Source organism: Pezoporus wallicus, unplaced genomic scaffold, assembly GCF_028554395.1.
Source record: "Pezoporus wallicus isolate ANWC-B61680 ecotype Strahan unplaced genomic scaffold, APGP_CSIRO_Pwel_v1 contig_7073, whole genome shotgun sequence".
Lineage (NCBI taxonomy): Eukaryota > Metazoa > Chordata > Aves > Psittaciformes > Psittacidae > Pezoporus > Pezoporus wallicus.
In genome coordinates this window covers 5,646,563-5,790,741 of record NW_026641326.1, presented here as the reverse complement: position 1 = coordinate 5,790,741, position 144,179 = coordinate 5,646,563, and the positions used below count along the sequence as shown (strand labels likewise).

Here is a 144,179-nt window from a genome sequence, read left to right as displayed (position 1 = left end):
TAAACATTTTACTCCCTTTCTGGTCGGTGTCTTCTGAAGGACCTTGTGGTCACTACATGGTATGCAACTTTATTCTCTTGATATGTAAGTTAGTACTCTATTTTCACTGTGTATTGCAGGGTAATTCTCTTGGGTTTTGTTGTATTTTGTTCCAGATAATTAAGAAGTGTAGAACAGGACAGCAGATTAGGTTGTTGTGACAAAAACACTTGGGTCATTCAAAAAAATTAACGAGTCAGCCTGGCAGGGAGTGTGGCATAGTGAAGGGATCATCCCATGCTGGGACAAATGGCTCTCATTCTTCCTAGCAGCACTCCTGATTTTCACTCTTGGTGTTAAGCACTACAATTAGAGACTAAACTTTTTGTGTTTCAAGCTTGTTTTGAGATGCTCATGTTTCAGGGACAGTGTGATTTGAGAATGAACAGGTACTTAAATAATGCAGTGTATGTGGGAAAGTGGTAAAGTAAGTTTTCAAAAAGCAGTGTATGCAGCATCTTGCCTCATGAGGTGAGGAGGTCTGGTAGTTTATTCTGGAAAATGAAGTTGATTTTAATGTTATGTAATTGCAGGGAAAATGGAAAATTGAGATTTTCCTTATTCAGCACTTTCACAGTTCCTTCAGGAGTCGTTTGTCCTGCAAATAGCAATTCTGATTAAGACAGGAATTTGCTTACTTAATATACAAGAACATTGGTTGCTGTGATGCTCCATTCCATTCCTCTTTCATCACAAGGCAGCCTATGACGTCAGGCATGTTCTCTCCTGCTCTCTTGCAATTAGAGGTGTGCTGTCACATATGGCAGAGATGCAGTATCTGTCTGGAGTAAGTTTTGCCTGTGCTGGCTCCTCTTCCTGCTTCCCTGCCCCAGCCAGCCTATCATTGGTGTCCCCCGCTCCAAGGGGAAAGGAGAAAAAAATCTCACTAAACAATAAATTACTTGTTTCTTTATCACTTCTGTGGGTGAGATGAGTTGCCCAGCTCTTTGCTGTCATTTTTCTTTGGGATCATTGACCTAGACCTCTACCTGATCCTATTTTTAAAATAGCCAAGGGATAAGCCATGTCTTTTTTGGGATCATAAATTGCTGGAAAGAGCAAGTTGCAGTTTGAGGTTAGGCACTGGCAGCAGTGTGTGGAGGTGAGAATAACTCTTAGTTGTTCTGGCTATTTGTTGTTATAAATAACTTCTGTTCTTGACCTTCTGCGTATTCTGTTGTAAAACAATTTGCAAATAACCTGGCTAAATAAAACAGAGCAAAAGTATCAATGATGGGACAGTGCAGTGCACAATACAGTCAAGCAATCACAAGATCTACCTGGACTTGTGCAAAGCGTTCGACACTCCCACCGACATCCTTGTCTCTAAATTGGCGAGACATCAATTTGATGGATGGACCACTCGGTGGATAAAGAACTGGCTGGATGGCCGCACACAAAGAGTTGTGGTCAATGGCTCAGTGTCCGGCTGGAGACCAGTAACGAGTGGTGTCCCTCAGGGATTGGTGTTGGGACCGGTCTTGTTCAACATCTTCATTGCTGACGTGGACAGTGGGATTGAGTGCGCCCTCAGCAAGTTTGCCGATGACACCAAGCTGTGTGGTTTGGTTGATACGCTGGAGGGAAGGAATGCCATCCAGAGGGACCTTGACACGCTTGTGAGGTGGGCTGATGCCAACCTCATGAAGTTTAACCATGCCAAGTGCAAGGTCCTACACCTGGGTGGGAGCAATCCCAGGCACAGCTACAGGTTGGGCAGAGAAGAGATTCAGAGCAGCCCTGAGGAGAAGGACTTGGGGGTGTTGGTTGATGAGAAAATGAACATGAACCGGCTTCAGTGCGCACTTGCAGCCCAGAAAGCCAACCGTATCCTGGGCTGCATCAAAAGGAGCGTGACCAGCAGGTCGAAGGAGGTGATCCTGCCCCTCTACTCTGCTCTTGTGAGACCTCACTTGGAGGCTTGTGTACGGTTCTGGTGTCCTCAACATAAAAAGGACATGGAACTGTTGGAACAAGTCCAGAGGAGGCCACGAGGATGATCAGGGGACTGGAGCACCTCCCGTATGAAGACAGGCTGAGGAAGTTGGGGCTGTTCAGCCTGGAGAAGAGAAGGCTGCGTGGAGACCTCATAGCAGCCTTCCAGTATCTGAAGTGGGGCTATAGGGATGCTGGGGAGGGACTCTTCATTAGGGACTGTAGTGACAGGACAAGGGGTAACAGGCTCAAACTTAAACATGGGAAGTTTAGATTGGGTATAAGGAGGAAGTTCTTTACTGTGAGGGTGGTGAGGCACTGGAATGGGTTGCCCAGGAAGTTGTGAATGCTCCATCCCTGGCAGTGTTCAAGGCCAGGTTGGACAGAGCCTTGGGTGAGATGGTTTAGTGTGAGGTGTCGCTGCCCATGGCAGGGGGGTTGGAACTGGATGATCTTAAAGTCCTTCCCAACCCTAACTATTCTATGATTCTATGAAGCTATTTGAAGCACAGGACAGTTTCTGTAGGTTTTTGAGTGGAAGGATTTCTATGCAGCAAGTCACAACTATGTGGTGGTTGTTTGATCTGATACAAAAAGTAATGTGGCACTGATTTAGGCATGTGTATGGCAGCTGTGATGCACTTGGGTTGCAGTACTCAGTTACGAAAACTTAATATTTATTAAAACATGTAGTAGTCGAATGTGTGTTTTGAAATTCATTAGGAATAGTCAAAAATCTGTCAGAAGCCTTTGTGCTAGCAGTTGGTCCTGCATTACTCCTTTGTTTTCACCTTCTCATTTGACTAATCTCATTTGTTGAAAATCCAGTAATGTGGTTTGTGAAACCATCTGCAGTAGTTGCTTCTCTGGTTTTAGTCCTCCATCCAAACACGTATCCTAGTGTTTGTTCTGCAGCTATTGATGAACCCTGTGTTATAGTCCTCAATATTTTATTGGGGCAAGATAGTAAACACACCGGAAATACTTTTATTCTGTGGTGGTTGTGAGTTCTGGCAAGTGTTTTTCATCAAGGAATGTGAGAAGTTATAATGTCTATACCGTTCCCAGCAGGGTAGTGGCTGTATCCTTTATCCTTCATGCTCCCAGCAGGCAAGGTGGGGAACTGTTTGTCATCTCCCGTGGCAGCAAAAGAAACACCTTAGACTGAGTGTACAGAAACCCCACCTTTTGCCACTGCACCCAGAACAACTGCATAGCACTCTGTACCTCTGATGTCCTTTCCCTGGGTGGCAGGTTGCTGATAATACATTGCTAAGCCTTTTTTCTTTAGTTTAAGGTGGTTATTTATTGATCTGCCTTTAGCAGTTGGTAAAATGCCAACTTTATTGTTAGCTACTGGCCTTGTTTTATTTAAACCTTATAAAATTTTATTGTTTCCCCTCAATGCTGAGAATGTGTAAACGTTTCTCTTAAAATGGTTTAGAACAATGCTTTTAATGTTTTCTGCCTTACCCTTTAAACTCTCATTGTGCAGATTTCCAAAAGGGCACGATTCCCTCACCCATCCTTCTTGAAGCCTTGGAAATGGGAATGCTTTAAACCCAGTGACCTGTCTGTAACAGTGCTGGGAGGGAGGCAGGCAGGGGGGAAGCAGCACAGCACAAAATGCATTCTGAATTCCCACAGATATAAATTAATAAGCAAGAGCCCAAACAAAATTCTTAGCTAGCTCTTGTTTTTTAGTGTTACAACAAAACATAGTATTGTGCCTCCTTAGGCACTAGAATATAAAGGCTTTTTGTTATGAATATCTCAATGCTAATTGACCTTGTAGTGAGGAACAGCTGGCCTGGGGGTTGGTTTCCTGACACAGAGGTGTTGGAGAGCACTACAGGGTTCCTTGGAGCAACTGGAGAAATGGAGACAGATGTGGTGAGAATCACAGAACCTGTTAACAATCCATCTTCCTGTGTTATTAATACACAGTTGCCACATGCAGGTGTTGGTGTATTGATAAAGGGGATATGTACAGAGTGTTTTAATAAAACATGCTGACCCTTATTACTATATACAGGCTGTTTATATAAGGAGTTGCTTGGAAAGATTTCAGGAGAGTCACTTTTCAGGGCTCATGCATGACTCAACAGTTCTTATCGGTGAGAACTTGGAGAATACTTTGCAGTTAGTTAAATGTGTTGTCATTTTGAGTTGTTCAGCTATTCTGTAGCTGCTTTCATAGAATTTAGTGTGCATTATCTTTACTATGAAATTGCCGTGAATGTTTTTGATATCTCCTCCTTACCCAGTTAGATTGATTAATCCCTGCTCTAGTGACAACACTCAAAGCAGAGCTACAAAGAATTTATCCTGTTGTAGCCTAGTCATATTCCAGCAAACTTCTCCATGTTTAGCCTGACTTGTTGCTTGAAGAAATGAAACATTTAGAATTTTAAGCCCAGAAGAAGCAATCATGGTAATGCTGTCTTTTCCTTTTTGTCACAAAAGTGGTTACCTTCTCCTGAGTGAAATAACTGCTTTGCTTGTGTCCTGTTAGAAAGCTGCCATATTGTATGGATCAAAAATTGTTAGTGAAGAAATGGAAAATAAAGGGCTTGAAGCCAGTTATTCAGAGAATGTAAGCTGTTATTCCTTTTAACATTGGGTTTGAGTTTTCTGTAATTATATATGAAATAGTTGACTTTCCTCATTCCAGATTGGGTAATAACAGATTCAGTTGGCAAGAGCATAAACTGTGGTGAGCACCAGTATGTTGTGACAATACTAAAAGGAAGCAGAGTACTTGAATTTCCTGGTATTTCTGGTAGTGATCGATGACTTCTTGTATGCAGTCACAAGTTTATGGTGTCAGTTTAACTTAGAGAGAGGTAGTTGGTCTAGCTCCCTGTAGATAACTGAGGAAGACCTGGTTGCAGAATCGAGCCAGTTCAGAAATTTTACATAATGTGGGTCCACCCAAAGAGTTAAATGATTATAATACACCCACCCGTATCCTTTCTGCACTTGTAGTAGAGGCAATATTGATGGCTTTCATTTTAATAAATCACCTAACTAGTATTTGTAGTGAGTTGCTTATGCAATTAAAATTCCAGTCTAATTCAACTTCCATGTATGACAGATCATTGTAAGGCAGCAGACTCTGTGCCCATTCCTCTGTCTTGTGATGCTTTATATTTCTCTTGGTGAAGTTAGTTGTAGATTTGATGTGGGTTTTTCTACTGAAGATGACCACCACTTTGATAGCATCTAACAGCCTCTGAAGCAGATCGTGAAAGCAGGTTTTTTCTGCTTTATTTTTGTTTGAATTTTGCTAGGTATTTTACTTATCTCTGCACCCTGCAGTACTGCAGAAATGGCACTGTAATTCTTTGGGTAGGAAACACTGGCGCTAGATCTAATGTTACCCTTTTCGTTACTCCCCTGTTATGGTAATGATCACAGAGACTCGGAGAAAAGGAGCCATGCAATGTATGGTAGCAGGTTTCAACTGGGTCTAAGCAGATGGAAGCAGGAAATGAGGAATAGTGACAAACATTACACGCCTTGTATTCTTCTCAATAAATTCATCGGAGTGCTGAGTTGCTGTGTATATGTGCAAAATCAGTCCCTATCTAATTTTAGGAGCACAATTTGTTTTACGGTTGGCATCTCTACAGCTTTTTGCTTTGTCCCCTGTGGCACAGGCATATAATATATTTTTTCATAGAGCTTTGCTTGCTTTTGTGTATTTCTTTGTGGCAATTAAGTGTTTTAATTTCTTATCTCCTCTAAGAATTTGTTTCTGCTCTCAGTTCTCAGTTGTGTAAGCCATGCTTTTATATGCTGCGAATGTTATCACTGCTATTCATAGGCGAGAAAGGAGTTTCATGGTAGAAAGGGTGAAAGATCAAATTACTTCATTCAGTCTTGCATCTTACTACACCAGTATCAGGTAAAACGCAAGTATTACAGCCAATACTGTAGGGTCTCCAGGAGTCAGAGCCCTCAAGTTTGGTTTGATTCTCAAGGCTGTAACACAGGGTACAAGATTCTTGTGGCTTCCAGAACTGTAACAATTGAATAGAAGGTGTAACAATTGAAATTCAGTAGTGCTAACCAAGGTCGAGAGTACAGTGCTCTCCATTCTGTATATTACAAACAGCAAAAAATTAGAATTGGAAGGAAGATTCTTGGCCAAAGAAGAAAATGAAAAGAAACCCCATGAATTAGGAGTAATGTTTGTTGCCAGTTGTGTGTAATGATTCAAAAGTAGTCTTTGCCCAAATTTAGCTAACTAGGCAAAGCAGCCCATGTGAGCTGTGACCCACCAGAATTGGCATGGGGGGCGGTTTAGGCAAATTAAAGGAAGTCTGACAATAAGGCAGCAACGCAATGCAGACCTGAGCAGGGATGAAAACGTTTTTTGAAGTAAGTTGCATTAGCTGGGTATGTTAATGTAGTCTTAAGGGATTTTCACACAGGTCACTTTTCACTCACTCGGTTGTTACTGCTGTAGAGCCCAGTGGTGAGAAGGAGGGATTTTGGCCCCAGCAAACGAGGGGCTCTGGAGGCACCAGCCTGAAGGACTCTGCTGGTGGAATTACCCACACAGAGCTGCTGCCTTGGCTGAGCAGTTGGTGGAAGGAAAAGGAACAGACATCCACCTGGTATCTCACTGTAATCCTGGGGGGCTTATACTGATGGGGCATCTTTACAAATGTATGTCCTCTGACTTCTTGAAAAGACCTCAGATGGAGCTGGAAAGCCATGCATCTAAACTGTGAATTGTTCAGTGTTCTGGTCCAGGACTTGCCTTGGGAGGCAGTCGATGCTCTGATGTGACAAACTTGCCAGGGTATTTTGAACGTCAGGGTGGGTGTGCGCTCCTATCTGCAGAGTGCAGGGGTATGGATGTGAAGCAGGAAATTTAGGTAATAAAAAAGCACAATTTATTCAGAATCATTTAATTCTACATTTTGTTGGTACAAAGTGAAGAATATTGCAGAACGTGACCACATATTCCTACAAATAAGATCTTAAATTGTTTTTCTTCCTATGCCACATGTTCTAGCAGCTAAAATAATATAGATTTTTATATTGTATTACTGCTTGAAAATGGAAACAAATGAAACAAAGCTGTGTAGCAGTGATTCTCATTCTGTGCTATCCATTCCTGTGTCAGGTCTCTATTAGTCATCATCAGTGGCAGCACAGGGCAGGCTGCTGCTTCTCATGCTTGTGGGCAAGCGTTTGCATTGCAGCTCATTGATTCTGGGAAATCATAATAGAACTGAGACTGTGATTACTGCTATGACTATTGGCTTACCTTAAATTTGCAGAGGCTGATTGAATCTCAAGATAAACAGCATAGTATTTCCAGTAGAAGTATTGCATTCATTAATTTTCAGTTCATCCCTCTCTTAAAATTTTGTATTCTGTAAGGAAAAGGTTGTAGATGGGGTAACCAAAATGGGGAACAACTTGTTCAATCATCCCTTCCACTGTTTTACTAGGACTGAGTTACAATTTCTTACAGTAGTATATGGGACCCCCACTTACCAGTTTGGGGATACTGCCTTTAAGATGCAGAATTACTGTCAGAGTAACTTGAAATAGTAAATAAGACATTTACTCTCCCTTACAAAAATCACAATAGTTCTTTGCACCTGGGGGTTATGGGAAGTTTTCAATGTGGATTTCATTACCAGTATGGCAATTCTCATATTGCTTGTGGACTTGCTCTTACATTCCTCGGCACATTGGCGATTGATGCATGTTCTGCTGGGTGCAAAGTTATTTAAAGATTGATGTTAACGTATTGGACCCCCCCCCTGCAACTGTGTATAATGAAGCAAAATGTTTTACAAACCTGTATCACTGAGTGGCTTGTCTGTTTACAGTGGTTAGATAAAACCTTACAAGTTGGGTTGTTAGTTAGGTGTGAACTGACTGCGGCTGGGACTGATGATGGTAAAACTCAGCAATTGATTCGTGTGGAATAGGGAACAGTGAGAAGAGAAAGACGAGGAACCTGTTTTGTGTGAGATGCTGAAACCGGGTCACACTTTTAGGCAAATGGCCTGTGGGGGAACTTGTGAGAATAGTCAGGTCAGTTAGAAATCCCAGACTGGTACAGAGTGAGGTTGGAAATGCTGTACTGCCTTTCATATATAGGAAGAACAATAAACATGAAGTATTTAGAGACAAATGTGACAGGAAATTTGATCATTCTGCTTACTGAAAGTGAGCTAGACCAATGGTCTTCAAAAATGATGCCTGTAATAATGCATCTAGTTTTGTAGTTATTAATGTTATAATTACCCATGGTGTGAATTATTTCCTTGTAGGTGGCTACAAAAAGAGCTGTGTACAAATGTTCTGAGATTAGTGCAGTGACGTATGTGCTGTAACAGAAATGATAAATGTTTCTTCGTTAACATTCTTCAGTTTAATACAATTGGTACTAGGTATGAACCATGCCATTCTTCTATTAAAAATGCAATGTGCTGAACATCATTTTTGTACCTCCTTAAATCACTGGAATATCTTGGCAGTGTTTGTACTGGATTCTGTGTAAAATCAGGGATTTATCAATGCTGTATGAATACTTAATAATGTTCCTTCTTGTATCTGTTTTGTGTCTTGGTCTGAGAAGTCCCCTAGCAAGAGAAGACAAGTCCAACCAAGGCTAATATTTCTTGGAAGTATAAATGCATTTGTTCTTTTAGGTTGTGCTTTTATTGCCCCATGTTAATATGATGAAATGGAATTTTTCTGTTGTCTACTTTGGAGACAAAATCTTGTATGGAAGACCTGCAGCTGGTAAGTCTTGTGGATAATTAATAAAGGAACAAATTTGTCTGATGTTCCACTCAAAGGCCATGGGCCTGCAAGAGACACAAATTTGGAAGGGGAAAAATTAGAGGATTTCTAATTCTTTAAAGTTTCTGCGGAACTTGTGTATTTGGTATCAAAGCTTTAACTGCAATAATACCAGCAGCAAAAGGAACTGAATTAACAGGTGGACCAACTTGAGAAGAATTTCTTAGCTTTCCAAGTTCACCAACTTTGAATTAGTACTTTCACATCTCTGTTTCATCTTTGTTCATCATCAGGCCCTTTGTTTCATCTAGCTCCTGTAGTCCTTACTACTGCAGTTAGATGGTACCCATCAGTTCCATAAGGATATTCCATTTCATGTGCCTAATGTTGGACATAGGTGCTTGAAGAACCTTGGTCTGCAGCTCTAGTGGTGTAGAAGCTGCTGAACACAGGCGAGTACTGAGTGTGGTGGTTGTGTGCGCAGGGAAGCAAGGGCAAACTCTCCTGTCCCAGCTGCCACCTCCTGGTGCACATGGGGATCAGGTGTTGTGTGAATTCCTGCAGGGCCTGTGTGCCCCCGACCTCACAAGCATTCGGTGGCCCCTCGGGTTACCCCAGTCAGTAGCCCTTGCTATTATGTGGCCTTGTTAACAGGGGGAAGAGTGGTCTCAGGAGACTGTTACTGGTGTAAGGTTTTCTACCTCATGGTCTGGCTTTCAAATCTAACACCTGCTCTGGTGATTGAAAAGTTGTCAGCATTGTGGTAATCAGTTGTACTGCCTGCTCTTGTCCTGCCTGAGCCAGCAAAATAGAAACTTGCTGTGTACAAATTCACTAGAGAACAGCAGAGCACACATTGCATTTTTATTTTTTTTTCCTCTAGGAAAAATGCAACCCAATAATCTCCTTCATCTGGATATGAAAACATGGACCTCTTTCTATAGTAAAATTTGGTGTATAAGCCTCATTAAAAACAGTATATTGCTTTAAAGTACAATCCTTCAGATCTCTTAGAAGGTATTCAACACTGCAGCCTTAGTTTATCTGTCATCAGATTATATTAGATTCTCTGGCATCTGTTGCCTAAGCACTCAGAATAATGAACCACTTTCATCTTCTGCTGGGCACACAGTGTGCCCATACGTGCTGCTACATCCTGCACAGAGAATGAGGCATAAGGAGGTGAGTTTGGGATGTGGAGCTTTTCAGAAGTAAGCGCTTTCCACTTTGGTGGAAATGCTCTTTTGTGTTTGTTGGGTTTTTTCCTTCCTCTTTCTTCCCCTTCTGAAACAAGATGGCTCATCAGAATCCAGCGGATGCCATAGGAAGTTGCTTAAGTCAAAGGCTGATGCATATAAAAATTCTAGATTGTCTTGTTTTCAATTATATTAACTTTTCCAGTCTGAAAGGCACCATTTTGTTCAAGGTTTAACCCCACTATAATGCACATGTTTTGGAATCATGTCATGGGAATGAACCTTTTTGACTCATCTTCATACATGTTTTCCTTTGGTTTTAACATGGGTTTTTTCCCCTGCTGGTTTGCTAAAAATGAGAAAATGTCTTTCCATTTTCCCTTTTTTTGTGGCAGGGATTCTTTTTAACATTCCTTTTATAAATGAATTAGCGAAGAAAAGTTATCTCGCTACAGAGAAGCAAAAACTTCCCGTAACTTCACTGGATAAAGGTCAGGGTTGGGTGTTGATGGAAAAGAGAAAGGAATTGTAAAATTTCTTCTAGTATTTGTGGCTAGTCTCCAACAGGAAAGGTTCAAACTCCATGTACTTATCACTTCCAGGTATTTGAAAGTGCTTCTTTCCTCCATTCATCCACTTCAGGTTCTGTTCTTTGTCTGTTTATCTGCAGTTAAACATCCACCAAAATGAAGTTTTCATGCCTCATGTGGAGGGCAGGATGGCTTTCTCTGCAACAAAGCTGTGATGGCATGAAAGCCTAGGACAAGGGAATAGCAAAGGAAATAAAGTAACTCTGAGACTGAATGGCACACCAGAAATACCATTTCTTGGTTCAGAGTAACAAAGCCATGCCAGGTTGTCTGTGTGGCATGTGGTGAGGGATGACAGTGCAGAAAGTGAGAGCATCTCTGCATCGTACTTCTGTGCCAGTTCTTGAATCCATATAGGAGGGAAATGGTAGCACTGCTGCAGTCCTGCTGCTGAGCCAGTGCAGCCCGGCAAGCCTTAAATAGGACATTTCACACCAGGAGCAGAGCTGTGTCAATCACAGTGTGTCAATTGTTCAAGTTCTGTGAGCTTTCAGACTCCTGCCTTTGGAGTAGTGTGTATCTTGGCAGAAGGGCATGCGTTACCTCAAATGCCATCTGGAAGAACTTCCAGACCTTTTTATAATGTGCCCAATTTTTATCTGTCAAAGGAAGTTAAAGGAACAATATTTTTCAAGTGATAACCAGAATAATTGGAATTCTGGTAGGCACAGCAGAGCAATCTTTCAAAGAGTGGGATGCTCAGAGGTGTTCCAAGGTCTGGCCTGGCGTCAGCAGGGGTTGAGGGTAAGATTCAGATGTCAGAGAGCTACAGAATTAGCACTTGGTCAAGGGCAGCAGTTGAGAAAGTGGCTTAAATCTGCTTTCCAGCTCCCCCTGATACACAGATTGACTCCACAACCCGTTAGAGTTGTAAAGTAGGCATACTCTATTCAGCGCTGAGGCGCATGGGGGATCATTCCTCCAAAAGCATGCACACCTTTCCTTTGCCACTCAGTTCGTTTATATTACATATAATGATTACCTAAACATGAGATTGCTTCACACCTAATACATACGCAAAACGTATTCCCGTCTGGTATTATAATTAGTTTTCTGGCATTCATCCCATTGGTGCGCCTGCGCAGTGCCTCCTGGTGGTGGTTGTTAGGGGGTCGTGAGGATGAAGGCTTTTAGTTCCTCTTCATCACTGCAAGTAAGCTCTTGCTTTCACACAGACTCAATAGGGTTTCAGCTCCTGTCCAAACCTCAGGTTTGGTACAAGCCGGTTTTATGTATCTTAAAGTAGAAACTTGTCAAGTTTGCAGATTTTGTTACTCTGGCTGTCTTTTGTTCCTTTTTTTTCTAAAGATACTGTTTAAACAAGAATGTCTTAAATGTTAAGTTATGAATCTTATCTACTACAATTCTGCCTAGCAGCTGTAACCCTTACTATTCTGCTTCACTGTTCTAGCAACTTTGACTCCTAGGGTTCTGCTTCACCAAGCACAGCGACTGCTTAAGCAAGCAGGCACAATGTTAACCCTTTATTTCCTGGTATCACCCCCAGTTTGGATTTGTTTTTCCATAAGCCCTCCTGTGTTCTCGCATGTTCATTTGGTCACTGGCAGGCTTGGTGAAGGAAGTTAGCACTGGAGACTCCCAAAGGTCTGTGCATTTGAAGGTGTCTCAGGCTGTGCTTGCTCCCATGTTGGAGGTGGTGGTGCTGCAGGGCAGCATGTGTTCATACACCTTTGCTTCACGTGTTCTGTTCTAGCACAGTATTTTAGCCCAATCCTGGAAATAATCACCCTTTACTGCATGCTGTTTCCATATGAAAGTGTAAGGGCAGCACCTATGCTGTGTCGGCCTCTTCCTTGTTATTTGTAGCACTGACTACAAAACTTGGGTGTCATGAGTCTTGGATTGTAGATTTGACCTTGAATTGTAAACCTGCCAAATAAAAGACCAAATTAATGGAACTTAATAAAATACAAAATATTTTTGGTTTTACCTGAATAACCTCTTCCGTTTGTTTGGAATCCTTTTCCCACTGTAGTTAATTGGGGAAAAGGGGCTTAGTTCTAGATGCGACTCAAGTATTACTACTTTTGTTAGTTGGCCATGCAGCTGAAAAATACTGCTTTATTGTTATAGCAAAACTTGTGCAGCCCTTTCTTGCATCGGTAGTCACAAGGAGAGCAGTGGAACAAATTCTGTGTTTGAGCAGAAGTGTAAATCAGAAGCAAATCCTTGATGGCTATACGATTATTCTAGCAGGAATTTAGTGTATATTAAAGACTGAGCACATGGGACCATCAATATCAATTAAATTGGTGGCTAAGACAGAAGTGGATTTTATTTCAATTCCAAGGTAATTTAAAATGAAAATAGGGATTTTATGCAGTGGCCAAGAACTGCCAGTTGTGTTCAGAATGATTTTTTTCCTACTTTACTGAAATCCTTCACCTTCACTGGTACATCCCAGCTACTGACGTGCTTTATTTTCGGTATTAGTTTTATAGTGTGTGTTAAAGTGTCAGATGAACTGTTTAAATAGAACATCCCAGTGACATAAAATGTAGTGCTTACTGTCCTGATTATTTCATGATGAATGATGCATTGGGAAAAATAGAGGAGGATATAAGTAGAAAATCAGTGATACATACAGTGCTGAGCAATAGAGTACTATTGATAATCAGATTTTAATTTGGAAATGGTTAATTTCTATGAATAATTTCTTAATGATTTTTTAAGAAATTATACCAGATGATTACAGGGGATTATATTTATTGAGCAGTAACTGCAAAGTATTAAATTACCGAAATACTGGTACTGTTCTGTTTGTTCACCAGGCTGTGCAGCCTGTTATGCACCAAGCGCAATATTATGAGGAAGGGAAAAAAAATTAGGGCATGTTTAAGATATTTTGGGTACTGCATATGTAATACCTGAGGAAAACCTCTATTCAGTTATTTAAATTTAGAATCCAAACTAGTAATCCCGCAGAACCAAAAATAGAACCATAAAATGGTTTATGTTGGAAGGGACCTTAAAGCTTATCCAGTTCCAGACCCCTGCCGTGGGCAGGGACCCCTTCCACTAAAGCAGGTTCCTCCAAGCCACGTCCAGCCTGGCCTTGAACACTGCCAGGAATGCGGCAGCCACAGCGTCTCTGGGCAACCTTGTGCCAGTGCCTCACTAGCCTCACTGTAAAGAACTTATTTCTAATAGCTAGTCTAAATCTCCCCTTGTCTCATCCCCACCTGCCCTTGTCAAAAGCTCCTTTCCAGCTTTCTTGTTGGCCCCTTTAGGCACTGGGAGCTGCTCTAAGGTTTCCCTGGAGCCTTTTCCAGGCTGAACAAGCCCAGCTCTCTCAGCCTGTCTCCATAGCAGAGGTGCTCCAGCTTTTGGAGCAACTTTGTGGCCTCCTCTGATCTTGCTCCAGCAAGTGCACGTCCTATGTTTGGGGCCCCAGTGCTGGACACAGTACTCCAGATGGGGTCTCATAAAAGCAGAGTAAAAGGGTAGAGTTACCTCCCTCAACTTGGTGCTCACACTGTAGGAATGCACCCCCTCACATGGTTGGTTTCTGGGCTTCAAGTGCACACTGCTGGGTTATGGTGAGTTTATCAACCAACACACGCAAGTCCTTCATACGGCTGCTCTCAATCCATTCTTTGCCCAGCCTGTGTTTGTGCTTGGGATTACCCTGGTCTGTGTGCAGGATTACTGGTTTTAGAACTGATGGTTTGTTTAATTAATATTCTTGATCAACCTTTTTCTTGTAATCTAATTTTAAGAAAAACCCAACAGATTAGAGTCTCATTTCATTGCCAGTTTTCTTTTGCTGCCTTGCTCATAGTCTGCTGTTGCTTTAAAAAGGAAAATTGTTTTGACAGTGTCAAATACCAGGGTTGGCACTGAAGTTAGGCTGGATTTTAATTCTTCGCTGTGCTGCGAGGTAGCAGATCTGTTTGTTCACCAGCCACTCAGCCTGTGACCTTGAGCAAGGCAGCAGCAAGGGCTAGCATTTTTTTGAGAAGTGGTCTCTAATCAGAAGAATTCCTGTTCTCTGCTGCGTGCCTTGCAGGTATTTCAACCAGGATGCTGCTGGAAAAACATGTTTGTTGGGCCTTGCTTCTATAAGATGGAAAGCCAGAATCTCACGAATAAAATCTGTGACCTTGGTCACTTGCTTGAAAAGAAGCACAGTGTTCAGTGGATGAACTTCTGTTTATAGGTTATATCCCAGAGTGTCCACAGAGCTGGCAGAGTGGTGGCAACATCTTTATCCAAACTGTCAAGCTGATGGGAGTCTCTCCACCCAGGAACCAGGCAGAGCACTACCATGTGCTCGTCTCCAAGTTCTGTTAGTGTTTAGCAGCTCCTGGTGTTCTCTGCTTCTCCACCCAACACATGTTGCAAATAGGTGATCCTGCTCCGAAGGAGTTTGGTAGCACGCGTGAGCTGAAGAGAGAGCTCGATTCCCAGTTTAACCATGGAGACAACCAGTAGTAATCACAAACACCATATATAGCGTGTCTTGGCCAAGCAACTTTGGAAGTGCTGATGTGAACGAGACCTTGAGCTGCGCTGGCCAGTGTGTAACGTCTTGGCAAGGGAAGCTCGAGCCCACTGCAGTCTTGCCTGTTTTAAGCCTCACAGTTTTAACGAATTGTGCAGGACTTAGCTCTAGGTACCCAGCATCTAACAGAGCTGCAAAGAAATATCACTTGCTTTCTTTCATCAAGTTAAAAGCTTAAGAAAATTCCTAGAGTTCAAAGGAGTGTGGTGGGATGTGACTTTGTTAACCTCAGGAGTATTTGGGGCTCCGCTGTGTCAGGCGCTTTCAGAGATGGGCAGTGTAGGAGTAGGTTCCTTGCTTCTTGCAGCAGAAGATGCAGGGCACAGTCCAGTCATCTGTCCTTTATACAGGCAGCTAATCTGGATTTATTCACATCCTTTGCTGGATCAAGGCCAACATCCCCTACTCTTTGTTAAATAAATTCCCCGAGTTTGTATTCTACAGACATACAATCCCCTCCCAATAAGGACATGTATTTGTTTCTTTTACTGTCACTGGCCACTGTAACATCTCCTCCATGTTCTCTTAAGCACTTGATGTATAGGCAAAAAGTACTGAAATAGAGAAGAGGTTTTGTCTCTTAATTTACATGAACATGTACCTCAGTTTGTAGGCTTTATAAATAAAGAGGTTTACCAGCAACCTGTCCTCTGCAGACACAAAGCTGGAGGCAGTTCCATGCAAATTTTTCAGGCTTTCTGAAAGCTCAGGTATAAAAGTGGCAAATCTGTTGTGGTGAGAACAGCTTCAGCAAAATAAACCTAAGAAAATACCCCAACCATTTTTACTTCTTCTATGACTATTTAAAGTTTTGGAAACCAAGACTTCCATGTGTCTTCTGCAAGTCTCAGGGGTAACCTGTGTCTCTACTGTTTAAAGTGGTTTTCCGGAACAAAGGATTTTTTTTTTTGTTTACAGGTTTCTCAACTGCACCAATTCATTCTAGTCCATAATTGCTCAAATAATCTCACCTCATTGATTTCCAACAAAACCACCTGGACTGACACTTGAACAAATTGAAAGTTCAGTCTGGAATAAAAGCTGGTGACAAAACCTCACTGTTTTGTATGGAGGTGTGAGATTAATGGTTTAAATTATTTAGCTGCCAGAGCAGTTTAGCACAGAGTAGTACCTGTCTGAGCTTACTCTGCCCTCTCTCACCCCACTTCTTGCTACTTTTAGTTCATCCTCTTTTTACTTTTTCTGGCTGTAGTTTGCCCCTCTGATGGTTTACTTGGAGGTGCTGTGCTTAAAGCTGGAGAAACCCCAGCACCAGAAGTGTGTCCGGCCTGGCAGGCTGGGCTGGATGTGGTGTCCAGCCATGCTGGTTGCATTAGTGCTGTGTCTTCAGAAGGATGTCAGAAAAGTGGAATGCTCAGGGCCCACTGATGTCTACAGAGTGTGTTCTCAGGACCAAGGGTGAGTGTTCATTGGGAATGTGTAATTTACTGTGCAAGGAGACTCTCCTTACAGGTAGTCCCTGAGCAAAACCACTGCTCTCAATTTATCTGTGGTGATGTTTTAGATGCTTTAAAAGTAGTTACACTTGGAACTGTAAAAGCATACCTTCATGAAAAAACATGTAGTATTCACAGAGCTACTGGGCATGTGTAGAGACCCGTCCACAAGCCTCCCAGCTGCCATTGTTCCCATGGCACAGGCTTAAATACGCTCATGTACGCACAGATTGGGGTCACTGTTGTGAACCTGTCTGGTGGGTCTCCTTATTTTCATGCATCTGGAAGTAGCTATTTCTGAATAACCTTTCAAAGAAGTCTTAGAGTATTAAATATGGCTGAAAAATCTATAGCAGACTATTTTAAGGACATAATAGAATATGGCACAAAAGAAAGACCTTCCTCCAGGGCTTTATAACCTGATTATGTGGCAAATATGTAACTGTATCAGAGACTGTTGGTGAGCTTTTAAAACTTCTATAGAAAAGTTAATATTTTCTGTTCCATTATAGTAGGTTGGGATCTGTGTGTGGTGGCCAGTTTTATTGGCAGGTTTATTAACTTCCTTGCCTATGTAATTATGGCTTAGAAATAGACCTTATTTTTTTCCATTCTTTAGTGTGATTTTGCTTCCTGGGGTTTGTTGTTGTTATGTTTGTGATGTTTTTTTCTAATGATTAATATTATTTAAACCAGTTTTATTTATTTCCTTACAATTGCAGCATTTCAGAAGCCTGATCGGGGCCAGCACCCTGTTGCACTAAGTGCTGTACTTTAAAGGAAAGATATGTGATGTGGTAAGTTGGTTTGAGGCATTGATAAAGCTGAACCTTTTTTTGTGTGTTCAGTCTGCTGCATATGTATTATAGTAAGGAAGCACTAAATCTGATTTGTCAAGGTAGTTACTTAGAATTAAGCTTGCCTGTAGGTGAAAAATCCCTCCAATTTCCTCGGGCTACTCATTTGTTAGAGATAGACAAGTGCTGATATACAATGATGAATTGACTTCATGTTGTGATGATCAGATCATGCATATGCTGCTTTTGCAGGTGAATTTTAAGATGATCATACACATGATAAATAAACTGGAAAAAAATCTTATTTAATCACATGAGTTATCCATGTTTCTCCAGATACGTTACCAGCAAAATCCCCACTTACACAGTGATGCCAGAGGTGTGGTTTAGGGTTTTCAGTGTGCTGTCAAAGAGGTTTCAAGAATGGCTGTGCTGCCAGGGTGAAAGCTGATTAGTGATGGGTAAAGTAATTATTTAACTATTAAGAAAAAAACCTCAACAACATTCAAATTAAAGCCTGTTGTTGCAGCTGATACAGAAATGTTCATAGCATTATTTAGAAACATTGAATTGTTTAGGTTGGAAAAGACATTTAAGGTCATTGAGTCCAACTGTAAACCTAACACTGCCAGGTCCACCACTAAGCCATGTCCCTGAGCACATCTGCACATCTTTTAAATCCCTCTGGGGATGGTGACTCCACCACTTTGCTGGGCAGCCTGTTCCAATGCTTGACAACCCTTTTGGTGAAGACATTTTTCCTAATATCCAGTCTAAGCATCCCCGGCACAACTTAACAATAAAAGCTTTTACCCATGATTAGGAGGTAAAACTATTTTCACTGTCCTGAAGAAGAAGAAAGCAGGAGCTGTATGCCAGGCTGTGTGGCTTCCAGGGAGCTTGTAGATACTTTGCAAGCAAGGGCAAAGTGTATCATGTGGAATGGGAGCAGAGGACTCGCACTGGGCAGGAGATGAAAGGGAAATGCCAAGTGATAGTTTTCTGCTGCATCCTCCCTACAAGGATCTTGATCATCAGCGCTGTAAGAAGCGTACCATGTGCCTTCATTGCAAAGGGGAGTAGAATATGTTCAAGTGCAACTACTGAAAAAAGTAGTTCCCATTTCTAAGGGCATGATGACAAAACTCTCTGAGATCACTTCCCTCCTGGCAGTTACTCCAGAAGTCATAGATTCTCAGTTTGTTATGCAAGCTCACAAGTTTTGACAGATTTCAGGCTATTTTAGCAGTTCTGCAGACTGGAAATGCACCCTTTGCCTTGTTTTTGTACATGCTGGAAGCATGCACACACGTCCCCTCACATGTACGTGTTATGCATACACGGGAAACAAGCCAGTGGAATTCTACAGCTGCATCTAAAGTTGACATGAAATTAATGAATTTCCCTTCTTTCAAGAACAAATTTGCAAAACATTCCACCCTTAACAGTAAGGGAGTCGGTTCTCTTTCCTTCTTGTGTCTCCCTTTCTAAACCCATAGCTTGTGGACAAAGCAGTGTTATGTTTGCTAGAGCCAAGTGCTCTTCTGCACTCATCCTGTGGACTGGAAATGTAGGCAGAACTGTGTGGAATATCTGGAGGGCTCATTGTGGTAGGTACTTACAGACCTTGTTATTGTCTGCTGTGAAGAGCTAAGACCAGCCCTCTCTATCTGCTTGGTGACCTGAAAGGTGTAGGAGTTTGGACAGGTTTTCATTGAGTTGGTTTTACTGTGTATTTTTGGATGAAAAGCTAAACTATAGAAGATACAAAGGTTAAAAGGAGAATGTAGCAGCAGCTGGATTTGATGTCTCTGGTCTGAAACTTAAATACATTTGGATTGAAAAAATACTGTGCTGAGGTTTTTACAATTAAGAGAAATGCTTAGTTTAGGCATCCCTTTCCACAGCAGTGATATGCCAAGAGCACAGCATACTGACCATACGTCCGCTTTCCTTCCAACCTGAGTCATGTTAATCCTCTTGTCAGTGCAGTCACTAGTTGTGGCCAGAATGTATGGTGGTGATGAAGCATTTTTCTTCTAGCTGTCCTGAAGTGGTGGTTAACTCACACTCTTGCCATATTTAAAGGAAATGGGGCATGCAGAAATAATGGCAAGATGCTTTATTAATTGCTGTGACCATGACATAAACACTTCACTGAGAAATAATTATCCTGTTGTGTAGAATAAGGTATTCGGAATGTTCAGGTAAGCCAGAATGTTGGGTTGGCTTCTCCATTCTCATCAGTAAGTAAACTTGTGATGACTATTTGCTAGTCATAGCTCTGTTGATTGCTGTAAATAATGATAGTCAATGATAATGAAAAGTGATGCTCCCAAATGTAAATACTCAGAGCAGCCACAAGGAAAAACCATCAACAAGCTTGGGGTAGCTGTTGCCAGTGGGGTCTCAGAAATGCTTGGAAAATGAAGCCTTAATGAATAGTAATGACAGATACCTTAGAATTTTCAACACTTACTACTTTATACCTTGCCCTTAGGACTTTGCATAATGATATGTCATTAATTTTAATGTGTTTCTGCAGACTGTGGTCTGTTCCTCATGTCACGTTGTAGCACAAAGAAGTTACACAGGGTGGTAAAGGATCTGCTCTTGTGCAGGCTGTATATGAATCTAGTTTTCTTTAGCATCCAGTTCTGAAATGATTATATTTGATTTGATGTATTTTTCTGTATTATGATTTGCTAATATAAAAGTTTGGCAAAGAGAGTTAGCAGAAGGACTGTTTCTGTATGCAAATACTGCTCAAGTTAGTCATTATTTCTGGGATCAGTAACCACTGGAGTCAGTAGTAACTTAATTCTGTCCTTCTGAGGAGGATAGATATTTTGTTGCCAGCATTGTGTGAGTGAAGCATGGAAATTCATCTTTTGACAAGCATGGTAGTGCTTGTAGATATTGTTTATATGAGTGTTTGTACAGATATTATTGTTACATAGGCTTTTGTCATCAGCTTTTGGTAAATTGCTGAGTTTTGGCAGCAATGATCATATTTCTTGGCGTATCCATCTTAAAAAGAGTAAGATCCTGCTGTGTCCTGCAGAGTTTTTTTGAGCTGTTACGTCTCTTTCAGTGTTGTATTTGTGGCTGCTTTAAAAATGTTGAGGTATGAATTTCATTCTCAGATACAGAGGATTATAGCAAAAAGGGGGTTTTGGTTTGGTTTTTTTTTTCCTTCTCTGATCTCAGGATAGAGCAGTAGTAGTGAAATGATTCATGTGCCCTTCTAAGCTGTTTACAGGTGTTAATCTATTCCATATTGCTTGTTAATCCAGCTGGTGGCAAACCCAGAGGTGGTGTGGCAGGGTTGAAGTCAGTCCCTGTACTTCCTCCCTCGTGCCTGGTAAGTCTTGTGTTTGCCTCTCTAAACAAAAGGAGACAATTTCAAAGTGATTGATGATCATCTCCTTTTTCTGTTCATTAACTCCTGATTACCTTAGAAGGCAGCTGTAACACCTGACCATAGATGGTCAGATGAAATAAAATAGATAAGGAGAGCTGAAGTCCATCAAAGCAATTTATACAGTGGATTGTAGAGAGGAATGAATTGGATGCTTCAAGAAGTAATACCAGGCAATCAGAGAGTGGTGGTTTTGGCTATTTAGTAATTTATAAGCCAATGGCCTTAACTCTTGTTTGAGGATATTGAATTGTTTTCAAGGGTGTATCAAGCTCCTGGACGATGTCATCAGTTTTCTTATAAAATGCATTCATTAATCTGCAAACCTCAAGTGTGCTTGTATTGATTGCCTGCTCTCTAACGGCCAATCAAGACACTTTCACCAATACATCTCTTATGTGCACAGCATTGCTTATGTATCATCCTCCCAAGGATCTGCATTACACTGGTGGGTGCTGTGCCTGCTGTTGGCACATAAGGTGTTGAAACAGTGGGTTCATCAGTCTGGGGGATGCTGTCATCTCCTGACAGTTTCTTTTGTATAGTAACAGAAGGAAGTGCTCCTCTGTAGAGAACATGTCAGTAGCAACATGGGCACCTTCAGCTGTGGTCTGAAAGGGACTAGCTCTCCCCAAGCAGTGTAGAGGGAGCATAGATGAACCAGTCTCATCATTTGACCATATAAAAAAGCCTTCCCTGAAGTTGATAATCAGTGATATTTCATTAACTCTACACAGACATGTTTTATTCTGCTGGAAACCCAAAAGACAGCTTGCAGTTCACAAAGATCCATCAGGAGCAGTCTGAACCCCTCAGTCATTTGTCTTTGCCTAAATATGGTTTGAGCTCTTAAAACTTCAGAATTCTTTGAGACACAATTTCTAGGCTAGAATCTGATTTCGGATCATCTAGAAAGAAAAACCTCGTAAAGATGTTTTTGTCCAACCAAATCTTATTCATTGTAGTGGCAATATAGTAGGGGAGAGTTTAGTGCTGGCAAACATCAACATCTGTTTTCTTTCAGCTGGGTAGTTAATGTCTTTTGGCTCCTGCACCTTCACAACAGAAACTTTCCTGTCTAGCATGGAACTGTCTTTCTGGGGAGCCAAATTACAAGGCACTGACCGCTAGTGATGCGTTTAAAGAACATTGTCCTTCAGGCTTTCAGTGGAGAGCGCTCTAGGGCCCCGTATGGGCTATCCTGGTATCTGAGCCTCGTTAATGATTCCACTGGTCTTTCTGATGAATGAGCATATTCTGTATGTGCCTCCTTATCTCCCTCTGGGATGTAAAGGAGATTGGGAAGGGGGTTGTTAACCAAGCCTTCCCAGGGTGTTACCAGGTAGATGAGGATAAATGTTCTCATAAAATGAGTGACTGCCTTTTCTCACAATAAGTCAGAATTCATACTAAATAAATGGACTGTGCCGTTAGAATGATTTAATGATAACACATGGCCTAATCAAGACCATCAATAATTAGGATTTTTGCATAAAGGGAAGATAATTTTAAAGTGGAAGATAGCTGGGACCAGTCCTGGCAGCAGTCATGCAGTGCCTGCCTCGGCTGTGGAGCAGCTTCCTGAGCTAGTCATCACTGCCTGGTGCCCAAGGGCCACACTTAGGGATCGTGAGCCCCATCTCCCTCTTCCAGGGCACTGGCTAAACTGCAGAGAGCATAGAAGCTTTCCTTCACTTTGATTTGATTTTTTTTTCCCCTGTGGTTACACGGGGTGGTTGAAAGCTGAGTGAATGTCTGAGTGTGTTCGAGGTGCATCCCCAGCCTGGAGAGGCAGCTGGGCACAGAGGCCTGATTCACGGCAGTGCCAGCCCTGGCTCCGGCTTGTTCAAGTCCCCGGTGCCGATAAGGAGGGAGGACAGAGTATTTTCTGTGAGGCAGGAGGGACTGGCTCAGGCTCCTTCCATTCTCCAGCTGCACCATGTAAAACTTGTTAATGCACTAATATAGCTAGTCCAGCCACATAGGGGAAAAATGAGGGAAAATCCATGTTTCTATCACTTACAGTTTTGTGCTACTGTTTCTCCCCAAGCAGTATCTGTTTCTCTGAATCTGTCTCCCCAAACTCTCCTCTGTCCGAAATGACATGTCAGCTTTCCAGCCAGGCTTCCTCCTGTCTGTCCCACCCCCCGTGGTGGGGAAGAGATGAGCAACAGGGGGTGGAAATGTGCACTGTCTGTCCAGAACTGGAGAGCTGGAAGGACCTCACATAACTCTTTTGGGATGTGACAGCAGAGAAGAGTTGAACTAAAATGCTGTGTTAATGCAAATAAAATATTACCAGGTGGGAATAACTGAAGCCTCTTTCTTTGGCTTAACTTGCCTGTTTTATAGTGTAGATCTGTCTCACTGTTATCTTTTGCTGTCTCCAGCTATTTATTCTTTTGCTCATTATTTCCTGATTCTGCAAAAGCTTAAGCACATCTTGTGTCGTGCACTGGGAGTAGTTTGTGCCTGCAGTCAGTGTGCTTTCAGGGTTGGGGCTGTAGGTTTCCCCTGCCTGCAGGCAGGGCTGGTTTGTCTTGCCCCTTTGCTAGCCATGCTGCTTTCTCGTGTTTCCAGCTGCAGTTGCAGTGTCTAATGAGGAGATTGTCTCTGCAGTGCATTTTTCTTACGCTGTCTGGCTCTTCATCCAGATTATTTAGAAAGGGATGTGCTTGAACATCTAAATTACATGTTGTCTGTACACAGGTTGGGAGTTTTTTGTAAGTGTGACAAATTCTGACCTTGATGCTACTCAGTATTTATCTGGGTTTTTATACAATTGGATAGCGTGCACACAAACTGGGATCGTGGTGATGTACCGCATTCTAAAGTTTAGGACATTACTGAAGTGTTAAATGAGAATCTGTTTCCAGGGGCATTCTTTGTAATTGGAAATAGAGTTGGGTTTTGGTGCAGGAAAGGACTGGGGCTAGCAGGAGGTCCTTGAACGTCATCTCAGGTTGACTCTTTCTGATAAACCTAATCCTTCCCCTGTTTGAATTTTCCTCACAGTTACTGACTAACTTGGCTTCTGCAGATGGACTGAAGACATCTGTAATGAAAGGCCGCAGATACCCGTTTGAATACTGTGCTTAGGGTGGTGCTGTGCAGCTTCAGCGCAGGTGATTTTTCATTTTCTGTAGCTGCTTCACTACAGGGAGTAGAGACTTCCTGGTGACTGTTTCCTGCTGGGAACCTCTTGGTTTGCAGTTGGATTACAGAGGGGAGTCAGTAGGAGCCTGATAATGATCTTTGAAAATGAGGAAGGTTTGTGGGGCTGCGGGTCCACCCCACACATGGCAGGTACAGAGTCCAGCCCTGCTCTACCAAATCCAACCACTGGCACACGGAAAGTGTTACGCATCATTTCTTGCTCCCCAGCGTTTGTCATGTTGCAGGAACACGTGGAAAAATTCATCAAGGGGTGTTTGTATTCCTCAGCTGCCTTGTCCTTGGCTTAAATCTGTGTTTTACTGCTGCAGTGTCTCTTGCTGCAAGTCAGTCTGTAGATGACTTGCTTTTCTTATTGTTACTCAGTGGTTGGGAACTGCAGGAAGCATTAAGATACAGGTCAGTTATGGCCCGTTGAAGGGAACGTAAGGTCACTGGTGGTTAGATGAAATGCTTTGCTATTCTTTACTGATGCATTTCAAATTATTCTTTCTTTTAACTCTGAAGGAAATTGTTGACTTCTGATATCTTGCAGTTTAGAGACTTCCATTTGACTGGGTTTGGAAGGTGGTGATAATTTGGTTCCTACTGACATGACAGGATTCTCTCAGCTTCACGGCTCTAATAGGTGCTAAGGTACTTGACAGGTTTCTCCCACTTAGGAGAATTGAAATCCCATAAGCAAATCAATCTCATTCATGTCCTTTCTTCAGGGAACTCTTTATTAATTCAAGCACACCTATTCAGACAAAATCCTCTGATAAAACAAAGCAAAAGCTCTTGTATTGCCCAGCCAAAGCCAGAAGCGCCTTTTCCTTTGCCTCTGCCTGTCCCAGCGCAGGAACCACCATTCCCCTCTGTTTGCTCTTCTCCAGTGCAGCTCAGCTCCCATTTCAGTCGGTGTCTGATTCTTCCTTTGAGTTCCAGTGACTCGACAAGGCTGCTTGAATGTATCCATCAGACATGGACACGTCAACCACAGCTTGTTGCACTTGCACCCGCAACGCTGCCTTTGCCAGTGGAAACTTTGATCCTTGCTTTTAGATTCCATCTTATGTAGCTGTAGGGATTTTCTTTACTATCCATTCTCAGGCTCTCATCTTTGCCATTTAGATACGTTATTCAGTGTGTTTATGGAGAAGTTACAAGGTCGTGTGGTAAAATGGCCTCTGACAGGGAATGACTTGACAAACTTTCATGTTTGTGAGTTGGAAAGGTATTTTTCTGTGTAGACATATGGATGGTCATAATATCGTTGTGGATGAGTTTTTTGAATTCCAGTGGCCATTGTTGTCAGGGCTTTTTGCCAAATGTAATTTTAAAAGTATTTCTATAAGTTTTGGGTTTGTATTTTTGTTTCTGTTTTGTTCTGACAGTTGGTAAACATCACAGAAGATCCCGTAAAGAGACAGATGCTGACACAGTTTGAATGACAAACCAAGATCAACAGATCATTATTTTTCACAGCAAGCAGAGAAGAGCTGAGAGAAATGGCTGATTTTAGTGCCAGCCTGTGCTGATAGCAGCTCTTGTGTTCCAGAATGCTGCACAACAGGAGAAGCTCTCTTGCACTATATTGAGGTTTTGCTCTGTTTGATTGCAATTACATTTTTTTTACATTTAGGCCTCTACCAGTTTGCTCAGTGTACTGCCACTGCAAAAAGGAGGCTGATAACCTCCTCTGCTCCAGTTCCAATCAGAAATAATCAGTTGTTGCATGTTGTCAAATATTTATTTTCATTTTCTGCATTTCGATCAGCTTTTGGGCTTTATTCCCAGCTTCATTGTGTTGATGAGCACGTGAGTTACGTGGAGGCAGTGTGGTCTTTTCACTCTCTTTAGTCACCCTTTATTATTGAACTAGCTTAACTCATAGGCTAAATCTTGGTGTAAGTACTCTGCTGTGTTTGCACATCTGATGTCTTCAGAAACCCCACTATGTCCTTAGCTGCTTAAGGAAAAAAAAGTAGGTGGTTCAGGACAAAACCATTCAGTGCTGGTGGAGAGCGGCTCTGGGGACTTTTCCCATCATTCCAGTGCTTCCAGGGTGTATCAGATGTCTTCTGTTTGCCATCTTGCTATATATATATATATATATATATATATATATATGGAGACAGTGGCATTGTAGTTTAAAATTCTTTGTGATTATTAGATGGTTTAAACTAGTAGCATGTGGAAATGCCAGATAATGTTTATTTTCCATTTCTGTGTTTGACTTCTGAGGTTTGAGTGGCAATTGGCTGGAGAGAAATGCTTATTTCTATTTCATGTTAATCATATGTTCATCATCATCAAATATGTTCATGTGAGAGCTTTTCACATCTCTTACTTTGATTTTCTCTTTGCCTTCATGGAGCTGTAGAGCTGATGAAATGCACACACCATCTCAGTTCTAAAACCAGTTTTTGACTTAATTCTTCCAGATAGGAACTGAAGAGTTTGCTCCAACTGCTGCTGCTGAGCAGCTGGTAAGGTGTAAGCTCTTTGAAAGCATAGTCAGAACCTGCCAGTAACTCAGAGCTCAAAGAGCTTGGTTCTGAGTGTAAGTATTCGTACTCTGGGAACTGCTTTATTGCTCTCTTGGATAGCAGATGGCTTGCCTGTAAATTTTTTTAGCCAGTAAGTGCTGTTTTACCTGACCACACTTGTGTTCTGCTCGTAAATCCTCCAGCCACTTAGGATTGCTTAAGTTTGGGACATTCTACTAAAACGAGACTGCACCATGGGACTTCATAACTCAGCCTGCTTTTTAGAGCTGCAGCACTTCACATTCCTGTTGATGTGCCCTGCACCTTTCCTGTCCCTGTCTTTGGAGGTTTTCTCTGTAAACAACGTGACCATGTAACAAAGCGTTAATGTCATCCATGTTGTTGGAGCCAGTCTGGACCATGCAGACCATTGGAAATGCACCACCACGTATTCTTAAATGCCAAGAACTGAGCAGTTGTACTGCTCAGACAGTAATTGCTGAAGCCATTTACTTATGGTAAGCAAAAGAATTGAGACTGATGTGTTATTTAAGAGAAAATGCACAAAGACCTGGTTTTCAGATATAGGTGATAAATTGTATTGGCAGGTGAGGGATTTGAGCCTGCAGATTGCCATGTTGGTCCATCAGGTGATAATTTGATCAGTTAAATGGCAAGATAAACCTGAATATCAGAGTGAGAAGACTCTGTCTCTGGCGAACAGTGCTTCTGACTGTTTGACCAGTGGAATAAGGCATCTCTCACATAAGTGTCTGCATGCTGGTGGAGGCTGCATCCATGTGAATCCAGCTGATGCTACAAAAGGTCACAGTTTTCTCAATCCATTTAATTTAAACATCCTTAATATTTGGAATTAAGGAGCAATTGCATGAGCTAGTTAGGTGTGAATACTTAGCATCAATCCCTCCTAAAAGGAATGAGCAGTTACTCACCTTCTATCTTCTGACTTCATGCCATTGGTCCTAGAAGATAATTTCTTCTAATAAATGGCTTTGAGGCAGAAAAATGTGTTTACTGTGATCTTGATACTGTAAGTGGCCAGGAGCATGCAGGAGGATGGCCAGCAGGATGATCTCCAGCCATTGCTGCTGAATCACTGCAGTTATTTTCAGAAAGGTCAGTTAAAACCCAGTTGTTGTAGTTTAAATGATGGATTGTTGAAGGTGTTTTGAAGAAGCCATTAATCTGGTACTGATACTTAAACCTTTGAACTGGATGGTTGGGTTACATCAATATAAATCAATGCCCAGCTGGATAAATCATAAAGATCAGAAGCCTCAGAACTGGGAGGTGAAACTTCTGAGCAGCTCGTGAACTGGGTGTGCTTATATCAAATCATTTCCAAAGTTCGAGACACAAATACAGGCCAGCATGCTGTGCTGTGGCTAGCAGATGCATCGTTCTCTTTCAGTATAAAAGCCCTGCTCCTGCCCTGCTCACATCAGGCAATCCCTGGGCTGAGCACTGAGCATCTTCACTTTGCTTTGGAATCTGCTGGCTTTCTCTATGCTGGCATCTCCAAACAGAACTGTATTTGCTTAAAGGAAGGAATAAACCAGTGTGTTTTCACTGTCTTAGTTACGGTAATTTCAGGCAATGACAGGAGAGGGGTGTAAGGAGGGTTGTTTTCCTGGTACGTGTGAGAGGAGAGTAACTCTTGTCTGGTTGGACCTGTTTGTGAACCTTCACAGGGATTTTTTGTGATAGATTGACAACCTGTGAAACCATGACGTTAGTATCAAATCATCCTTGTGACCTTGTACATCTTTCCCACTACCTGGTGCTCAGATTTCAGCGTGGAAATAGCAAGTAGAGTTTCTGTAGGTTGCTAGGGTTGGAAATTACTTTCTACAAGTAATCACAGTTCAAAAATTGCATCATGTTTTGAGAGAGCACAGAGGTTTTTTAATAATGAATATTTGTAAGACAATATAGTATTTCAGAAGAGAAGTTGTTCTGTTGCACCTGAAATACTGTAAAGAGGATGAAGACTTTGTAAAGAAAGGATGAAAACTGACCCAGGCTTTTGGCAGGTTTCAATATCAGAGGCGAGTCCTAATGCAAAATGAAGATGTGACTTCAAAATGGTGTAGTAGGAAGGAGAGGTTTTCTAGTCTTTTGATTATGGTGCTCATCTTAATAGGAACACCCAAATCTACTTTGACGTGATGATTGGGAACAAAGCTAACACAGTTTCCAGAGATGCCAGTCATGCTTGGTGAAAATTTATTTCCCTCTGTCATAAAATTGTACCACCCACTGAAATTAAAACCTTTTTTCCCTTTGGATTCCTGGGATTTCAGACAGAAGCACACATTTATCTGAATTTCAAGCAATCTTTTGTCTCTTTCAGTATTCAGTTTGAATTTCTTTACTATTAAGATGCAGTGATGGTTTTGCAGTAAATCCTCATTATAAACACACAGGCTGAAGAGCCTCGGCGTGCACAGCCAGAGTTGTTAGCCGCCTGGCATATTTGTTTTCCATTTCTGAACCTACTCTGATTCAAATGTAACTCTGTTCTTCTTGCTGCTTAACTTGATTTCACACAGTTTGAATAATATAGCCGAAGGCGCCTTTTGTAACGCAGAGTAGAAGCCATGTCTGGAATTTGTTAGAGGAAAGCCCAGCTGGGTGCCTGTCCTTTCAAGGCAAAAAGTAAAGTAATTCTATGAAGTTCGCAGAAGTTTGCTGTAAAATGGCAGGTTAGGTGAAAGATGAGGGGTTCTGAAGCAAGCTAGCAGCCCTGGTGAAGGGTTCACCTCTGGCAAGATGCTGATGTACCTGTTGGTGTTCCTCGGCCTTCAAACTCCTGCAGCACTTTGAGGCCACTGTAAGTGACACTGATGTGGGGAAATCTGGATTGAGGCATACCCGGATTCTGGTTAAAACTGGGTCTTGAGATGGGCTTATGTCGAGGAGACACGATTCTGGTGAAAAGAGAAAATGAGAGGGTTGGATCTGATACTGTGCGCTTAAGAGAACGTCATACTGAGAAGCAAACCCATGATGATAAATGCTCTATTTTTCCTCCCACCAAGCTGCACACCTTCTGCTTCAATGTTTTGCTTCACTAGATTCATGCTGGTGATGGACACCGTAAAATGCATTTTCCTCACTTCTCAGCAAGAGATTTCTTCCCTTCCATAGCTTGTGTTTTTCTTGCGCTTTTATTGAAGCTTCTCTTTAAGTGTTTTGATTTTATTTGTTCCTTGGCGTGTTCTCTTCTCAGGACAAGACACATGGCTGTTAGGGACCAGCTGGATTACTCAACCTGTTTTCCTACAACCAGTGAGCGAAGAGAGAAATGAAATCATTCTCCAAGTTTTTCCCATCCTCTGTTGTGAAGGGGGAATCTGGTTTTCTGTGTCATCGCTTTTCAGCACTGAAGGCTTGTTTTCTACTGAAAGCACTGGTATTCTACTGATCAATTTCCTCATTTAGGACTTATTTAAAAAAAAAATGAAGTTATTTTTCCAGACAGACTCAAACTATAATAAACATAGTAGCTGTGCTTTTGCACAGGGAGGGTGGCTGTCAAGTAAGATGGCAACAAAATAACTAAGTGCTTTAGAAGAAATGAGTGCAGCTAGCTCCGAGCAAGACAGAGGGCAGCCAGGAGGGCAAATCGGTTGGGAAGCATCGAGAACAATGTGAACATACCAACAGTTGAATGCAGTAATGATCCTAAAGAATTGCCTATCAGCTCAGTGAATTCCGGTGTTTTGTTCAGACAAGTTGTAAATTGGAGAGGGAAATTGGGGCATTAGGGAGAAGTAAATTGGCAATTCCTGCAGGTGTCAGAATAATATTGGGAAAGATGCCCAAATCTTCCTGAAGAACTTGAACAGATCCTCCCTGGGTTCTGTATTAGGTTCCGAGGGATTCTCAGCTCAGTGCTGGGCAAGGGAAATGCAGGGGGGATTTTGAAAGGTTGTGTAGGAGACTCCCACTTCATAATTTCTGATGGCTCTTCATGGCTTTGAAATTTTGTGTCCCAGATCAATAACTCCAAGAGGGTAAGTCTGACACCATAAGCCAGATCCTGAATTGCTCCAAGTCAGCAGAGCTCTGCTGAACTCAGGGACTGCAGCAGCTTTTCTGCCATTCTTGAACAGAGAGGAGCCTTGACACGTGGCCTTAGTCCCCCACAGTATTTCAAGAGTTAATTCTTTTCAAAGTACAATTATGTTTAATGCTTGCTGACACTTAATTGAAACAAAGCCTCTGGAATGAAAAACAAGATAACACAAGATTGCCTAAATCAGAATGCATCTAGGTCGGGAGAGAACTTAATTTCTATATTGGAAATTGCAACTTTGACCCTAGAGCTGAGTTAAGCTTTGCTTCTTATTTACATGAGAATGAATCAGTTTCTAATTCATTGGATTTTAAGTCTGATACTTTTCAGGTGAAGGGGGTTTTGTTTTGGGGTTTTTGAGGGAAAGGGAATTGTTTCTGGTTTGGGATTTCTTGGTTTTGTTTTTAAGAATAAGGAATTATGGGGGAATATTCCACTATAATTTTTCTTTGACTTGCTCGGTTCCCCTTATGCTATTTTAAATACAGTTTCTATGCATTTGTAAATAAACACATTCTTTCCTGCAAGATGTTCCTATTACTGCTCAGTCTCTCAATATAAATTTTGCTACGTGCCGCACTCAAGTCAAAAAGCATCGTAAATATTTTTTTCTCCCAGCAATTACCAAAGGTTACTCAAAGAGCAAAGGTATTATTTAGTTTAGTGGTTTAGAACCATTCAAGAGAGAGTACAGTTGTTGCTTTTGGAATTGTCTGATGCTGCTTTTGCCTCCAGCCAAAGCAAAGAGGATTGTATTTCCCTGGCAGAAGGGTACTTTTATCAGCTGTTACCACTTCATTGGTGACATTGTACCTTTGTATTAGTCTTAGTTCAGGGATCATAAACTTTGTCAGGTTGATTACTCACCAGGTAGTCTCAAATGGATTTCACTGTCTGATCTGCTTACTTGTATTTGTCGTATGCTGCCATATACCTCTTGTAAGACTTGGAGCAACCTTTGTACTGCTGATTTCAGCCCTTGATTTCGAGGGAGCTACATGTGACATTTTGAAATGTCAGAAGTGACACATGGTTGTTTCAGCCTGGACTGTCTTTGTCTCTGTGGCTGGTCCCAGTTACAGCCTAGTCCTAGTCGAGGTGATGGCTTGAGGTGATCACTTGTCTGAGTTGTTACATGCTGCTCATACACGTGATATGAGTGAGTAGCATTCTGTGACACCAGTCACTAACTTCTGTTGTTGCCAAGAAGAGGAAGGAGGGGGAAGCATTTTCTTACCCTAATTAATAGGCTTATGCAGTTCTAAAGCCTGCCAGGTTCAGATCCAGTAGCACTGCAAATATTTATTATTGTAAAGGATGAGAATATTTTAGATACAACCTCAGAACTAAGGGGGGAACAACTAGTGTTAAAGTTCAGCAGAAATCAGCCCATTTACAGGGTTCTCTGGTTATTGGTGCTTTGTGCACGCTGCTCTTAGAAGTTCACTGCAATTGGAAATCAAGGAGAATTGTCCTTCCCCCCCCCCCCATGAAAAATACGTTAACTTGTGTTGCCATTTTTAAGTTCTGCTTCTGCTTGCTGGAGCAAATATTTAGCTAAGCTATTCAGCAACTTTTCTTCAATTAATATCCTTACATTGTCATTTCATCCTGGCCTGTCAGAAGCCTTTCATTAGAGTTGAATCCTTTCACGGTATGACAAGACTCTTCTTTTTCTTCACATGTGACATTTATGAGGCAGGGAGAAAAAAGCCCAACTTAAAAAATGTTAACTGCTTTCCTGTGTAGGTTATTTGAGCATCGCATGGTGACTGCGCGAGCTGTGTGCTGCGTGGTGCTGCAGTTCTGAGTTAGGTAGGAATGAGTCCTTTCTGCTGGATAGTATTGCTGAGTCCAGCTGTGCTCTGCAGTTGCCTAAGGGTGGATGGGAATACTGTACAACCATTATTTTCCTTGGAACAAAACTCCTTTGACTGTGTTAAATCAAAGCTTTCTGTAGTTGATTGCCTGCCAATCTTGTACACTAGTAGATACTTTAGATTGAGTTTGGGTTCAGCACCCTGCTCCATTCTGCCTGTGTGCTCGGGCCCTGACTGCACTTCCCCAAGCTGACACCTTTCAAACTGGGCATTAGCTCGTGCTCTCAGCCAGGCTGTCTGGTGGGTGATCAGGCACAAGTTCAACTTGTGATGATGGTCCGAAACGGGCTGTTTCATATTTGGATTTGAGAGAGGTTGTTTGAGCTCCACGCAGATTGTTGTTACCAGCTGCCCCAGGGAGCTGGTGAAGGATACTGAGACTTGTCTGGGCTAGCTTTGACTTTCACCAGGTTACTTCCCACTTTGGTGCTGGGCTGGCTGCAGCGGCTCGTCGTGCTTGGGAAAGCTCACGAGTGGGGAGATCTCAGCTGCTTGAATAATTTAGAAGGCAGCTCATTTATTTATTTAGAGACACCTCATATTAGGTTCAAACTTGCCTGTCTCCTTGATACACTAACATTTGGGTGGGTTAATGAATTATTCATGTTGCTTTGTGTAGGGTCTTGATTTTCTTTTGAAGGTTATCAGTACAAGTAGGCTGCCAATTGATACTGCTTAGCTTAGGAGCTGTGATGAGGCAAGAGTCTAAGATACGTCTAGGAATGACAAAACTACATTTTCACACATGATTGTCAGTAAAATATATTCAGAATTAGGTTAAAGAAGAGAAAGTGGAGACAGTAATACGTTACATAGCAGCACCTGGTTTCAGAAAGAATCCATAGAATTATATTATGCAGGTGTGTCACTGCCATGAGCAGCAATGTTTCAGCAATCCATTTATTCTTGTTGCTGAAGACATCATGCCTTAGTAAAAAACAAATAAAGCAAAAAATGCCATATGAGTTTTCCCCCCAAATGCTTCACATCCTGTGTGCTCCCTCTGTAACCATTTTGAGTTTTGTTTGGTGAAAGACAAAGAGTTTAAGGATGCTGCTCTGTTTAGCTGGCAGGAGATGTTGAAGTTCAATAAGCAGGTGCTAAGTCTCAGTAGTGGAGGCAATGTGTTGACATCAGTTGCGTGTGAAGAACAACTTCCATGGGGAGAGCTGGGCACGGAAATGTGCTTTGAGGGGCAAGGAGCCACGTGAGAAACCAGCCTGTTTAGTATGCCTGTTCCTGCCTGTCAGATGAACAGAATAAGAAAAGGTGGCAGGAAAATAATTACATTCTCTTTACTAATGAAAGAGCACTTCAAGTCACCTATAGTTTTACTGGCTTAATTACTTTGCAGTGGCAAATATTCAGTGTCTTTGATTGGAGTTTTATAATAGCAGTTACATGGACTTACTAGTTCCTGGGTGCACCAGGCAATTTTCATGCAATTACATTTGAGATGTATTTAGTGCCTAACAAAGAGTACACAAAACAGAGGGAAGTGAAGTAATTAGTGTGCAGGATAGGTGTACTGGGGGGCAGGTCCCAAAGGAGACCAGAGCTGGGGTTTTAGTTCTTCTTGTTCCTCTCCTCATTTCAATCCCACAGTGGGTTCAGCATGTTGAGGTCTTCTGAAAATGGGTCCATTTATTTATCATTAAATTTTACATAGGAATAAAATCCCAGTATGGTGCAGGGCAGAAAATGAGAGGAAAAAAAAAGACAATTTAACAACATTTTTAAACTTTGTTTCAACTCCCTCTGTACAGTTTGTGAAAGGTGGTTATGAAACTCCTGTTCTTGTTTCTGGGCTGAATTCAGAGCCATATACCAAGGTCTGTGTTCAGCTTAACAAATAGTTTTGCCTTTGCTGGTTTTACAGTTGTATGTAGAAAATTGAATTTAAATGCAGAGCAATGATTCAGAAAGGCTGCATAGTCACAGCGGTCAGAAGCTTGCTCCAGCAGCCCCACGGGTGCCAGCTCTGTTTGTCCTGCATTGTCTCTGCTGCTCATGAAGTGTCACAGGGAAGCAGCGTTCTCACCTTGAGGCGCTCCAGAGAGTCACAGTGGAGGAACCCGCTCCTGGGAAGCGCCAGCTGCCCTTTGTTCGCCTGCTTGGGGGAACCCCGTCCCAGTGCAAGTGTGACAGCTGCTTCAGGGGCACACGGTCCTCACCTGGAGAAATGTCACTTCTCTGGCAGCTTACCACTGTGGGAGGAGCATCTGTCAGGCTCCACATTAATGTGGTTTAATAACATCCTTTCCAAGTTTGGTTCAATACCGCTTGTAATACAAAAGGCATTACACACATCTGAAACCATATAAATCCATGTGTGTGTACGTAATACATCTGAAGCTATTAGGCAGGTGGTAACGTGTGCTCGTGTTCAGAGCTGCAGAGTATTAGCTGGTATCCTCTTCTTAACGTGATAGTAAAGTGAATTTGGATTAGCCACTAATTCTGAAGTGACTGAAATACTGTCTTTCTGGTGACAGCACTTTTATCCTTCTTGGAGTAAAATGTTTGCTTCAAGCAGTAAGATGCCATGACAGACAGCAAAAGAAGGAAGCTGCAAGAATCTGAGCAATAGCAGAGCAGCAAAGCTGTCTTTGTGGCTGGTTTTTATTGGAACTGTTGTGGCATATTACTACCAGGTACCTTATCTAAGTTGCATCAATTATTTATATGTGGCTGTGTCTAGATTACTACAGAATGACTTCTGTGTACATTTTTTTCTGGGTCTCACTATTTGCAAACATGAACACTTTTTAGATCTAGCAGGCAGTAAAATCCGTAACTCAGAGAGAAGTACACATGATGCAATGCAAATATTTGAGCCAGCAAATTTATAGTGGGGATCAATAGGGTAGATGAAGATTGATGAATGAATTAACCACCTCACGTTTTTGCAGGCAAAATGAACAGAATGTCCTAAGGGACTCCTGCAGAGGCGACAAAAGCGTTGTGTTTTATGGGGGAAAGTGCTTTCATGTTGCTGGGTTTATCCTCTAGTGGTTTGCAGTGCTTTGAGGGGTAATAGCCATACCGCGTTGCATGCAAACACATGACATCAGCCTAATTATCAGGAGTCAGTAGAAAAGTAATCAATATTTTGGAGTAATCTATTTGTAAGGGCAAAGTAGTCATAAATGGTTGTTGAAACAGGAATTATATTCACATTGGACTTTAGAATACTTGTAAAATTCAAATACATCTTTCCTGACACTACAGAAAACCCACTGCTTTTCAGATGAGTTCCTCTTTGACCCACAATCTTAGTGTAGTGTAGAACTCTGATTTTGGATTTCAGTTGTTGTTTTTTTTTTCCCTTCTGAGCTGCAAGCCAGCATGGTGCAGAACAATTAGACCTGTTTAGTTACCTTCCATGGGGTAAGTCTGTCTGCGAAGAATTTGAATGATTTGCCTTGTCTTGACACACCAAGACCCTGTGTGTCTTGGAACTCATTGTTGACAGCGTGTAGTAGTGCTGAGAACCAGTGTGTAAAGCCTTTCATTGTCACAAGATCACGGGCTGTGTGGTGTGTCTTACCAGGCTTTCTGTCTTGTCTGGCCTGTAATTGCATGTTCCCTCTGAAACTCTTTTCCCAGAAAACGGGAAGGCTTTTATTCAGCTGCATTTTGTTAAACTGTGTATGGAACCCAGGCACAACCACAGTCTGTGCATTTTCAGTCGTTTCTCATTTCTTTCAGTGAGCCTTATGGCCTCTTTGAGAGATCTGTGGGGTGGGGTGGTATCATGCCAGTAATGAAATGCTGGGTTCAAAATGAATGTCAGTCATTCCAAAACAGTTTTATTTTTAGATCCTCCTTTTCTTAGTCTTGGATGCTGTTTCCCTCTGCTCTCCTTCAGCGTGATTGCTTGCCAAGCCATGTGAGGCAACTTAAAACTGACATCCAACCACAGCTTGAAATGTGCCTTGAAATCTGTTTTAATTAGATACGAGACATAATAATTTAATTACAGATCCACCCACTAAATTGTCTGTTTTGAATTGTGGCAGCCACATTGTGTACAGAAACAGAAATGTTTGGAGTAGATACCTCACTGATTTCTATCAAGGGCATTCAAGCTTGGAACGAAGTAGCAGAGAACTGTGGCTGTTTAACCTCTGGTGTGCTAATTACCCACATTACTTGTTAAATCTGCCAGATTTATCTAGATCTAAGTCAGCTCTGTCATAACTGCCTGCTCCTGGAAGCTGAGATGCCTAGTGCCTCTTGCACTGAGGAAGCACCTGAGCACAGGAGCCAGCAGCAGATGACTGGAGTTTGAGAAGTGTCTCACTGGTTTGTGGACAGACCTTTCAAATAATTATTTCCCATAAATTTAAATGAAATATGTATTGCCTATTTAAGATGGAATTCCACCCTTCAGTGTAGCTACATAGAGGCTGTTGTCACAAGGAGTCACTGCTGGGAAGGGTGTCTAGGTTGCTCTTCAGTCATCTGGTAATGAATCTGAGTTACTGCTGTTTAAATCCACAACTGACAGGAAGACTGATAGAGTAATTATTCCATCTTCGTTCATATTTAATGTCTAGAGTAGGTTAAATCATTTGTTACGCTGGGATCATTCAGTGGTGTGTGGTGTAACATAACAAGAGGGAGGGAAGGCTGTAACTGAAGAGGAGAGCCTGTATCTGAAGAATGAGGAGCTGCAGAGTTAGGAGCAGACAAGTTGGTTAATGGAAACTTCTGTGATTCTGTTGCAAAACACCACTTGAAACTATTGAATCAATCAGTCAATCAGTCTGTCTGTCACAGGCACAGTTGTTAGAGTTAGTGCGAGAGCAGCAGAAGTGCCCTTAGTAGGGAAATACGTACAAATGTGCCAAAGCCACTGCACAAGCATGCCTAAGATGTGCAGTACTGGTCGAACAGGAAACATTTGTTTTATTCATTCTGAATTATCTAAGATAAATCTCTAAGTACATTTGCGAAGGCTTTATATGTTTTAATTAGAATGTCTGAAGAAATACTGATATAGAAAATATCGTGATTGGTAGCACAAATATTCTTTAGTTACTTTGGCTCCTAACCATCATTTTGTCAGCACTATAGTGTAATGTTTCCTTTCACTTTGCTAACCTGCAGGTGAAAGGTAGTCTCAAGCTTTGAAATGTTGTGTATCTTCACGTTCATAGATGAATAATTTTCAGTTTGGTGATTTCTGCTTATGGCTAAATCCTTGACATGTGGATACTTTGTCCAGAATCGTTGGACAGATATTCTGATGAAATCCTGTTAATGGAATTTCTTCATGGTTGAAGATGGAAAGCTGTAAAATCTAAATTAATTCTGCTCTTGTTGTCAACTGTATAAATTAACATTTAAATCAGTAGAATGATGGGATGAAACCTGAGGGATGGGAGTATACCTACACATGGGCAGGTACTAGAAGGCAGCTGGTGGGCTGTAACAAAAGCCTGGGTATGAGTGAAAACTGAATTGTGCCTTCAGAAAACTTAAAATCAAAGCCTTGTTGAACTGGAACGTATCTGTGGGACTTTGAGGGAAACCCATCAGTGGGCAGCTGGAACAGCCCTTTGGTCTGTGATGACAGCTGATACCAGCTCTAGATCACTACTCTCCTGTGGCAGATTTCTCATGTGCTTGGGGATAAAAGGCTATATGCTTCTCTCTTTGTCTCTGCCAGGGACAGCCCCGAAGGAGGATATTTTCCATTGTTTCAGATGGTAGTTATCAAGAAATAATTTGGCATTTTTATAATTATTTTCCTGAACAATTCTTCATATCAAAAGCTTATTGCAAGCCATCAGGCACCACTGTGATTGAAGGCCCAATAGGCTAAGAATTAATTCTGCCATCACCTGTTGCAGGATTGGACTGAAGTGCTCATATTGGCTGCATCTGAAGCAGAAGGCTGAAGGATAATACTTGCCAGGTGCTCCCTGTTTCCTTGGCTACAAGATAATTTAAATGCCATCTATTTTATTGGCATTAATGGAAATCTTGTGGGATGCACGTCTTTGCATGATCTGCAGTGCTACCATTTGAATCATAGCTTGTGTTAAAACATTAGCTGTTAGGGATGTAGTATTTTGGGTACCAGTTTGATCACCTCTCCAAAAGGGCAAAAATGGTGTAGGAAGACAGAAATATTAATAATGTGAATGTCTCTCTATTAAATATCCTCAAATGTCATGCTTGTTGTTTGTCAGTTCCCTTCCATGACACTAATATGGCACCAAGATTTCTTTTTTTCCTGAAGAATCAAGTGTGTGTTTCTTAGCAAACACCTGTAATTAGGTCAGAGCTTTAGAAAAGGCTTTCTGTTTGCATAGAAAAGCATTAATTTTGCATTCTTCTATCAAATGAAACCCTGAGAAGGAACAAATAATTTATTCATGCAAAAGCAACCCGCATGAATCATTTATTTACCTCTTCTGGTAATTTCGCAAGCTCACTTTTTATGCATCACACTGCAAATTAATCAACATTTTCTAGGAGTTGATTTTGTCCAGAAAAAGCAATAATGACATAAATAGGTTGCCTCGTACAGCATATCAGGTGAACTTGGGCAAAAAAGACATAGAGGGGTTTTGGTTGGGTTTTTTTTAAGTAACTATCTGACATAGCAGCTCTAAGAGACAGTTTTCACTGTCTTTAACCTTCAGAAAATATTAGTAACAAAGAAGAATTTTGTGTTGAATCTTATCAAGTTAATCCATGAATTCAGAGCAATTCCCTTGAGTTTGTTAGAGTTTCATCAGTGTAAATAAACCCAAACCTGATATAAGGGCTTTAATCTGCAAATGCACGTAGAAGTAAATGAGAAATGTATTGACTTTCTTGAACTGTGCTCCATTTCCAGCATCAGAATTTAATGGAACAGATTCTGCTCCTGCTGAGCCCTGTGACAAATGACCCATTGAGTTCTACAAGTGCAGTGTTTGGCACCATTTAAAATGCGCTCTGAAAGAGGCTGTGGCAGAGCAGGGAACAAGTGCTGCTTGGCACCAGGCTGCGTGATAACCTATGGACTCCCTGGGTACACTGATTCTGATATTTAGATAAGTACCAACTGTTGACCAGCGTTTGACAGCATTTCACATCGTATCTGATGGCTTGTTGATCTGTGAAATGTTTAAAAATGCAGCATTAAACAAAGTGATATACAGCTGACACACTGTATTAAGGAAACGTATGGTCACTGATTCCAACATATGCTTACAGAGAGAAGCGTTCTTTGGAAAGATCTTTGGTATAGTGGCACTTCTTTAAAATGAGCTAAAACCAACTTTGTCACCATTGTAATTTACAAAATCATTAAGAGTGTCAGAAAAGCAAGTAATGGTTTGGGATTGGGGCTTTAAAGGATTACTAATGACTGCTGTACTGGCCATCTGCTCATTGACTTGCTTTTCCTGGGTGGCAAGATGGGCAGTTTGCTAACGTTGATACGTCAATCAGAAACATTACTTTTTCTAATTCAGTAGATGGGTTTGCATATCAGTAATTAGTTTGCTTTTGTAATTATGTGTTAACCAAAGTTTCATCACGATGTTGCCCTTATGCATGAACAAGGAATCTGCTTCAGATTCCAGGCCTGGCCTCTTCTCTGAAACAATCCCTACCCAAAAGTCTTCATTTGAAATACATGACAAGATGAGAAGAAATTAACCATGCATAGGATACTGTGAAATTCAGGAGGTATGTTCTTATATCTGCTAGTTGTTTTGTGAAGTATTTGCTAGGAATTAAAGAACATAAGGAAATGGTTACTGACCTTGCCTTAAAACTCAACTAATTTGGGTTCAGTTCTAAGCTTTGCCAGACTTTCTGCATGAGTAGGGCAGTTATGTGGCCTGAGGATCAGATCGCCATTTGTGGAAGCAGGTTGGGTACTTCTCAGTGTACTTTCCTCTCCTTACAGCATAAAAAGCTGCTCTTCTAGTGAGGAAGAATTCATCTTGGTGAGAGCCTCCATGTCTGCCAGTAAGAAATTCAAAACTGGACTGGACAAGTACAGAGCAGCCCTCTGCCACTGGCCCTGCTTTGAGCAGGAGGGTTGGACTAAGTCATCTCCAGAGGTCATCCTCCTGCCCCATCTCTGAGATTAGTCAGTGGTGCTGTCAAAATAATGAAGTGGAATTGCCCAGTGAAATGACAAAAAGATAGGAGGCTGTGCTGTAATTGAGCAATATGCAAGGCTATCATTTTATCGTGTGCTAAAAGCTTCACGATTGCAGGAAGATAATCCTAACAAAGCTGAAAAGTAATTACTGTGCTGCCATTTTTGCTACTACAGTCAAGGGCCTGTCAGGATCTCTATTACAGCAAACATGGTTATAAAGGCTAAGCTAACCTTACGTGGCAGATACTTGCTTGGAATTAAAATGTGGTAGAGCAGTTCAAAGCTGTTTTGTTTTGTATTCTTTTTAACGGTTTTGTTTTACTCTAGTGAATGGATAAGCTCTTGAGCCTTTCGTTGATATTTTTACATGAAAGCAGCTTGCCACTTAAGCAAAATACAACCCAGAATGATAGAAATTACAGAATTTGTGTTTGATGGATGCTTCATAGCTCTGTTAGAAGTTCTCTTCAAATGGCATGTGTTTATGCCACAGGAGTCACTGCCATAATTGCAATTACCATACTCTGTTGTCAGCGGTCTGTCAGACAAGCCACATGCTAAAAATGCACGGTGAGGAAATGCTGTCTTGCTGACAGAGGAGGACATTCCCGGTGCAGTGTAACTACAGTATGGTGCGGTTTCCTTCTCCAGTCTGTCAGTTTAAGTGTCTCTGTATTTGTGAAGTGTTAAAAAAAGCCCCAATCATGAAAAATTTCTCTTGAAGAAGATAAATTTTCATCAAAAATGTGTTCTACACACAGTATGCCACCTGATTTTGGGTGTTTAGGAAGGGTTCAGTGTGTCTGACCCAGCTCATCATTGAGATGAGAGATGTTTCGTTGTTGAGAACCTGCAGTAGACAGAGGTACAGATGGTGTATGTGCTGCCTGCTTGCAGAAGGGCAAGTGTTGGGGACCAGCAGCAATCTGCACTCAAACCGGGAGAGCCCAGCCTGCCCTTCACTACTCTTATATCTTTTAAAGAATGTCATGTCCATTGGCCAGACATGTTCTTCCAGTTCCTTTGTGAAGTGTTATCTTTTATGAGCAATTCACATTTCAGCCTCTGTTGAATCTGATTCTTTTCCAAATGTGCACAAAATTCAAACATCTCTTGATGGATTGACACTTGCAAGTCCTAAGGTTAAAGATTTTGCACTCACACAAAGATCATGGTGTTTATTGCAGATAATACTGTACAATCCATGTTCTTCTTTAAATGCAAACTTATCTTCCTCATCACTGACAGTTGGCACAAGAGGTTTGTACTGTGAACGGGGGTTTAGATCTGGAGTGTGGTGAAGGTGTGTGGATCTGGCGGCAGTGCTTCTACTGAATTGTACTCCAGCATTTGAGGGTTCAGGACAAAGTATTTTTGCTCAGTAGGTAGGGAAGAACTATCTCATATATTCTACAGTTTATCAAGCTTCTCTCGTCTCTTTTTAGAGGTAGGACTGAGAACAGCTTCAATAACAACATTTTCAACACTTCCCACTGCTGTCAGGTTTGAGGTGCTAAGCAAAGAGCCTCAGAGTGTGGGAGAATCTCTTGGCCAGCTGGGAGGCACAAAAGGAACAGGAGGGAAATGGAAGGAAAGCTGGTTGGATCACATATCTGTCAGCCTGGGGCAGGGGTATCCTGAGGCATTTTGGGGAGGGAACAGGGCTGTTTCTTCTGGAGTCATGGAACAGCCCCCTGGGCAGGGGACAGGACCACGGAGTGGCAGACTGAAGGTTAGAGAAATGGATTCTTACCTTGGCTTGATAGCTTACATGGGGCCTGTGGAGAATTACTTCACTGCTTTCTTCTGTGGTTCCACAAGCAGAAAAATTGCAAATGTATCTTTTTGGTGAGATATGGGGAAATTTTCAGTGTTTTCAGGCCTTTTTGCTTTCTGAACTGAGCCGAATGGGTTGGTATGCAGTTCCCTCCTGACATGACAGCTTCAAAGTTGTGGATATAGATGTTTTCCCCCCAAAAAAACCCTAGAGTCTTTTTGGAACAGCTTCTTCATACTTGTGTTGGAGCAGTATGGTTGTGATCAGCAGGTTCAGTAGAGACAGGGACATGGTATGCTCAGTGCTGCCAGGTCCACTTAGGGCAGTTTCTTCCCTAAAGGGCTTTGCTCTGGCAGGCAGGGGCCAGTGGGAGAAAAAGTGAAGTTTCTTTAATTCTCCACTAGGTTAATGGCAAAATGTTTTCCTTGCACCAATGTCCTGACTGTTAGACCCTTGTACATGGATAATGCAAACAGTCTAATATTCTTCATGATGGTTAATTTGATTGGTAACAAAAGCACTTTAAAGTTTATTGCATCTTTGCAAGGCCTAGTTTCAAGGGTAATTAAACATCTCATTATATCTGGTAATGTTAATTGCATTTTTGATTTTATTTGTACAGTGACATTTGCTCTGGCTAAAAATAGTCTTTGTAAATGGGACTTGAAAGTAGGAACTAGAGATAGATATGTGCAAACTTGTGAATTATAGGTAACAGTGTGGAGATACCTGTCTCCAAAACAAAGCTGCCTGCAGTGATGGGCCTTTCTGTGAAGTTCAAAGTGTTGGTTGTTGCCAGAAAGAAAGAAAGGGCATTTTAAAATTCGGTTAAACTGATGCAAGCCACGTTGTGGTTATTTAAGTTTAAATATGGCTAACATGTCATTTACATAGAGGAGCTCAAAACCAGTAAACATACCATATTGAAATCCATCAATATGCCTTAAGCTGATATCCGCAGGCTGCTCTTCCTCTAGAAAGGTGTGTGTATGGTTGAAGCTTTAAAGTGTTAGGTTTCACAAATCTAACTAAACTCTTGCAGATCTTACAGGTGAGGCAGTGATTGCTGTTCCCATCTGTATATTCTGTAGAAGAAAAGCTGAATTACCAATGCTTGGTAGACTTGAATTCAAAAGGAAATACTTTTGAGCTGTATTTAAAAGCCTCAAGGACAACATGAAACAGAGGAAGATGCAAGCTTCAAAATAATTTACTTGCTTTCTGAATAATAAAAAAGTCAGTGTGAAGTACATGATAATGCATGTCAGTCCTCAGCCTGTTGGCTATGCTAATTTATTCAGTGTGTTACACTTGGCAATTAATGTTGTTCTAACAATATGCCAATTAAATATTCTTGCATTTTATTAGTCATTCCTCGTAGTCAGTTCTCCTTGAAGATAAACATTACAGTGCAGTTTTCACAAGTACACAGGTAATCCACGTGAGGTTCCTGTACGAATAGCAGTGGTTTGCTCCCTGGGAAGGCTGTTTGGAGTAGCTTTGGAAAGGTGAATGCTTATAATTCACAGGGGAAATTGCCTGATCATTTGCAAACATTTAAATTACACATCTGTGCAGACACTTGTGCTTATCCTTTCTATGAATGCTAACGCAGTTGCTGGATGCCTTTGATTCATCACCAGTGAGTCTTGGTGAATGTGTTCTTACTTTTGGAGAAGCTATCTCATCTTTTAACATACCCAGATACGGGATATTTTCAGATGGCACAGATATTTCTTCTACCACATGTTTCTTAGATCACTCTTAAGCTCTGCTGATATCTAGGGGGAAATTAAAGCATCTGAGAGGTGGGAAATTTTTTTTCTCCCAAGTCACCAGCAATGAATTAGAAAGTGAGAGCTGAAGTGGATTTCTTAACAAGGCAGCCTGTTGAAGTAACAGTAAGGTGGTTTTAGTGATAGCTTTTGTGCCTTGACTTGCAAAATGATTCATCAATTGCCAGAAATATTCCTGAAGATGTTCCTGTTGAATAAGAATGTGACTTGAAGCTGTATCAGCATCCATGCTCTCAACCTCTCTCCAAAGGAAATAGCACAATTTCTGACTCCTATTGTCATCGGTGACCTTTGATCATCGCAGCAGCAGTGCGAGAGGTGTGTGTGGTTTTGCCTTGGAATAGTTCAGCCTTTCGCATACATCAGGCACTCAGTTTAATAGCTTTATCTCAGCAGCATCTTGAAAGTATAATGAAAAATGACTTTTCTCTTGTTGCTGTTTGATAGCTCTGAAGCTTGCACTTCGAAGCGGTGTAATAGACTTTTCACTGGATAAACTTTGAGACAGGCTGTTCTTTCTCTGGGAGATGGAATTGTACTGCTTTGAGCCAGTGCTGAGAGGTCCTAGGAGTCAGCATCTTCCTCCTCTTAAGTGATGGAGCAAAAAAGTGCTTTTATGAAAGCATGTGAGTTATCTTCATTGACATAAGTCATCTGAGGTGCCGTCAACAGAATGTTACTCCTGATCTACTTTTTCTGTTTTGTTTGGTGATTTCTGTTTCTTTTTAAGGATTATTGCAAATCACACATAATTACAGATTTTGTAGGTGAAGACTAGTCTTTTTGATACATTAAGCAGTGTCAGATTTACTCTTTGACATAATCCATATGCTGCCATCTACGACACTGTGAAACAGACTTTGGGAACAGGGTCGAAATGAGTCTCAAATTTCTGCTCAACCAGTTTCCAGAGCTCAGTGCATTTCAATTGTGAGTGTGGTTCACAGTGGCAAGACTCACTAATCTTCTTAAATAACCTAATACTTAACATGATTGTGTTAAAGAAAACCAGGAAAGGAATAATTATTTAAAAAGCTAAAATACATAAAATGAGCTTTGTCCATAGAAGTCAATTAAAACATCGCTAGGAGGAAGGAAAATGCCAAGCTACAAGATTGATTATCTCAGCAAACCTAGTGTTAGAAACATGAACAATTGATCTGCTATCAAACATGTCCAAAATGACAGTTGGAGTGATTGAAGCACATACGAGTTAAATGACTTTCAGCTTCCTAATTACCTGTGACTTCTTAACATAGAATCTAAATAACAGACCTCCTCAAGGCAGTGCCAGTGTCAGTGGTAGAACTAGGTGGCTCTCACAGGCTTGGTGGGCTCGTGGCAGCTTTCTGGAGAGCCCTGCACTAAAAGTGGGGCACCTTGAATGTTCAGTAGTTTACAGCCTTGTGTACAGGGTAAACTACACCCTTGAGTAGCTCCTGGATATGTCCGTCTATAACATTCATATTTATGCTGTAACTTTGAAGCTGATGTGGACTTAAACAATTAAAAAAACCTTTCTTTCTGATTTTGAAAACTGCATTAATATTAAATAGCAATTAAAAATCTTTCTGTGTATGAAAAAGAACATTATGAAGACATTTAAAGAACAAAAAACATACCAAAAAGAGGAGAGTGGACTTGACATCAACAAACTAGTTCAGTTAAGGCATGAGATCTGTCACTTCGTGCCAAGGCAAACAGCATCATTCACTGCAGTAATTCAACCCCAAGCCTAAAAAAGCTAAGTGCATATCTTGGGCCCTGTAATTCCCGGTAGCAGTATAGCTTTTACTCATGTGAAACTTGTTGTCAGATAACAAGATCAGTGTGTTCCATAAACTGACTGATGAAGGAGGGAGCACGTGGTCCATATTCCTTAAGAAATACTCTCTGTTCCTTTTGTGGAAATTTAGAGTATATGTAAGTAAATAAGTATGTAGCTGTGTGTGATTGCATAGCATTTAAGGCTTTGATCTCGCAGCTAATTTAGGGGGAAGCAGTGGAACGACGTCTAACTGAAGGACTGATTGTTTTAGTTCTGCAGGAGTGACTCCCTCAGCTAGCTCTGCATTAATTCTATCTGCCTCCAGTGTGTTAGAACTATAGCAGTCACAGTGAGTTGCTTTCTTGCTGTTAATGCAGCGTGTTCTGCTTTTATTTCAAGGTTGCAAGCACATGCTGAGGTATGTTACTTACTAGGGACTTAAGTTACATCCAAATGCATGAACTGTGCCTTACACCTAACGGGTTAGACCTTGGTCATCAGTCTGTTGAACATGATATTTAAAACTAGTGTACAACTTCTTTGTATTGTTAACTAGAGAAAAAGTAGTTTTGTTCGGGGGGGGTGAGGAAATAGAGAAATTATGCTCCTTTGGTACCAATTTGCGGAGCCACGATTTGTAGCATGTTAGTGTGAAGACAAAATTGAGGAAGGAACATCTAAGTGCTCTGTAAAACAAGTTGAAACTAATTTCTTATTCTGAATTGGAATAATAATACTATATAAATACAACTAAATGAAACATTTTATAGAGCATTAAAAATTTATAGCACATCAACTGCCTTAAAAATTCACTTTCTTTCTTTCTACTCCTCTGCGCCTTAGTCCGCTTGTCATCAGCTGTGACTGGTTTATTATGGCCCTCTTATTTCTGAGCAGACGTTACAAATGCCCTTAAGTTTAAGTGAATGCATTTGTGGTAGTTGCTGTGTGATGACTGTTTTACTCTGTAAATAGACTATAAATTATGCATGGAGAATTTATGTATTAATCTATAGTATGTATCATACTCATAAATATTGTACAGCACCTTGAAGCCGCTTTATAACTTGCTGGTGGAGATCTTTAAGTGCAGAGTTCTTCATAGTGTTCTCCTGTATCAGAAATAAGTAGTTGTGATTTTCTGCAGTACCATTTTCGTTCATCTTTCAGTACTGCACTTTGCAATGTGTGGAGCAAAATTGTTGAATGTGTATAGCAGGGCAAGGGACGTGCCTTGCTTCACCTTTCTGTTTTGGAAGGGAGATAAATCATGAGTTTCATACCTGTGGAGCTATTTTTGCTTTCACCTGGGTTCTCTGAATAATACCCATTTTCCCCAGGCAGCTAATTATGGGATGAGATTAATATGGTAGCAGATTGTAACTGCAACTGAGGATCTTAGTAACTAGATATTAAAAAACACAGTACATGTCTGTTGAGTATAGCACTAAAACCTTCTGTTCACTGAAAATAAGGCATAGGCGCAGTGGTATGTGTGAAAGAGTATTGCAGGTAGGTTGGTTATACTTCAGGAAACCCCACTAGCCAACGTTTAGCTCCTCTGTGACAATTTTCTCTGAAGTTAATTGGGCTAAGGTAGGTGTAGACTGTAACCTTTTAGGAAGTAATTTAGGAGAAATTACTGATCTCCAGAATACATTTCTATGCAACATTCAATGCAGTATCTGCTGTGATAATGCCCTGTGTAAGTTATAGGTCTGTTCTGGTTTATAGTCATTGCTGAGGTGCTGTGTCGCTGGGCTGGAAACTGTTACTCAAATGCCCTTGAAGAAAACAGCAAGAACATACTTTCTGTGTGGCATTTCAGGTTGCAGGGGTTTGATGCCTCGTACCTCACACTTCAGAATTTCCCACAGCCACACGCTGAGGCTCAGGTAGCTGGGGAAATAGGTGTGACACCTTCCTTCACACACAGGAGACACTCAAGCTGAAAAATGACAAGAGCCTTGTAAAAATGTGTGGAAGAGCCAAGAACAGAACTTTCATTTCTTGACACCTCGCCCCGTGCTTTGGCTAAGGGGTGAAGCTTCCACTTGGAATATTGCCGTGTTCTGGGTCACAGACCTCCACAGCACTGCATTCTGTACTTGTGTATCACTGCAGCCACTGGTGATGATGTTACAGTAGCCATCACAGATACTGTACGGAGTACCATGAAATTGTCCATAAATAAACCCAGTTCTTCTAATGAGACTGGTAGTTCTTCTTTCTGCCCCAGCGTTTGACTCTGTGAGAGCAGCAGTGAAAAAATACATGGTTTAATGTAAAATTGTGCTTAATGGGGATGCTTTGTGGTGATTTTATATTCTGGTGAATTATTATTAGAAAAATAGCAGGTCGACCTCGATTCACTTTCTTTGCTTGCAAATACATTAACTCCTTAGGTAACTTTTGTGTCTTCCTGCTCATGTCTGAGAGTGAACTACAAATGTGCAAAGGAAATTATTTATGCTGTATGAAAGGATTGCATATTGAGGAACGTCATTAAAAATAACTAATGGGCAATGTGGAAACAGCAAATACTTGAAATAAAGCTAGAAGGAACACAAGATACTCCCTGACTTCTGCTGGATGAGCACATTTTGTAAAGGCTGCTTCTGCTGATCTGCCAAGATGGAAACTAGGACCAAAGGTATTATGCTCTGCAGGAACATTTCACTTTGTTGGTATTTTCTTTTATTCATCTCGGTACCAGTACAAGAAATGAGTGATTTGTTGATATTCCCATGATGGATGGTTAGAGCTCATCAGATTGCTCAAAATTCTCACACTACGTTTCTTCTTGACAAGCTATTCTTTCCTCTCTTCTATTGGCTGTGTAGCCTCCAGCTCTGGAGGGCTTTCCTAATTCTTTATACTCCAGAGCCTGTCGTCACTCTGACAGTTCTAAGATGGAAGATACTTCATTTATCCCACGTAGCAAGAAGGCCGTGTGCTCTTCAGGGACACTGCTGAGCCAGTTAGTGCTTGGAGTGGGAACCCTTCAGGGAGCTGTGCCTGCACTAGGCAGGATGGGCACCCCAGCACCCAGCACACCCTATGGGCAGGATAGACACCCCCTGGTTTTGAGGAGCTGTGTGCATGAGAACTGTAATGTGGATGTCCCTCTGCTCTTCCCATCATCACAGTAATGTGTAAAATCCCTCCAGGGATGCATAGTGGAGGCAGTGTGTTGATGTGTGCTGGGTTACATATTCATGAGTAGCACTGTAAAGGCTCATCATACCCTTGACTTGCTCAGAAAGTTAGTTGTTGGAAATGGAGGAAGGCAAGTATTAGTAATACCATTGATCTATTCTTTTCTTAATGTATTTTTGTATGATATATATTGCAACAATAAGAAATGAAGCAATAATTAGATTACAGATGGATTTATTGCTAGGAAAGTGGAATATATTAATTTCTGCAAAATTAACTTCTAGGCCCAGAATTCCTCAGAAAATGAGGCATTAGAAGGTAATTGTAGGAAGACAGGTGTCAGCACAGGGAAAAATGAACCAAAAAGGAAGCATATATCTTGCCAGAATGGTCTCTGCTACTTTCCTACCTTTACGTTTAGACCCTGCTAACTAACCTGTGGTGGTTTTATTTTGGAGTATTATATGAAGCTCTGCTATCTCAGCCTCTCAGAGGAATGTGGGTTGGCGTTAGCAATAACTGGGTATTCAAGTCCGTGTATTTCCAGTGTGGAATTTCTTGAACATACAGAATGGTGGAGTTTTCTTCTGGTAGATTGGATAATCTTTTGAATTTGGGGCTTCTTTAAATCAAGCTCCTCATTCTGCAGTATTGCCTTGAACAGAGTGATTGCTCTTCATACTTTTTTCAATTCCGACTGTAAAATTGATCTTTAAGTAGTGCTTTTCTCAGTGTGGTGAATTAACCATTAGTGCATAATGGAGGAAAAATGCTTCTTGAAATACAGGGATTGGGATTTCTTTTTTTTTTTATGGCCATTAAGCAAGAAAAACAAGTACAAAAGGCGATGTTTTTGTGCCCTTGGGATGGATCTTCAGTTCTGTTCAAGAAGATGGCTTTTGGTAGGAGCCAGGCCTACGGCCAGGAGACCCTGTTATTCTGGCTGTGCAAAGGAAAGGTGCTGTGCCTTTGATTTCACACTAGGACTCAAGCAGACTTCCATATAAATGCAACTGAGGCAAATTTGTCTATTTTGCTTTCAGCTTACTAAACAAATCCTTTGTTTGTTTGCAGAAAGCAGTAATTTTGTTTCCCACTTGTCTACTAAGAAATAACAAACACTTCTTGGGTAGATTTATCTCACCGTACAGTTCTGCAGGTTCCAAGCTTTTTCATATAATTGGGATCTTCTGCTATCTTTCCTTAATCTTGAGAGTCTTTCTGTTTGTGTATCCTGAAAAAATGCAATGGACGGATGTAATCATCAGAGAAAAGTGGTGAAGAAAAGGCAAATCAGTGCTGGTTTTAGCCAGGCTTGGGAGGAAGGGCTGGGTGCATCTGAGGTGGATTTTCCCTGTAAGTCATTAAATCTGTTGGTGCACCAAATGAATGTACCTGTGGCAGATCCAAAGTAGAGCCGTGAGAAGCCAACACAGAGCAGCTGGTCTTCAAACTACAGAACAAATGGAAGCAGAGAATGATGGGGAAGAGTGAGGGTCTATTTTCAGCTTTGTGCCTACAAGATTTGTGGGGGAAGGATGGCTGGATAAACACGTAACCTCAAGCTAGAACACTGTTTTCCATTAATTCCTTTAAGCTTTAAACTACACTTCCAACCTACAAGATAAAATCCATCTCAGCTTTTTAAAAACTTTAAATAAATAACTCTAAAAAGGGATTGTCTCCTTGGAGAGAATAAAATTCAGCAGTTCATTTTCAAATAGTGGGTTAGCTTCTAGCTTTAAAATTCCTACTGTTTCTAATTGAACTATAGCTGTTTTCCAGAGTACAAGTCAAAACAGTGCCATCACCTCCGCATATTGATATTAGATAGAGGTTAAAGCAGTACAGTAGAAGACAGAGATTAGATAGCGTGAACCTGGATTTGTCTTAAGGCTGAGTTTTCAGAAATTCTTGCACTGTTAGAAGAAGCCGTGGGATTAAAAAGGTCCATACATACTGCATGAGAATTCATCCACTGGGATTAGTGCGTGTAACTTTGGACATTGGCCAGTAAGGTATGCTTAAAAATTAGTCTGGTACTGGTCTGTGAGGAAAAGGACTGCTCAACCCTGAAACAATGTTTGATGAATCTCAAAGCATGGTGAATACAGAAAGTTAAAAATGAATAAAAACATTCCTAGCCTGGTATTGATGAAATACTGTATTTTCTACTGCTGTGTTTTCCCCCTAAAACTTACAAGAATAGTCCAAAGCCATGCTCTGTACAGAACAGCATTTCTACAACAAGGTGTGTTGGGCTGTGCTCAGAGACCACTGCAGTATGTAACCAGAGCCACCTCGCTGGTACTGAACACTTCTTCTTGGTAAAGGTTTTAGCTCAGCTTTCTCTATTGTGATTTCACTGGCATCTTCAGAAGACAGTTGTAGAGGAGAAGCCTTTCCCCAAATTGGAGAAACTGGAGTGCAGGAAGAGAATAAATAGCTTGCTCTGGTTACAAACTTGCTGTCGGCTTCCCCGCTCCCCTGCAGCTGGAGAGAGCTTGAAGGTTGGAATTAAGGAACAGGTGCATGTTGAGTGAATGTGACTTGGGAAAAGAACAAATAGGATGTTCTCAGGGTCTTTTCTGACCCCAGACTGAAGCAAAAGAAGCAATAAACCCCAATTAAATCATGTATTGATTTGTGTATCAGAGAGGAGTTTTCTCCTGAGCTACAGGCATGATTTCAGACTCGTTTCTCTTGTTACTCAACATAGACCAAGAGACAGATGTTTTTGTAAAACTGAGGCATTCCGGTTTTAATGCAGTCACACTTTAAAAATGTTATTTCATTAAATGGCACTTTGACTTTTAATAATAATAATGTAATTAATTGGGAGTATTTCTCATTTTCAGGGCATATGAGGGAGAGGTTATTCATATACCTGGCTTTTGTTAAAATGGAGTGAATGTTAAAATGTTAAAATCTGGAAACAGATTCCAGACAGCCTGAAAGGCTGAAGGTCTCTCTGTATTTATAGAACAAATGCCTCAGGGCAGAGGGGTTCAAGATTCCTATCAGGTCCCATCAGTGTCCCCAGGGGCAATGATGAAATCAAAACTCCTGGCCTTAGTGCATTTTCTGTCAGCTACAGTGTGGGAGATGTTACAGCAAGAATATCATTAGTGGATGGCTCCTGACTGTGCTCCTCTGTGTGGTTGATACTGGTGGTGGCTGCAGAACTGGAAAACCAGCCCTGCAGTGGGACGGCATTTGACCCTTCTATGAATGGTAGTTAATGTCCAGTCTTACAGTCTTTGTCCTGGGGTAATGTAATGTCATGTTGAGCCTACAGTTTCCTGACTCTTGCAAAGCCACAACTGCACTGAGGCAGGATGTGGCGTTGGAAGTGCATCCACATAATCTGTGCTTTCCAAGACAGATCAGATTTTAAGAGAACTGAGCTCCTTTTTCTTCTGATAACTTTCTTTAAAAGCTTTATCTTATTCTGGAGAGATCTATACTGTATTACTGAGAAAGAGGCAGTGCGAGCTTCAATCATGTCTTCCCAATTACACAGAAATTTACACTGCATGGTCTTTCCTTGCTACAATTGTGAAGCTGGTGCCGATCTGGTGATTGTCTCTGAGCCATGGCCACCTTTTCTGAAGGTAGCATTGCATCATTAATGCAATTCAGGTCATTCTGACAGAAGATGGGAGAATTATACTGTTCAGGATTACAGCTCTAATAACAATTTGGGGAAATTTAGGGTGCTTGTATGAGGGGATAGGGCTGGAGGTAAATTTTTTTTCATAATCCTGGCTTTGAAGTAATTTTGTCCCAGGGTTTTGCCATGCATCCTGGGGGGATACAGGGTGAGGTGTTCCATTGTTGCAGATGAAATACTTCAAAGCTGATGTACTATTTGACAACATGAATGCTTTCCTCTTGGTGTATTTCTTACCCATAGCACATTCATTTAATGAAGCCTACGCATCACCTTCTCTTTTTGGACTTGATAGCTGAGACAAATTCAGCCCGATCCATCTTTGGCATTAGAAGATGAATTCCAAGATGATCAAGTTTTGCAGAATAAAACCATTGTTCTCTTGGCCTAAATCCCACCAGTAACACATCTGGGTGGTAGATGGCTACCCAGGAAGGTAAGACCCCAGTGAAGAGTGGGCTGGTGGACCAGGCTTCCCCCCAGCTCTCTGGGCCTGTTCTGTAACAGGCATTGCTCTGCTTGGCAGCATAGAAATCACAGTATCAGTAAGGAGTGTGTAGTTTTCAGCCTGCATTTAGACCTCCTTTGCTTTGAAGGACATCAGTGTTGATGAGGCTTAATGTGTTTACCCTGTGATGGGAGGGTTTGTTTTATGGTCTTTAAAATGCAGACTCTTTGAGGTATACTTTTAATCCAGTATCACTCTACTCCAGGGAAAGAAATCTGACGTGATTTTACCACCAGACTTCTTGCTAATTTAGCATACTATTTTCTGCAGCTCAGAAAGTAAAATGTGAAGGTGGCAGACAGAGAGATTGAAGCATATGGTATACCAAAGAAAATGCTGTTGAAGGTTAGTGTGAAACAGATAGGACAGACCGGTGTCCTGAGATTCTACCACTTCTCTGTATTCAAAATTCCATGAAACTTTCCCTTTTAGAGGGATATAAAATATAAGCTGATGACACAAGAATTTCTTTTTATATATTTCTATATATGATTTTCATGTGCAAATGAGTTGTGGAATATTAAAGTATGGATTGCTAGGACATATGCATGTCTTACCCATGTTGTGGGTGAAGAAGTGCCGGTGATCTGCACTAGGCCAGAAAATTGAATGGAAACACTAGAATTTAAAATAACTTTTGCTTCTTGAAAACTTCATTGAGTTTATAATATCCCATTAAATTCTATCCATACCTATGTTTCTAATCCTTCTTAATGAAACTCGATAATAGAAAAGTTCTCTGCTAAGGCATTGTTGAAAGGTTCTAAAAAAAGGATATTGTTCCCACTTACATTATGATTTCAAAGTAACTCCTGTGTACTCCACTAGCTTCCTCCTTACTAACTTGTATCAGGATATTTTTGCTTCAAGTGCTGTTGGTTTGGTCTTCTGTGACCACTGCTTCAAGCTCTTACATTTCTTAAGTAATAAATCACAGAATCACAGACTGGGTTGGGTTGAAAGGGACCTTAAAGTTCATCCAGTTCCAACTCTTGTCACAGGCAGGGACACCTCCCACTAGATCGGGTTGCTCCAAACACTGTCTAACCTGGCCTTGAACACTGCCTGGGATGAGGCAATAAATAATTAGTTAAGAGTTGAAGTATTGTCACTGAGAGAAGTAACATGCAAATCACATCCTCTGTCTCTGGACTGAGCTGCAGACTGTGTAGTGACTGTTGCTGCAAATGCCACATCCTCAAGTGTTTATCATATGTAATGGTAAATTATTCCACTTGCACGATTGCAGGTGCCTCCAGGGAGTAACAATGATGGAATGAGTGGCTGCTCGTACAGATAATACTGGAATTATGAAAAATATTAAATGCATATGATAAAATCTTCGTGCCTACTCTTGGAGATAAAAGCAGCCAGTAGATAGATGAGGCTATTCTTTTTCTTCGCAACCCATTTTTGTTTTCAAAAGGAACTACAATAACAAAACTTAGATTCCTGTTATATTTATTTAGAAGTGTTACCTTGCTGTACTCTTTTCTTCTAATATTTTGTCTGCTTATTCAGGAGTTCTTTTTCTGTCGTCTAGAGTAACCTACTTACATTTCTGAGCTTCATTAGCTATGTTTCACTTAGTATCTTATCTAGAAAAAGTATCATCTTGTTTTATGTTTCAGCTTCTTCCTTTTTTTTTATACTTTTATTTACTGTAACTTACTATAATCTAGAGTACTTGCAGATTGCTTTGTGTGAAAGATGCCACTCGAAATAACTTTTATTTCTAGCTTGTTTCATCTGCTCTTTTATGAGGATGATGCTGAAGTGAAATTCAGGGCAGGTTGGATGGGGCTTTGAGCAGCCTGGTCTAGTGGAATGTGTCTCTGCTGCCCATGGCAGGGGATTGACTACATGGTTGTTAAAGGTCCCTCCCAACCCAAACCGTTCTGTGATTTAATGGCTGATTTGTGTTGTGTTTCGCTTCCAGTAGCATAGGAGTCCTGTTGCACTGATACAGGCCATTTGCTCCTCTTTGCAACCCTGTATTTATGTAGCACAACTTGGATTGTTCTAGAATAACTGATTTCACTCTATCTCATTGGCTTAACCCAGTGCAAAAAAGTCTGATCTCTGAATAGTCATAATTAAGTGGAAACTTGATAATTTTTGGTCAAGATCTCAGTCTGTTTTTAATTTGCAAGCATATATTTGATGCAGAAGTTCTTCTTTGCCCCCTTTTTGATTAAATATACGTCTTTTCACTGCTTTTTGGTGGTCTGCTGTACTTAAGCCTCCCGTCTCCATCCTGATGTTTAACCTTTATTTAGCTCGTGCTAATTCCATCGGCTTTAACAAAATTATCTTCTTTTGCCCCATATTGATAGACAGTGGTGGCACCTTAAATTATGGGAAAAAAAAGGGGGGTGAGAGGGAACTGAGGAGCTTCAATTCACTTTATTCTGCTAAATTTTACACTGAAATTATTCATGTATGCCACAGTATTTCACTTGCTAGTGATGTGGGAACAGGCTGCTGTTAAATGTATTTCTACATCATGAAAGCAACTTGAATAGATAAAACAGAACTGAGATCCTCGGTGAGTTCCAAGGATGTCGTAATGAAAGTATATGTTATATTTCCTGGTTCGTTTTCTGTATGTGTAAATACAGCGAGAGCTTTGTGAAAAATAGACGAGATTATTAAAAGACGGAAATGTTGCTGTTCAACCCAGCAAAGGAATGGCAAATGAGTGAATGTTTTGTATAAGGTCAGAGAGAGATGGAATAGCAACTAAGAGCTGAAAAACAGAACCCGTGCATTTTACTAGTGGAGTTGGTTGCTCTGCTGAGATGGCAAGATAGCAGCAGGGAATTCAGCACAGGGGCTGGTGTGCAGGATGCAGTAGTAATACTGTGCACCATTAACTTGAACAAAGAAAGAACTCTGGGAAAACATTGCTTTTTGTTAATTAAGCTGCCTTGCACCCTAGGAGTGGTGATTCGTTAGTTGCTCATGTTCCCCCAAGGAGACAGAGCTGTTTGTGATCTCTGGGGACGCTGGAGATAAAGGGCTGTTTATTTTCTAGGCTTAGATTCATCTGATTGTTTCAAGTAATAGTAAAAAAGATTAAAAAGTCCTGAACAGCCTCTGAAGTCATATAGAGAAAGGAAGCAGTTGTATTGTCTTTTGTGTCCTTTTCCCATAATGAGTAGGATTAAATTTACACAGACCCTTCTCTAGGCTTTCATTTTAACGACAGCCAGATGTTCCCAGTGTTACAAGCTTTGTTATGACCAGCAGAGTCTAAAACCTTGCCATATGTATTGCTGGGTATTATGTACCTAGTTTTGATGATTGACTTTCTGCCATTTCTGTAGCTCATTTGCCTATAGCTCAAGCCAGCCTTCAGCCTCTAGTAGACAATGCAGGAAACTTCAGAGCAAAAACCATTCGAGTTGTAAACATCTAAATGTTGAGTTTCACAGTTCACTGCTCTCAGGCAACCAGCTGCTCAGTTTCATCTGCCTTTTTGTTTCGCTCTGTATTTGCTCTGTGACCAGAATGACTTTGGTATTGATTGCATCATATTGGGGGAAAATTTTTAAATTCCAACTAAAAGTTCAAGATGACTTCACTGGTTTTAGTGGCATTCTTGACCATTATACTGAGCTGTTTATACATCAGGTCAGACTAAAAAGAATTCCCTGTGGGAATTTCTAATGTTTTCAGCAGATTTCCAATCTGCTGTTTCATTAAGCCACAGATCCAGTGGACAAACAGGAGGTTGTTGTTCCTTCCTTAGGAAGCCACGAGTTTAATGAAGCTTCGCATTCATTTACTATGGCCTGTTTTACCCAGGCCCAGATTCAATGAGTCAGTGAGGGAATACCAAGTTCCATATCTTTGTTTTCCTGTGGGCATTTAATCACTAAAAATCAGTTGATTTGAGCATAATTCTCACTTGATCTCAGTTGATCAAATCCAGGCCTCCTTTCTAAATAGCCTCAGATCCTGTAAGGTCATGAGGTAAAGAGAAGGTAAGGAAATAGGTAAGAAAAAACAGCTAAATTGTGCCACATCTTCTATGCCTGTGCATCTTGGAAGCTGACTGTGGCAGCTCACTATGCTGTGCCCCGCAATGTGGGCTGGGGCAGCACTCACTGGTGTCACATCCCAGCCCAGCTTCCTTTTGCTGGGAAGGAAGATCATGGTCTCTCTGAAGCCTGCTGTTACCACTCTGGAGAGGGGAGAGAAATAGAGCTCTGGAGGAAGGATCCTGCCTTTAGGCTTCAGATGTCTTTGCTGCCCTCCACCTAGGTCCTGCACAGTGATGATATAATAATACACAGCCAGAAATGCATTTCTTCACAGGGAGGTTACAGGGGAGGCTCTGCACCTGGGCCTGGAGGTTGTGGAGGAGAATTTTACCCAGGGTGAGGGTGAAATTCCCTATTAAATGTGCAGCAAGACTATACAAAGAAATACATCAGGATTTCATGAAAATGACAATACTTCAGATGCACACAGCTATAAACAAAGCTCTTTTTCCTCCCCCCATACTCCCCATGATCTCTCTCTCTGTTTGCGGATTGCTTTAATAACCCTTGGGATGTAGCAGTGTTTCTTAATTGCAGTGGGTTTTGCAGTTTGGAAGATCTGTAATGCTCATGGGTCAACATAGCTCTCCTTTGAAATGTAAGTGCAGCAGAATTATAAAACCAGTCCAATAATGCAGTCTGTATGTCCCTTCCATCACGTACTATTACCTGCAAGGTACAGAAGAATGAGGCCTAAAGGACCTGTCAATATGTGCATCCTTTTAATTAGAAAGTTATGCCAGCATCTGTTCCTGTGATGTGCCAAGCCCGGCTCTTTCACCTTAAACAGTGATGTGCCTGTAAGGTGCCTTTCCCTGTGCATTTCTTGCCTGGGAGCAAATAATGCATTGTCCTGATTCACAGCCACAGCAGGGAGACCTGCTGCTTGTTGGATAAACAGATGATGAATGCCATTCTAAATGAAATAGTGGTAATGACATAAGAGTAAATATTTCTTCTGTCGGGTAGGCTCTGATCTTTATGTTGCACAAATTTTCCATCGCTGTTGGAATTGTCAAGACAGAAAGGCACCAAAAAAGGGACGCAGATGCAGCACCTTGAAAAATGCCACGTAAATATCCTCTGGGTGTTTTGACAACAGATTTTACTTTGTAGGTAATAGATCCTGTTTGGTTTTGACCTATTGCAATTTAGCTTTATGATGGGGTTGTTATTAATGACAGAGCCAGGTTACCAGTCCCTTTGCTGCCTGGGAAGACACTGATGGGCACCAGCATAAACCTGAATTAGAGATTCATAGACTGGTCTGAGTTGGAAGGGATCTGAAAGATCCTCTACTTCCACCCCTGCTGCCACAGTGGGTCAGTTTTCTTGCTGATGCTGGTGTGAGTGCAAGCACTCTGATCTGTAACATAGTAGCTCTGTTGTAGTGTGTTTGCAGGACAGAAATTACGTGTTACAGTTTTCTTGTGTGTGACCGAGGGGCATATGGTGTCTGTACATCACCATCCTCACCACCAGTCAGAAGTCTGTAAGCAGCATCCAGGGAGCTTGGGGTGATTGCTTTGGAATCTCTTAACTGCTGGTCTTTGAGCCCTGGTCCTGTAAAATGGAGTGACCTGGTTTGAGGGTTACAGGAGCCTGTGCCTGTGATGCCAGGGACGGGTGATGGGCAGCTGTTGTGTTTGTGCATTGTATGGGTTGTGTACAGGAGTACACAACATACAGCGCTGCTGCCTTGCATGTGTATTGTGTGTTTCTGCTCTGAGGCTGTTGTTTCCTCCTTTGGCAAAGCCCACTTGATTCTTCATGGACAGGATGTAAATCCTTAATGTATGACAAGGTTTGTTTATGTTGCTACAATACTGTGTGCTTTCTTGTCAGTCCACTAGTGGTTCTGTGAAGGGCACATTTACAGATAAAAGAAGGGAAATGGGGTTTATCTACTCAACTTGAAGTTAGGGTTTTTTTGGGGTTACATCATGTTGGGGGCTGTGCGATAGGGCTGTACCCTATTCTTTTTATACCTCTCTTCTCTTAGACTCATTTGAGCTCTGTACCACTTAACAGAGAGTGGCCAACTGCCTGCACAGCAGTGAGAGAGATGTGGAATTCAGGAGCACATGTGAGGTTTAGCTGGAAGCTTGGCAGTTCTCCAGAACAGCAAGTTTGAGTCTTCTCCCCTTTTACATTTGTTGGTAACGAAAAGAGCTTTGGCACAAAAAACCAAGCAACAGCAGTTCCAAATTTCAAACTGGTTAACTGTTGCTGATCAGATAAAGAGTTCCAACAAGTATGCAAAAGAGCTGACAGAAAACAGGATGAAGACAAGAATCCAACTTAAAAGATTCTGTATATATTTATGTGCTGGGAAGCGTGGCGTTTTGAGCAGGCAAAGTGAGAAACCTTGGCATGAAGACAACAGAGCAGGCAAGGAACAGGGAATGCCAAGGGCTGGTGCTGCAGCAAGGGGAAGGGGAGTGGGGTCAGAGCCTGGCAGCAGGTCCAGAGGCAGCAGTGGGTTTGGCAGCCTCTTGGGTGGGCAAGAGATGAGGAGGCAGTCCTGGCAGCTGCTTCAGGAGTGCGCCTCTGCTCTCACTGACATGGCTGCAGTTAAACCATGCTCTGCAGCATCACTATAGGAGCACTCCGCTGAAGTTCTGCTGTTCAGGACTCCCGTTCTGAATAGACTGTATTAGTAATTAAACCCAGCTCTGACACAGATATGTTTCTGAGTTGATACATTAGCACTGCAGTTTGGAGCAAGAGTGTGCTGCTGAATCTCAGTCATCACTGCCATGCCAATCAGTGTGCAGAAGGCGTTGGGAGCGTGTGGACCGAGCTTCTTTCAGAAGGAGCTGAGCAGCATCAGTGCTCCAGGAGCGCGGCTCATGCTGTAACCACTTATGGCCATTCATTCTGCAGGTCAAAGGTAGTGCTAGTTTAAAGAAAAATCCCTTTGAAGTGTGTGTTATGGATAGCAGGATCTTGGCACCAATGGAACCACTCCACAGATCTCCCCTTGGTCTGTGCCTCTGGCTGCTAGAGACAAAAGCCAGGGATGTGCATGGGTGAACTGACTGTTTTTCTCTACAGAGTGTAAAGGCGTTGCAAGGGCAAAACCTGAAGGCAGATGCAGTTTAAATGGTCAGGAGCACTTCAATTCAAAGCTGGCTTTGCCAGCATCGTTTGGGGCTGGAACAGAGAGGGCTGTGCTGAGGCTATGGCCCTGCCTCTTGTCTGCTCTTCTCCAGAAGGCTGCCTTGCAGGAGAGCTTTGCTGGGATCTCAGTGCATGTTCTTACAGCTTTTCTCTTCAGCAGTAAATAGAAGCAGACCTTGAAGAACAAGGAAATGATCTTCAGAGAACTTTTTGACTAATATCCTATTTGTGTGTCAATATCCCTCTGCAGTCTCATCCTTTTTGCCATCATTTGCAATTTCTTGGGCTGTGCCTTGAAATCTTTTTTGTATATTAGTCATACACGAAAACAAGTTAAGAAAAATACCCTTAGCATTCATTTGTTGTCACTCTAAACTAAGAATAGAGCAATCAGATCAAATCAACAAAAGTTTGTCTCTGTTTTGGATTAGAGTTAATCAAACCAATATGAAGAACATTAATCTTGATACCACTAGAGAAGCTCCTCAGGAGGAGGCTGTCAATTTGGTAGTAAAGCACAGCAAAATAATGTTACCATGTGGCACAAAACTCATATAAAAATAGCTGATAGCTTGAGCTTGTTTTCACCAGTCCTTTCACAGTTACTACCATCAGGGTTAAAAATAAACTTGAGTGTTTTGAGTGATATGATCATTCTCCTAAACAAGATGAGTGGTTAGCTTTCTATTTTGGAAAAAGGACGTAAGCCAGTAGCTGTGTTCTGGAATCCTCATCTTGATACAGGATTGCTGCTTCAATATATTTCGATATGAAACCCATTGAGTACAGACTGCTGTACATTGTGCAGGCCCCCCTTATTTTTATATTTAAATGTTTTGAAAATAATGTGGAGGTGGTCAGTCTGTTCAATCAATGCTCTTTGAGGCAGCTGAAGTTGCATTTGTGTAAAATGTGTATGAATGTAAGTTCTTCACTCTAATTCACACTATTTATTATTTTTCCCATGAAGTAAATCTACAAATAATATTGCTTCCTATTATTAAGTTTTAAAAAAGCCTGAAGCCCCTGGTAATTGGTTGAAAGGTAGCAGGAAATTCATTAGGCTGCCAGAGACAGCTTTCTCCCTTCATTTGTATTGCTAATATGAACAACTGAGGATGGTGTGTCTTCATTTCATAATGCTCTTTCATGTATGTTACTTAATTCATACGTTTCTTGACTCCAGAACTCTGTATGGAATAATAATATGACAAGGATATGCAGAAAGAATGATGAAAGCGAACAGATGAGGTAAATGATAGCATCATGGCAGAAGGTCACGTCTCTGAGGTGTAAGATAATGCGGAAAGATCTGAAACAAAAACGAATTTGGAGGCTGAAGGAGAGAGAAGGCATCAGCCCTTGCCAAGAGCATGGGAACAAAAAGCTTCTGTGGATGTATTTGTACTCTGAAGATGAAAGGAGGTGGGACACGTGCTTGCCTGGGGAGATGGAAAGCGGGCAAAAAAATATCCTGTAGGAAAAGGGGTGCTGACCATGGACCAGGACTCCCAGGACCCTGGCTGGCTCTTCTGTAGTCCCTGTGGATGGCCTACCCAAGCTGAGTCTTGAAGAGTAGCTTAAGGACAATGATACGGGTCTGCAGACAGTGATGGGGAGCAGCATGAGAGAGAGAGAGCACAGAGGTGCCTCTGGTAAAGTAAATCAAAGTGTTTCTTTTCTGCAGGAGTTTGGGGATTTGATTTCCCCCCTTATTCTCAATTCCAGCGGACTCTCAAAACCAGTAGTCCCAGCAGACTTGCTGGCATCTCTCCAGACCCAAAGAACAAGTCTTACATAGTGCTCTAGTATTGAGTGTTTGAGATAAGGGTGGCTTGACATCTGGCAGCATTCCTGCTTAGCCTAGCTGAGTGATAATTCTTGGACATGTCATTATAGCTACCTTTTGATGATTTCCATGAAGGTGTAGGCTTAATTTATCTCATACTGGGCTTTTCTGAACTATTACTCTTCATGCAGCTTCTATAAATTACTAATGATACTTTCTTTAGCACAGGAATGTCAATGAACTAGTTATTCAAACCAGTGTGATTAGGAATAGGTTTTTTAGGAAAATATATATTCTGCAGGGCTCTAAGAAATGCCATGTGTCTCTTTGATTGGCTCCATAGAATTGATGAATAGCCTGAATTCTGTATTAATTTGGATATTAAATATTGTAGGAATCTGACATGGAAGTGAAGCTGTACATCACCGTAATCAAAATGTGGGGGTGTGTACTGGGTCTCAGGGATTTAACTAAAAGCGTGGCTAGGCTGTATCCTCAAAGTAAACAAGTGAAATCTTAGATGCGTGAGCACTGTGATTTGATTTTTCCCTTTCCCATACTATAGGCTGTGAAACACATGTTGTTGCAGCTGTTTCTGTAGGTGATGAACTGTAAAACCTTTGTTTTCCTTGCCCAACAGGCAAGACCTGGGAAGATTTCCCTCTTGTTGCAAGTTAATTAAAGCATTGAGCTTCAAGCTGCGATGCAAATCCACATGTGGGCTTCGTGTCTGTTTGCTTTCTGGGCTGTGCCCTGTCCAGGGCAGAGAGTTCAGGGAGTAAAATTAAGTAAAAGCCTGCAACTTATTAAGGATAAAGAAATTTGGGTAGGCTCTGCCTGCTCCATATGTCACTGAGGGCAGGGGCTGCTTGGCCTCACGTGTGAGCTGGGATGATGGGTGCCACTCTGAGAGCTGTTCCCCAGCTTCGGCCTAAGGCTCAGCATCCTGCCAGGCAGAACTTAGAGTGTATGTCTTGTGAAAATTGCATAAAAGGTTTGGTATCTTGGAGACTGCTCCAATAGCCAGCATAAGCTTTAAGGTACTACCTGTGAAAAAGAGAGCACTAGTTTCTACAGATAAAAGCACCCAAAATGGGGAAATGCAGTTGTGTCTATGCCAAAAGCAATATTGCCTTGGCAGTGCTGAGCATGGTGTATATTTTATATTATGCACAACCTACAACCTAAGGTACACCATACTGGGGGCATGACTGGATCCTACAGTAAGTATTCTGGCTCTTACCTACTTATCAAGAATAAATGGGGAAGGTCTGTGCCATTTTCTTCCATTTCTCTCATCCCAGTTTTATTTGAAACTAATCAGTAATTTGAACAGTTTGAATTCTGGAGACAGTTCTGCAGAGCCTCAGTTTGCAGGATACCACCTTACCTGTTTGTATTGTCCTGAAAACATTCTTCCCGTGCCAATCTCCACCCCCAAGATCAAAAAAAAATACATGTTTGAGCTAAGCCAGTACTATTTCCCATTTATATTCAATACAAAGTTTCATTTAGATGTTCGAAAATAATCGTGGGGAGACTGAAAATGTGTCAGCTTGACTGCAGAGAGCAGCAGGATTTTATTGTATTGTCCCAAAAGCAGCTCAGTGAAAGAGCTGTAAATTGCATCCTGTTCTACTTCCTCTTTTCCTTTCTCTGCCTTCAAAAAAAACCCTGAACTCCAAGGCCTCCAATCCGTGGTCATTCTTGTCTCCAGAAGCAAGTTGTTCCCATCTCGACTGTGGTGGATGCATTCCATTAAGCCCTTGTGCTTTTTATTGTCAGTTGCAGATAGCACGGACTGCAGAGGGTCCGAAGACCCCTTCATCCTGCTGGCTGTCCGGCCCAGGCATATACAGGCTGGGACTTTGTAATCCATGGAAAAGATGGGACAATTTTTTTCAGTGCTTACCTTTTGCGGCAGACCTGTGGTACCCCGGGCTCCTGAATCCGGGGCTTGGTGCAGCTGAGAAACACCATAGAGGAACGTCTTCTGGAGCAGCCGGCTGCTGGGCAGTCACAGGCACATTGGTGCATCCATGGGCATTGCCCAAGCTTCATGTGAACAGCAGTATATAAATGCATTATATCAATAAGATGGGGAGAAAGTAGATGTTTCTCCCTCATCCAGCCTTGGCTGAGGGTCCGGAGCTGGTGCGTGGCAGGCAGGCTGCAGCTGTGCTTGGGCAGCTCTGTCCACACTGCTGGTAGCTGTGAAGGGTGGAGGGAGTACCCTGGGCTTTAGAGGAATTAGCAGTAACTTGTTCAGGTGCATCTGGAATATTCTTTTCCCCTTATTTCTGTTTGAAAGCTCATAAACCGGAGGAGAAACTGAATATATGCTTTAATAATGGCCTTGTTGTTTCTGTGTGTTACCAATGGATGTTGGTGTGCAGCTGTGCTGAACTGATGTAATTTTACGTGCTGTTTGCCTCTGGCTTAGAACCACTGTCACTACTGTGTGGGGCTTAAATCAGGTCCTACACCTCAGTTGGAGCAATCCCAGGCACAGCTACAGGCTGGGCAGAGAAGAGATTCAGAGCAGCCCTGCAGAGAAGGACTTGGGGGTGTTGGTTGATGAGAAAATGAACATGAGCTGGCTTCAGTGTGCACTTGCAGCCCAGAAAGCCAACCGTATCCTGGGCTGCATCAAAAGGAGCGTGACCAGCAGGTCGAAGGAGGTGATCCTGCCCCTCTACTCTGCTCTCTTGAGACCTCACCTGGAGTATTGTGTGCAGTTCTGGTGTCCTCAACATAAAAAGGACATGGAACTGTTGGAAGAAGTCCAGAGAAGGGCCACGAGGATGATCAGGGCACTGGAGCACCTCCCGTATGAAGACAGGCTGAGGAAGTTGGGGCTGTTCAGCCTGGAGAAGAGAAGGCTGCATGGAGACCTCATAGCAGCCTTCCAGTGTCTGAAGGGGGGCTGTAGGGATGCTGGGGAGGGACTCTTCATTAGGGACTGTAGTGATAGGACAAGGGGTAATGGGTTCAAACTTAAACATGGGAAGTTTAGATTGGATATAAGGAAGAAGTTCTTTACTGTGAGGGTGGTGAGGCAGTGGAATGGGTTGCCCAGGGAAGTTGTGAATGCTCCATCCCTGGCAGTGTTCAAGGCCAGGTTGGACAGAGCCTTGGGTGAGATGGTTTAGTGTGAGGTGTCCCTGCCCATGGCAGGGGGGTTGGAACTTGATGATCTTAAGGTCCTTTCCAACCCTAACTATTCTATGATTCTAAATGTTTGGAATACTGAGGCTGTGACAAGTGAGGGTCTCCAAAGCACCTTGGCTTGGTGGGAGTGGATAGGCAGCTGTACCTTATAGACTGGGTGGCCAGGGGCTGGCTCATGACCAGAGGCACCTGGGGGCCAGTTCCCTGCTCTCTCTACCTGCTCGCGTCACCCCAGCACCTTGATTTACCTCTTCTGTCACTAAATAAACTTTGAATTGCAATTACACCTAGGGAGACCTGAGACTGTAATGCTTAACTTTGTTGTTTGTGTCTGTATTCTGTGCCTTCTTTCTTTATGGAAGGGATGAAAGCTTTTCTCTCAACTTCTGTGGAGGAGTAATAATAACCTACAGTAAGATTGGCTGACCCAAGCACCACTGTTAGCCCGAGAAAGTGAGATGAAGGGTATACATCCACCCCCCTGAGTTTTACAGCAAGGGTTGCTTTGGTTTCCTCTCTAACTTTCCTCTTCCTGTGTGGTGGCATGCAGCAGCTGTGGTTTTCTAATTAATGCCCAATGTCTTCTGTATTGTTTAACTAATAGATATAGATACAGAAAGTGAGAGTGGTTTATCATTAAAAAGCCAGAAGTGTTTTGTTGAATCATTCCTGTCAGGGCGACTGTTCTGGTGCAGTGGCAGTTCTAATGACAGCAGATCCTTTTTCACTGAGGCTCTTCCCAGGAGGGGATGCCAGGAGATAGGTAATTGGACATATTGGAACAACTTAGAAACTTTAATATCGTTTTCAATTTTTTGAGAAGATAATGACTGTTTCTGTCTTTAGGTGACTGAAAAACTGTAGAAAGGCAATACGCCAGAGTACATTAAAGTTGAGTCCTGTGCACCTCCTGTGTGAACTGGCAGCCATTTGCCAGAGGTTTCCACGTAAATTTGGGATAAATCTAAATGCAGTCCTAGTTGCATACTAATTTTGTGTATTAATGCCTGTGGCAGCCCAGGTTGCATGCAGAGTGAAAGCTTAGCCTTTATATTCTGAGCAGGAGCATTGCATTTCACCAAAAATGGAATTAAAACACAAAATAAATTAAAAAGTCAAGATCTGGAGTGGCTCAAGAGCAAGCCAGAGCCTTGGTCGGTGGCCAGGCCCGCGCTCCCTGGGCACATGGGCCTATGATACAGGACAGTGCTGAATAACTGCATATCCTGACTCCATCATGGGCCTGCATCGAACACTCATTGCCCCCTTTCTCCCAGCTGTGCCTGTTTTAGACTTGTCCCCTCCTTTCTGGTTGCAGTTACTGAATTAGGAGTTATTTGCCATCTGGCACATTTTTCATTCACTTTCTTGTAGTGTTCATGTTAGCAGCCAAAAGCAGAATGAATTTTCTTTTGTCAGGGAGAAGTGAAAGGTAAGAAGAACATGCTGTCGAAGACATGGATGCTGTGGAAGTGAGGTCTGAGGAGATCCGAGTGGATCTGCTCCAACACATTTGATACAGTTATTCGCTTTGCTCTGCCTGCAGAGCTGTGGACAAATGTCATTCCAGGCAGCCACTGGTTTGCCGGCATTAAGCTAGCCTCTAGTGAATATTTTTTCTCTATCTCTAAAATGACATTTTCCTGGAAATGGCAAGGACTGATCTGTGTAAGACTGCAGCCGAGATAGCGGAGAGCCTTGCAAATCAAAGCTTAGGTTCATTAGGCAGCGGGTGCCCTTGAATTACACTGGTTATTTTGGTAGCCAGGCGCCATAGCGCTTCTGCCTGGCGTCAGGTTGAGCTTTTGTTTGACTTTTATAAATGCAAGAATTCCACCAGATTGCGAATCTGTCCATGAAGTTTTCCTTGGAGATCCATCACGATCAAAATGCCCTGGCTTCCTCCCTCAGTCAGCTGAAAAACCTTACTGTCAGGGACCTATATAAATCCCAATTGAGGCTGTTTCCAGAACAGTGCAGCTCTGCTAGTTCCTTTGTGTAAGTGTGGGCTTCCCAATACGGTGTCCACTGGGAATTCTTGTACATTCTCTGTTTATCTCTAGGTTTGGGATTTTTTCCTTACATGTTTATGGGGATGAAAAGATTTTTAATTGACAGTGTAGTTAAATGTCTTGTAAGTGCTGTAATGAAACTTTATGACTCACCTCGGCTAGGGAGTTCGCTGGTCATTTGTCTCCAGGAGATGTTAATTGCTGATGTGCTTTTCAGTTACAATCCTGTCTATTATGGGTCTTGCTTCCAGTGTAGGCTCATTTTTGTTCCCTCTTTTCCCATGTAATTGTAATGACTTTTTTTCCCATAAAAAGTCAGTTTGTACCTAGGGCATTGAAGCTTAATGGTATTTGTACATTCTAGCTCTTTGAAATGCCAACTTCATATATAATGTTTAGTTCTTTTTGTGATTTTTAGATGTTACTTAATAGAAAACTTGGTAAAAGTAACACACAGAAAGCTTCTACAGAAGCAACAATATGGTTTTGAATTTGTGTGTAAGGTTATGTATATACACAGTGATACATAAATGCTTATGAAAAGCTGTTTGTCAGACTGTGGATTTTCTTGCATGCTGATCATTAAACATTTGAAGATACCATTACATCTGCTTTTCTCTTGGTGGTATGTCTCTCTGCTTTGGGGACTGCTTTGTCTTTGCCCAAGCTATCCATTAAATTAGACTTTGGTGTTATATATTATGGTTCTATATTCTGTAGCACTATATTCTATATATAATATAAGTATATAGTCCTACAAATAGTGTATGTATATAGTGCTAAGCTATATATATATTACATATAAAAAATACACCTGGTGTATCATCTAGTACGGTGTGTGTGAATCTTTAGTAATGTCCTGCTCTCTTTTCGCTCTGCCCACATCTGCAGATAATAGTGCACCAAGTAAGAAATCTGCCTGCGCCTCTTCAAAACCTGGTAGCTCTGAAGCTGCAGATGATAAGATCACATGAAATAGAAAGAGATAATGGAGTGCAGACGATGACCAGGAGTATATCACACGGTGTACAGGGGCTTTCCTTCTGCATAGATTAGCTGGAAGTAGAGACCTTTGTAGATGATAATAAAAGGCTGTGACAAAGGTAATTTTTTTTCCTCTGGAGAGGGATTTAAAAGGAAAGAAATTTTATAGAAGATGTGTGGATAATATCAGTGGATGGCTTTACAAAATGTTATGGAGCCTCTGTAAATAGTTCTGTCAGGGCTTCACAGAAAAATGTGGCTCTCAGCATTTCTAAAACACTTTATAGATTATAGGAACAAATGACTTTGCTATGGGAGAATTGGCTCATGATCCATCCAGCCTCCTGTCTTTCATGGTGGTCAGCCCTGACAGAGCAGCTTCTCTGGTAACATACGAGTTTAGGCAGCTGTTTAGAGGTCAGGGAGCTACACCAGTGACCCCAAGTGACTGGTGGCAGTAAGCTGGGTTCCCCCCCTTCTCTAATGTCAGTATTATTTCTTCCTCCTCTTCCATATTTGCATTTTTTAATATACAGAAAGGATATTGTTAGAAATTAATTCAATTAATTTGTTGTAATGTATTTTTTTCAGTAACTTCATCACTTTGTCTTGGGACTTTGGTTTCCAGTTTTGTTTTTGCCTTAGTTATCTGTGCCATTATTTTCATCTTCAGCTATATCTAAACCTAACATAGTTAAAGATGTCCCTGCCTATTGCAGGAGGGTTGGACTAGATGACCTTGGAAGGTCCTTTCCAATCTGAACTATTCTATGATTCTGTAAAAGGGGAGTGAGCTCTTCAGGGCATGGACCACTTCTGGCTGTGCCTTGCCTAGCATATGGCAAATACAGGACTGTAGCCTTTTGCTTTGGTTTCAGTCATTACGTGAGTAGAAAGGAAGATGAATTAAGCTATGATGTGAAGGAAGGAATGGTTATTAATTTCTGCGTATCAGCTAGTGGCTAGTGCTGTCATTCTCATTTCTGCAAGGGCTGTTTAATAAGCCAACGTGCTAACTTTCTCCATTTTTCTTTTCCATTTTTTCATTGTGTAAGTGGCACATACAAGAGAGGAAGAAAAATAGGTAAAGTCAAACCAGTTCTATTGTACTGGGAGTGCTTTTCCGCCTACCTCACATGACGGGAATACGTATGTGTGATCTATTGCTGCTTTGCATGGAAGAACACCATCTTCCTGGGTAGAACTGCAATTAAAGCGGAAGGAATCTCATCAGTCATCCAGCCATGTTTCTATGACAGGTACAACTTGCAAGTCAAACACTGAAATCTTTATTTAAGCAAAATTGTCCTTTGTCACAGTGCAAACTGTGTATCAGTAAGGAGTTAATTTCACAGTTGCTAATTCTAATGAGGTGCCATATTAGGGTAGAAGCTGTCACAGTAGCACTGGCATCAGCCTAATTTTACATTTTGGTGTTTGATTTATAGCAAACATGTTGGCATTCTGCACGTACAGATGCACAGCCCGCCCTGCTGGGAGTTTGTGACAGTAAATTTACATTAACAAAATCTGAACAGAGGAAAAAACATGGGAAATGTAAAAGTTACAAATGAAATTTATTACTCATGGACATTAAAAAATGTACATGGAACTGCTTTGTCAGGGACACCAGCATTTGTCTGTGATGCGTACCTTCTAATCCAGGTGTTAGTTCTTCCTAAAGTTTCTTTAAGCCTTGCTTAGTTGTGCCTTATTGAACCTAATACAGGAAGAGTGGCTGAAATTTATTCCTGCTGCTGTGGTAAGGCAGACACGGTCCTAGCCTCTTGCCCTAATTTCCACTAGTATATATTAATGTGTTCTTCATTTGCTTCATTTGTTAATGCCCAGAAAAATCAGTACCTATTCCTCCCTTATGTTGTTACTCTTAGCACTGAACTCGAGTTAACACAACCCACTTGAATGGCTTTGGCCTGAGTCTGTTCCCTTTCCATAGTCTTTCTTTCCCACCATGTTCTCTCCTCCTTTGCTTGTTTTGACTCCATTACGAGAAAGGGAGTCAGATTGACTTACATATTTTTACTTGAGGGATCAAACCTGTGATGACTTCAGGTATGTACACAGGGATAGATACGGGCTGCTGAAATTTAATGTCCTCCTGAGCACTTGTGCTTTTTTTTTTATTCACCTTCACCCACAGTTCTTTTTCTATGACTGCTTCTGTCTCTGAAATCCCTTCTGTCTTTCCCAAATGCTCTAGTGTTTTCAAGGCCTATCAGGGTGTCTGGGAATTATAGCATATAGAATGTTATATTTTGTTTTATATGATATGATACTAATATGTGAGTGGGATTTGAAAAGCTTTTGGACATCTTAAGTCTGTGGGCTATTAATGCAAGGGGACAAGAATTAGGCCAGTGGTTTGTTCTTGAGTCCACTCTTACGAGATGCCTCCTCATCCTCACGTGTGATAAATGCCAGGATCACAGGATGAGTAAACACAGGCTTGATAACTCCTGAGCTTTTGGTGTTTCATTGTCTTTATAGCCCTTACAACAGTACAAGCACTCTGTATTACATCCCTTAGTCACAGGAATGTGTCTTTTTCCCCTTGTGCTCTGTGCAGACAGGTGTCTGCAGGTAAGTGTCAAGACTTAAGCCGGTATCCATGTTTAATTTTCTTTGTGATCCCATTTCTGACATATGCAGCATATACTGAATCTTCAAAGAAAGATGCTGTTTAGACATACAGTTCTGCTCATTCAGCTACAGGAAATGCTGTTGTGTCATCAGTAGTCACGTTACTCTTGAATGGTGAATGGTTCAGGCAGAAATCCCCTCCTGTTTATATATTTATTGATAGATAAACAAGGAGTGTTTTCCTTGTGTGCTGCCCAATTTTGGTAGTATTACCAAACCCTGGGTCAGTACTAATTGGTTTTGCTGCAGAGTGTGTCATGGTGTATAAACCATGCCATGAAAATACAGTGTTTTCTCCCAAAACTCTGTCTGCATAGACGTGGTAGTAGAAAACAATTGAAATCAGCTTTGTCTTTTTGTTTGTGTGCCAGCTGCTTATCTGAAGAGATTAAAGAGAAAAAAGAGGTGAGCACTGGGGAAGCAAAGCTGTTGAAGAGCTCAGTCTGTCTAAGAAGATCAAGATGTGATTCGGTTGCAGTGTATGTCTGCAAAGGGGAAAGTGTTGGACACTGAAGGACTCTTTTAATCTACGGAGTTTAACTTGCAGAGAGGGAGGGAAGAAGTCTCTGAACATGCTTGTTGCACACACACTCTGCTGTTTCATACTTGAGGGGTAAGATGGCAGAAAAGGGCCCAGCAGAGCCTGCTTTGGCAGTTCAAGAGCAGGGGAGCAGTGAGTGATGCAGTCACTTTGCAGCCACAGGGACAGGGATAAAGCCCATTGTCCAAGATGCTTAAACAAAAACACTGTAATTTTCTCACGTTGCTGTGTTATTGACTCTCTCCTATACGTAATCAATCTGGAAATTGTCAATTTTTCACAAGATGTAAGTTTGCTCCCTAACGGCAGCTTGACTCCTCTCTTCTCAATGCACACTGAGCCTATTTGCGTTGTGTGCTGATAAGACTTTATTTCTGCTAAATGGGAGGTGGCGGTCATTATGAGACAGCCCTGGTTCTTCACCAGCAGAACCATAAATCATACTTTTACAATATAAGCTTATGCTCCCCATCTATCAATCAGTTAGCTTTTCAAATAAAATGGTAAGAAATCTGTTTAGCTCAATGTAGTTGGAGTAAATCAGGGACATGTATGCACTTGCTGAAGATTGAGAGGCTGGAGGTTTTCCAGACTTCATCACCTGAATGAATTGTTGAGGATTTATTTGCCCTTTTATTTCTTGACAGCTATTGCTTTAATTCTTGGCAGAGGTTAGAACAATCACACAGAACTATTTGAAAAATATTAAGATTAATGATTTTAAGTGTAAACTGTTTTCCCCACTTAGAACATTAATGAATAAGAAAATGAAGAAGCTTTTCTCTTTGAGGAAATGAGACCTCGGAGGTCTTGCCTGTCTCTCTTCAAAAGAAGAATGGAGGTGGTTTCCAGAAGAACCGAGGGTCTGAATCGACTTGTGAGAATTGTAAATGGTTGTGTTGTAGGAGCTTCAGAAGGACAGGAAGCTCGCATGCTTGCCTCTGGGGTCATGGAAAAGTACGTGCAGCAGGAGAAAGTAAGACTTAAAAGTGCTAGAAAATATTAGGGCTCTTTTGATGAGGAGACCTGAAATACTATTAACACTTTAATACCATTTATTCAGTGTCTTCTGTCAACCAGTGCTGATAGTTTCTATGCAGACTTCACTATATAGATAAGTAAACTTGATATTATATATCCTACTTTTGTTTCGCATATGATTTGAATTATTAAATAGCTTTCTGATGACAAGCTGTAGGCAAAATAGTCAAAGTGTGTGTTTTATCTCTGGTGATCATTTGACCTGTGCTATTAGGCTTGTGTTTGCTTACTGGATAAATGTGAGTAGAATCAAGGGAAGGATTTGTGAAGCTGCTCTAATTTCAGTGTGTCAGAGGAGAATAAGGCTCCTTGCCTTTATTGACACAAGGTCCTGTTCTTTATGCCGGGATAACTGGAGTGTTTGCCTTGCTGTGGATCTTTAATAGAGACAAGGCACCAGCCCTTTCTACCACAGCAGCACAAGGAAGGGCAGAGCTGTGCCTTAGCCTGATGCTCACCCATGTTTACTCTAAAGAAGAGTTGTCTGCTCTTTTACAGGGAGACTAAGTCAGTGTGCAGTATCTGTCCAGGATATCGAAATATACTTTAATCTAACACAGGGAATGGGGCAATTGACAGAAGGAGGGAATGATACAGTGACTTTGTTCACACAGCCTTTGTCTGAGGCTTATATTCAGAATGCTCATATAGATTTCTTTGCTCAGAGTACGAATTTTTATCATAATTACATTTAAAAACTAGGCTATCAGCATGACTGAGTTAAGCATGATGTTTTCATTTAGCTTTTGATGGTCAAGCATCAGCTTAGATCTTGACAGAACAAAAACCAGGCAGTGGTTCCTCCCAGGAAAAATAAAACAGAGTTTTGTTAAAATTTTGGAAAAGGGAGAAAGATACTGGAGAGGCAACAGGAAGGGACTAGAAGGAAATAATGTGCACTTGTACATGGTTGTAATGGGGTTTTCCCAGTCTCTGTCTGTCAAAGCAGTCTCCCATATGAATTCTTGAAGACAGCTCAGGAAGGCTGTGGAAATGAACTCTTACCTATGGAAGTCATACAGTTGTTACTGACCTTAAGATAAGGATTTGAGACCTTGTGTAAGTTCGGTTCATACAGTGACATGAAGGAGAATGAATCACTGGGGAAAGCAAATTAACTGGAAACTCTTATGAGATAGGATTTTCAAATTGCTCCAAAGGAAATTAGGTGTCCTGGTTCCATTAACATCTAACTGAAGCTGGAGTGTAACTCACCCAGTCTTTTCTGATAAACTTAGTGCAGAAAAAGCTCATGGTGGCTGATAACCTTGAACATTCATAGTGCCACTGTCAGCTTCAGCCTTGACATGAGAGAGCTTGGAAGCCACAGAAACCACTTCTCTGACATTAGTCCCATGTGATGTGCGACAGCAAAACTTCACGCTGGGGGAGGATAGGAGTGGTACAATAACTGCTAACGACATCATTTTCCACAAAACCAATTTTAATCTGCTGCTTAGGGACTTGCAAATGGCCTTAAATAGCTCTTGCCATTGAAGAAGCTCACTGGAAGTGCTGTTCAGCAACGCACTTAAACATCTGCACCTTGGTTTAATTGTTCTCCAAGATATGTTTAGGTCAATCTTCAGAAGTTGCTGTGTCTGATGTTTCTGCTCCCCGTTCAGCAGTAGTGGAACAGGGGGAGGAACAGCTGTGTGCTCTCCCAGGCTTCACTCTCACACTAAGCGTTGTTCAGTCACTGTACAAATGTGAGGCTGTGCAGATGCTCCTGCTGTGATTCTCCTTCTTTCTTGTGTGTTTTGATCAGCAGAATATTAGGCTGTGGTTTAGACTGCAGTGTATATGGATTATGACACAGTCTCCTGGATTGTGTATTGGGGTTCAACTCTATTTCCTACAAAAAGTGGCAGAGTTTTGCTGAGCTGATGAGTCAAAGCAGTAAGATGATATTGTCAGTAATAGGTTTATTAATGCCTTTTTCTACAAAGCCACGTCAAAACAACCACATTTTTGTTTTAGTAAAGGAAGAGAAGCAGTAAAATTGATAACCTGCTGTATGTATGTAATCCATTCTGGGGAGATACAAACAGCTAAGGCAGAGTGCAAGTAGAAATGTTCCCCCACTCGCTTTTTGATTTTCCTGCCAGTGGCAGAGTGGTGGAAGACATCTCTTGCTGCCACTGCTGTATGCTCTTTAATTTCTGCTGATTTCTGTCATAATGGATTTTTGCCTATGCAAGCAGAGATACCCTCATAGGTCCTAAAGGGCTTTATAGTTGCAACCCAGGGTTACCTCTGTGTGTCACAAGTGGCTACAATGTACTAAGGTATTGCTGTAGATACTGTTTTGATTTAGCGCCAGCTCCTTGAAGAGGAGTTTGTTCTTTCCTTTAACAAACCTACCAGGGATGTCTAGTACATTTTTCTAGAAATCATGGAAGATTTCTTGCAGAGACATTTTCTTCCTAGAAATCAGGAGCATTTTGTTATTCCATTTATGGAATGTTAAGTGTTGAATCCACATTTTATGACCTTAATCTTCAGATCACTGCCAGGCTTGGTAACTGAATACTTGCGGTGCAGGAGCCACATCCTTCTGGCTAGCTCCTCAAAGGGTAACATTAGCAGTATCCCCATCTTACCCTCATTTAAACAAGAGAAATATTTCTGTTACACCAGTCATGCTAGAGAGAGAGGGCACACAGCACAGGAGGGAGGACAGAGAAGGGGAAAGTGTGAATGGTTGTCTGAGAGGACTTGGGTGAAAAGCAGTGGGGTGGGTGAGCAGAGTGGACCTGGCTCTGGGTGGAGTGACTCTGACTTGGGAGTGTTACGAGAGAACAGGAAAAGCTCTGTAAGGACAGGAGTGGACTCTGACCAGGATGGGCGAGTATGTGAAAACACTCCCTAAAGCAAACTTGTGAAGTCCAGAACCTGGCATTGCTTCGTGGTGATGGGTTTCTGCCATTTCTGTCTGTGAGACCAGCTGCCCAGCGCCCCATCTCTACTCAGAGGTTGTCTGGTGTGAGCAGGTACTGCCACAGCTTTCATAGAAGGGTTGATGTCTCAGTTCTGCTGATTCCTGTCAGCACCAATGGAGATGGAAAGTCTGCTTTGCAATTTTTTATAAGCCGTTGTGTGTGTAATACATATAAGCCATGTAGTACACAGAAATCAAACTAGAGTTATTATATCCCCAAAGTTGCACTGGAAGAAAATGCTAATGGCAGTCTGTGTAAGCATTGTCTCTCCACTGCTCACTGTCACATGCATGTTGTATGGGACCATCCCATTACAGCACTGCATCACAACTTTTCAGTTGGGTTCTTTCCCAGTAAACTTGCCCAAGGTGTAAGTAAAGCCTGCATGGAGAAGGGGGCTGCTGTTGTCAGCTGGGCCTCTGCTTCATGTCTCAGAGCTGAAGTGCAGGGAGTGAGGCTGGAAAACGCAGGACCAGGACATTGCCGAGTTTCAGGAGGGTGAATGCTGCTCTCTAGAAACGGGTCCTGACCTCCCACCTACAAGAGCTCCTCTGGGGTGTGAGGCAACTCAGAAAAACTTGGCCTTTATTTAGGAAGTGTGAATTATATGCTCCTTATTGGCTACATAGAGGTGCTGTGGCAGCTGTGTTTGAACATAAAATACTCTGGAAAGCTCAGGATTCAGAGAAATTAGATTAGGCACCCAAACCTCTTGGCCTTAATCTACTTGTATCGTTCTCCTTTTCCTGCAGCAGTATTTCATAGTTAAATTCAGTTGCATGTTTGCAGAGTGTTTTAATAGGTAGCATACACTGAAGAGCACCATCCCCTTGGGGGATGGTTTGCTGCAAATGAGGCACTGGAGAGCTCTGCAGAACAGCAAGGAGAGAACAAAATATTAAGCAGTTGACTCTTGAAGCTCCCCAGAGCTCTTCCTCTGGAAAATGTCAGCTAAGGACTGTGCCAGCACATGGATGCAGCCGGTACATCCACGTTTGGTGAAGGCCAGGGGCATGCCACACTGAGGACATACAGAGCCCCCCCAGTAAGACATTGTGTTGTGTGGAGAGAGGTGCTGTGCAGCCTTTGCTGTTAGCGTGGCAGCATCCAGCCCTGTTCACAGGGGACTGTTACTAGTGTGCTCCTGATCAAATTCAGAGGAAATTAGGTAATTCTTCTGTTTTGGTGATACAACAAAGGCAATGGCTGAGGATGTTGTGTTGCTCTGTTAGGAGGAAGGTCTCTTTCCTCCCTTGGGAATGCTCAGAGTTGAGGCACTGCTTTGCATGACTGATTAATTTTAAGCAACTGAGATTTTTAGCAGTTACCAGTATATTTAGCATCTGGGCACAGCACAGATCTCCAGGATCCACCCCAACAAAAACTGCTGTACCTTTTTGACAGAAATAGGGTACAGTGTGTAACATGCATCCATCATCTGTTACTGGTTGGGGACTGTGACTTCAGAGGTGCATGGCATAGCAGCCTCACTGCTATGTGAATGATGTGTCACAGTTTAAACCTCAGATGTATGGATTGGGGTGGTTTCTTCCTGGCCTGGCTGCAAGCACTCATTCCAGGCTGCAGCAGCTGGCTGTACATCTGTATTCTCTGGGTGTGCTTTGATTTGCAGTGAAAGACAAATGTGTAATTGAGTATAGGATGTAGAATTGTTTTTTTTTTACTTATTTTTATAATTATTATTATTATAGAGAGCTCTCCAAATGGAATATGAAGGATAAAAGGATAATTTTATACCTGAAACAAAAAAAAAAAATTAGCTATGAACACTTATTCTTGTTCATGTTTTAGAGCAATGGGTTTGTAAATGACTGCATTATTAGGTTGCACATAGTCCTTAAACACACTGCAGTCTTTGGGGTTGTGCACATTAAATCACCTCGTTCAAAACTGAAAGCCATCAAAGCTTCAGTGATGTTTCTTCTTTGTTCCCCACTCTGATCTTTTCTGATACATTAATTCTTGCTTGGAATTAAGTCCAGAATAGGCCACAGTAGGAAATGCTGCTGTTAAGGAATTTTCACTCCAGCTGTGAGCAGTAACCTGGAACTGCAGTTTTTAAAGATGCAGGCCTTGTTTAGATCACTGCAAATCAGAACAGGATTTGCATCCCCCTCCCCCCATCCCCATCACTGAGATAAAAATTGTGGGTTTGAGTGATTTTTGGAGGGAAAGAAAATCCCCAGAAAGTCTTTTACAGCTGCTCAGTGTTTAAGGAAAGTGAATACTTCCAGATGCACCTGAGGAAAATCTCATTTACCACTCAAGTTAATGAAGCTCTTAAGTCATGTAGTTGCTTTTGAAAATTTCACTTACTGATCAATTCCAGTTTTTCCAAAGTATTTATTTTCATGTATTTCAAAACCTGTTGTTATGATGCTTTTATTATGACTCAGCATTCCTTTGGTCTACTTGACATAAATATACAATAGTACAAATTATAGAGTAAATCTTTACCTTACTTAAAAGAAAACTTAAGTCTTTTGTTGTTTTCATACCAGTAGAAAACAGGGTCATCATGTGCTCAGGAATACGGGTGGAGAGATAACTGAAGCAGAGACATGGGAAGACATTCAGGGGCTTTACTAAGTGGAAGCACTGTGCCACAGCAGTGAGTGGGGAGGCAGCAGGGACCGGCTGCCTGCTGAATCGCATCCCTGATCTGACTCTTACTGACAGCCAACAGCAGCTGAGGTCTCCAAAGGGAAACGGCTGAAAGAAAAACAGGGTAAGAATCAGGTGAAGGGGAAAGGTTGGTAAACAGGTAGCTGTGAAGTTAAATACAAATTAAGGCCTTTAGTGTAATCTCTTGAGATCTCAAGATGACCAAGGCTGCAGAGGATTCGCCCTTGAACAGGAGAAAGGGTATGGGGCAGGGTGAGACCAGGGGAAGGCTGACTGAAGAGCAGATGTACAGGAGAGAGGGTGGATACAAGCTCTCAACTGTAAGATATTGCAATAGTTGGAACAAGAAGCAAAGGAGAAGATTAAAAGGTGGATGGTTCAGGGGAAACAGAAAACATTCCCTTCTGTATGACACTGCAAATAAATGTTACCTAGGGGGGTTGGCAGCAGTAGGTAGTATCTTCTTTTGCCGGTATTTTAAGGAGGTCTGTGTTAACAGCATCTGATATCCCCAGCTCAGGCACTCTGGGTTTTCCTGAACAAAGTTCAGTAGTAGCACGTTCACCTGCTCTTCAGCCTTGTGCTTTCTATAGCTGCTGGGGCTGCAGCAGTTGTGCTCTCAGCACGGTGAGCATGGGAAGACAAATTCCAGTTGCAGCAGAAATTCATGGCATTCGATTCGGTGGTGGCAACAGGGTCACAGTGTAACAAACAGCTACTCCTGGTGTGTTGGGTGAGTTGTGAAACGGCTCTTTCCAGCACTGGTCCCAGGTGCCTGTGTGCTTTTCCACCATGAATTGCCCTCTGTGCGTGTGTCCATCACGATGCTTTCTAGGATGGTGAGGTGTTTAGGAGATACGCTCCAAGTGAACCCTGTTTCCATACAGGGTGCATTGGCAGTACTGCAGAAGTAGTCCCAGCTGCTTATCCCACTTAATTTCGGGAGTTTCATTGCACTGGTTTGTCCTCAGTCTTATTTTCAAAGTTTCCAGCACAAAGCAAATGGAGTTACCTAATTTGGACAAAAAAGATGCTCTTTTTATCACTTAGATCCCACCTGGCCAGTGGCAATAGGGCAAGTTTATGCCCTTCTCACTGGATCTCAGTTTTGCTGACTTGTTTCCAGTTTTAACCCATTTGTGAAACCAATGGTCCAAGCTGTTGGCCTTTTCTCTTCATAAGCTTCTTTTAGTAGCTAAATGAGCATGTATTCAGAAGGCAGAGCTGGAGGGCAGACCATAGGTCTATGAAAGCATCAGTGTATTTGTGCACTTTATTCCAAGACCATGACTAATACGAGTCTTTGTTCATGAGTGAAAATACCCTCTCTCAATCCAATAGGATGTTATGACTTCGGTGAGGAAATGAAAAGTGAATTTAGCTGGAATACTGTATACCATATTTGAGTGAGCTATTTACTCTTCAGGGGACTGAAATATTTTATTATTGGACAACCAAGTGGAAGTAACATTGCAGAAGTTTAGTTGGGTATGAAATATCTACTCTTACACAGCATTTCTAAACTGTTAGTCAAATGAAAGATAACAGTGGGTTTTCCCCTACTGTTTTTAAAGTGGTCAATCTCAGTCTCTGATTCTCAGCAAACCCGGGATGTTATTTTGTCTTCAGTGAGTAGCAGATGCAAATACGTCTTGAAGGCAATTAGAGTAGTTTTATTTTTGCTTACAATGAACTGCAAGCACAAAGTGGGCAGCCCAAGGTTGAAGGTTATTTGCTAAGATTATATGCCACATGTGATTCATCTCTGGCCCACTTCTTTTGATTTTATTAGCAAAACTTTAAATTTCCAAGGGATCTCTACAGTATTCTCAGGGGTCAGATGATAGGGCTGAAAATACATCTCACTGGTGGCTGTGTGGGCAGAATACACTGTGTTAACTAGATGCTGTTCAGGTAACCTGCATCCCTCTCCTGGAGTCCCAGCAACGTCAGCTACCCTGAAATACTGCATATCAGCACATCCTGGAGAAGTGCATGGCAGGCCATTTCCTCCTGCTGTTCTTCAACAGCATTGCTCTAAACAGATAACAAATGACATAAAGCCCCCAAACAGGTCTGCAGGGAACAAAAGGCCTGTTATTTCCCCAGTGGAAAGGAACATGTTAAACATTGCTTTCCTTCCCGTACCCCCCAGCTGCTGTTGGTGATTGCTGATCAAACTCAGGAGTGCTGCTTTCTTCTCCTTCTCAGTGTCCCTTACTCTGGAAAAAGTAGAGTGAATCTTCACTGCAAAGGAGATCTCAGTTTTCATTCAGCATGCCTACTGTAATAATAAAGGCAGTTTTAAGGATAGATAGCATATAGACAAGATTATAATTATTGCTCTGAAGCTCTCCTGGAGAAGAGGAAATTTCCCATTAACATTAAACACAAATACAGGAGAAGGTGACAAATAAATGCTTCCACTATGGTACTTCTCCATGATCAAGACACTTGCCTAATCCCAACATCTAATTGTCATATGATTAAAAATGTATTTGATCTCATGAATATAGAAAAGATTGTGTGTAGCAGCATAAAGTACTTGATTTAAATGCATAATTAATAGCTTCATTTAGCTTTATATTGAAATGGAAGATAAACAAGGCATGTATCCAAGAGATGTCCTGAAGTTTTTGCACCAAAGCAGCTTATTAGTGAAACTATGCTGATAACTTTTTCACTTTTAGACAGTTACCTGAAGGGGAAAAACAAGTCTGAAGCTATCTGTAAGTTTGGGGGGGGATCTTTGATATATCTGAGAAGCCAGTGAGATAAAAACTTCAAACAATCCCAAAGCACATCCATTACTTTAATTGTTAACTTTTACTTACCAAGAAGGTAATTTGGGTGTAAAAACACTTAAAAAGTTGCCACTGACAGTGGTCATAGAGCATAGAAAAATCTGTGCTTGCTGATCAGTATTTAGCATAAGTGTAACTCAGGAGAAACCCACCCTGCCTGTGACTCGTGTGCAGTCTCTGGAGAACTTCATGGGTTCAGAAAAGACAACGTACAGAGCTTCTGTAGGTTCAGCTGTAAATTATGCCTTTATATTATACCCAGTGCACACATAGAAACACCACCACTTTCTGAGTTCTGCACTCGGACCATATTAAATCCATAAAATATCTAGAGTACTGGTTAATTTTAAGCCTATAAAAAATACAGTTCAGCAGTGGAGCCAAACATAGTACTTTTTGTTAGTTTTAACCATCTTGATTTGTACTTCTGAAGGAATATTAATCCAATTCACTTTTTCTTTTTTTAAAGTATATTCCAGGATTCAACTGTTTTATTTCAGTTTGGTAGCACTGAGTTGTTTCCCTTGTCCTCACTGATTGTAATGACAGCTAAATGTCAGCTTCATTTTTATCTTGGCTCAGAATATAAACAGAAAAGTGTACAAAAAGGAAGATGTTTTGTTACACACTTCTGGAATTATTTTTGATGTGTACCTTATGCAAACAGTTTTGATTCTGCAGTGATTTGGAGCCCAAAAGCCATACAGATACATGTCTGATTAGACTATTTTCAGCATTTTGCATCTAGTGAAGAGAAAACACTGCCATTAAAATAAATGCATACAAAAACCAAGTGGAACTTTTTTGAAATGTAATTCCATCAAGAAAAAAAACCCACAATATTTTTATATAACATTTTGGATATATTTGATGTCAAAACATGATCACCAGTCAAACCAGTGACAGCTAAACCCAGTACATTATTGTGACTTCTAAAGTAAAAAACCAGAACAAAACTAAATTTATTATAGCTCTGCCTTCATTCAACACCATGTGTTGGTGATTTAAACACAACAAAACTCTAGTATTCTTCAAAAGTGTCTACTAAATAGAATAAAAATAATAAGAGAACAATTAACATTTAGTCTGTTACATTAAAAAATTGGATGTACATATTCCTATTGCCTGTTAGCTTGACCTAAGCTTTTCTCAACTACTACAAAAATAAGAATAAAAAAAGAAAACCCATTGTTCAAAGTCAAAAACATTCAAATCAGTTGATACAACATTACAGTACAGTCAACTAACATCATTCAAGGTCTCATTTGCTCAGTGTACGAGTCCTTAGACCAGTGTTACAAACCTAGTTCAACGCAGTTTCCAAACTGTATGTTAGCCTTGCAAGATACTGTACTCTACTGATGGCTTCGGAGGAATGGGGTTGTGCTACTTTTGGATCACAGGGTAACCCCAGCCTCTCATTAATTGTATTCAGCACTGTAGTTAGACCAGCATTAAGTTTAGCACAATAACTAAAAAAAAAAAAAAAAAAGAGGAAAACGAAAGGAAACCAGGATTGGAAGCCAGGTGAAGCTGCCATTTGTGTCAGACAATTGCGATACGCTATACTAAAAAATCCTGAAATATCCACCTGTCCTCACTGCTCTGCCACGAACTAGCAAAGTCAAAAATACAAAAGTCTTCAACTTCTCGTTTTTGCAGAATAAAGCAAAAAAGTCTTTGTGCTCCTTACTACCAGAAGCAAAATATCCTCTGAGTTACCACATGTAATAGCTTCTGGATGTGTCGACTTGGGTTGGCTTGGTCTCTGCAGAACCATCCTTGTCTTTTTCACTGTCGCCTTCCCAGAGATTAATAAGTGGAGGGTAGAGCTCGTTCAGGGGGATTGAAGAGGTCTTTTGCATATATTTTTTCAATGAGTGGTGGTAGTTTTTTCTCTTAAATCGTTTTGCAATATAAACAGAAATGGAGGCGAGGCTGATGACGGCAAACATGGACCCCATTACTGCTGCGAGGGCAGTGCTGGTCTCTTGGTCTGAAATATCTAGCGCAAAAGCTGCGTTTTTTGTTGTAACATTAACACAGGACTTCTGTGTTTGCTGATGGATGTTTGACACAGTTAGGCACACTTCATAATCTGTAGATGGCTGTAAATGTGTGAGGTTATATTCATGTACATCAACTGGGACCCTAGCAGTGTATGTGATGTGAGGGTTGTCAATCTTCATAGTGGCTGATGACCATTTTAAATTGGAAGTCATGACGTTGGAGTTAACTTTCCAAGAAACTAAGATGGAATGCGATTCTGCTTGCTTGACGAAGATTTTCAGAACCTGGGTACCATCCAGAAGCGTTCCGTTCACCCGGACAGTAGCAACCCTTGTGTCAGCCCCTTCTACGTTTTGAGCAACGCAGGTGTATCTCCCGGAGTCTTCAACCTGGACATTAGAGATTTCCAAGGTGCCTTCACTGCTCAGCTTGTATTTGTCAGACAAACTTTCAACAGTTACTTTATTGCCGAGAGGAGTGACCCAGTAAATTTCTGGCTCAGGTTCCGCCATTGCCCGACAGTCTAAAAACACTGTCATGCCAATGTCCAAGTTTAAGTGATTTGGAAAGGTCTCATGAGAGATCATTGGAAGACATTGTTCATTTGAATCCTGTATTAACACTTCCTTCACCTGCTGCCCTCTGTATTCTGGGGGCATAGCGCAAAACATGGATAGAGGTTCCATGAAACGGATATTGGTTTTGTTTGAGTTGATCCAGTGAATGACACAGTCGCACCTGAGCGGGTTACTGTGGATACTGATCTCACGCAGGTTTGGAAGGGATTCCACTGTCTTTTGGTAGACTGCATTCAAGGCATTGTTGTTCAGCATCAAGCTCTCCAGGGCAGGAACATTGCGAAATGCCGAACGATGTATGTAAGACAGCTTTGGATTGTTGGTGGCTTCAAGCTTTGTAAGTTCAGGCAAGTTGTCAAGTGCGTACCTATCAACAGAAACGAGTTCTCCCATGTTATTGATTCCAAGCTCTTTCAATCTGAGCATGTTTTTAAAATCACCTTCCTGAATTTTATGAATTGGATTTTTGTTGAGATCCAGGAATTTTAAATTTGGGACTTTCTCAAGTGCAAGCTGAGGAACTTTTACCAATTTGTTGTCATAGAAGGAAAGACTTTCAAGACTATCCAAGCCTACCAAGGCATTGCCAGGAATGTCTGTGAGATACATACCTGCCAAAACTAAACTCCTTAAATTTGAGAGTGGTTTGAAATTCATGTCTAATATTCCAATCACTGGATTTTCTCCAATCATGAGAATCTCAAGGTTAGGAGTAGAATCAAACCAACGGCTGTCAATAACCTTTAATTTGTTGGAGTTGAGATGTAATCTCAAAAGGTTTTTCAGGCCAGAGAATGCATTTGCAGAAATGCTGCTGATCTGGTTGTGGTTTATATATAGCTCCTGAAGATTGCAAAGGTCTTGCAAGCAGTAGTCAGTCATCTCCGTTATCTGGTTTTCCTCCAGGTGCAAAGTAGTAAGTTGACTGAGATTTGCGAGCCCCACATCTCTGATACTTGTGAAGTTATTTTGTGAAAAATCCAGTTCTGTTAAATTAAACAGCTGTTGGAGTTCATCTGTGGTCTTTGCAATGTTGTTGCTTTGTAACAGAAGGACTTGAGTGTCACTGGAAAGATTGCTGGGGATTTTTGTTAACCGAAGGTCATTGCAGTCAACTGTTGTGGCTTCCCTGTACGTTGACTGTGGTGTAAACCATGGCCTGATTTCACATACACAAAGCTGTGGACATTCGTTACTCTGCATGGAAGACTCAGTTAATGAATTCATTAGCAATTCTAGCACCAACTGGCAAACAGTTAAAGCAACTCTAACCTTCGCCATGCTGGTCAGTGAGTGAGTTCAGCTCGCCAGCCCCTTTAAACAGCAAGAGATTGAGAGGGTAATTGGTTTTCAGGCAGCAAATGTAAAGCTTAACGTGAAAGGCTTGGACATCCAGAAAGTGAAAAGATTGTTTTCTGAGTTTAGAGAAGACAAGAAATAGTCTTGAAGACTTTCAGCTGCTCCTCTGTGTTCCAGAATCTTCTGCAAACCAGTGTCTGAAGATGTTCCTGAAAACAGATCAGGGTATATGTTACGGTCACGTCATGTACAATTTATATATTATGCAATGTCTTCTTCCTTTAAAGAAAAATATCTGAAAACAATCATTATTATCACATTCACCTCTTACAAAAATCCTGACCTGGTGTGGTTAAGTTATGTAGGGCTTGGAACTCTCTTCTACTTGGGATTTACATGAGAAAACTCTCATCTCAAGTGAATGACTGTAGCAATGTATGCAATGAGCTGAAAAGAAAACTTTCAGGTATCTTTCAATTCTAGTCTGCAATATTTGTTTGAATGGCATGAGAAATGCTAAAGATGGAGGATATGCTGGTGACTGCAGCCTAGGTCTCAAAGGACTGCTCAGAGCATCATCCTGATGGGAGGCAGGGTGCCAGAGCTGTCTCAAGGCCCGGATTTCATGTGAGTGGAATTAAGTAAGGCTCAGGAAGATGTTGACTTATAAATTTCAAGCTAAATACATACAAACTTTGCCAAAATTCATCCGAGTTAATCAAATCAGTTCCAGATAACAGTTTAGATTTAATCCAGCTAAGCACCAAACAATAACAGTAAATTTGATTAAATGAAGTTACTGTCCTTATTTTAGCTTTGTCCTTCATTGTGCATCATGTGAATTGTTCACCACAATTCATGTATTTTTAACCTGAAGTTAGTCATGCAAGAGTAACTGAACAGTGTCCAGTGTCCGAAAATCTGTTGTGTCATGGGTCTTTAAACATGGATTCACTCTAAGCTCTCATCACAGGATGGTTTGTGTTGGAAAAGACCTCAAAGCTTATCCAGTTCCAAACCCCTGCCACAAGTGGAGACACCTTCCCCTAGAGCAGGTTCCTCCAAGCCCCATCCAGCCTGGCCTTGAACACTGCCAGGGATGGGGCAGCCACAGCTTCTCTGGGCACCCTGTGTCAGCGCCTCAGCACTCTCACAGGGAAGAACTGCCTAATGGCTAATCCAAATCTCCCCTCTGTCAGGTTAAAGCCATTCCCCCTCGTCCTGTCCCTACCTGCCCTTGTACAAAGTCCCTCCAGGCTTCTTGTCGGCCCCCTTTAGGTATTGGAAGGATTTTCTTAGTAAGATCTTTCTAGTTATCACTTTATTGAAAAAATAAGTGCCAGGAAACAGTTTTTTATCTGCAAACCAATCTATTACTGCTGCTGTAAAAAGCATTTTTTTGAGAGTTTCTGTTTGTGCATGTGTGAAATGTGCAATTCAGGCTTGTGCTGTGAAGTACAGGAACTGCCTCTCCTTCCATCTGGAAGCACGTTGTTTTGGTGGTGGCGGCGACGCTGCATGAACTGATTTTCTCCAGCCAGTGCTCATGGCGGTGATTTCACATGCCTGTATTTCTCTTGGCTCGTTGTGCACATCAGTTTTGGCAGATAAAGTACACCTTTGCAGTATCTGACAGTGAAGGTTAAGCAGATTAGTGCACGTGTCCAACAAGCTTTGAATTAAATACAAAGCGCTCTCTAGCAAGGCATGTGACAAATCTGAACAAGGATTTAAAAAGCAGACCTGTTGAAATTCGAGGTGACACCACAAAGCTCAAGCTCTAATGATTGTATCTCTTTCAATTAGAAAGTAGGGAGGCCTCAGCCTAGTCAAAGCCTACAAAAGATATCACTATATAAAATAATAGAACTCAATACAGGTTTTGAACAAAGTTGCAAAATAGTCATGTGCATAGTGGCGACGGGAATGCCATTTTCTGATGTTTTTACTTCAAAATCTAATCAGCATATTAAGTAATGAAATTACAGTATTTTAGTTCAGAGTATGATATAATGCTATGAGTATGTATGTGTTATAAGTAGAACACATCAACAGTGTTTTTATGTTGGCATGCTGTTATCTGTTCTGTGGCTGTATTTTGGAGGAAGGGAAACAGTAATGTTGGCCAGAGAGCACTTGACCCTGTTGAGTTAGGTACTCTTTCTGGTAGCTGAGACTTGAGAGCTGAGAAGAGCTTGCTGGAGGCAGAACAAGCAGATGCAGAACAAACATTCCTTCTCAAATCACTTTCAGCTGATGGAAAAATTAAATAAGACATAAGTGCATTAAAGAAATAAATCCTAACGGCACCGTAATAGCGAGGAGTGTATTAACATAGAGTGATGGGGAGGCTGGGATAAACAGCTATGGTGACTTCAGTGGATGCTTCTCTCAGTGAGAAGATATTTGTAGCCGACCCAAACTAGACAGTTCTTGGAATATTGAAGATCTGAAGTTTAACTGATGTAATTCCAGATGTTTGAAATTACAGCATTTGCCAGTTAATAATGCAGGTAGGGGTCTCACCCTGTAACAGTTTTAGATCAGTTCTGGAGGTGCCATAAGCTGCTGTCACTCAGGGGCTCTTCCTTGCAGAGGGAGATGTCTCTGGTCCTGTTGTGCAGTTTGGCTCAGAAAGGAGCAGCACCACCAAGGGCAGCAGATGCCACTACCAGAGGCAATACTGCTTCTAACGTTTATGCCTTTGGGTCCCTCCTGTAACTTTTTTCTAAGCAGATGAAGAGAAAGAAGTCCGTGCCTTATAAAGTTATGGGCCCTGATGGTGGTTTGGTACTGATCCTGATGTACATGAGGAATCAGGTAATGCTTTAAAATTGAAACTCCCCAAAAAAGACTTCAAAGCTTCTTTAAAATACGTCAGAGCTCATCTAGACTTTGAAAAAAAGTCAAATTCAATCCTTCCTTTGTTGAATATTTGCATCCTCTTACTTGGACATTGCAGTCATTGCTCATCCTTGATAAGAAGGCATTTCTGGTTTTATTGAATAGAGTTCTGGGGTTATGATCACTATGAACATACAATTTTACAAGTTACTAGTGATTCTTACTCTTCTCTGGTTATTTTCTGCTGCAAATGGATTTAATTTTAACTGGAAAATATTCTTTAGAAATGACTTCCACATTTACTATCTCCAATCTCTCCCAGCCCAGGGCAGCTTGGATGAAGCTACAAGTGAAAATCCAGTGTAATCAAAAAGTAAATGCCCATGTCCATTTTAGTGCTGTGCTTATGTGAATAGCAGCCCAGAGGTCACAGCTGGAGGGAAAACCTGAGTCATGGAGTTTTGCTTTGGCTACTGCTTATGCTATAAAACCCCATCCTTCTCCCTGAGAAGAGCTACAGAGGGGCAGCCACTGTTAGTGACTGTGCACTGCGGTTTTACAGAACTAAGTGGCTGTTTTGTTCTGCTCTTTGTACCTATGTATGATATGCTTGACCATCTCAGCACTCAGGTTTGCAAGAAGCAGCTGCCAGCTCTCTGCCTCTGCTAAGCAGTCACCAACAGCCATCCCTCCACCCCTGGATGTCTTCCCAGCTCTCCAGCTGGCAGAACTGGCCACAGACACCTTAGTGTCCACAGGAGTAAAAGAGCACAATGTTTTCCACCATGTTTCTCAAATGTTAGACTCCTCAGGTTCTGAAGCCCTATCTAGAATAATAATCACATCTTTCCTCATGAGAACTAGACCAGATATGTATGTGGCAATTTTTATTTTCTTTGTGGATAAGCTGGAGGACAACCAGATTTTGAAAACAAAATCTGTGACAGTACTTGGTTCCCAATGAATAATCACCAAACCCATGTGGATAAACAGGGGATTGCTCCTGGGAAAGTTCCCACCTCTCACTGGAACCAGAGAGACTGAATTGAGAATGTGAGTGTTACTGTGTGCCCCTTTCCTGCTCGGCATCTCAGCCTTTCACCCAGTGAGATCCTTTTGTATTGTTTTTTTATATCTAAAATGAATACAGTATGTCCCTGGTAGCCAGGTGCAGACCAAGTGAAAGACAAGACGGGGGAATCAGTTCAGAAGATTTTGGCTTTTGAAGGCCAGGGAGTTGTTTCTTATAGAAATACAAGTTCTAGAGCAGGGGCAGAGCAGTAGCTCCAGGCTTTTTGGATTAGGGGAGAATATCAGACCTCAAAACCTCCCTTAGAACACAGTCATATCACAAAACACCTTTATTTTGTCTTCTGACAATGGTATTCAATATGGGTCAGGACATTTCTGGCGGTCCTTCTGGTTCTGTGTTAGAAACTTCTTTTAAAAACACCGGGTGAGGAAACTTCCCCTAAACAGTAAGGGCTGGCAGGGAGGAAGAGATAAGGACAGCTTTTAGCATTCTCTGCCTTCCCTCTGATTCATTAAATTCATATTTGTTAGTATACCAAACCACAACACCACTCACAGCAGCTGTTAACTTCACACCACCAGAAATAATGGTTAATTTAATGCAAGAGATATGGAGGGAATTATTTACTAGTTGCTAAATAAATGCATTTTCCGTGGGACCTCTCAGTACCCAGTGCATGAAGGAACCACATTTCTGTCAGTGAGCAAACCCACAGCAGATGTCTGGGATCTTGGCTTGTTTGTGTTTCTTTGTGTGCAGGGAATGTGAGCACCCTTCCTGCGCTTCCCATCCTGGAAATGCAGGGGAGAGGTTTGTGTAATGTTTCCCTTTCCAGCTAGGTTGTGAAAACTGCATAATATTGAGACTTTCTTTGGCCTAAGAAATCGTAATGGTGGGTATTTGGTTATGGAGCAGGAGATGCTTCACATCAGCTTGCCTGTGGGGTGGAGAGGTGTGCACGGGCAGCTATAGCCTGCTGAGGGCTGGCGAAACTTAGTCTAGCCATTCAGGTGCTCCAAAGAAAAAGTACATTTAAGCCCACAATGTAGTAAGAGAAGAATAGGAAGGGACAATAGTGAAATAGTGTTCACGAAAAGCATTCACAGTTAAGTTGCCAACTAGACAAGAAATAGATATTCAACATTTTTTTCTTGATAATAGGAAGACAAAGTGTTGTCACTTCCTTGACAGCTTCCTTGTCACTGTTAACAATTGCTGAAAAAGAAACAATAGAGTTTGCACATGGATATTTGGATGTCTGTTTTGAAACAGCAGCGCTACCACAGAAAATCTTCTCTCCCTACATTCTTGCAAAATTGCTTTCATATTGCAAGTAGCATCAGCACAGATTTTGGTTGGCAGCCGTATGTACTAAATGTGTCCAGGTAAAAGTTTGTGGGATCGGATACATCAGATAACAGCTAGTCTTTTGGAAAATTGTCTGTTGTGCTAATGTTCTGCTAATGACTTGTGCAGCTTTCTTGTTTTCCCATCATTATCGTTTGTGAAACTACTGCCATATAAACATCCTCTGTCATCAGTCAGTTCAGGAAAACTTACCCTGATTCAGGTGGGTCATTAGGAAAATACACATTATACAGCCCAGCCACGCTGCCCAGGAATCTACTGTAGTGACAGAGTATTACTGCCAAAGCATAAGGAGGGGTGAAGCTTCAGCTGGAACAGAGTGATCAAGAAAACCAAATTCAGACTGGGATCGATACAAAGTGTTCCTCCATAGTCAGGGAAAGGAGGAGCTTGTTTAGATAGGGGATGCTGAAAGAGGTTGGCTTGGCTGATCTGGCAAAGAGCTAGCTGGAAGAACTGCTTACTCTGGAAGTGATGCTGGAGATGAATTGGCCTGTAATGAGCTCAGGCTGAGTTCATTAGTCAGTTAAGACAGTTTGACAAGTTTAAGGAAAGGTTGCTGTGTGTATGTTGGAGGTAAAAAGTGTCTAGCTTTACTTTTGAGTCTCAGTAAGGCCTTTGTAGTTCTATATCCACCCATCTTCTATAGAGAGAAACTAAGCTATTGATGTCATACTGAAGGTGAACAATAACCTCTGATAGCGTCCTTTAGGAGAGAGAAGGGTACTGAAATACCACAACACAAATACATACGTGCACTCACTAAATCACACAAGCAAACACAACACAAAACCTGGTATAAAATGCTGTGTTACTAAGATCAAGGCTTCCTCAAGTCAAGAGCATCAGTGACCTTGTACAGCGTCAAGAAAGAGGCAGGACTTGGACTTTGAGTCCATTTAGAGAAATACTGAGGAATTGTGCCTGATAGTAAGCCTTTTGTATTGAGGCTTTTAAAGCCTCTGATGTCATCAGGATATAAGCTATTTACAAGCCTGAATTGTGTAAAATACAGAAAACTCAGGCTGAAAATGATGTGAGTCAGTTGAAAGAGCATACCAAAATCTGAAACCGGGAACTTGTTATTAAAAGCAAAGAGAAAAACAAGGGCCTATAGGACATGTAATAATGCTATAAAGCTTCAAAACACATCCTCAGGGATTTATAATATTTAAGCTTTGGAGTTTTTTTCTGTGCAAATAACACCTACTTTTTGTTCTTGTCGATATACACATTCCATCAAAATAAATTCAGTGTTTAATTTTAGGGAAAGCTCTGGTGGGAATGTGATTTGCTGTATTTCAAGCCAACCTTAGCATGCTTTATCTGTGTTCTTTTGAAAAATACTACTCTTATCTCCGCAGAAGAAATTCCTATTCATAATGCCTGTGCTGCAGGAACAGCATATTACATCTTAAAAATTTGCAATTTATTGGGATTTATTCTTAAGACTTGCATCTGATACAGTGGTTTTCATTAAAATATTAAAGTATATTTGCAGGAGAGAGAATTACTTTCATTCAGACACTGATCTCGAGTACAGGAGGCTAGATACCATGCAGAGTACAGCTACTGTGTATTGATGGCCCATCAAATCAACCATGGAATTGCAATCCAGCTTCTGTCATCTGTTTGAAAATCTCTTACAAATTACCATTAACAAGTCATATTAGAAACATCAGGAATAATAAGTACTTTCTAAACAGTGGGTTGTCAAATTATATAGTCTGTTTAAATGTAAACCTTTTACAAGCCTTGCAAACCCAAAAGGCAAGGTATGTTTGTACAGTAGTAATAGTCTTACACTATAAACCCAACTTATTATCTGCTTTCTTACTACGTTTATTTTCATAGAATAGATTAATCTTGGGACAATATGGGCTGGTTCTTTCAGTGCTGATGACTTCAGTTTTTGTGTCCTGCTAACACAGAGTTTGTCCCTCTTCAGTGCAGAGGCAGTACTAAAGCTTTTCTTTCATTCGATGGAGAAAAATCACATCTGTGATCATTATTCTCATTTCATGTAATGACCAGATAGAATTATTTGACTAGATCAGCTTTCCTAACAGCCAACCAAGTAACTTCCACTGTTGGGTTAAAAGCCAGTTTCATGAGACCTTCCTTGCAGCTCTTCCCTTCTGCAACCAACTGCATCTGGATGGGGGACAGACCTCTGGGGCCATCCTTTCATTTCCACCTGTACATGCTGTTATGCATTCACAGCCTTCAGTATGTTTTAAATGTGAGGGAGAATTTAAACCTAATTGGATTCAGCTTGTACAGTATCTAAAATAATAACTAATTTTAGAAGACCTATTCCAACTATTTTTTGCATTTAGTCTATCTGCTAGCTGAAGAATGAAAGAGGACCATGACTAAAGAAATACTGCTTCATCTTCTAATCATATTTAAAGAACAGAAATGGAATTCAGTCTTGGTATGCTTGGGAACTTAGAATCACATGGAGGGATTCAAACATCATCTTACCCATGGGGGCACCCACCTCATGAGAATTTCATACAAGAACAACTCAAATAGCAAGAAACAGATTATCAAAATCAGTACAGCTTAAATGACAAAGAGGGAAAAAAAAAAGAGAAATAGCTCTAAAAGAGGAACAAGGGCATTAAGATTGTGTTGGATTTTGAGTAGAATCTTCTTTTTGGTCTTTGACTACTCTGAGAGCCAAGGCAGCTTTGCCAGTGGACGTGAGGTGTTAATAATAATGAAATAAGGAGCAGATGAAACGTATTTTTAACCACAAGAAATATGGATGCCAGGATTCCACAGGATTTTCATGAAGCAACAGAAAATCCTCTTCCTCTCTTTTTGCTGACTGCCTTTCTGGCAGTGTGATTATTTTGCTTCCTACACAGTTCTAGATCAAACTCCAGTTTTATGAGTCATTCAGGATCCCCCACAGTTGGGATAGACCCCGGTGTGTAAGAAGTTGTTACTACCAGAACGGATGCCAAAACATTCTGTGCTAGAGATGGTAACCAATAAATAAAAAATTAAATGAGTCAGTGCCTCAGTATGTATTTATAAAGGCAGCATAACAACACTGGCTTTAGGAAACACATAGGACTTGTTATTAAAAAATGTATATACATCTGTGTGTGTATGGATATGCAATAAACCAGCCAGTTGTTTATCTTCAAGCAAGGAAAGAAGAGTTCTTTTCTGGCCCTTGTTACACTCTACTTTAATAATTCCATTTCCTGTGGCTGTACTATGTGTTTTCCATTATTAGTGAATAAGTATTAAACTGTGGTTTACTGTTAGCCTACAACCACCTGTAGTTGGCCTACAAAAACCTGTGCTGTTTATGCATGTAGCATGCTTATACAGATCTTCAGCCCTTAGCATAAGAGAGTCTCACTGATTTTTTCTAGGAGTTACAGTCTTGCAAGATTAAGTTCTTTTTTTTCTGAGCTACATTCACATGTAAATGTTAATAAAACCATATATTGAACTGACTGATACAGACACATCTTACTGCTCACTCAAGGCTGTGAACGTACCAACAATAAAGTAAATGGATTTATCATGGGAAGTGCTAGGATCTAACAGAAAGGCTGTTGGCATCAAGACAAAGATCTGGAACTCAACCAAGTTGAGGCAGGATAGAAGTAATTCCATTAAGTGGCCAGAGAGTTGGGTTTGGTACTGCTCTGACCTAAGGCTTTACTCTGATCTAAGAAAAAAGTTACTTTTTCTCCATTAGATACTAGGTATTACGTGACCTCACCGTCCCTTTTCACAAGTTTTTCTGCACTTTTGAATGGGCTTCTATGTTTTGTAGTATTGTAATTGTTGTAGTTTTGTAATTGTTCTGAAGACCTCCTCCTTCCACTCACAACTGATAACCCATTACACTGGGCTTAGAAAATACATACTTTATGGAGTGTTTTCCATCCTTATTTCATTCTAAAACTGTTTTAGTATTGTGTGGAACATGGAGCAGGTCATCTGCACGTCAGCAGGAAAGGAAGGGTTGTTCAGCTGAGAATGGTGAAAATGCTGGTAGCACGTATTTAGCTATTTCTTTTTATCTCATGTATCACCTACGTTTTGAAACTAACTTTGTCTCATGCAGAAGACAGATCACAATCCTGCTTTGTGAAGTTCATGAGATGTAAAGAGGAAATCCATCATGTTTAATGTATTTGCATGTTTAAGAACAGACCTAGAAATTGTTCTCTAGCTTTAGTCCTCAGTCTTGTCATGGCAAAGTCAGCAGTTTTTCCACAGATAGGTTTATTTCATAAGTGCTTGCAAAACCAGAAGTCCTAAAATTGCTGCCTATTGCAGAACACGTAGGAGACATTATTTCTCTCACAATTGATGTTTCCTAGATAAAGTCTTTACCTAATGACGATGATTCTTTCAGGGACAGCGATGTTTAATTTGTATATACTAGACTTGTTTCACTTGAAGGAGGCAGAAAGATAAAGGAAAACCTATTTATCACTGGATTTATAAAGAACACTTACCTTGCTTTACGCGCTGCCTTATACTATGATAAAACCATCTTAAAGACCTGTTTTCAAGCAGCTATTTAAAAACTCCTTTTGCAACTGGTTCACTTAACTGGTGATTCATCTATGGATAAAACAAGTTACTTTTGCCCATTATGAGCAGGGGATCTCTGTAATTATCAATATTTACTCTATTTCTGTTAGAATGATGGATCATCTCTAATTTGAAAATTTAGCAAAGCCAATCAGTAGCTCATCTGCATCCTGGTAATTACATGCAGCACATTAGCAAGGTATGCATTTACCAGGTATTTTAGGACTTGCTTAATCAAATAAATTATATGATGCATGAAATAACAGAAAATACAGGATTCACTACATTGATGATAAATACTTTCAAATTACAAAAAGACAATCCAAGCTTTGAGTCATATTCTATAAAAAAAAAAACAACAAACCCAACAGACCACCAAAGCACAACATAAAATGCTGTTTTACCAGATTTTGAACAAGCTCAGTAATTCTATCCAAAAAACTTCCATGTGGTTCTCAGAAGTTACTTGATTCATCACTGTGTTGCTGGCCAAACCCTGAAAACTACAGAAAATCTGGGCTTAGTCCAAATGGACCAAGTTTTTGGACCACATGGAGACAGGGGGGTTTGACTGCCCAGGGAGCTGAGTGGAAGCTGAGGTGCCCTCTGCAGAGCTCGTCCTGCTGCTGCAGCTGAGGGTTAGTGAGGAGTTTAGTGTGAATCCAGCACATAAAGAGACTCTAAAGATCACATTTTTCTTGATGACTGAAGTTACATCAACCGTACAAAAAGTTGTTATAAATCCAATAACATTATGCATTGAGGAGTGTGTGATACATCAGACTTCAGACCTCCTGCTTCTCTACAAAAGCAACTCCTTAGAGATGATGCAAGTGACTCCCAGCTGATGATGCTGGTCCCAAAAGTGGGAAAACGTCCCTGCTGGTGGTCCCTGGGAAATGGGGCTGTGCTGTCCCACCGGGACGCAGGCAGGGCAGTGGTAAGACCCCACTGTAGGCCTGTTCCTGGAGCATCATGCATAAAGAGCAGCACACGCCCTGACACCAGCCTAGGGTTTTGCTGCCTTCTGATATAAGAAGAGCCCTCTCCGCACAGTGCCCATCCCTGCTTCCTCCCCTGCCTCATGGGACATGGCTGGATGCAGGTGAGGGGCTGCACATCACCTCACCGTTGGTGGGAACAGCTTGCTGCCACGCTGCCATCCAGTAACACTGGAGTAACCAGAAAAAGGCAAACCCTGCCAGATACCTTGAGGGGAGCTTGGCTTCAAAAAGCGGTTGGGACTCCTGCTCTAATCAAAGGTGACAGATGGATAAATTGCTGGAATCATCAGTTTGTTAAATTAAATACCTGGAAACTAGGTGCTGATAGTCTCTAGAATTTCTAAACAAAACCCATGCACAATCCTTGCCTCCAGTGTTAAATGGACCCCTTCACTTTGTGAAATGGCCAGGGACAATACTGCCCTGTGTTACCACAGAGGACTGAAGGGCAGTAGCTTAGGTGAGAGAATTACGCAGCAAGACCGCGGTACCCAATAAAATAAGGGAAAGAGCTGTTTCTCTACGGCACTTTTATAACTCCTGTGCATTCTCAGTACAGCATCCTGTTAAATATTTCAAGGCTGTTACTTACAATTGCTTTGCCCTGTTGTTCTTTAAGTTAAGAAGAAAAAAGCAGTAGGTATCTGCTCCATCTCAGACTTGACCTAAAGAAACTGTGGTCCATGTGAAAACCATGCCCTGTTCCTTTGATAATTCAGCCAGCTGGAAGTCAAGAAAATGCTGGCTTGTATCACCAGATGAAGATCTTATGAATTAGAAGGTGAAGTTATAAAAACATTTTGCAGTAGAATTTAAGAACAGAGTCTAATTCTGTTCCCACTGATGCCAAAGACTTCTGCTGCCTTCAACAGGAGGAGAATTAGGCCAATCCAAAATAGGCCAATCCAGTATTTTCCTTCAGTGCCATATGCAGAAAAATGAAAGACAGTATCTAAATAGCAAAACGAATTTGAATAAAGTTGCAGGGCTTTAAGCAGCAAGAAGTAAGAGAATGTGGTGTACTAGGACTTTAATCTAGGTGCCTCTTAAACCTGCATGGAGGCCTGTTCTGTTCCTGACCTTAATGAAGTCCATTAGCACAGGGCTTAACTACTCAGCTACAGGAAAAGAACGAGACTGGGAAAGTCGCTGACTAAACTCAAGCACAACCTCAGTAGACTTGTTTCTTATCAAAGGACTACTTTGATTTCTCTTTGCAGAATTTAAGTACTCCAACTCTTAGAGAAACACTATTGTTTACTGCATTTATGACATACCAACAAAACCAGTTTCTAAGCCAGCTCCATGATTTTCTTTACTCTTGCCCATCTTTCCTCCTGTAGCTGGTACATGTTAATTGAAGAGACAAAACAGAGTATGGGAATACTTTTCAGTGCTCTTTCTTGGATTTGTGCAGGTGCTCCCCATGGAGCAGGCATGGTGGGGACTGGCTCTGCTCCTCGGGAACCCAACAGCCATTGCCAACCTGCCTAACAACTGGGAGAAAAACTAGCTTGACTCCAAAGTTCTGTTTTGTGGAGACCTTGCTGTGCTGAGAGTTATTTCTAAGATGTGGTTTGTATTTGCCACAGCATTTAAGGCCTGACCCTGCTAATAACTTAAATGCTCTTGACTGGAGCTTGGAATTTATGGTTCCTGGGAGCATCATGTATCTCCCACAGTGGCATTTCCACCTGGGAGAAGATGCAAAAATCAGATGTCATGAGGCTGAAATGCGGGTTCCCTGTTAATTAGCATTATATAAACAGATAGGAGGAGAAATGGATTTATGTGCTTCCAAAAACTTTACATAGATTTTCTTCAGTCCTGAGTCTACAAAATGTCTGCCAGGAAAAAATCTGGAGCTTGGCAGGATGAAGCCTCACACGTGTATTGTTCGCGTAACTATGGTAACCTACAAATGCCACCAGTGTTTCCATTTCATACACAAATGAGGGGACAGCTGTGGAGCCCACATGTCTGCCAATGGAATAATCTGTGGGAGCTAGGATGGCTTGGTCAGAAAATTACAACTCATTTATATTAATCAGGGCTTCAAAGAACAGCCTCCTCCGTAGTTATGAAGTGAGAAGGAAAAGAAAGTGATTTTTGTTTCTGAAAACGTTTGGCTCTTCAGCAGGTGTTTTCAGCACCTTGATACTTTGCTGGTTGAAAAAAATAAAGTATAAGAGGTGCTGCCAACAGCCAGTGCTCTTCTAGAACCACCATTGAACTTTTCTATGCTTTTGTCTTTTGCTGATGCCTGATCCGACTCTGAGCCTGACACAAAGCCCAACCTGGGACCAGGCATGCTCCAAGGCATTTGCCTGGGGAAGCAGCAGTTCCAAGAGAGGCAGAAATAACATGGCACAGGGATCTCACCCATCTACCAAAATGAAAAAACCTTATTGACTCACTCGGATCATTAACAGAAATTAAAACTTCAGAACAATTCATACAAGAAATTATTTAAACAATATTTATTATTTAAACTACTTCTTGTTGGGGATGATATAAACTCCAACAAAAAAAATCCATATGCTCAATAATGCAAACAAATTACATTTTCAGTATATGTTATACTATGCAAGCTGCAATACCAGTAATACTTGACTGGGTTACAATTCATCCCAAATGCTTTAAGTGTCCCTACAAACAAATCAGGAAGAGCTGATAGCAGCAGCCTGCTGATGGTTAGATGCAATAGGAATACAGCAGGAATACAGCACGCTGAGCCACAAAAGTTTTCCCTGGCTTCTGCAGTGCCACGATACTGTGTGGAAGTGAAACAAAAGGCTGCAGCATCACCTCCGCGTGGGCTGCTGCCGCACCGCATCCCAGCGGCTGTTCGGATTTCCTCAAGTACCGAGGGGTACTTTATGATAAGGTGATGAAAGCTTTAACTAACGCCAGGCTTTAAGTGATCACGTTTTCTCCACGAGCTGGAATCAAAAGACTAGCTTTAAATCAGGGCTCTTCTAGCATCTCAGCTTGATCTGTGCCTACGCCATCGTCTGAGCCCTGGTACACCAGACTGAGCAGAAGTTTGTTTTTGCAGTGTGATGCGCTCAGCATTATTCACGTCAATAAAGGGTTTCCATAGTTAAACATTAAAAAGTTTTATCTTTTTATACAACTTGATGCAAAGACCTATTCCCTTTAATAACTGGCAGTATTAAATCATGTCTGTTCTAGGTAAATGGAAATTACTTGCTAGTTGTCACAGTAACTGGTCTATTTAAGTCCAAAATGCCTACTAGGATGTATGATTTTATAGGGACTACATACAGTTCTATTCAGAGAACTTTTTACCTGTCGAGGCACAAGTTAAACCATGTCTCTAGCACAGCCTGGGTTCACCAGTTTTGGGCTGCTGCAATGTTTTGGGAGCAGGACACCTGGAGGCTGCCTGCCCAGGGACCCCAGGGGGGAAGAGGATGCTGCCTGGTCTGGGGAGCTTCTTGCACTGGTTTCTCTCTCTTGCTGCATCCATCTTAATTTAAAGTCCAACATGCAAGACTTCTGGACATACTTTGGTGTGGCCTTTGGCCAGTGGTTGGGACTGCTGCAGCATGTGACTCCAGTCCTTCGAAGCCTCTATGATACTGCCTCACATACATCTTAACTGTTCTCCATAGGGGTTCACGGTCTTGTTCAGAAACGCCAACTCTGATTTATAGGGATCCTTTAAGTCCGTGAGAAAAAGGCTTAAAGGTTCACAAACTAGTTTTCATTGAGGAGATTCATTACTGGGAGCTATCACGCAGCTCCAGGACAGAAACACAGGCACCCTGTGCGTGAGCCCCTACCTACTTTCGGTGGGATTCTGTTACTTTTCCTTCTGTCGCCTGGTGGGAAAACCGCGCCGAACTAGCACTAAATGACTTGGGGGAGGAGGTGACATGGCAGGCCGACATCTGCCGCTCTCTCCCGGTGGGACGGAGTGGGCACGCTGCGCTCCCCCCCTCTCTCACAGGCTTGACGAGCCCCCGCCGCTCAGCCCCCACCCGACAGCGGAGCCCTCCAAGGGGCCGCTCTGGGTGCCCCTCTTCCGCTCCTCTCCCGCGCAGGGAGAGCGTTTGGACCGCAGCCGCCCCGCGCTTCTCCCGGCGAGCGGCTCCCCGGAGCCCGCTCCCGGCCCCGCCGTGCCGCGCTGGGGGACGCAGGTGCGGAGCGGCCGCTCCGCGGACAACGACCCCGGCCCTCGGGGGACGGTTGCGGGGCCGCGGCGCTCACACTGCGCCTTTGTGCCGGTTTCTTAAGAGCCATTGTTCCTCTGAAGACTCCTTGTCTTCCAGACCCCGCCGGGTGAATGGAGGCGGCGAGACATCTGCCGCCACCCGCCCCCATCTGTCCGCGGGGCCGAGCCCGGGAGCCGCCAGCCCCACCGCGCAGCCGGCCCGGCCCCCCGCAGGTACGGGGCCGCCACTGGGACACCGAGCGGCAGAGCTGGCCGGGGAACGGCAACCGACGCTGCAGCCCGGCCGTTCCGCGGTCCCGCCGTCCCCAGGGGTGCGGGCGAAGCGGCCCCAGCCCCGGGTCGGTACGAAATCGCCGCCCGCAACGGGAAACCCTGGTGCCCGCTGGAACTTCCCCGCCAGTGGCCGCGGACCGCCGGCTGCCCGGGGGGCGCGGCCGGTGCCGCAAACTTTGCTCCCTTACGGCTCCGTGGCCAGGCCCCCGGAGATCGGTACCATCACACCGTTCCGCACCGCACCGCCCCGGAGCGGAGCGCCCCAGGGCCCGGCTCCCTCCCCCGAGCGCTGCGGAGGCACTTACCGGCGGCTGCGGATCGCTGCCCGAGCACCCGCGTCTCTTCCCCCGGGGCTGCCCGCGGGGGGCGGCACATCCGCCGCAGCCGCGGTCCCGCCGCGCCGGGCTGCGGAGCGAGGCGGCTGGGACACGGGGCGGAGGGAGGCGGGATTCCTTCTTCCTTCCTCCCCTCCCGTCTCGTCTCTCCCGGCTCCCCGCGAAGGCTGAACGGTGCGGACTGCCGCGGTGCCAGTACCCGCTCTGTGCCGCCGCCGGCGCGCACCTGGGTAGGCGCCGCGGGTCAGCTGACGGGCTGCGCTCCCATTGGCCGGGCGGCACCATCTGCGCGGGGCGGAGCGCGGGGCCACGCCCCCGCGGAGGGCGGCGCAGGTGCCGCGGTGCGGGTGCCGCGCTGCCGTGGGGCCGTCGGTAGGTTTCAGAGTTAACAGCTCCTGAAGAGCATCGGCGGGTGAGTACCAGCCCCTTCCAGCGGCTGTTCGGAGTTACACACACGGGGTGCGGGGTGAGCAATACACACACTGCAGGCCGGTTTGGCTGACCTAATGAGGAGATATGTCACTATCGTGGTCCATAGCACAGCGTCCTGAGGCAGAGTGTGGACCCATTGGGCAATGCTGCCTGGTTACTTCCCACCAGCCCTTTGAATCCCGTTTCTAATTTTATACAGACTTCACTAGAAGTGACACTGTGGATTGAGGTGTCATGCCAAGGTACTGTGTGTTGCAGTGGCCTCCCAGGGCCCCAACGCTTGGGCGTCTGGCCTTTGTCGAGGGGCAGTGTGGTGGTGCAGCGCTGCTCGCAATGGTAGCTGTGATACTGAAGTTATACCCTGCCTGCTGGGGTAAGCACAAGGTACTGCCAGTTGAGGCATTTAGAGATAGGGAAAATCTTCCTGTAGTTAAGTAAAGCAGCATTACTCCGTGAAATTATGCTCACGTATCCTTTACGCCTGCTTGAATGAGAGATTGATGAATTAGCTGGGAAAACAATGGGCTGTGACTTCCACCCTTAAAGTGATTTGTGCCTGAAGTCCAAGGATTTAAAGCAGTCTGTGTAACCCCTATATTCACCTTGCCATTCACTCCCAGTTTTCTGTCTTGGCTCTTTTTTTCAGTTATCTTCATTTGGAGCTACCACCATGCACATTTCCCTACATATCCTTGTCCTCAGCTCAGTCTTTGCCCAATTCACTGGCTGGATTCCTGCTCTGTGATGGAGATGTTCTGCAGCAGGGTGTCAGGGTATCATTCCTCCAGCGTAAAGACTTGGATGCTGCCTTCAGGGGCTTCCCTCAGGTATCACAGCATGACACCCACAGACTCACACAAGGGCACAATGCCTACAGAAATAAGGGTGCTCTGAGTACATATCCTCTGTTGGATACATCAGAACTTAAGAGCAAGCAGCCTGTGTTAGACAAGGAGTTTCTGACTGAACTTAACACCAAAGGCTGGCTGAAGTTAAGGTATGAAAGTCAGTCCTCGTGGCATATACCAAAGTGATACCTCCTCAGGAAATGATTTCAGAAAGTGGTTTAACACTTTTTAATGAGGAAGACCCTTACTATGAGTTAACAAGAAGTTAAATACGTAGCAAATATCATCTTTAGTTAATGCTTCAGATTTCCTCCTGAGGCAATGAATTTTTTTTTTTCTGAAAACCCAAAAGGTCATTTGGGTAACATTAAAAGTGAAGTTTTTCACATTTAAGGAAATTGAATTTTCTGAAGAAACTTATCAATGTCATCCAGAAAGCCACTTTTCCTTCTACAGAGTCTGTTCTCCTCAGCCCGGGTGTTACTTTCCTATCTATCGCTTATTTCTGATGTGGAAGTAATGTAACACCGGATGCTTCTTGGAAAATACGCTGCGTTTTGTATGGCTTCAGTCCTTCTGTTTCAGGCAGGGAATTTATTATCACTTTCTCAGTGGAGTAGATCTATCCTTTCGCATAGTATCAGAGGCATGCAATCATCCTGCACCTCTCTGCCAAAATTGCTTTTGCCCCAGAGACAGGAAGAATCAGCAGCCTCTAGAAGCTGCGTCCCCCCCGTGGTTTTTTAACAGGGAATGGTGTTGTGAGGAATCAGAGAATCATAGAACAGTTTGGGTTGGAAGGGACCAAGCTGTCTGTGCTTTATTTTTTACAAACACTAACAATGCCATTGCTCATGGGGCTTGTCTGGGTTTATCAGGAGTGCTGCTGAAGCCGTTCTATATGCTTTCAGCAGCAGAAGGGAGCCGTAGGTTTGTAAGAGGCTTGCTAGGGGAAAAGTGGTTTCTGTATTTAATTTTCATGAGCAGCTAAACACATGTCTGTCATTGCAGGCAATGCTGTCTCCATTGCAGGCTTTCACTATTTTAAATTGCATGCACAACAGACCCCTTTCTCTTCCAGGATTCATAAGGAACTTGTGAAATGATCATGAATAAGCTTCTAAACCAGAGCTCACACCTTTGAACCCCAAGTGGTTGCCACCTGCGTGCATTTGGCGAGTGCAGAGCCGTGCCTCTTTGTGATGAGCATCACCTTGCATTGCCTGTGGGTAGGGATGGGATTGCTGTGCCCAGGAGTGAAGGGGAGAGGCAGCATACGGAGGGCTCAGCTGTAGTTGAGCTGCTAGCCCTCTGCCTTCGTGGCCCCATGTATATCACCCCTCTCAAAACTCCTTGGGACCACAGAAGGGCAACCTTCCTTCGCTGGGCAGGAGATTCAGGGGGTCCCTGCTGGGGAGATTGAAGGGCTGGGCTTGCTGAACTGTCTGGTGCAGCGCAGAGTGAGGAGATGCAGTTTGGTGTCATGGGCAGTGGTCTGCTGTGCAAATGGAGGGTTGAGCCTGGCAGTGGCTGTAGTGTATGAGGGAGAGGAGATGAGGCACAGTGTGATGAGATGGGGGAGATTGTTTTAGAAAGTTGTGCTTTCTGAAATACTAGCTTTTTTTCCAAATAAGACAAGTTCTGTGGGTGGATTTAAAGTGCTGAAAAGCTGTTATGGCTGTGCCATGGCAAACAGTCCCCTTGGCTCATTGTGGAGCATCCATTCTGCACGGAACTGCACTGTGACCTCTGCAACTTCTGGTACTTGTCCGTGTGATGTCAGACACAGCCAGCAAGCAGAGGTGCAGCCCCACAGAAACCAGCTCTGCAGGACTGGGGATGTACAGCTGCACCCAGATGTTGGCCAGAGCAAAACATCTACAAATTGTCTGGTTTGGAATAGCGCCTGGCATGAGGAGAGTATCAGGTACAATTAACTCATCACCACACAAGCCATATGCTAAGCTCTGATAATGGGTCCTGTGAAGTTTGTTCTCTTACAGTGGTTATTTGTAGTAGTTAAATCCCATTCCCCATCTTTGACCTCCAAGGTCTAAGGAGTCCCAAAGTGCTCACAGTTCATCTTCCACAGTGCACTCTCATCTGGAGTGGGGTGGTTTGGGAGAGTGAGGCATAGAAGGCCCTGTACAGCCATGTAAGTACCGCACCACTGCACTGACCACCTCATCAGGCTGCCTGGTGGGATCAGTATTTTGGGAATGCTGCAAACCCTTATAGTTTTGTAGGGATACTGACTGGTAGTTCATGTCTTTCTTAAAATTCAAGCTTCTAGAATGATACTTACTAGGAAAATGCTAGCCTCATTAAAAGAAAAAAACACCCAAGAAAAAGGTTTAGTTCCTTCTGACTGCATTGAAAAGCTTGAAAGGCATAAATCTGATAGATCTAAAACCTACATGCAAACAAAAAGGAAGCAAAATATAGTAAGCATTAAAATTTTACAGTCTTAAGCTGGCGTCTTTGTTTCTAGGCAGTTTTCACAACATTAAAACACTGGGAATGAGAATAATGTTGAGATGTAAATTAAAAAGTCTTTCATTCCTAGAGACTGCAAATGAAGGTTTTTATGCAGTAAAGAGTAGTAGAAGGTTTTTTTCCCCAGCCTGGTATTTGTAAGGTAGCAACATTTCCAGGAGGAGCTGCTGCAGGACCTCTTGGACTAAGGGGAGAGGGAGCGGATTTTCCTTTCTGTGTCGTCTCCCATGGACTGTTTGAGGTACAGTCTATGCAAGTACTTTCTCATCACCAGTATTCAGGCAGAGCTGAGTAGCCTCCCAGACACTCCTCAAATGGCCTTGAAAAAGAAGTTCCCAGGAAAATACGAGATTTCCCACTGTTGGGACTGGCCATTGTTCTTTCTGATTGCCTCTCTGTTCTCATCTTCTCTCTTTCTGTGCCCTCTGGCTTCATCCCCTTATTCCTCCATTCTCTTTGCTTTCCTGGTTCATCTCCATCTCCAGAAGTATTGTGAAACAGGTAGGATGTTTGCTGCCATTCCTGTGTTCTCTCCCCCTGTTTACTGCCCCCCTCAGTACACAGCAGCTCTGGGACAGAGTCCAGGGTGCTTTTTTGTATCTGTACGATGCCTGGCACTTTGGGAACCAGGCCTTTAAACCTTTGAAAGGGTCTAAATAACTTAGGCTGGATAATAATGAAACAATACAGCTCTTGGTGACCTGCCATGCATGTCACTGCCTTTTTTCTTCAGAGCAGGCATGTTACCATTAAGCTGCTTAATGTCCAGAGTGTCTGCATAATCCATTGCCCTGAACTATGCTGTGGACTCTGATGCGCCTTTCCATAAAGAAGTATTAACTGGGAAGTGATATAAAGTGGGAATGACAGGTAGAAGGGGCACCACCAAAAAGAAAAGAGGCTTGCTACTGGGCAGGTGAAAATCTGTTGCCTTGTGTCCCAAGTAATAGCTCCTAATCAGTATGAAATTGAAATTTTTGGAAGAAAAGTATGATTATTGCTGAAGGCTTATTTGTGAATCAGGTGGAGACAGAGGTTTTACACTTTGCATTTTGGGTCACCAGGTTTCTTAGCTTAGGTGACACTCTGTCAGCCGCATTAAGCACTGCTACGTTCTCCTTACACCCAGTGATTCAGATGCTGTGCATGTGTTTTTCAAAACTGCATGAGTGTGCTGGATTTATTCAGAAAGGTACCAGCACTGCACATGCAAATTGCCAGTAACTGTGTAAGCCAGTGACCAATTACATCAATAACTGGTTATTTGCATAATGCATTCCCATTTATGCATGCAGATATAATAACTGCATGCACAAATGGTGTAAGTGATTGCAGGTGCAAAAGTGTGGATGCGATCACGTGTATACGGGCTACAAAAAGCAACTCGGTGTGAACAGCAATTGCACCAGTCACCATGGTGCTGCTACACAAAACCCAGGAATTTGAGTCTTTGTTTTGACCTGGAAGGATCCTTCTACCTGCTGATTGGAATGGCAAGTTGTTGTTTTTTTTTCCTGAGAGATTAATTAGCTTTTCAGTAGCAAAGTTTACTGTGATTCACCCTTCCTTCTATTGACAACTGTCAATCTGGAGTCAGATAAGAGCATCCGGATGTCTTCATGTAGGGAATTCTATAATAAGGAGCTAAAATGACACTGGGCAGTGTTTTTAAAGCAGGTCAGTCGTTTCACACACTGTTCCATCTCCCTTCTCTTATGTATTATTAATTCTGAAGCTTTTCCTGTCAGTTGATGTATCTTTTCCCATGTGATCTGTTGTGTGACTGTTTCATGAAGAGGGACTCTAATCTCATTTCATCACTTTGCTAGGAACCCCCCAAAGCTTCTTAGAAAGCTGGAGTGCCATAAAGACAATTGAAGACTTTTGTTGCAAGCATATAGTTTGTATTTACTCCAAGAGTAAAAGTGATAGCACACAGAGCACAAAATCCCTGTCCACTGAATTCCTGTCATGTGCTAATGGATAAACATCCATAAAAACATTTGTTCGCGACTTCTGACACAAGAAGTGATGCCCTGTATTCAGTCAACTGTCCTGGTGCTCTCAACTGTCCTGGTGCAGAGAGGCATGAGCATGCAGGTTTCAGAGAAGTAGGCTTTACACAAGTCTTGAAGAGCTGAATTTGCAATTCTGTATGAACAGGATGTGAAGGAGTTGTTTCTATCTCTGGGAGAAAGGTTGAGTCTCATCATCTAACTTGAGGGCCTGAATAGATTGACATTTTATGCAGTCTTAAGCATGTCTGAGATACAGTTCTTCTTTACCAGAGTAATAAAGTTATTACAAAAGGACTCTCATAGAAAAACCTGTTTTGGCACTCTGCAGAAATACCAAAGTTGAAGAGCTGCTGTAGATTTCGCATGCATCAGAGGAGCAGTGTGGAAGAGGAGCACCCTGATGGTGCTTTGTGCGCAGCTGGGTGAGTGGCAGTGACCAAGCTCAGGGGACTGGACAAAAGCAAACCTGTGTTTGCATCCCAGACTCACAGCTGAGGCATTAAAGGACTTGTAGTACAGCCTATGCTGTACAAACAGGCTGCCATCATTCTTTCCAGTTACTTCAACCAAGTCTGAGTTCTTCTGGTTTGCACTTATGAATAGACATGCAGCCCATGAGCTCAGTCCAGCTGCAGTTGATGCCACTGACTTGGGTTTGCCAGGCATGTCTGCAGCACCTCCATAGCAGACAGAACTTCTGGGTCCATTTCAGAGTTGCTTGTGATACCAAATAACATAACTATTCCTTCCCACCTAATTCAGCTGCTGCTTTCAGTATACCCAGATTAGAAACCACCTTCTTTCCCCCTTTTCTCCCCGCTAGTTCTCTATGAAGAGTATTTTGGCCATGTCACAGAATTCAGTATTTCTTTTACATGTGTTTTTTTTCTTTCCTGTGGCTTTTTAGAAACCTGCTTAGTGTGAAATTAACTTTGAAACTCATGGACCTGATGAGGTATTGAGCTGACATCTGTAGCTCTAAAGACCTGTTCTATTAGAGAGAAGTCCCCAGTGGGATGGTTTTTGACCAAAACTAATATTTCTTTCACTCAATATTTCTGTGTATTAACATCTGAATATGGCAGCTCAATTATTGTGGTTTGGTTTGGTTTTTTTTTTCCTCAAATCAATATAAAATACATGAAAGTCCTCTGCAGTATGTAAACCCTAGGGGAACCTTTGAATGTTCAAGTGGGTAATGATGCAAAAGCTCGACTATGTTTGCTGTACAGTGGCATGTTTAAAAAAGAAACAAACAACAAAACCACCTTTATTGCTCTCCATCTACCTCAGAGACATAGGTTTCTATACAGCAAAAAGCAGTTGGTGCCCCGGGGGTGCCCTGGGCAGGGTTTTTTCTGGCATCCCAGCCGACCCACACAGAGGAACTGGCTCTGTGCAAGTTATGTGGGGAAGACTGAACCCGATGCCACCTTCTCATCCTGCAGGAAGAAGTTGCACGTGTCTGTCTGGCACTTTTTAGTAAGACCGAGCATTCAGTCTGCTTGGAAAGCGTGAAGCAGGTTGCCCGATCCTTCCCACCCATGGGGAACGTGGGAAGGATCTGAAGCTACTGTAAATTACAGGCTGCATTTTACTCACAGAATCTGTGATCCACAGCAAAAATCTTGTACTCATGATCAACTGATATAATGGCAGTTTTGGGATCTGTACACTATATTAATAAATTATGACCTTGTGTGTGTTGGGGGGCTGAGTAGCATTCTATTACAGTAACTACAGTGATAGTTCTATTTTTAATAGAAATAATTTTAAATTCAGATGCCATCTGGTTGTAATGTTAAAAAGACTTAATTACAAGTATAGTATAAAACTATATGTTCTTTATGACAAAAGGAGGCGAGCAAGGTAGAACGGAAGATGCTGCACTGCATTTGGTTGAGCATATGTTGACTGAACTAACTTAATCCTGGAGATTCAGCTCCCCCCAAAGCCAGACTGTGATTCTGAGGTCCCTGCGGAGAAGATCACTTACGTTTCAAAATTGCATGGCAAAATGAAGAGTGCTTCTGGGGTGATGCTGGCAGAGGTGCTGTGGTTGCATCACTACTCTGAAAAAGATGCATGGGAAAGGCACATAGGTATGAAGTGTAAAGCAGATACAGTAAAAAAAGGCCAGTAACGGCATTTCATAGAAAATCTGCAGTCCCTGTGTAGGTGATACATACCCACTGTCATTGCTGTGCTGCTTCATCTCCACGGCAGAGAGTTTCTCCCTTGTGAATATGATGGGTGACATTTTTTAATGCTCACATTAGTGCAGCGATGGATGGTGCACCAGGGGTTCCACATGGCTCAGACAAAACAGCATCTGGTGTCTCAGGCTCCTGAGTTTGGTAAATGGGCAAGGGATGAGCACAGAGGAAGATGACAGAGGAGTGACCTTGTGGTTTTTCTCTAGAGTTGTGATTCAGGAGGTTTTGGTTCCAGTGCTGGGTCTATTACAGACACGAGCATGACTGCAACTGAGCTGTTGAGCTGTTGTGCTGCTGTGAAATGAGGATTCACAGCCTTTGAACTTCCCTCTGTTGCCTGTTAGGGTTGTAGTCCCTGCAGCCTGGGAAGCAGCACAGGGAGCAGTCGGAGAACTGTATTTTGCATGGCTTAGCTTGAACTGTAGCTCTATTAATACTAATATAAATATAATTTAAATTGAGTTTGACCTTGGGTGACAGCTATGACAAAGCACGGCACGTTTGAAGTCTGGATACAATTATTTGGAATTGCTAAACACCATACTTCAGTCATGACCTTTAGATTGCACCAGAGCCAGGGGAGGTCCCTGATTTTAACTTCTGAACTGCAGTTCACCTCGTCAGAAAGAGTCTTCAGAAGCTATTATAATCACAGAGAATATTCTAAAGTGTGAAAAAGCTATAAGCAAAATATTTATTTTACACACTTGTCTGAATTTAATCCATGAATCTGTCTACTACGATAGTGTTTTTCTGGTGTAGATGCGGCGAGTAAGCTGAGATCATAGCAGACATGTCCTGTAAGGCTTTACAGAAAATCATTGCTTTTTAATCTCTTTATCCCTGTTATTTCCTACCACTGTGAAAATCCAGCGGCAGGGCAAGCTGGCACAGTGTAGGACAGATGCATAATATGTAATGCTAAGCAGGAAAAAAATCCTTCTGTTTGTCTAATATTCCAAACACATTATAAATGTCAATGTTAGTGCTGTGTGTCCTACATAAATAATAACAGCATCAATATTCAGCCAGGTATTATACATCTTTGGGCTAACCTCGATACGCGTGCTGTCTTGATATCAATGACTTAATTAGAGTTAGCCAGAAAAGTTGAACTGGGCTGGGTTTATAGCAAAGCAAGTACAACCCAAGTGGCAACCTGGGTATAAATATGAGTTGGGTACTGTGTGTTATACAGCACCTGACTTCAAGCCTTTAATTTATCTTTTCTTTGTGCATTACGTTTTCTGTGCACAAACACTGCAAACATGCTTAGACAGTAGAATTGAGCTCCAATGTCCAGAGGGCATCTAGACATTTTCAGGTGCATGATTGCTTCCTTGATCTTCACATTAAAGCATCCTCCTGTCTGTAGTACAGATTTAATCAGCTGAGCTACATCCTCTTACACTGAAAGGTCCGGGAGCCCTGAAGTAGGCTGATCACAGCACTGTGTGGGACTGTTTCTACTACAAGGGTGAGAATGGATTTAGTTAAAGGGCATGAGAAGTAGCTCTAGTGGAAGTGAGACATTGCAGTGTTTGGAGAAGGGGGAATGCTTCATAAGAATTTCTTATATGGACCTTACATGTGCATTTTGAAAGGGGAACCTTTAAAGATGAACTTGGCAGTGAATGGAGCGCTGTCAATGAAAGATTTGTGTAGTAACAGCAGTAGTTTTCTCCCCAAGTAAATCACATGGATTTCAGGTCAGCGTGCCTGGCTGACACCGAGCAAAAAAGGACAGAACCCCTGCAAAATACCCAACCACATTTTCACTGTCTCAGGCTGTAATTAGAGGTACCCCCAATTGTTTGAAAGTGTTGAATTATAAAGATCCAAAATCCTGTATTTCTCTCCTGCTCTCACAGGAAGGAAATCAGACTGATAGGCTTTGCCAACATGCTGAGTGTAATTCAGTTCCTCTTGGAATCAGAAGTTTTATATCTACTCAGCAGCAGTTCCACAAGGCCTGGACTTTGCTCAGCATTGAATCTCATGCCCATCACATTTCCAGCAGGACAGCCTGGTCCTTGCACACTCACCCTGGCATACCCTGGGTCCATCCCTGTGCTGCAGGACACCAGCACACCATGGGCACCTGGCCCTCCTGCTCCCCACTGTTCCTCCTTCACAAAACGAGGCTGGTGCTATTTATTAATGCAATTCAGGGCTATTAATACATGCACAACCTCTTCCCCATGTTACCAACCACAGAAGAGCAAAGCCTTCTGAACCTCCTTCTTCCTTTCACACCATGTTAAAATGCCGTATGATTTCATGGCAGAGCAGCTCACAGCTGGTCACTTGCTGGAGCATAGGTCTTCCAATATGCCAGCTGTAGGGATATAACCCCAAATGGATAAATTTGAATGTATGTGATCTTGTAATCTAGAGCAGAGACCATATGGAGCATCACGGCAGAGTCAATTTAAGACTTTGACAACAAAAATATGGGTTCTTTCAGCCATAATAATTTGAAACAATGGTTTATTTTTCTGCTATTGCTGACATTCAGTAGGAATTGTGGGAGAGTGACAGGTTCTCAGGCTGTTCTCATCCGACTTTAAAAACATCTGCCTTAGGAAATGACTTTGTACCTAACGTATGAGCATTTTCCCAATTATTTTACTAAATAAATGCAAGTATTCTGTAAAAAGAGCTGTTAGTCTTAAAAGATATTTTTTCCATAAGGTAAAGTCAATTGAAGAGAATGTGCTGCTTTTAGATAAGTGTTCCAGGAATGAATGCAAGGAACAGAGCTGAAGGGCTGCAGTGCTGAAACCGGGAGCAGGAGGAGCCCTCCAAGCCACAGCTTGCTGTGGTGGACTCCAGATCTCCTCTGCCCCTGGCCAGCCATGGCTCCTGCAGCTTCCTACAGCCCCTCCAGCTCCTGCTGTGCTTACAGTTTATTTAAGGTTTTAAGTTTTTATTTAAAGGGATAGGGGCAGTTTGCACTCCATCAGTGACTTTGTTGTATGTATTTCAGCATCATAGTGAGAGCCAGAGGCTGTCTTGCTTGTGGTGAGCAAACACCTCTAAGTAGAGCTAGATAAGAAGATAAGAAGTTGTGGCAGGACTGAGAGTTGAACCCAAAGCTTTTGAGCTGCCAGCCCAGGACCGGTTAATCACCCAACCCTGCTAGTCTGCAAAGTACATTTAGTATGTTTTTAGGTCTGAATGAAGGTATAAGTGAAAAGGCTGACTTCCCTGTGCATTTTTAAAAGCATTTAGTAGAGCTTAACAGAGAATTTTGTCTCTCACTAAGGAATTAAAGGATGGCTGTAAAAGCGGGTTCTGTAGATCCTGCTCCTGTAAAATCTAATAGGTTTCCTATCTATTAAATTCTAAAGGCCTTTTTTTAAAGTTGTGGGGTGTTTTTAAAATCAAATAATAGATTTATTCTTGATGTCTTGGGTACATTACTGCAGCAACCTCATCCTTGGACCACAGCTTTGGCAGAACACACACATCCATAATGAGGGACTATATGTTCTGTGCAGTTTTTATTATGAAAGAAAATGAACAAGTATATTATGAAGAAAGGGGGAAAATGGAGAAGACTACTTTTTTGGCAAAGTTTTGTGTTGCAGATCTCATTTCTCTGGTTGCAGCTGCCTTTAGACACCCAGTTCTGTGAGCTGCTATATTTTTAATTGTAGATGCTTCTCAAATTTGCTCTTTGGTGAAACAGGCATTTGTGCAGATTCCCCATAAAAATGACTGATTTGGGTTTTACCAAGACCTCTGGCACTTTCCCATTATAAGACAGGATTAGATTTCCGGAAGGATTTATCAAGATGGGAGTAGTGAAACAAATATTTTACATATCCAGTTTAATCCTCTCTCTTCCCCCAAACGAGCCTATATGGGCAGGGTTTTGAGCTGTTCTGAAATGAAAGCTTTCTGAAAGAAATACGTTTCCCTGTGGGACTACCCAGCTTTCAGTCCTGTTTCTGTGGGAAGGTAAGAGAGCTCTGTTATCATTTACTATTTATGAGATGTACATTCGTATTGCCAAGTGCCCATAGGATTCTGTGCTCTTAAGAATCTGCAAATGAGATGAAGCTCATTATTTTTTAATGCAGAAAGCATTATTGCGATCTTGGCGTGGAGATATGTAACCTCAGATGTGTGTCTTGCTGTGGGATATATATTGAGGCTTTTGCTTTAGGAAGCCAGTAAAGTACACACAGTATTTTCCAGTCATTCTGTTCAGCACATAAAAGCAGTATTTATTAGAAATAACACTAAAGGGAGTTTTGTTGTTGTTTAATTGCAGACCATGACTTGTAGGAAATTGCCCTCCTCTTGTGTGCATTTTGCTTGACAGTGTTGAGATAAATGCAGGGCCATGTTCTCAAAATGAAGTTTCTCCTTAATAAGAGAAGATTCATCATTATCCACTTCTGCCTCCCCACACACGAGTTGGTGTCACAGTCCTAAGGAAAAGCAAAGTCTGATAAATAATCCCATGTTATTTTTTTTCCCAGTAAGTTAGGATTTACTTTATAGGATCATGTTATTGGGTGTCAAGCCATGGCCCTGTAGGTTAACAGCGACAGGCGCTTTGGTGTTTCTGCAGATGAAAGCAGTTGCGTGTGTGTCTGCCTGCCTGGCAGTAGGAGTCTCTGATCTGGGACATGGGCACGGTATCTCAGGAGGAAAACCACTCAGTGAGAGAGCTGCAAATAAGACATATTTTGCTTATTGCTCCGGCAGGTACAATAAACCAACAAGAAAAAGAAAGCCATTCACTTTGCCTTGGTGTCTGCCTGGCACTGAAGCCATCAGCTGTGGTGTCCTGGGCTGCTCCCTCTGATGAGGGCAGGTCCAGTGCTCATTCCATACTGGCCAGATGCTGTCCATGCATACTCCTGCTCCCCGTGGGATGTTTATAATGCCAGTCGTTACATCTGCAGATGGGATGCTCTCTGATTCTTCAGGTCACGACGCGGGTTACCTTGAAGCAGGTTCGTCACATGGAGTTGTACAAGAACAGTTGGAGGACAGCTCAAATGCACCCTGAAGTGCCTGTGCTCTGCTGTGTCTTGTGTGTATGGTCCTCTTCAGTACTTCCATCCGCTGCATTAAAATAGTGTTGCAAAACACAGGAATGGGCAAGAGTGAGGAGGCTTAAGAGTGAAGAATGTCTGGATATATTTATTAACCAGAAAATCTGGATTTTCACTGATGCTTATTACTATATCTTGCTTTTGTGCACTTATATGGCCCTTATTTAAAATAACTTGTTAATAATGAATGTATTCTTGCAGTGGTTTGCAGAATAACTGGCATAATGGCACATGAGCTTGCTGGTTTTATTTCTGTCTGGAATGTGCCCTGCACACATCTGCACATTTGGAGTCACGCAGGCAGGCTGAGTCTCACAAATCCCATCTTTCTTCACTTCTTCCCTGTAGCCTCACCTTCCTGGTGCCGGTCCTGCTGCTGCCTGGCTGTCCTTCAAACGCAAGTTCAACTCTCTCCTCTGATTTCTGGCTGCTTTGTGGATGCCATCTGTGTTTGGAGCCTGGCCTCTGCCACACAGCCCTTCCTGCAGGTCAGGTCGCACACGCAGAACTTGAGTATTTTTCAAGCCTATCCATGTGAGACAGACCTGCCAAAAAGTAGAAAAGGCATTACGCTTTGAGAAGGTTCCTGGTTTAACAACGTGCCACAGACAGTTCAAAACATTACAGAAAATAGTAAATATAAGGGAAAATATCAGAGCTTTGCTGTATGAGGGAAGCACAAAGGGCATTAAGCAAGTAACCAGCTGCCAAGCACTTTACAAAGCCCTGGGGACTGACACCCTGCTCCCAACAGCAGCCTGGGGTCTGTGGGGAGGCAGAGGCCAGCTGTGATGCCCCTGCGTGTCACAGGCATGGCTTTGTCTCCAGAGCAGAACAGGGAAAAGGAAGGCAGCATTTATCAAAACATCCATAGGGAATTTGGTGACCAGCTATCTGGGAATAGAGGCATTTACAGACAAACTGCATTGCTTGACTGTGATCTTGCTCTGTTAAGCTCATGCTCCATACATGCAGTAATTGCAGGCATTTGTTTTTAGCAGTACAAGCCTGAGCTCCAGAGCAAATTTTATTTACTGCAATTATATCTGGCAGGTAATTTCTAGTAAACTCAAGCAGATGATAAACCTCTCACTAAATTCATGAACAGAAAAATAGGGCAAATTGATCAAATAAGCTGTTTCCTCCAAAATAAAAAAATTATTATGTGCATAGCATCCTGGAACAGAAATAGCTCTGATGAAACCATATAAAGACAAGCAGCAACTTGCCACAGGCGTCCGTGCAGCGGTTTTAAATTTGGGTTTACTCCTAGCAAAGAGTCTTAAGAATCTGCTTAACTCCAAAGCATGAGTTGCTGTCACCCATTGCTGGTGGTGGAGCTGCTTGCACACGCGCCTGGACCTCAAACCTGCCCTGTAGAGCGGTGCTGGGTTATTTTGAGACACAGCCTTGGAAAGCCGGAGCCCCATTTCTGCTCTTCTCATGGTTGAGTGAAGAGCAGCCTTCTTACAGGAGCAGGGACCCTCGCCTCCTTTCCATATTTATTGAAAATGAAACCAGGCAAAGTGTTCAAAATATAACGTGAGATTTGTTCCACATCTCGTTTAACCGGGTGTGTGATGTCACTCGATCTAAATTTCAAATAGCCAACTTCAGGTATTGGGTTTTTCTAAAATGAGCTTTTAATAATTATTGAGCTTTTCCATCTCTGCTGTCTGGCTTAATTTACATTAGAAATCTGAATTTCAGCTGAAATTCTCAATCTAGCAGTGTTAACACCTCTCTGAGATAAGTAAATGATGGCTACAAATGAGGTCTGGGCTTGGATGCCACCGCTGATTAACATCACAGAAGTACAATTAACAGCATTTTTAGGAGAGGAGGGGAAGAAATGGTCATGTGCAGTTGGAACGATAAAGAGAATTTTAGGGAGGTATGTAATTAGGCAAATTAGGCTTTAACATTCATACCCTGGTGAAAAGCATTTAGGGTTTCCTTAAGGACTGTATAGGTTCTTTAAAGACTATAATCCTACATCTCTTCCAGAAGATACATTTACTAAACAATTTAAGCATCAAATCCTTTCCGTATTAACATCATACCAATTCTAAACGGTCTGGCATTGCCAAGAAAATTATTGAGAGCTTCCTTGCTTGAGCTCTGAATTTCTTTCTCATTTGAGTTTGAATTAGGGGAAAAAGACAGCTTAGGAATGAGAGCATGCATTTAAACAGGTTAGAGAAGGCTTAAAGCAGAAATGGATCTTTTCAATTTCCACAGCAATATCTGTCTGCATTCCCTTCTGATGCCATTTTTAAAAACTCTTCATGAGGCAGTGGCTGAAGGAGCTGCCATAGATCTAGGAAGGTTGTGTAAAATAATACAAACAGAGCTTTCCCATTTTCCAACTTAAAGCATCATTATGTATGACCTCATGTTACTTTATGCTTCATTATCAATCATCATCCAAGGGCTGAGGAAAGCTTTATGTGCAGCCTGGGTCATGAAGAATGGCAGCAAATGGAAAATGAGAAGGGGTTGGTTATTGTTCACGGGAAGTGCCGTCCTTCGAAACCCTGTTGTGCTCCCCAGGCTCCGTGTATAAGCCTAGATAGAGAATCATGTTACTCAGTTTTCCTCATCACTTGGGATAATGGTAACCATGAATGACAAGCTGTGCACTGCAAGTTATCCATCATGTGGCATCCCCATCCTCCTCCCAGTGCACCGCTGGTTAGTCTGGACACAGAGGGATTCCAGTTGTCATGGTACTGCTTTCTGCTTGGATTGGTGTGGGGAAAATCAGGAGGTGTGTAATTTTGGAAGGGCTCTCCTGTTCTCCAGGACTCTTGGGCTTGCTCTTCCCATCCAGCATCAGCCTGGCTCTTGAGTGTTTCTCTGTGCCTACTGCAACATTGGTGGGGACATGGTAGGTAAAAGGTGGGTATGTGGTGGGTGCATGGCAGCAAGTGCTGCTTTGCTGTATAGGTTTGAGGGTTTCTTTCTCCTTCTTGTCATCTCCCTGGCTTGGTTTCCTCTCTGAGCTTGACTGATACTTGATCCCTGTGAGTTTTCCAAACAAAGAAGAGCAATTACAGTCTCTGATTAAAAAGCCTGGGCATCACGGGTGTGTGCAAATCAAGATAACCATTTATCTGCAACTCTTCCCTGTTTGCCTGTGGAGGCTTAGGCTCAGCCTCCATTTAGGTTGCAGAGTGTTTGCTTTTGCTGCGTTTGCAGCAGCGTGGGATGGTGAGAGGGGGTGAGGGGAAGGGGATGGCTCGGGGTCTGCCGAGGGAGATAAGGGCTGAGGCATGGGGAGGGAGAGCTGAGGCTCTGGCCTGCCACGTGCTTTGCAGAGCACAGTGGCAGCCAAAGTGACCATTTCTCTTGCATTGTTTGGCTTCAGGTTGAGGGCAGCCCATGTGCTAGACTGCCCTTCCCGTGTCACATCCCTCAGGGCATCTGCCATCACTCCTGATGGAAAGATAAAACAGATGTGGTTTATTTCAAGGGGAGCACTCTTAACAAGATACTGCTAGGGCTATCAACATTGCTATCAGAAGCTGAGTACTCCTTCCTTGGGCACTAAAATAAATCACTTGGCTAGAAGCAAAATATCTTCAGTATCATCCTTAAACAATGCAGCTCTCCTCTGGCCCTGGAAGGTTTGGAAGGTAGTGTATATTTGTTTAACTCGCATATATACTTTACATGCCTCAGGAAAAACGGCCTTGATTAATATAAAGTGCAGGACTGAATGGATCAGAATACTAAACCCATGTGTTCTCAAGCAAGACAGCTCTTGGAGGTGAACATCCAAGGTATAGCTGAAACCCAGTAGTGAGTGTGCAGCACGGAACTGTTCTGCGTGGCAGAGGCAGTTTTGTGCTTGCTGCTTTCTTCTTCTTCATGTCTGGCAAAGCAGCTGTGCCTCTGGGGAGGACAAAATGAATGTCTGACAAACTTCTCCACTTCTTCACATCTTCCGGGGTCTTGCAGAAGAGTGTGCTGTCTGTATCATGGCAGCCAAGAAGACCACGGGGTTGTCCAGGTCCCTGCTGGTTGCACAGGGACCAGTTAGTCCCAGTTAGTTGCTTCCATGGTCTGATCCATCACCTTGCGGTTCTAACGCCCAAGATGTATGGGCTGTATGTCAGCATGGTTCTGGAAGCAGAGGTCTGATTCTCCTGATAGTCAGAGCAGCTGCCTCACATCAAAACAGTAACCCTTTGGGTTCTTAACTTGCTTTGGCAGAGCATCGTGGCCTTAGGTGATAAATGCCACACTGGAGGAAGCTTCCAGAACCACCACCATGTATCTGTCTTTTATGACTTTTAGACTTTACATATTTCTCAGTATTTCTACATCAGACTGAATATTGTTATTAGCATTAAATGTATCTCGTGCCAGGTTACTACAAGCTCTATCCTTTTAAATGCTTGACCAAATTCATCATGAAATAAATTCCATGTATATTGCTAAAGTTTATTCTGCTGTTGAAACACTGAACAGAAATCCTTTATATGTCCTGGAACATCAAATAAATCTCTGCTTCTTTTATTTTAACCTTTGAAATGCTTTCCATCAAAATGAGTGAAACAGGAAGAATAATAGATGTTGTAGGATTTGTATCCAGTATAGTTTCCTGCTTCTCCAAATGCTTTTGGAAATGCTGATTGATTTGTAACAAAGCTTGAAATGTCACCAGGAGGAATGAATGAAAAATATGCCACTCTGATGTATGTTGAAGTTGAAATTGGCTCAAAGTTTCAACCTTTAGACATGCTTTTTCCTTTTTTTTTTTTTTTTTTGAGATTTTAACTTTCCAGAGCAGTCAAATAGCTGGGAAGATAACTGGGAACAAGATGCATGTAGAGGAAATTAATAAATTATGCTCTTACTTTTGGCACATTTTCAAGAGAGACGTGGTGAAACTCCAATTCAGTGACAAATGACAGGATTGCTCTACTTCAAAATAAGTTCTTTTTGGTGAGGAGGGGTGCTGCACTGGTGTGTTCTGATGGATATGTGGCCTGGCTGCATTTTGCATGTCATTTTCTTGAGAGGGGGTGCCCACAAGCAGGCAGCTCTGGAACCCCAGTGTACATGGACAATGCCTCCACATTTGAGGTGGGCAGGGTGTTGGAGTGGCGTGGGGCTTTTAAGCAGGATGGATCAATTGTGTCTTGGTCGGTGGTTAAACCTCTCTGGGAGAGCAAGAGCGGAGCCCTGGCAGAGTTTCCTCCCCAGCTGGTTTTGTTGGTTCAACTGTAAGTGCAGTGTATCAGTGAACTGCATATATGTTTGTGGATGAATAATGACAAGGGCTCTGCCTGCTCTAGAATTTGCAGTAATTGCAACTGCAAAATTAGGTAAACATTGTTTGAAATCCAGCCAGTTTCTGATAGAGCAGGAAGACCCTGCAGTGACATTAAGGCTGCTCCCAGGCTGCCAGATCATTTGCATTTTGTCCTCACACCCTTTCCTCGCAGGTTGTGTTCCAGTCTTCATTGTGCTCAACATTTTTTACTCCTCAGGTTAGAAATGTGCCTTCGGGAGTTTGCTTCTTTTTTCGTGATGAATTTACTCACTGGATTATAGAAAATAGTAAAAAAAGCCTCGGGACCCATCTCACTGAAATTAGTCTGTGATTGCTTCTGGCTGCTGGAAGATTTACGGCATCTGGAGCTGCAGCACTGGGGATGTTGGTGATTCTCTGTGCCGTATGCTCCCCTGTGGTCTTCCTTCAGTAACCATTGGTATCTGGGCAGTGCAAAAGCAAATGGAACTGAGCAAGAAGCTGGAGCTCGGTGCATCTTATAGTCACGGAGGACTAGCACTGCACAGGGGTACACAGGTGATCATCCTCCCTGCATCGACAGTAGCCATGGGGTTACATCACTTGGCATGTTCTCAATGCTGACAGCAGGATTGTGTAAAAATGCTTAAAATGTTGTGTTGCATGCTCTGCACAGGATTCTGTGGGAGGAAGAGGGGGGCCTTTTCTTCATCTAGGTCCCTCTTCCTCTGTACCAAGGGCTGTTCCAAGCGCCATGCTGATGGTGCGATGGTGAGGAGAGGAAGCAAGAGGTACCACATCCTCCTGCTGACTTACGGATAACACCAGAAGAAAAGAGGAAACAGGTTCTCAAGTTCCAGTTTATGCCTGTGTTGAAACTCGCTGTCCCACCAGAGACAGAGTAACCAAACTGCTTACTGCAGCTTGTCTGGATGCTCATATTTGGAGGAGGGTCAAGAGGGAGCTGCACTGCAAATGAACAAATCTTCTGCAAATGGCCTGGCTTAATCCTGGGTCTGTAATTATAGGGCACTCTTGTCTTCTTTCTTGAAATTTCTTTAGCAAAAGAGGGCTCCAAGTGAATCCACTTGTCTCATTTCAGCCTCATGGTATGTTTGTTCAACATGAAAAAATCAATGCTGAAGTAGAATTTTGTGGGAAGGAGGAGATCCATGGAGATTACATTTCTCTTTCAGTGCCATTTCATGTTTACTGCTGCATAGACTACCAAGTTAATAAGGTATCCTTGAATATGAGGTCCATAATATATTTATTGCTGTGCTGGTATGTAAAAATCCTTATAATTTCTCTTGGTGACCACATGCTATCCTTGGTGTCGTTCTAATTGTGTCTGTCATTGATTGACAGCAGCCAATAATCAAAAACATTTTGTAATTCTGGTCCCTCATCAAAGTACAGAGGGCAGGGAGTGTCCTTGTGCCTAATGCTCTTCTCTGGCTATTGGATGATTTGTCAGAGCCATTACTCTCCTCTTTACTTTGATGAAGAAACTTGCTTGGCATTGAGCAGGGATGCAACTGGGATGGCAATGGAAGGGCAGTGTGGTGGCAGAGCATCACCATCCTTCTTCACCAATAACACCATCCCTTTGATTTTCATAAAATCTCCTTTCCCTGGAATCTAACATGAGTCCATTGAAGCACCTGACATTAGTGCTTCCCCTAACTTTGGATTGGGTTAATGGGCAGCTGATGATGCATTTGTACTCAGCTGGGGAAAGGTGATAAGGAGAGGAAAGAAAATGCTTCCTTCAGAGAAGCAGCACATCCTTATCCCAGATCTCTGGGTGGGCGTTTTATCTGATTGGAGAATGAAAAGGAGACAACTTAAATAAAACTTAATCCTCTTGAAGATCTGAGTGGGGTGGGAGCACACGGCTGGAAGGAGATCAGTCCTGTTGGCTGAGAGACTTCAGGGAAAGCTGGGGCAGCTCCTCTGCATCAGACCGGCTGCAGGAGCTCAGTCCTTCATGGTCAGAAGTCTCTGAGTTAAGCTAGTTGCAACACTCAATTACCTACTTAGCTTTCAGCATCTGATAAAAAAGGTTTGATTATTAAATTTGAACTCAGAATAATTTAGTTTGGGCACCAAAACTGTGACATTTACATGGATTAGCTTTAGATATCAAAATCTAAGTATGACATACAGTTTCCATCATGTCCGTAATATAAAATACCTACTATATATTAGACTTGTAGAAATTCAGTTTAGTATGTAGTGCTCATGCAAAACAAAATTGGTTTTACCTTCATACATTAAATTTCTCCTCCCTTGGCTAATAATCCTCTGCATGTTAGTCTCATGACTGCTTTAAAGATTTTTGAATTAATGCTGAAATTATTCATTTGGGTAGTAGAAGCATCTGTTTCAGTATTGTATCCTTGTCTGGTTATTTCATTATATATGGGATGATGCACTAGAAAGGCACTTGAGCTGCAGGATATAAAAATACCACAAAGGCACAGAAAACATTTGTTGGAAGAGTGCTTTATGAATTTGTATGCATTTCTTTTAGAAAATATCACGTATTGATGTCTAATATTTATTACTGCTTCTTGCCGGGACCACAGGGATTAACTGGGGAATGGCAGCAAAGGGATCGGTTGCTGGTGGCTGGTTCTGACATGGCTGTGGGTCAGTGGGAGCTGGGGTTCAGAAGATGGGAAGTGGAAAAGCTCCATTCCTTGGAGACCACAGAACTGGTCTGAGTCAGCTTGGGCTGTCCAAAGGAGTGAGGTCTTAGCTCGGTTGTACAACATGCAGGGCTCACTGGGCAGCAGTGGCAGCAGTGGAAGGTGTAAAGGGAGGTACCAGGAGGAGGTGAGGACTGCACCTCACCAGCTGCTGGCAGGTAAACCTCTGCTTTAAGGGAGTCCTGAGTTTGATGGAGACTGGACTTCTAGTTATGAAATGGGACAGCTGGAGATGGGGGAGTTTGAGTGTGCGTTCAGCAATTTAGGACAAAGGGTGGTACCCCCATGGGTGCACATCTGTGCTGTGGGGTGGCTGCATAGGGACAATATGATCATCACAGTTCCGGGCTTAGAAACCAGTTTCTTGGAAAGCCTTCAGTTAGGATGAAATCTTGTGTCCCTAAAGACAAAAGGCTTATAGTGACTTTTATGTGAGCTGTAAATCACTGGCCTCTCATTAGGGTTAAGGTTAGGTTTCGGATTAGGGTTCAGACTAGCATCCTTAGGAACCCATTTTACTCTTGATCCTCTAAATCCCTGCTGGGGATAAAAGGCTTATAGTTTGTTATCAAGTGATAGTGATGGCTCCCTTGGCTGTTTTTAAGGCCAGGTTTGGTGCAGATGGCAAATGAATTTTCAGAGGAGCACAGTGCTCAAGAACTTGATTCATGGGTGGAACTTGGCCCATGCTTTATAGGTCTTCAAGGAACCATGGGAAAACCATTTTTTCTTGCTCTTTGTTTTGAAGCCTAACCCTATGGTACATGAACTGTTGGCATAAACTCAACTCAGAAGGAAATAGGAACCATTTGTCAGGGGAAGTAGCAGCACATATTTTAGCCCTACAGACCTGCAGGCCTTCAGATATTACCCAATAAAACAAACTAGTCCATTCTTTCTTTTTGAAACCCCAAATCCAGTTTTAAGTCTGTTTTCTCCTTAGGGCTCACCCTGTACCTTTTCTCCTGGAAGACATCCGGTCCCCAGGAGCCTTGTGTGGTGGGTGATAATCCTGCCCATATTGCCCCTTTCTGAAGTGGATTCCTAAGAAGCTCCTGCAGTTTAAGCCTGCCAAACTGCAGTGGGAACATCCTTCTGCCCACTCCCCTATGGCTGCCCTTGTGCTGCAGCTTCTCTCCAGCTTGTCCTCAGTACCACAAAGTAATTACAGGCTTTGCGTGACTTTGAGGAGAAGCAGTTGGGTGCAGGAAGTGGGGAAGAGAAGAATAAAGAAGGAGGAAACAGGAGAAGTGTGAGAATGAAGGCTGGAAGGAATTTCAGGCGGGTTTCTCCTGTTTCCTGACCTCCTGTGGTTGCTCCATGTCTCCTCAGGGATGCACACTTCACCTCTGAGAGCCACTGCTCTCTGCAGCCTGAGGTTTTCTTGGCTTGAAATGCTGATCTGGGCCAAATTCCAAGCATTTACTCATTTAGATTAGTAAATCTAAGAGAAATTAAAGATGAAGATGTATTAGCAGAGTCTTTAGCTTCTGTGTGATATTGCTGCATGCCTATGATTTTGTCATTACCTCAGTTCTTGAGAAGTAGAAATTGCTTTCAGTAATTTAATTCTTACTCTCTTTTATTGCGTTCTTGTGTTGCTTCCTTGACCTCGTGTCTCTTCACTGAGTTATAACAGGTTTTTACAAAATTTCCTTGGATATCTATGTTAAATAACTGAATGTTCTCTGTCACTTGTAACTGAACATGAAAACTGGGTTTACATACAAGTTCATAGAGCTTAGGGCTGGACAGGACCATCTGATCATCTGTTCTGATCCTGCCTGTGTCACAGGCAGTGCATGTCTGCCTCCCGCCCTTCTATTGACTGCAGTAGCTTATGTCTGACTAAAACAAATCTTTAGTGAAGGCAGCCAGCTTTCATTTGGGGCCCGCAAAAGATGGACAACACTCGGCTTTCCAAAGTGATTTGGTAATTACTAGCATTGACAAGTATTTCGGCTTTATTTTTGGTTTGAGTTTAACCTTCTTACAGCATCTTCAGATACTGCTTCCTGGTACTCCTTCATTCAGTGTTTTCTTCAGGAAAACAAACTTCAGTAATGGAGACCCCTCATTGCCCCCACGCAGAACCAGGCTGCCTGCACCCAGGTGTTGCTGTCCTCTCCTGGAAGATGCTCTTTGCAGCCACAGTGACAACCTTGTGCCATATTCCTGCGTTTTCCCCTGTTTTCTCATTAGTTTTGACATGCGTGGTTAGGAGAACCATGGAGTGCATACAGCATACCAGTGCTGCAGCTGGAAGAGTATTGATGCCTGCAGCCAGTGCTTCACGGGCACCTGGTGGGACAGTGCCTGGGTGAGGCACAGACTGGTGACTGGGGGGGCAGTCACTCCTTTAAAGCATCTTTTAAAGCAAATGGGATTTTTTACCCAGCAAGCACTAACTTTCATTCATTTGGCTTATCCCAGGCCAGTGTGGTTTGGTTCAAAGCAAAATACTCTAACCAAATGTTGGGGTGGGGGGTGGTGTTGGAACAGGATTTGATGTTTTAATGATCTTGAAAGTTGGTTTCTGTGTCAGGTATGGATGATAAAACAGGGCCTGGCTCACACGCTGTCCTTAAATAGCCTCTTCTGTTGCCACCATTGAAGGCAGAACAGCGTGCTGGAAGGGCCACAGAGCCAATCCAGAATAAATTTTCTTATGTTCTTATTTTAGGATCTAAAATTTGCGTTCTGGTGACTCTTCATGAAGTACTATGGCTTCCTCCACAGCAGGTTGTGCCAGCTTGCCCAAGGACTGCAACATTCGCTTTAGCTGGACTTGCTTTGCATACTGTCTTTTGTCAAGTGTAATGTAGCACCACAATTAATTACACACTCCACTGCCAGTGTTTGAGCAGAGCTGAGTTCATATCCTGAGTTCTGCTTCAAAGGAAATCATCACTGGAAATCATGTATTTTATACCACTGTCCTTTATGTAATGGTTCATACTAGTCATTAAACTTCTCTTACATTCTGTCCTTTAAACAGAAGGATTTAAAGATTACCAGCCCATTAAAAAACAGCCTCCCTTTTAGAAAATAAATACAGGCTCATACCTCTTGCTGTGCAGTTCGGAATGGGATATTTGATGCTTCACAGTTTTTCAAGAAATGAAACTGTAATGTGTCATTAAGCACTTCTCCATCATGGGTAAGAGTATCATCGTGAATGTTACCCTGGATTATCCTGTAATCCCCACAGGCATACCTGCAGAAATCCTGAAGCCATATCGAGTCTTAAAGGTGTTGATTCAGTGAAGGCGTTTGTGACTGTGCATAACGCAATGTGAACATTTGTGCTGGAGTGTCCTTCTTAGAGTGGAACTGAATCCCAGCTGTTTGTTGTAAGTCTGACCCAGCTCCTGCTCTTCATCTACCCAGGCAGCATCTGTGTTCCTGAAGAACCAGACTCTCCTCCTGTCCCAAAATACATGTCAGTCTGAGAGTCCCCAGGCGTTTCCGTCTGTACTGGGTAGGTGAGATGCAGGTGGCTGGTGGTCAGTGACACTCGCATGTTGTCCGTTTTTGCACCTGAAGACTATGCTGGCAACATCACATCTGGCAGTTGGCATTGCAGCCCGTCATGTTGCAAAAAGGGTTACACATCTGCATTGGTGTCTGAAATGTGATTCTCTGGGATGCAGCTTTGCAGGGTAAGGGCCCATCAGCTGGATGTTTGGCATCCTCTTCTGACACTAATTCTGCTTCGTCTTTGGATGCACATGGAAACAACACATGTGGCAAGGACATGGAAGGGACTGTGCCTGGGAATGCAATGGCATCCCCGCGCAGCTCAGACATGGAGGATTTTCTGGGGTTTTCAGTGTTTCTTATGTAAAGTAAGTTTTCTTTGACTGTTCGCAGAAGATTTTTAGATTATGTAGGAATATTATTATAGGAATTATAGGAAGCCTAGGTGTGTTTAAATGCACTTTGTAAAAGCACTCTTGCTGGCATCTCCATTTCTGATGTCTGTGAGAAATCCTCCCCGGTACTCAGATTGCAGTCCTGGTGGTATCTTTTTTAGCCTGAAACTGCAAGGGATCTGTAAAGAATCTGCTGGATTCTTTACATCTCACATCTGGTCCCCATTAAGCAAACACTTAACACTGCCCAAGCTGTAGCAGGGCAGCACCTGCACACAGGGGTACAGCTATAGCTGTGAGGCAGCTCAGTTCCCAGCAGAACAGACCCACAGATGGGGTGAGTTATAATCCCAGCAGCTATTTCTTCATCCTCAGCTTCAGCTGGGTGCTGGAGGGTGTTTGACTTTCAATGTCTACTGGTGTCTGGCCAAATGATGAAGCAGTTGAGAGATGTGGAGTTCTTTTGTCCTTCTCAATGTGTGCTGTGGTGCTGGCTCTTCAAAAGCAGGTAGCTGATAATGCAAGGTGAGACTTGAAGCGGCTGAAGGTTACTGTAATTTCACTGTGTGATCTTGCTGATAATAAGTAAAACAAGTTTGGTTTTTCCTGACAATGAAACGGCCTATAAAAGCAAAAGAATGGCATTAAAAATAGTTACAGGGAATCTGTTGTGCTTGCAGCTTCTGTAATTGTTATGTTATTAATAATGTACTTCACACATCCATAGAGCTTCTGCTCCTTCCTCCAGCAGTTGCTGTGAAGAAATAGGTAACCTGGTGTTATCAAACCTGTGCTGTCAAGCAAAACTTTAATAGATACCCATGTGTTTATGTGCCAGCAGATAGGTATGGAACTGTCAAGCATTCTATGCAAATAAAGGGTTATTCTGCTGTAACATTGTCCGTTCATTCAATTTTCTGCTTTAATAACTCCTGAAAGAGGCTTTTAAATCCTAAGTTGAATTTCAGGTGAAAGCCCTGCATTACAGGTGCTGTTCTTTGGTCTGTGTTTGCACCCCAGCCACCATGGTGCTATGGGGAAGTGTGCTGATGGTGTTTGCAGTCTGCAGCAATCAGTTTGGAGATGCCTTGGTGGGCGGTCCCTCAGGGTGAAATCGCAGTGTGCTCTGTGCAGTGCTGTTCCTGGTCTGTGTGTATGTAATCATTTTGGTTAAGTAGAAAAAGTAATATTCTATTCATTTGAATATTGTAACATCTGACATAGCTGCAACGCTCTGATATTAATGGCTCACTTGAGGCCAATTCTTCTACTCGAAAGGCTTTTTCCATTGCAAATTCATCATGCAGGCATCAGGCAAAGAGTTATTCACTTTTTTCCATGAAGGACAGATATTGATATTCTCCCAAGATGTGAAAATAGATACCCTTATCAGTATTGCTTAGCATACAGGCTGTGTGCAGAAGCAATACTGTACGATTGAGACGCCCTGTGTAGCATTGAAGATCTCTGCTTTTCCACAGAGCAGTCGGAGGATTGCTTGGATGTTACACCTTCAGCTTAAAACTGGATTTTTGTTGAGTTTCATGTTCTTCCATCACTGTATGTAGCAGGATACATATTTTGGTCTGGGTAATGTGAGCTCCCATTCTTTGAAATTGCTTGAATGTTAATTGAAGGCAAGGACAGATGTCTTTGAATAGCCCAAGGCATTGCTTGTGCAGTGGGGAGGACCTGAACAAGGGCTGCTCCTAGGCTGTGGAGCTGGGTTTAACCTGCAGCTCTTCTCCAGTCTCCCTGTGAGACTTTGAGCAAGTTGCTGAGGCTTCCATTTTTCATTGCTGAAATGCACAAAATAGCATCTTTCTTTTCATGTGCAGCTCTCTCATGTGCTAACAAGGAACACCGTGGGACAGAAATCCTTTTTAGCATGTATTTCCTTGTATAGCACATCTGGCGCTTTCCTGTGGCTGAGGTCTCATCATCACACAGTAGCGGTGATGTCCCACAGTCAGCTGCCAGCCTCCTGGGCCTTGGGGAATGGCATGGAAAACAGACTGAAATGCTGTTGTTCCTGCTCAGCTGTGTGCTGAAATTGCACATGGAACGTGAAAACCTCCTAAGCTGCATGTTCTCGCAGGCTGTGAGCAGAGCATCCAGCCTCCCTGCTTCAGGAGCCAGACATGCCAGAAGCAGTGGTATCCTGAAGCCTGCAGCCCAGGGTTATCATTAAAAACCAAAGTCCAAGAACTTGCTCCTGTGGTACCATCCCAGTTTTGCTTGAGAAAATATCTAGTAAATACTGGTAAAATTAACTGCTTTTGGCTGCTGAGCCTCCAGTGATGGGTGATTTGGACTAGCAATGAACATGCGGTCTTGGTGCTGCCAGCCCAGGTCTGAGCATTATTACGTAGGGCAGAATTGATTGATTTCCATGTCTAAATTATTCACAAGCTTAGTCATTACTTTTGTAGCTGATAATTTCACTTGGAGCTTGGGACCTGCCATATTACGGCTTATGAAAGTTTAACCATCCATGAACTCTTAGGCAATAAATCACTGTGATGCTGTATTGCTCTTCAGACTTCATTGGAGCACATCGTTGGAACGCCAAGAGAAGTGCAGAGAATTGCAGGGTACAGCGTTTAATGCTGAAGCATCCCCACAAGTTTTGGGATTCACATCCTGATCTGCAACAACCCTTATGCATGGGTCTGATTTTAAGCCTGCCCTCTCAAAGTCTCATCCCGTGGTGCTCTTCAAGGTTCAAATCCTACTTTGCAGATGGGCTGGTGGTTGCTTTTTTTCTGCAGGTGATGTGTTTGTCCCAAACATATACAGAGAGGCCTCTGTTGACTTTCAGATGGGAGCATTTAGCTGTGATGAGTGATTGCCCGAGGGTTGTGTGGTTGGCCTCTACAAGCATGAACAAAATGAGGGACTGTCTGCTTGGGAACATGGGTAGGTTTCAGGTGGGGTTTCAACAGAGCTGTAGCAAGGCAAGTGTTCAGTGGTGGTTGTTGGATTTTTATTATGATGATTTTTAATTTAATCTGGCTATTTTAATGCTCTTTGCTTCCAAAAGCCATGCAGCTGTCTGCAGAGAGTGCTGACAAGTAATTTGAGATGTCTGAGACAACAGAGCCTGGACTCTATAAATGTAGAAATGAATGTATATTTGTAATTCCAGTGAGTGCAGTTTTGTACTGAGAAGCGCATGCCTGCTGTGCTGGGGTTGGGGTTTGGTTTTGGGTGTGTTTATTTAATTGTGGGTTTAGTGTCTTGGCTAGGCTTTAACTAGCAATGGATAAAGTTAGGCATTTATTTAAACGCAAGTTGTGCTTAAGTCTAGAATTGCCTGAAGTATGTTTCATCTGGCATGGCTCTAAGCTGATTAGATCAGGTTTGATTTCTTCAGTTTTAAGAAGCTCCTTTAAATGTAATTAAAGCAGTTGGCAGAAAAATGGAGATCTGAAAACTCAGTGTATCTGGGTTCCCTGATTTAGTAGGGCGCTGTGGGTGTGTTAACACGTGCAGTCCCCTGTGGTGACCTACCTTCTCGTTAATGGACGTGCTCATGACACTGCCCATTTAATCTTGGGGGGAAATAATGGGTTTTGTCACTCACAGGGTCGTCTTTGTCCCCTCTCACAGCCCCTGCAAAACTCTCCTGACCTTACCATGGTCAACAGGTATTTTGTAGTAGTTTTATTTACTGAGAGGGAGGAGCAGAAATAAAATGCAACTAAAGTGTGTTCTGTAATCTGGTAAATAGTTTCTGTGCTAAGGGAGGTAATTTTTGGTGAAGGTTTTACAAACCTGCATTACAGAGGTGCTTAACTGCATAGATAGTACAAAAAAGCATCATTACTTTTAAGAAATCAGGTTTCCTTCTGACAGCAGATCTGGAATCAGGCGCCTCGCAGGCTGATGGGAGCGAAGGGGGGATGCAGTTCGTTTCTTCAGAAGTTATTGCAGTGTGTCAAAAAATTGCTATTTTCTCATGGCATACGGAGTGGTACGTGCCTGCCTTTATAACATGACCTATATAAAGACAGTGTCAAAGCTGTCGTTGCTATGTGCCGGAGGTTCTGCGTTTCTGGGCTTATTCAGGAAAAAAAAAATCCATTTTTAATAGCAGGCTTGCATGAACATGGAGTGCAGAATCTGGCCTCTGCAGCCTGCCGTGCTCTGTGAGGATGCGGATCGGCTCCTGTCCGTGATACCCTGCAGCTCTGACTCCATGCCAGGACAATTGTAGCAAAAATAGTAACAGCAAAAATAATAATTTTTAGCAAGACTAAGAAAAAAGAAAAATCGTAGCTGTTAAACTGCAGGTATTACTGCTCATTTGTCACCTCTGAGCTGGCTCACCTACCCAGCTCCTCCATTCTGATTAGAGCTGTGAGACCCAGGTCATTAAACCTCAGTCCATAGTAAACATCTTGTCATAGTAAACGTCTTGCCAAGGCCAGCTGAAAGCTGCTAATGGTGCAAAACCTCCTGAATTCATAAAGCAGTTTTCCACATGTAGCGTGTTCCGCCTGCTCCTTAAGGAGAGTGCAGATTTGTACTAGCCCATGGTCATGTGGAAAGCAGCTTTTTGATCAGAAGAGTCTGAAACATGAACCTGGTGGTAACATTTCTGCAGGACTCTCTGACAGAGGCACGTATTTGCCAAGGGGCTCGAGTCTTGACGTGTGCTGGAGGCGGCTGTTGCACAGGAGTCTGGTTGGGATGTTGCTTTGCCTCATCCACACATCAACTGGGTCTGCTCCAAGGGCCACTATGGACTGGAGAGACAGGAATGGCACTTTGGGTTGATAAAGTGGCTGCTAATTGTGTGTGCATTTGTGTGCACCCACATACCTATTGCATACAGGCAACACGTGGTTAGAAATGGCTGTTATCACCAAATTCGTCAGGTAATTGAAATTGCTGCGTGGTAGCACTTGTGAATGCCTATGACATGGAGCAGTTGGAGGGATGGAGATGGTGGAAAGGGTATGGTGGGCTTGAGGGGGCAGCCTCAGCACCAAAGGGAAGGTGGGTAACCACAACAGTGGTGCATGAAGGCAGCAATAGATCAGCTTCAGCCACAGGTTGCAGAACAGCTTCCCACCTCTTCTGGGGTTGGGATATCTGCTCTCTGCTCTGCTTGTGATGCTGTCCTTCCTCAGCTCTGCCAGGTTAAGGGCATCTGCCTACACATCGGTCTTGGAAGACATGGTGCTCTGCTGCTGGCAATAGCATATCATTGGGCATTAGGTACCGCTTAATTCACAGCTTACAACTGATCTTTCCAATTGCCATATATTTATTAGTATAGGAGGCTTATCCCGACAGTTTAATGATGCTGATTCAGCTCTCTAGTCTGGAGGAAGCCTGTTTGTTCTTTTTCCAGAGCAGATCTGCTCACTGGGATGCGGTGAAGTTTTTGATGGACAAGGACTATTTTTGGTTAGGAATCAGTTTCTGGAGAGCTTTGCCAGGTCTGCTGAACCACTGGGAAATGTACTAAAAAGCGAGAGAGGGCATTTTTCTAGCATTTATTTATGTGCTCAAAGGGAGGAAAAATCATTAGAAACTGAAAGTTAGCATGTTTTCTTACCACCCATGGAATTACTCTTTAATATTAGAGTTTATTGTGTAAATTACCAGCACGAGAGATAAGTGGGAAACCTGCAGCTAAACTTCACGAGGCTCTGCAGCCATCCATAAATCTTCTGAATTGTACACTCTAAGCAAATTACATATTTGCATTAATTGCATATCATTTCCTGTATAATCAGACAGTTGTTATTTGTTATGGTTTATTAAAAAAAGCATTCTATATATATGTATAGAATTAAATAGTGCTAATTGACTCTGGTAGTGGTACTGGGTGGGTCTAATTTCACTTACATTGAGGAATCCTCCCCTTCCTTTCCCATTCCTGATTCTTGTATAATATAACCATTAAACAACACGCAGGGGTCACTACAAATTCATCACCATTCCTCTGCTTTAACTCCTTCAGTGCTGTTTTGGTCCCCATGACAGTTTGTGCATCTTTGTGTTAGTTGGCGTTACTGGAGGCATGCACCATCCATCCTGGCATGACGTATTCATATGGAGCCTTGAAATACTTTGAGCCCTTTCTTTGTTCTTTCTGTTCTATCTACATAATTAAAGCACTTGAAGTCTGCAAAGATGGACACTGAATCAACCCAGAGAGATAAAGATGTCTACTTATATTTATTTCTCCTGCAAGATACATTCTTTATAAATCCTTCATGGCACATTAAATATTGACTCTTGCTTGTCTCAGTGAACAAAATAATTGTGCATCACCAAATTCCTCCTTCGAAAGCACAGGATGGATTGCTGTGGCATTTTACTCAATATTTAATTAAATTCAGAGTTTTTAAAAAGATAGAGAAAAACTCATTCTGATATATGAGGAACCCAGGAACTTTAGACCTGCAGTTGGTTTAACAGCAGCAAGCAGTTTCTTCAAGGATGCTCTATGAAGCGTGGCTAACACAGGCTGTTAGGAAAGATAGTTAGAAAAGGCATCAATATTTAGAAACCATGACTAAAGAATCTGATTTTTACAAAAATCCTACCTATAGACAATAAAAGTGTATTGTTGAAATTAACGAGTCTGGATCTTAAAGCATTAACCTTGCTTTAATTGCAAATGCTCGTTAGCCGTGGCTCAGCCCTTGTTTTATGGAGTGGCACTTAGCATGTGATGAATGCTTCACGCTTGCCTGCAGTAATTCCCCCGGATGGCTGGGAAGCACCGGCCTCTCTCAGCAGGACGTTTGCTGAACACAGAGTCCTTCGAAGGAAGGAACAAGTGATTTTTCTCCTGCTTGAAGGAAAACCTGGGCGCACACTTCATGCTGCAGCTGTGTCACCTTAGATTTTCCTGTAGGGTTTTTTGAGTGCAGGTTGAAAAATAACTGGTCTGGGGAGAATGCAGATTTCCAGGGATGCTTTGTTAATTGCTGTACATGTAGAGAAAAGTTAAGTAATAGGACCTAGACTTACAATAGAAGGTTTGCCACTCTTGCCATTCTCTCCTTCGGACTCTGTGTGCGGTGGGGTGTCCTGGGACCCTCTCTGTAGGTGTGCTTTCTTCCCAGTGTCTTCCTTGGGGAAGGTAAGCCAGGAAGAGCCCCACGCTTGGGGCAGAAGATGTTAATATTTGCAGTAGTGCCTAGCTCTGGAGATGACCAGCTCAGCAGAGGCAGCTTTATCCTTGTCAGCAGAGCTTGTATCTGGAGAGGGCAGAGTCGGGAGGCTTGGGTGGTCATTTGGTTATCCTAATGAAGTGCCAGGTGGCTGAAAGGGTGGGAAAGACTTTTCTGTCATCAACTGAAGCACAGTAAGTTCTCTCCCACTGCTCAATGCAATTTGATTAAAGCACATTGCAGATAGAGTGCTGGTAATGGTGCTATTTAGTATGGGTTCATTATGAACATCTGCTCAGTGTGAAGGTAAAAAAGTCAACCAACAATTTCCACATAAACCATAAAACGGCATTGAGGTGTAACATTTACAATGGATAATCCGGATGATGCTTCAGAAACGTTATGATGGTGTGAGGATGTGTGTGGAACTGGAGGGAGAAATGGCAGCTTTAAAACGATAGTGATAAATGCCTGCCATTGTTGGCTCAGCTTTCATCTTGTGTGAATAAGGTCAGTCTTTTTGTGGTAGATTTAACACAAGATTGAAGAAGAAATGAAATGTGTTAGTTTTAGCATATTGCAACACATTTCTGGGAGTGTTTAAACAGTGAAATATGTAATAAGGTATAATATTGACTAAAAATGGGTTTTCTTTTTTTTTTTCATTTTTCTGAGTAAAAGTCTTGAATTAAAATTAATTAAAAACGGAAGGAGATTACCGGTGTTGAGTCTGGAAAGTCATGTCTTGGGACCCAACAAAACATGGGATTAACTTAAGTCTCAAGACTTTAGAATTTAATTCATTTTTGTCTCAGGAAAAGGTGGGGATCAGCCTCTGGGGTATTCCTGGGTAGTGCTTTGGAACTTCTTTCTTCCACTGCAGATGCTTTAAGCATCTGTATTTATACGAAGAGAGCACTAAGATTGTGCAGAAGTAAAATCACCTTGGAGTTAGGACTTAGAGGCTGTCACTGCCACCCAAAGCTGGGACACAACATACACTGGTGTCAGGAATGTGTTGGGTCCTGCTGAAAGCGAAATCTCTGACATGGCTGAATGTAGTTTAATAGTGGTTTATGTCTTTGGCAGAGGTATTTGTGAATACTGTGAGGCGAGTGCATCCCTGCTCACCTATCAGGCAGCTCTGAACTGAAATAAAACACTGCTCCTTGCTTACAGCAGCACTGCTTTGTGCTGCCATCAGTGTTCAGTCACGATGTTTATGGGGAACAAGGAATGCCATTTTTAATAAATACTCATACTTCCCTAATGGATTAAATTGCTGAATGAATTAGCCTAACTTTCTGCAAAATGTGTTTTAAAACAAACTTTATGCCTGCAATACTGACATACACTGAAATCTATGGGGAGGAGCTCAGTAAGATGCTGGCAGCCTGGGGATTTATTATTTACATAATTTTTGAAGGTTTTCATCTTTCTGCAGCCTATAAGCCGATGGTTGTAACATTTGATTTCCCTGGATCCTAATTAAAATTAGGAATGTTGAACTTAAGGAGTAAAGTGACCATTACTTTTCTGCCATTAAGTTTTTATTTTTGCTTTCTCTTTCACTTCTCCAAGGCTGTGCTGACTTCTGTTTTATTTTGACAGCATTTTGCAGTTGTGATGTGATTTTCCAGGAGTCCGAAGCAGCGTTTGGATTGACACACTACTTCTGAAAGCTTAGCTGTCAAGTTGCCCTCGGCAGTGTATTTGCAGTGGCTGTGGCCCTGTTGGTCCAATGTTGATGGATGCTGGGACTGCTGGTGTGATTGCAGCGCCAGGTGCTTCGCAAGCACGAGTTCTTCTGTCCTCATCATCCCTGTGAGGCAGGAATGGGCCATCGCACCTCTATAGGTGCAACAGGTAAATCCCATTGCTTCTGTGTGTAACTTAATGTTATGATGTGACGCTGAGTTTCAGATGCCACCAGTCTTGCTGATGTGGGGTAACCTGCTCATTGTGCCATCCCTTAGCAGATGACAGCCCTGTATGATGATGCTTCTAACTTGAATTCTGACTTACAAATGTAGCTTGGGATTCATGCTTTCTGATGGATATAGCTTTATGTTTATATGACATTGACTTTTGCTGTGTCATCATGGCCAAAGTTGGAAATGTTAATTATTACAGCATGGTTGTTTCAGCACTATGAGGGCTTCTGCCCTTCTTCTGGAGAAGGGCTTACAGGTGTGGATCTCGGTCCAGCTGCAACACTAGCCTAAGCCAGATTTTTAAAGTCTCAAAACCACCACAGAGGTTTCTAATGAGGTTATTAGGTGTGTCTGCTCCCGGTCTGATCCTGCTCACATACACAGCTACCTCGCTTGGACATTTCTTCCCTTCTGTTAAATTGCACTGGGCTTCTAAAGGCTCATGGTTATGGCTCTGTGCCACTGAAACCGGAGCAACACAAGAGCATGAGGTGGGCTGTGAGGTAGAGATTCCAGTTTTCATTGGAAACTGGTTAGAATTAATTGCTAACATTAAGAAAGGAAATTATACAACCACACTAATAAAACTCATGGTTCAGGTCACCAGCTGATTGCTTAAGGTCAACAAGATATGCCTTACCCAAATACTTCATTGCTCAGCTGGCTCTCTGGCCCTACATTAAGGTGCTTGGGTGTATTGGAGTCATTCGGATATGGAGATTAACCAGAACAGCTGTGTCTGGAGTTGAGTAGTACATACAATATATTGTTTGCTGGCTCTCTGCCTTCCCTCTTATTTTTGCCTTCATCATAGTTCTAAAGCTCTGTGTCCTGACACGCTGGTTACCCACCAGCTGATGGACTGCAGCTAGTTCAAACCATGCAGGGGCTGGACCCTGACATGCCACCAAAACCTAATCAAGACGTACTGGAATGGCTGCAGTTATGGTGGTTAGGCAGCGTCTGTCCAGGTACATGGCAACAGGTGTAAAATTGGTGTGGTAAGATGACTAAAATGAGGTAGTTGGTTATAAAGGCATAAAGGAAGCCTAGAAATGTAGTGTCACCTTCTGAGATATATAGTTTGAGTGTTTCCCATCTGCCTTGGGATCTGCTCTTCTTTAAAGCTTTCATACATTAGAGGAATCTGGGGACGTTTTTTGAAGGAGAAAATGAACTCCTAAGCATTTGGACACTGAGAGAAAGTGTGAGTTGAGTCCCTTAAAGAGCTACAGTAAGTTGTACGTAGTGAGTGAGTAGTCCCACACAGTTTTATATATATGTATTAGTGCTTTAAAAAGGCTAATTTCCCAAAGATGAGGAAGGTTGCAAGTAAAGTTGGCCAAGCCCAAAAATGTAGAGGTAAACATGTGAATGAGATTTGGAAGTCTCTTTAAGAGTTTATTAAATGATGATTAAAAAGATTGGGGTTCCACAGCCCAGAAGTGTGGCAGCTTTTGCTAAAAGTCTTCTCTAGCTCAGAGCATGAAAAAGGCAATTCATTATCAGATACCAAAATAAGAAAGAGGAAACAGAGATTGCTAAGGCAAAAATGCAAGTATGGAAAAGGGAAGTGAAGTAAACCAGCCTGGGCTCTGGTTTACTGGTTTACCTGGGCTGGTTCCATTAATGAACTCTCCAGAAGCAGCTGAGTGGTTTTGACTGGGTATGATGATTTTGAACAAGTTTACTAACAAACTATCTGAAGGCTGTTGTGTGCTTGAAAGGGCAGGTGGGTGACCATCCTGTGAATTACCCTTCTGTGAATCCTTTCAAAGTTGATATGAATTTACCTAATGAAGAATCATTGAATGAGTTTCATTGTGATAATTTTCTCTTGCATTTAGCTGGGTGCTGTTCATAGAGATTTTATTATTATTTGGGCCTTTAACCCAGTGTGATGTATTGGTAATATGGGTATTGTTATGTTTGAGCAGTTCCACTATGTGATCTGCCCTTCAGCTGTTTGAATTCCCAATATCTTGATCGTGTTTTCTACATCTTTTTCCTACTTTCTGGCTGCCTTGTAACTGCTCAAATACAAGGAGCTGCTCCCAGCACTTCCAGAACAGATCTGATGCCCTTTGATACGAGCTCTCTAAACAAGAGCTAATGTCAATACTCATGGAAATCTACATCTCAGGCACTGGGAATTCAGCTGAAATATTTAGAAGTGAAGAAAGTGAAGGGCAAAAAAGCCTCTTTCCTGTGCTTAGCTTGGCTGTTTATCTTTGAATGCCCAGTGCACCTCTGTGCACTGTTTTTATGGTGGAATATCGGAGGCAGAAATTCTGCCATGGGACAGAGAGAGGCCTTTCTGTAGATGTCTTTGACTAAGTTTAGTATGCAGGAACAGTTGGTTGTCAGCTGTCTGAAGTGTTGATCAGGGAGGAGAGAGAATGCTTCAATATGCATCTGCACAAGTTCTACCTGCAGAGATGGGTGGCAAACACAGGCTCACGTGTGGGCTTTAACATGTGAACTGACGCAGGGACAGCCATTGTTTGGAGAGGGTGAATGGAGCCACCACTAATTATAGTCTTACTGTAGCTGCTTTTCAGTGCATGTTCCGCTTCAACCTTGAAGCAAACTCAATCAGCCTGTTGGGAGAGCGGCAATCTCATGGTACACAGATGGTGTTCCCAGGAATGCTCACATGGATGAGGGAATTTGATGGTTCCACCAGTGTTCTCTGCAGCAGTTCTGCAGTTTCTTTTTCTCCTCAGCAAGGAAGAAAACCAAGATATGTAACGTCTGTGTGAAGCTGTCAGGAAACAGCCGATCTGTCATCTCCCAACTCATCTGGGTTTCTCAGCATGGCATGTAAGATGTGTGGTCCTGTGTAGGTCAGACAATGAATTACTAGTGCTAAGGTGTTTGGGAGCAATGCCCCCATGCAAACCTTGCCTACCAAGAAGAATTAATTCTAATATATCTCCTTCTCTCTGAGAGAAGCCCTCTCAATTTTACTGTTATTATTTTTTTAATTTAAAATCCTTAATGTATGGTGAAAGCTCACACGAGCACTGTCTGCTTCCAGGTGAACTTCCCATCAGAATCCCATTTTGCACAGATGGCCACCACTACTTCAGCACTTGAGATACTGCCTGTGCTTGCAACATCCAAGCCATCTGCAGCAGATTAACTTCTTCAGGCTTCTCTAAATCTCTTCTTCCTGTGATCTCCCAGCATCATTTACAAACCCCCAATTTGTGCCCTCCGGGTTGACCTTTAAGCCTTTCTTACCTTAGCTGAACTTGCAGCATATGCATCTGTTTACAAGGCTTTGCTTTCAACATAGCAGGGTATTATAGGCTGAGTTTTCACCATATGGCACTTGCTTCACAGCTACATCTTCAAGAAATTCCTTACAGGTGCAGGGATCCCAGGCTGAGGCTTTTTCCAACATTGTGACCCCAGTGAATATTTTTATTGACTATCTTTCTTCTTTTCTCTGCAGCTACCACCAGCTCTTGTGCTGACTTACACTTCTTTTAGCTGTGCATTCAGAGACTCTCCTTACTATTACAGAAAAATCAAATAGGTACAATAATGGCTCAGGTCAGAAACACTCTATTTTATGACCTTCACAAATCCTCTTTACTTGTGGGTTTTATGTGATAAATTAATGCTTTAGTGAGAAATGGTTTCAAAGTAGACGTATTAAATAACACTTGGTTTTGACCTGTAGCATCCTCAAGTCAAGAGTTCTTCAGATTTTCTTGCACACGTTTGTAGTTATTCATCGGGTTTGCAGCTGATATGTTTCTATTCATTTGGGGCTGTTAGGGAAGCAGCTGAAGTATTCTCAAGTATGAGATTCAGCCTTCGCTTTCCTTTTCTGAAAACAGATGGTCTGCAATCTGTGGTCAACAGGAGCAGGGGTCCAGACTGTTAGATGTGTGGCTTGCACAGCAAGCAGCAGCCTCTGCCATCAGCAAGGTTGTGGGATGGGTTTCCCCCCCTCTATTACTTGGTATCTATATGTCTGCATTCCCTTTCTTTGTGTACTTCCAACTGAATTTGAAAGCCAAGTTAGACTGTCTGTTTTGTGATACTAATAGTTGTACTTTGTCCTGTATGTATCCTTACCCCCACCCCAGGAAGTGAATCATCCCTTGGTGTTTAACGAGGGTGAAGATGTGCATGAAGGCAATGATACGCTGGTCGATGGGAATTGAGCACAGGGCAATAGGAATTACAACACCCAAGGCAGGAGAAGGGCATTGAGCGCTTAATACAACATTATCAGGCAGTCCCAGTTGTGGATTATTGAGAGTTGTCCCATGAATTCTAAGCGTAATTCCAGGGATTTTAATGAATCCAAATCTGTCAGAGGTGCTATCCTGTAACCATAGAGCTATCACAGCTAATACTTTCCTTTCAAAGAGGGAGAAGTGGTAGCTTCAGGTCAGCACTCTGCAAAGTGTTGGAGAGGCTGAAGGAGTGATAATGGTTGGATGTGACCTGTCTAGATTTAAGCAGAGCATCTAACACACAGGAAATAATTATTTGAAGTTGAGATGATGACAATTAATATTAAAACTGTAAAGGAGAGAAGGAGCTGGCTGAAAGAGTGACGGTGTGTCGTATATGCCAGGGAGTTACTGTGGTGCGTGGTAGCAGAAGGGTTAAGGCAGTGCTTTCTTAGCTTGCAAAAGTAAAATTGGCAATGCTAAGGAGGTCTAGATGCAATACAGGGAGGATTAATGAACACTATTGATTAGGGTCATACAAGTGAAAGGAAACTGGATAGCATAAAATGCAAAATAATGCGTTTCTAGCAACACTCTGTTATCATATGGGGACTTGTCATCTTGGGATGATGGGGAGGGAAAAAGATTGGCCATATAATGGTTGCTTGCAGGATGAGTGAGGTATGTGGGCACCTGTGAAAAGACTGTGATTTATGGTTTTTAGGATGTATTTGGTAAGGCATCTTTAGTAAAGACTCAGCAAGGTTACAGCTGCTGTGTGAGGCCTTATTGTGACCTGATTAGGAATACTTTGTGCAGTTCTAGGAATTGCGTTCCAAAAGGTGTAATTATTTGGATGAGGAGCAGAAAAGGGCTTTTGGAATGAAAAGAGCAGTGTAGGAACTTTCTTACAGAGGTGTGTTACAGGAGCTTGTCTTACTCAGACTGGTAACATGGAGGTTGAGAGGGAATAGGCTGACTATAAATGCATCTGGGAGTAAGAGGTAAAGAAGAAGATTTTCTTAAAGGAAAACATGGATTCAGTATTAAATGAACTATAAATTTAAAAAATCATGTTTGGATGGAAAACTAGTGGGTGATAAGGTTACTGCTGGCCATTCAAGGAGTAAAGCATTTCAAAGCAGTAGTAGTAGGGAAGAAGGAGCATAGCTTATGTCCTGAACAGTTGGGAGCATGAGCTTTGCTAGCATCTCATCTTTGTATTCGTGGGACCTCTGTCTGTTTGTCTCTCTGCCAATTCCTGATAATTTTCCATTCCCACTGGATTTTTTTTCTTGCAGTCCTTTCTCTGCAAGTCCTTTCTCCTTTTCTCTTTTCCTTGCTGAGGAGTATAATATGAAGGCTATCATACTCTTGAGTCAGAGCTTTGGAAGCCAGTGCTTCAGTAAATGTGGAATTAAAGCAGAATTAATTTAGTTTGCCCTAAATGTTATAATAACATTTCATTTATTTATATATTATGGCAAATGGACTCAAACTAGAGATCTGTTTCCTGGAAGACCATTTTGATACAGTTTATTTCAATAAACTGAGACCATTAGAGATGCCTCTTTTAACTTGTGGTCTGAAATTAAAATGAAATGATCAGCCTGTTAGCTAATTACGAGAAGAATTGTAATTTAAGGTTTAATATTCAGTGTAGCTGTAAGTCACAGGGTAACGGTGGTGGCTAAAATAATATTATGAGAAACTGACATTTTCATTCCAGTGCTGAACTTGTGCAATGAATCAACCAATTTAAAGTCTGATGGTGTCGTGAGTGTGGCTGAGTGTGCACGCTCTGCCCTGGCAGCGTCGTGCTGTCCAAATGTAAAGCTGCTTTAAGCAGAAGTTGATTTGGACTTTAGTTTAGCTTTTCAGTTGAAAGGGGCTGTTATCCGATATCATTTTCACCAAAAATGAGCACCAGCTCAACTAGCAGGGTGTGAATTAAATTTGATGCTATAATGTCCATAAAAAGCCTGTGTAAAGCCAAAAGTTAAACGCTCTTTTACTGGGGTGAGAACTGTTCATTTTGTGGGAGGAATTGTAAAATCCTACAGAAAAGGGCAGGGGGGGAAGCAGGGAAGGTTTTCTTTACAGTGTGTGTGTTATGTGTATATACATATATATATATATATACAAAGACACATGATACAGCACTGTGCCATGGCAGCCTGCCCGTGTGCAGACAGACACCAATGGGGCTGATGGATTTTCTGGGTCAGTAGCTGCAGTTTTGCTCCAGACAGTCCCTGTGGTGTCCCTCGGGGTGACCAGCTCCATCAACACCAGGCCACACTCAGCACCAGCCCAAGGGGACTGTTGTGCTCTGCCTACCCCTGAGCACATATGTCTGCCCAGGAAGGGCTGTGCATATGGACCAGTTGGTTTGCATAAGGCTGCTGTGCTCTCACAGAAGATAAAAGCAGAGGTATTTGTTGGGGGGGGAAGAGAGGTGGCTTTCTGTTTGGCTGGCTTTTTGGTGGGGCAGAGGCATTGCTGTGGAAACAGACCTTTCTGCCTGAAGAAAGAGTAAGCATGTGCAGTATGGATTTGCTGTCTGAATTACTGCCATGTCTGGTTGGGCACTTTGTTGGGTTACACTACCAGAAGATGAGTGGAAAAGCAGGAGCAGTGCTTGCCCTTCTCACAGTGAAGGTTATAATAAGGCTTCCAACATCTGATGTTCCCAGAGCAATGCACCATGAAACACATGTTCCATGGGCTGTACTGGTGCTGAATATACGTATCCAAGGTGCAGATTTGCTTGCTAGAAGTAGCCCATACGTCCTTGCTTCACACCCAGGAGATGTGACTTTAACACTTGCAGACCAGGCAGTGAGTACCCAGAGGTGGTTATGGAGGTGCTCAAGTTGCCTGTGGCTCCCATGGCACAGGTGACAGCTCAGGCTCTCCTTGGTGCTCCTGTTGGAAACCCTCCCGGTGTGTTCAGCAGTGCACAGAGCTGGCTCCATGATGTCCTCTGCTGTCTTCCCTAGTTTAAAGCTTTTAATCCAAGTACAGCCATTTCCAAGACTTTTATTTAGAGCAGACATAATTATGCTTAAAGCAAAATCAGGGGCTAATGACAGGATGACCTGTTGGATGGCCAGGTTCCACTGCATTGAAGGTCAAGTTGGATGGGGCCTTGAGCAGCCTGGTCTAGTGGAAGGTGTCCCTGCCCATAGCAAAGGGGTTGGAGCTAGATATCTTTAACATCCCTTACACCACAAACCATTCTGTGATGACCTCAATGCCCGAATGAGCTTTGTCCTCCCCAAGATGTGACTTGGCATGGAAAATGCCAAAGAGAAGTCAGAAACATCCCTGTGTCAGTGTAATCCCATGGCATATGACCCCATGTCTACACTAAATTCCTTTTGTTTTAGTCTGTCATTGGGAGAGGTATTATTTGAGCAGTAGTACTGGGTTTTTCTGGTCGAACTAAACCGTGAAACATGGTTTCATTGGAGAACACTCAGTCTGTTGCTGGTGCTGTTGTTTTAAAAAGAATGGAATTATTGAATAAAGTCAAATAACTAAAAGGAAAACAAGGAAATTGCAGTTTGTTTATAAATTGTTTGTAATTTGTAAGCATAAAAAGAGGCTACATTTGTTGGCTGAATTATTCATGATGAATTATTTGCTCAGCCCTAGTTAGTAGAAGATTTACAACTTTCTTCTTTCTCTGTTACTCTGTTCAGGCAGATAGCTGTTTCCTCTGTGGATACTATATTAAAATCTCTGTGTACAGAACACGCCATTTCTTATTGCAGGCATCTATCTTCAAAGCAAAAGTAAAAAAAAAGCAAAAGGAAAATACACCATGAAGATTGGCTTCTGTTATATTTATTGAGTTAAAACTTGCAGACCTGAATTGTCTCATTTGTCATCAGACTTGGTTGCATCTTTAAATAACCCCCTTTTTATCAACATATGTTCACAACATAACTTATGAAAGTAGCAATTTGGCAGATTGAGCTGTATTTTTCTGAATTGAATCTCTGTTCTCTCTGATTTAATATCTAATAACTAAAGCATATCTGCAAATGAACTAGATAGGAATGACAACTCTTCTATGTGGGCTGAGTAGGGGGAAAATTCCTGAAGGCAAGTAATACCTTGGCTTTCAAAGGATGCTTTTAAGCTATTCAATTCTTACTTCTTTGTGAAATTTTTATAGTAATTTAAACAACCTTGAATTAACAAATGTAAATTAGTGGCTTAAATTGCACTTAATACTCACCTAGGTAACTTCAGAGAAGTGAGTTCTGATTTCTTGCAGATGGCTGTTTCTAGAGAAGATCCACAACTTAATGATCTTTTTAACATTGCAATAAAAGTATAAAATCTTTTGTTTGAAATAAAATGCTGGTACTGCAGAAGAAAGGCCCAAGTTTGGCTTGTTATTTAAAGATGTGTCTAAATATATTTGTACCACCATTGGCTTGATTAAGACTTAAGTCAAGAATTATCTTTTTTAAAAAGACAAAAGGAGAGAAAGTCTCTCTTTTTGAGAGAAAATATATTCCTTATCTCTTGCAGTTTTGGTGGGATTTTAGGGATTTAAGGGACTGATGTGATTGCTGAACTGGATAGCTACATACACAAAAGTTAAAAGATGTGCTTGCTGCCTGAAATAAATCTTGTCAGAGGTTTCATGGAGTTTGAATAAGTCAATACTTGGCACTTGTGGTTTTGGTGTGGCTGGACTGTCGGGCTCCAGCAGGACGGTGCTGCATGAGAAGCCATTAGCCTCTGGGGTGATGCTGTACAAATACCGAAGGGACATGGAAGGAACAAACTAGGAGAAGGAATTTCTTTCACTGCTTCTGGCTGACTGACTATTCATAGCCCTGGACATAAAAGCACAGCCTGATATTTGTGGCTGCCATTGCAGCCTTGTGCCTTAAAAAGAATGTTCTGGTTTTGTGGTAGCATAAGTCTGATGGGGTAAATCTTTGGCCAAGACATTAACTCATCTCTTCAGCTGTTGGTGCTCCTTGTGCTTCAGTGGGGGAGATGCAGTTGTAACCAGGGGCTTCCCATCCTTTGTAGGCACATCAATCCACTTTTCACCATCAGTGCCATATAAGTAAACAGAAAAGTCCAATATGGCTTTAATTTCCCTCCACCTCTGTGTTTCGCAGGGTCCCTGCATGCACCCGGCCTGCTGGTTTCTGCTGTAGGAGATGTGCTCTGGGAGAAGGGAATGGCAGCTGTGCTGAATGCTCCTGGGGTGGTTTGGACATGTGTTACCTGCCTGCTTTCCATCAGCTTGGGCCCAATTCAGACTACAAGATTAAATGGGTTTCTATAATTATATAGCATTTTAAGATACAGGAAGAGTCATAGCGGCATTAAAGAGCAAAGAGCCCTTTGGCTTTTCCAATAAGCAGACAAAATATAATAAATTTGAATTTACTAAATGCATGGTTACCACCTGCCCAATGCGCCCACCTTCCTGGATGGGCATATTCTGGTAACTGTTAAAGAGCCTTTGCCTTTCCTTGTATTGTT

The 144,179-nt window shown here is 42.3% G+C and overlaps 1 protein-coding gene and 1 long non-coding RNA gene across 3 annotated transcripts; one reads left to right on the top strand and one right to left on the bottom strand.

Annotated features, from left to right (window-relative positions):
• Positions 1-77,824: 77,824 nt before the first annotated feature.
• Positions 77,825-100,587, bottom strand: LRRN1 (leucine rich repeat neuronal 1). Its single transcript, XM_057422910.1, has 4 exons — positions 100,421-100,587; positions 80,961-85,026; positions 78,558-79,138; positions 77,825-78,213 (listed from the first exon to the last, which is right to left on the bottom strand). The coding sequence occupies exon 2, from the start codon at positions 84,797-84,799 to the stop codon at positions 82,649-82,651; it is 2,151 nt and encodes a 716-aa protein (XP_057278893.1). The 5' UTR covers positions 84,800-85,026; positions 100,421-100,587; the 3' UTR covers positions 77,825-78,213; positions 78,558-79,138; positions 80,961-82,648.
• A 2,938-nt stretch (positions 100,588-103,525) lies between these two features.
• On the top strand, positions 103,526-137,588 carry LOC130606526 (uncharacterized). 2 transcript variants are annotated; one of them, XR_008973999.1, is made up of 3 exons: positions 103,526-103,657; positions 134,138-134,392; positions 137,501-137,588. It is a non-coding gene; the product is annotated as an uncharacterized LOC130606526 (long non-coding RNA). The 2 variants fall into 2 exon arrangements; XR_008973998.1 differs by lacking the exon at positions 103,526-103,657 and adding an exon at positions 125,433-125,912.
• The last annotated feature ends 6,591 nt before the right edge of the window (positions 137,589-144,179 follow it).

Coding starts and splice junctions, on each gene's coding strand:
- LRRN1 (XM_057422910.1), bottom strand. CDS start 84,799: ATGGCGAAGGTTAGAGTTGCTTTAACTGTTTGCCAGTTGGTGCTAGAA.